At 40.6% G+C, this 131645-nt stretch overlaps 6 protein-coding genes across 6 annotated transcripts; 2 read left to right on the top strand and 4 right to left on the bottom strand.

Annotated features, from left to right (window-relative positions):
* Nucleotides 1–16158: 16158 nt before the first annotated feature.
* nfatc1 (nuclear factor of activated T cells 1) lies at nt 16159–65906 on the top strand. Its single transcript, XM_085347035.1, has 10 exons — nt 16159–16607; nt 18027–19074; nt 19380–19539; nt 24498–24700; nt 26722–26894; nt 29088–29228; nt 40094–40149; nt 43402–43534; nt 47617–48234; nt 63115–65906. The coding sequence occupies exons 1-10, from the start codon at nt 16589–16591 to the stop codon at nt 63168–63170; spliced, it is 2607 nt and encodes an 868-aa protein (XP_085203161.1). The 5' UTR covers nt 16159–16588; the 3' UTR covers nt 63171–65906.
* Nucleotides 65907–73160: 7254 nt separating this feature from the next.
* slc52a3-2a (solute carrier family 52 member 3-2a) lies at nt 73161–74922 on the bottom strand. Its single transcript, XM_085346334.1, has 3 exons — nt 73940–74922; nt 73497–73620; nt 73161–73370 (listed from the first exon to the last, which is right to left on the bottom strand). The coding sequence occupies exons 1-3, from the start codon at nt 74920–74922 to the stop codon at nt 73161–73163; spliced, it is 1317 nt and encodes a 438-aa protein (XP_085202460.1).
* Nucleotides 74923–79702: 4780 nt separating this feature from the next.
* On the bottom strand, nt 79703–86760 carry slc52a2 (solute carrier family 52 member 2). Its single transcript, XM_085346012.1, has 4 exons — nt 86549–86760; nt 83054–83924; nt 82847–82970; nt 79703–80950 (listed from the first exon to the last, which is right to left on the bottom strand). Exons 1-4 carry the CDS (start codon nt 86676–86678, stop codon nt 80741–80743), a joined length of 1335 nt encoding a protein of 444 aa, XP_085202138.1. The 5' UTR covers nt 86679–86760; the 3' UTR covers nt 79703–80740.
* A 1332-nt stretch (nt 86761–88092) lies between these two features.
* On the bottom strand, nt 88093–94813 carry LOC146609367 (uncharacterized). Its single transcript, XM_085346573.1, has 3 exons — nt 94760–94813; nt 91660–91726; nt 88093–90683 (listed from the first exon to the last, which is right to left on the bottom strand). Exons 1-3 carry the CDS (start codon nt 94811–94813, stop codon nt 88126–88128), a joined length of 2679 nt encoding a protein of 892 aa, XP_085202699.1. The 3' UTR covers nt 88093–88125.
* Nucleotides 94814–95303: 490 nt separating this feature from the next.
* fbxl6 (F-box and leucine-rich repeat protein 6) lies at nt 95304–102886 on the top strand. The gene is made up of 10 exons (XM_085346475.1): nt 95304–95350; nt 97904–98503; nt 99161–99319; nt 99392–99455; nt 100193–100324; nt 100731–100838; nt 100943–101056; nt 101606–101837; nt 102057–102297; nt 102426–102886. Exons 2-10 carry the CDS (start codon nt 97986–97988, stop codon nt 102553–102555), a joined length of 1698 nt encoding a protein of 565 aa, XP_085202601.1. The 5' UTR covers nt 95304–95350; nt 97904–97985; the 3' UTR covers nt 102556–102886.
* Nucleotides 102887–102979: 93 nt separating this feature from the next.
* Nucleotides 102980–118833, bottom strand: eppk1 (epiplakin 1). Its single transcript, XM_085346919.1, has 3 exons — nt 118748–118833; nt 115312–115430; nt 102980–114621 (listed from the first exon to the last, which is right to left on the bottom strand). Exon 3 carries the CDS (start codon nt 114605–114607, stop codon nt 103937–103939), a length of 10671 nt encoding a protein of 3556 aa, XP_085203045.1. The 5' UTR covers nt 114608–114621; nt 115312–115430; nt 118748–118833; the 3' UTR covers nt 102980–103936.
* Between the last annotated feature and the right edge of the window lie 12812 nt (nt 118834–131645).

The raw sequence follows: 131645 nt of genomic DNA, 5'->3' as shown, positions 1-131645 counted from the left end.
CATCTCAGCTGGATATTACCAAACTTAAGGAAAGAAGGGACTAGGGCGCACATATGGAGCATTTAGTTAAAGTTTAGACAATTAAGTGATTCGCCTTACTGCTAAGAAATGTTCATGTTAAATAAATTATTTAGAAAAATTAAGTGTGAAGTTTGGAATCCTTCACTTATGTCGCCACATGTAGTTGTAGAATTGTTTATGAACCTTTTCAAACCAGCAAAAAAATGCATTGGAGTTTTAGCAATTATTTAACTTATATATGAAATTAAAAATGCCATTTTCATCTGTGTTGATGCTAAAGTTTCAGACTACCTAAGATGAATTACATGCATGTTTTAAATCACTTCAAGCACCCAAACCTGTAATTGGCCCACGTTTCCATTTTTGTATTAAAATATCCCTCACCTGAGAAATGTCTACTCTACTCTATGTACAACAAGAGGAAACGTCGGTGCTTTTAAATGTGAGCCGCATGGAGGAAGCTTTAATGACTCTTTAAAAGAAACTATATGTTTTACCATGTAATCTAAGGCAGCCATTGAGCAAACAGACAATGTGCTATCAATTTTTCTCCCCATGGAGCAGGAAGTACTTTGCTGATGGAGGGTGACCCAGTGATGAATGTGATGGTCCGATGACTTCGACATGTTAAGAAAAGTTCTTTCATCTCACGCTTTTCACTTTGTGGGGAGGGGAAGAAGTGCTGCACTGCAGGTTGTGTTTTACTTTTCTTGCAACATTTATGAAAGAGTTATTGTGGTTTGTTTCCCAGACCAGCAAAAGTATAGAGTTAATGTGCTGCACAAGGAGCTTTGATGGACCGGATAATGCTCGTGGGACTAATGATTTATTGTACTAAAAGGAGAACCGCTGCAGATTTCTTAGATTCATTTGTGTTCTTGATGAAACTGAGTAATGGTACAGTCACTGTTTGTTTGTTTTATGGGGGAAAAAAAAAAGAATTAGAATTGTTTCTTAAAAAACAAACCAAAAGAAAAACACCTTTAAAGTGGTTTTAAATGTAATTGCGTTACAGAAACTGTGATTTTGACTTAGCTGGAATTAGACTGTATATAAAAGACGGACAGCGCCCCATCACCCATAGTTACTGAGGTCGTGTTGTGAAGCCTCAAGAAAAGCAGCATTGTGTTTTTAAACTAATGATTTAGAAACATGAACACTCACCCTCACGTAAAATGAACAACACGTTGTATTCACCAAGCCCTGAAACTAGCAACCGAGACCATGAACTCATCAGAAAAATGTGTATCGAATGAATGAATGAGATTTTCCTCATAGTCTGTTATTAAGTAAACTTCATCTAGCAACCAGAGGCTTCACCCCCTAGTGGCCATTAGAAAGACTGCAGGTTTAATGCACTTGTGTGTTGGCTTCAGACCACCAGGGGTTTGTTAATCTCGGTCCAAAGGCACAGGTTCACCAATAAAACAAGCATAGTTTGAGCATACAGGTAATCATCCAATGCTTTTTTTTCTTTTAGAAAAACTCCAACGACACATCAGATCAATCTGTTTCAATATCAGTCACTTCAATCGAGGTACAACAAAACTACTGCTATGTAACTTGGGTAAGTTATTAGTTGCCTAGCACTGAGTAATATTTAACACTGCTAGATGACACATGACCAGTTATGCAAAGAGAAAAGAGAAACAAAAAACGGAGAACCCTTTTAGCACAGTGACAGTAGCAAGCATCGGCTAAACACCTAGATTAGAAGCGTATTAGCGTCAAGGATGAGTTGGCCGTGCAGCAGAACGGTGTTCACCCAGAAGCTCAAAATTTGCTCCCGAGTGAGGCAGAAACAAGAGAGCTGAAGTGCTCTAAGTCATTGGTTGATAAATAAACATCTCCTTATATAAACAGAGACAGAAGAGCCTAAGTGCTCCGCTCTGTTCAGATGTACAGAAGTAAGCACAGAAAACATTAAAGTGCTTCTGAAGGTTAAAAAAGCGGTCAGGGAAAAGAATGTGTTTAGAAATGATCACATTAATGTGAGAATATTGATTTTCTTTTTAAACTACTGGCCACACAAATCACGTCTGGTGCACTTTCATCAAATAGTTCTTCTCAGTTTTTCTCATTTACTTGGGTTTAGTTTGTTATTGTGCACATCAGAAAGAGCACTTCTCATTCTTTGCTAGCATTTGAAAACGTTTTAGGATATTTATACAATTAACTAAGACAGGTGTCTACAAATTGTCTGATAGTTCAGATCTGATGAGAACACAGCTGTAAGTCATGAATATACAGTGGGATGCAAAAGTTTGGGCAGCCTTGTTAATAGTCATTATTTTCCTGTATAAATCGTTGGTTGTTACAATAAAAAATGTCAGTTAAATATATCATATAGGAGACACACACAGTGATATTTGAGAAGTGAAATGAAGTTTTTTGGATTTACAGAAAGTGTGCAATAATTGTTTAAACAAAATCAGGCAGGTGCATAAATTTAGGCACTGCTGTCATTTTATTGATTCCAAAACCTTTAGAACTAATTATTGGAACTCAAGTTGGCTTGGTAAGCTCAGTGACCCCTGACCTACATACACAGGTGAATCCAATAATGAGAAAGAGTATTTAAGGGGGTCAATTGTAAGTTTCCCCTCCTCTTTTAATTTCCTCTGAAGAGTAGCAAAATGGGGGTCTCAAAACAACTCTCAAATGACCTGAAGACAAAGATTGTTCACCATCATGGTTTAGGGGAAGGATACAGAAAGATGTCTCAGAGATTTAAGCTGTCTGTTTCCACAGTTAGGAACATATTGAGAAAATGGAAGACCACAGGCTCAGTTCAAGTTAAGGCTCGAAGTGGCAGAACAAGAAAAATCTCGGATAGACAGAAACGACGAATGGTGAGAACCGTCAGTCAACCCACAGACCAGCACCAAAGACCTACAACATCATCTTGCAGCAGATGGAGTCACTGTGCATCGTTCAACCATTCAGCGCACTTTACACAAGGAGATGCTGTATATGAGAGTGATGCAGAGACGCCTTTTCTCCACCCACAGCGCAAACAGAGCCGCTTGAGGTTTGCTAAAGCACATTTGGACAAGCCAGCTTCATTCTGGAATAAGGTGCTGGGGACTGATGAAACTAAGATTGAGGTATTTGGGCATAACAAGGGGTGTTATGCATGGAGGAAAAAGAACACAGCATTCCAAGAAAAACACCTGCTACCTACAGTGAAATATGGTGGTGGTTCCATCATGCTGTGGGGCTGTGTGGCCAGTGCAGGGACTGGGAATCTTGTCAAAGATGAGGGACACATGGATTCCACTCAATATCAGCAGATTCTGGAGACAAATGTCCAGGAATCAGTGACAAAGCTGAAGCTGCGCCGGGGCTGGATTTTTCAACAAGACAATGACCCGAAACACTGCTCAAAACCCACTAAGACTTTCATGCAGAGGAACAAGTACAACGTTCTGGAACGTTCATCTCAGTCCCCAGACCTGAATATTATTGAAAATTTGTGGTGTGAGTTAGAGAGAGCTGTCCATGAACTAGAGATGTTTTGTAAAGAGGAATGGTCCAAAATACCTTCAACCACAATCCAGACTCTCATTGGAACCTACAGGAAGCGTTTAGAGGCTGTAAAAGGCAGATCTACTAAATATTGATTTCATTTCTTTTTTTGTGGTGCCCAAATTTATGCACCTGCCTGATTTTGTTTAAACAATTATTGCACACTTTCTGTAAATCCAATAAACTTCATTTCACTTCTCAAATAACACTGTGTGTGTCTCCTATATGATATATTTAACTGACATTTTTTATTGTAACAACAGACGATTTATACAGGAAAATAATGACTATTAACAAGGTTGCCCAAACTTTTGCATCCCACTGTAAGTACTGCAAAAACATTTTAGAACAACTGAGGTACAACCATTTGTGAAGATGGTAGAAGCTGCTCATATAAATATTTTGCAAGGGAAGTGGAGGAAGAGAGGAAAAGGAGTCAGAATATTTATATTCAATTCCACCATCCGGCTGGGGTCTTTCTGTGTGGAGTTTGCATATTCTCCCTGTGTTTGCATGGGTTCACTCCGGGTACTCCAGCTTCCTCCCACAGTCCAAAGACATGCAGTTAGTGGGGATAGGTTAATTGGAAACTCTAAATCGCCCATAGGGTGTGAATGTCTGTGTCTCCTGCGACAGACTGTCCAGGTTTACCCTGCCTCTCGCCCTAAGACAGCTGGGATAGGCTCCTGCCCCCCCACGAATCCTGAAAAAGGATAAGCAGCAGAGAATGAATGGATGGATGGATACAGGGAGATGCTGATGGCACAGCCAGAAGCTTCTGGATATGATCCACCAGCTAGCTGGGGTCTTTCTGTGTCCTCCCTGTGCCTGCGTGGGTTCTCTCTTGTTAGGCTTCGTCCTGCAGTCCAGACACATATATGTTAGGTTAAATAGGTGCGACTTGTGAGCGTGAATGTCTGTGACAGACCGGAAATATATCCACGATGTACCTTGCCTCTCGCCCTGTGACAGCTGAGATGAGATGGAGAACAGCAAAGAGTATGGATACAGCATATTGTCTCTTTGTCCACAAACTGAAGCAACAAGAAACCCAGCAACATCTTTTTATTATTATATAGTGTTGTGTGTAGTAGACCCATTGTTTTTTTTTTTCCACAGTGCTTGTTTTTGGTACAGATTGTCCACATAGATTTTTAGCATTTTACCCATTAACTTTCGTTTCCAGTGATGTGTTGGATGTCCCCTCATTCAGAAAGGTCCCTGCCAGATGGTGGATTTGAACCCAGGACCTTCTTGCTGTGTGGCTAACCAGCTCCCAGTCTTAAACTCAATATTTAGGTATCCTGTGAAGAATCTGTAGTCTGGTACAGTAAAGTAGGCACTTAAAACATAAAGTGAAAGAATGAGAAACACAGTTGTAAAGTCATTTTAACAAAGTATCCAAACATTTTGACCACGCTGTGAGAGATTTGTCATTAGATTGCTCTCTTCCACAGCGTGTCGTTTGTCCCGCCTTCTTCCCCTCATGTCAACCGGTCATGGCAGATGGCCCCGCCCCCTCTCTGAACCTGGTTCTACTGGAGGTTTCTTCCTGTTAAAAGGAAGTTTTTCCTTCCAACTGTCGCCAAAGTGCTGGCATGAATGTGGCATGCGTTCTGAGTGCTGAATTAGAGCAGAAAAGCACTATGTAAGAAGTCCATTTACCATTTTGGTGGAAATGACTCTTCTGGCAAGTAAATTAAAGGTTTGGAATATGCTAGAACCTTTTGCAGGTATATTTAACTGAATTTAATTAAAATTAAGCGATCACTATTAATTTTACTCAGTGAATTGACAATATTTCTGTCTGTTGGGGTTTAGAATCAGTTGTATAGCGTACAACCAAGCATGCATTTTCTGTTTTCAGTCCCTGCAACACTTTGATAGTCAAATGTGGTTTACATGCATTCAGTAAACTTTATGTAAAACCCATAGACAGGAGAATTCACACGTGGACTGCAACTTCAACATCCCGAGCCGTTTTTTGTTTTAGCTGCTGAAACCGCTGCAAGCTCAGATTTAATAGTGTGAGTGCAGAAACACAACAGTGAAGCTGTTACACTGTCGGAGTGGAAGTTAATAATCTAATGTTTCGTCTCTCGTATACAACAAATTGTCTCATGTCATAAAAAAATGACTCCATAACTTAATTTGAAGCCCTCCAGGATGAGACGTTTTTGCAAAACACTTCTTGACCTAACTCGATTTTAGCCAACCCGTAAGTGGAATACAAAACACTTACACAGCAGAAAGTTCAGACGCATGGAGCATTTGTCAAATTAGTACATTTTTTCACTTTTTTGCAGCTTTTTTTATTTGCTGGAGGGAGAGCCCTGCCATTATGCCATTATGCTATCTTGTTACTAAGCGGCTAAGTGGCTTCTGTAGCCATATTCCCTCCGACTGGGCTTATTATAAAATTCCACAGCACCCTGTTTGAATTAAGAAACAGCAACGAGCAGAGATAAAGTTACTGTTAATGATATTCCCTGACTTGCTTAATGGGGGAGAGGACTTTAAAGTGCCTTAAGGAAGACGAGACTATTTTTCATTCCAGGGGTCCAACGTTTAATTATTTATCCATACGTTAAAAAATGCATTATTAACTGCTGAAATTACAGAATCTGCATCCTTGCCAGAAAGGCACTCCAGCTTTTCAGATATTGTTTTTTTGGGTGATGCTGGGGATTGCTGGTTCAATCCTAAGACCAGCAGGAATAATCATTAATAAAGCCACAAACTCCGAAATGCACCCAGCGGAGCAGCTCAACAGACTTTAGCTGTACCGAGAATCAGTCTTTGTATAACTGTGAGACGTTGTTTCTAGGAAATGTATATTTAAAAAAACAGTCATTTCAGTTCAGTTCAATCAGTTTTATGTATATAGCGCCAAATCACAATAACAGTCACCTCAATGTGCTTTATATTCTAAGGTAAAGACCTTACAGTATTAGAAAGAAACCCCCCAAATCACATGACCCTCTATGAACAACCGCTTGGCGACAGTGGGAAGGAAGAACTCCCTTTATAACAGGAAGAACCAGGGTCAAGGAGAGGCAGCCAATCACCAATATAGGTTGGTTGAGAGGCAGGAAAAAAGAGTCATACAGAGAGAATCTCATCATTAACACATCAACACTTTAAAGATGATCTGTTATCTCCATATCAGCGCTGTTTTTGTATCTGGGCTCTTGGGCTAGATTGGTACACTGGGCCTTAGTGCAGGCTCTCAGACAACTTTCCTTTGATTGGCTGCCCCTTACAAAGAGAAGGTTTAAACAGCACGGCTGCTCATTTACAAAGTCACTGCTCTTTGACATCACTCAGACTCAAGAATAGGAAAAAAACGGTGCAAAACTGACTTTTTAGATCTGTCTGAACCCTAAAGATTTGACTCGCATACACTCACCTTGTTATGCAAAACTTTGGACATTGTTTGACATGAGTGTCCAACATTTTAAATTTATGTATGACAGACAATAAGGGAAAGCTCACACATCAGGTGGTATCACACCTCCATACACACACTGTTTTGCTGTTAAATTGTTTGCTTGTTTTTCTTGGCAGCTGTTTTTGGTGCACTGACATCAGGTGGCATTCAACCTTCAAACACCAGTTCAAATATTCAGCTGGAATTTCAGCTAAACTGAGTTTTCAGATGTCAAGATGTGAGATACACCAGCTGGTGTTTTAACTGTTGTTCACTCCTTAAATACCAACAGTGGTCACGCTGAGTTTGTGCCATTCAAACAGTTTAACTTTCAGGTAAACTGATGTGTTAAAGATTTTTTTCAGAGCTCACTCATTAAGACTAGAATAAAACGACTGCTTTGACTCCGGCTCTTTTATAAACCATCTCGGTTGTAAATATTTCACAATATTTTAACCCCTTCAACTATTTCTGGCACTTCCAGCTCCACCTTAAATTTGAGTTTCTGTCATTATTTGCTGATCAGCTTAAATTTCACATGATTTTTTTCCATCTCTAGCTTCTGCCAACATTTCATCTCTTTCCTCTTCCTCTTGTTTGAATGCCAATTCAGTTTTGTTCATATAGTGCAAATTCATAACAACAGTTCCCATAAGGTCATTTAAAATATAAGGTAAAGATCATACAGTGTTAGGCACAAATGCTCCATGCATTCTTCAACTATTTTCATTACTTATATACAAACTGTCAGTGCCAGAACCTGAAGTGTTTAAACTTTACATTGTAATTAATTATATTCTTTAAAGCTGCTACTAGAGATACTCAAACCCATTTAGAGCTTCATTGTCAGCTAGCATTTAAAATGCTTTAACTCCATTTGGCACCTTAAAGAAACAATATTGACTTTATATGCTGCTTTTTGGTGGGAGCAAGTGCAGCATTTCTTGATGTATTTATTGGAGATTCTACATACAAATTATTGTCACCTATATGCACAACTCATTTAATCAAAGGTACACAACATTTTAATCGAGCTGAGGTCTGAAGTTTGACTGGATCATTGCAACATATTGATTATTTTCTTTTTCTGCTATTCTGTTGATTTGCTGTTGTGTTTGAGACGTCCTGCTGCACGACCAGTTTCAGCTAAGCTTCAGTTGTTGGACAGGTGGTCTGACATTTGAGTTTAAAATACTTTGATGCAAACATTTTCCAAACGTAAGCAGGGTTGCCAGGTTTGCTTGTTTTTTTTAGAGCAAGCCCTCCAAATAAGCCATGCTTGTTCAGTCTTATTCTAATTGTATTGTCATGAACTTTAACATTTAACATGCTAACTGACCCCCTTAGTGTCTGAGATGTAGCTCTCAGGGGTTTTTTTGCAATTTCTCTGAGTGACTTTGGACTGAATTTGCCGGGACATCCGGGAAGATTGGCAAATGTTTTCCACGTGTAAATAATCTTCCTCACTGCAGAATGATGGATGTCAGACTGTTTGGAAATGGCCTTATAATCCTTCCCAGATTGATGGGCAGCAACAAGTACTTCTGTATGATCATTGCTAATGTTATTCCTCCTTGGCACCTGAATGCTCCAGCAAACTGCCAAAACGTCTGCTTTTATAGAGGCGCTCACACTTGCTGATGAGCAGTTAAGTGCATTTGATTAGCAGCACCTGGCTGCTGCTTACCCTCTTAATTCTTATGGAAGCAGTAAAGTTGTACTTAGATTTTCACTTAGACTTTCTGTGATAATCATAATGAATACAGTATCTACTTCTAATACTTTTCGTACTGCTGCAATATTTTTCCATGTACAGTAAAAATAAAAACTTGTATCTTGTGATGAGAGCACAGATATGCGTTGAGGTTGTTGCACTAACTGAAGAATTTGCAGACCAGAATCATCCGAGTGCAAACTTCCTCTTGGGCCAATAGGCTTCTTCTCCTTCGGTTTGTACCACAGTAACAAACTAGTCTGTTGGTAACCACACTCCCCTGCAGTTACACTATCGCCATTCTTCACTTATGTAAATGACCTTCGGACACGGTGTCCCTGCCACTGACCAACAGTTAAGAGACAGTAACCGGCTGTGTGCCTCAGGGAGCTGTTGCTCAATCCTTGTTATGCCTGAGCCTCATGCCAGCTCTGGGACTGTTAGAGAGAGAGCGAGGGAGAACGAACCTCCCGGCCGTCTGCTGCAAACGCTCCCTCAGCTCTAAAAACCCCTCCCTTGCATGTAACTAAGCAACAGGCCTTCAAAACAGGAAACAGAGCAGGGGATTCCATCACGGCGGTCGAGAAAAAAGGAGAACATTGACGGGAGACAGGAAGTCTGACTGTAAGAAAGAGCGGGCATGGTGGTGGGGTGTGGTGAGGGGTCACCACTCCTCTGACAGGGTGAATGTTGAACAAAGTTTTTATGGTCCAAAAACTCCAAAAATGTTTCTGTTTTTACTCCCTTATAGCTCAAACAGGTGATAATAAGAGTACAGGGTTCACTCAGTACCAATGATTCAACCAGGTGGTGAGACATCTGGCTTCCAATGCTTCAATCTTAAGCAGTTATAAAGCAGAATTGTTCATAGAGTGTATTCATGGTGATATAATACTTTTACACTCTCACATTTTTGTTTGATCTCAGCTCTGAATACCTTTCTTTTCATCGCTCTCGTGTCTTTTCAGGCAACTGTAAAGCTGTGCCAGTACCAGATTACTTCATGTCCCTTGAAACCAGTTTTCTGGTCACAGTCTGAACTCAACTCTTGGTCACAGGGACTATTTTTAATGTTTTATTATTCTACATCAAGAAACACTTTATAAAATAGCAGTTATGAAAGCACATATGGTGACAGGGGTGTGTGAGGAAGCTTAAAAACACAAAGACCTACAGTATTAATTTTTCACTTTCCTTCCAAATTATTTTTCCAAAACAAACAGGTGATTGAGCAGTGGGAAAGCTGGTATTTTGGGCCAGTTGTTTCTCGGTTTTTGTATAACTTACAATGCCGCCCAATGTTCCATCATGTTTTTGTTCAGACCCAAATAAAGCCGGGCTCTGGAGTTTGAGGGTTAGAACTGTGGAAAGAAAATCCAGTCGAGGTCTTTTCCACCTCGCCGTGTCCAAACCACGTCATACCAGGCAGAGCGCTCGCAAAAATTTGGCAGCGGCCGCACACGGGATGGCAGACGACAAAAATCTGTGGGTTTGTGATAGGGAGACCACCCCCAACCCCCTGATCGGATTTACGCCTCCCTCTTAGACCCTTAAAATGATATACCACATGAAACTCTGGGAAAAGCAGCTCGGCAGCGCTCCCAGCAGGGAACACGGAGACGTGGGGTCAAACATGTATTTAAAAGTTTCCTGGACACAAACATGATTTACAGCCTGATTAAATTAGCAATGTGATTGTGTCACTCATTAGCCGAGAGATTGCACCATAAAGAAAATGTTCAGCGCGCTGCTTTGTGTTTGTGTTTGTGCTGTCCAAACGAAGTCACGCTGCTGGTTCACAGCGAAGGTCACACAACCGTGCAGTGCGAAGGCCTCCCTTTAAATGCACTTTAAGTCCAGGGATTCAAACCTGCTGCAGTCATGTCGTGATTTCACATGTACACCACCTTAAGACTTTTAACTGGCTGGCAAACAACTCAAGTGTGCCACAGGGACTGTTCCCTTGTTACAAGATGTTCATTTGGGATTAAAGTTTGAGCCAGCTGCTTGCTGCCAATCTTTATTGCCCAACAAGTGCCCTGTGTTTTACTGCTCTTAACCCTCAATATGCTACTGTATTACAAAGTCAATCTTTACATTAAAGAGCAGCCTAACTGCAGCTGAATATCTGTTTTTAACTCACCTACTGTGTTTTGCTTCCTTCTTATGTTGCTGGAGTCAGTGTCAGTGCATTGTGACACAGAAAATGAGTGTGGTTAATGAAACACCCGTAGACCTTAGATAGATGATGGACACAGACACCGTGACATGACCCACTGGTTTTTGACCTCCTGGATTGTAAGATTTTGGCTGTTGGTATGATGTTTTTGTTAGTTTGTTTTTAGCCTGAAGTAACCATGTTTGGTTGTGTGGGTGGATGGTTGATGGGTGGATCCTGAGTTATGCATCCATCGACAGTTTGTTAGTGCAGTTTCGCACACATCCTGACATATCATTGATCAGTGATAACATTAAAAAAAAGCTACTAAAGGTAAAGTCAGCAGGTCTAAATTGGTGATTTGAATTGTCTGAGTAGGTAATAAGGGCAATCCACAAATAGTGTTAATAGGTATGGTTAGTTTTATGGGTCATTTACAAAAGTTGTGCTGTTTTCTACACGCAGTTTAGAGTTCAAGTTCATTTCAACATCAAGCGTAAAAAATAAGACGTGCTTTTTTCCCGGCGTTAAATATTGATGTAATTAACAGTAGATTGCGTGTTGGAAGCAGTGATGCATCAACTCCCAGAAATACATATGCAACAGGTTCAGTTACTCTGAGTTCCCTCCTCTTACGTATAATCTTACTGCTGCGCTCTCTTCGTAAACACCTAAAGTGCTCTTTTTTACGCCAAAACCCAGTTTGGTCTGCGTTAGCAATCTGGCCATATGTTGACACCACGGTTATTATAGATAACTTAAACGAAAAACTAAATGTGAAAAAAAAAAACATGTTAAAAAGTAAAAATAAAAGCTAGACTTTTGAAGAAAATAAAAACTAATTGAAATTAGGAAATATCCTTAATTTTAGTGTTTGTTAGTTAAAATATTTTCATCAAAAATTGCTTCATGAGAGTTTGATAGATGTATTTATTTAGACCAGTAAGACCTGTACTGATTTTCACAACTGGAATCACAACAACAATTGCCTCAAGGTAAAGACCCTACAATAATGCAAAGAAAACAGAGAAAACCCCAACAATTATATGACTCCCTATAAACAAGCACTTTGGCAACAGTGGGAAGGAAAAACTCCCTTTTAACAGGAAGAAACCTCCAGCAGAACCAGGCTCAGGGAGGGGCGAAAAAGACATGAAACTAATAAAAAATAAACTAAAACTAAACATTTTCAAACACTAAAAACTCAAATTAAACAAGAAACAAGAAATCCACTCTGGGAATTAACAGAAATTAAACCGATTTTTTTAAGTCAAAATGAAGACTAATTACAAATTACAAGACTGTAATAACTCTGTAATAATAATAATAATAAGAATAAGAAGAAGAAGAAGAATAATAATGTGGCTAGATTCCTAATAATTTCATCTTTCATGACATGACTTTAGCAGATTTTTAACATGGGAGTCTATTGGGACTGACCCTGCTGGAGCTAGCCTCAAGTGGCCATTTGAGGAACTGCACTCACAGGCACCTCTATGTTGTTTTTTTAGCCTGGGGGGGGGGGGGGGGGGGGGTTCCTGCTTGGTTCTGCTTGGTTCTGCTTTACCAGTAAGGCCTTCGCTACTACACTAAACTAACTCATAGTAAAAAAAAAAAAAAAAAATGTTGGATGTCTGCATATCACAAAAATACTCTAAGCCTTGCCAATGGCTGCAGAAATGCATGAATTCATCAGATACCCACCTTAAATATGAAATGTTGTCCACATGCCAGAAAGGAAGCTCCACCTTAAATCAGAGAACTTGAAAAGGGCTTCAGAGGAAACAAATGCCTTGTCATAATAAAAAACCAAACAAACTTGCGAGCAAAGGTTTTATTTAGAATCAGATCTGTGTTTGAGACCTGTTTTTTTACCAATGTTTCAAATACCAAGATCTGATGTGGACTTTGATGGTGTCTTAACATATTTGAAGCTTAATTCGGAGCCATCCCATAGAGCTAAAACAGCTCTATGAGTCCATCCGGTCAACATATGTTGTGTCACTTTGCATCAATAGTGACAAGTAGCTTTGCTGATATCAAAGCAGTTCTTCTGTTTGCCATGCTCTGCCTACATTATCAGGGCAGGATGTTGGCGTTGTTTCTCATTATCTGCTGTATTCTTTTTTCAGTTGTGGCTTTGGACCCATCCGGTCTTTAGTGGCCTGTTACTAAGGCTGGTCCACAAACCAACAACAGGCATCGCTGGAAAAACTACGAGCCCCAGCACCTCGCTGACGTAGAAGAGTCCACGAGTCAATCAGCAGCAGAGCTATTTATTAACTGCGGAGTGGTGGAAGTGTTTACTGCAGCACATGTTTCAGTTACACATAGTTGTGGAGTGGCAACCCAGCCCCCCTTTTTTGCCCCAGTTAGGGCCCCTGTGTGTGTGTGTGTGGGCCCCCCCCCCCCCACACACACACACACAGCCCCACAAGAGCTTTCCATGAGGTCAAAGAAACGAGTGGGGCTCTTTAAATGACTGGAGAGCCACCGAGGCACGTCCCCGTGATGAAACAGACGGCTAGGGTTTCACAAGTGCCGTCACTCCCGCAGATATTCTGGTGAGGAGAGAAAGCTCGGCCAAAATGAGATCCCAGTGGGTGAGGAGGGAATATTGCTTTGGATGTGGAGGCATGCATGCCATGATGTTGCATAATGGAGATAAATGTGGATTAAGAGCTGATTTCTAAAACTGTTTCTCTAACAGCCAGTCGCACAAAGTCCCACAAAGTGCAGGGAAGGAGTCGTACTGTGAGGAAAATTGTGCATGATGTAGTTTGCACCTTGACACAGATAAACTAATGGGTGCGGAACACGCACACAGAAGTAGTGGAGTTTGCACCTTCTGCATTTAATTTAGGAAATGGGCTGCTAACTATATGCAAACTAAGTGAGAACATATTAATTGGCCTATTTTTATTCTAAATATTTCTCTCTGGTGAAATTGAGGCTTTTTACTCCCACTGGTGTTAGTCAGCTCAGACCGACATATCTAAACAGTTGTCAAATGGATTTCTATCAAATGCTCATGTTTCTCACAAGATGAAACCTGTTGACTCTGTTGGTCCTCTCACATTTCCCGCAGTACTGCCATGCGATTACTATATCAGAGTTTTTCCTGGCTTAGAGCAGGCCTTTAGACAGGCGGCTGTGTATGTATGTTAGTACAAACAGTTCATGTACAGTAAAGGTAGCAAGTTTGTGTTACCTTGTCTGACAGGAAACTATGCTTTAGAACAGCCTAAAACCTCCTTTGTAGTTTTGAGTGAAATGTCATGACTATTGCCATGAAATCTGGGAGGTAAATGTTCAGACAATGCTTTGGTGAAATCTCTATTTTTTATTTTTTTTAAAAAGGTTTCCACTCTGAGGAGAGTCTGCAGGATGGCAATATTTAATTTTTTCATCTTTGCAGTCAGAAAAAGCAAAAAGCAAATATCAAACAAAGTTATCTGATACTAGAGTTGCTACTGGCATCAGTTACCATATCTAACTGTGAATTTAAAATGCTTTGTCTCCCAAATTTTGAAACCAGTTGCCTTATTTATGTTAATACAGTATATTTGTGAACAAACTTTTAAAAATGGTGGAATGTAGCTTGGTTGAGCTGCAGTTTTGCTCTTGCACACAGGACTAAAGGGTAGAATCAGTCTGATATAACAATGTCTTGAATGCAAAAAGCATTCTGCAAAAGCCCCCTTTTCTACATACCAACATATTAGATGTGTTACTCATCGTCACGGTGAGAAATCTTTCAGCAAAGCACACTCCAGGATTACCTGAGAGATGGGTAAAGTGTTCCTGGAAAGATAATGCTTCAGACACTCGAGTTAAAATGAAAAGATAAAAGAGTGACCTTTAAATAAAGGTGCACCATAACACGTCCAAACTGAGAGTGGCCTTAGCCTGACACCACCAGTATCACACCAAACAGGGCCTGCTGATATGATTCTGTAAAGTAGCTTCCCACCTCCAGGGATAGACAGACCGTTAGAGAGCCTCATGTGACTGTTGTCGTCACAGAAACCTCGGGCCTGCTGCCAGCTACTGGAAGGTCCAGACCTTCCAAAGATAGCAACAACCCAGCCTGCGAGTGCTGAGGATAGGGAAGCCGAATAAGTCTACACCGACCACGGAGCGGCCTGTGGAAAACTCTATGAACATTCTCAGTTCAGCGTGTCAAATGACTGGGTATAGCACTTGATTTTTATATAGTGCTCCTCTTACCTCATGTAGTGTATTTTCGTTGTTTTTCCTATCAGCCTACCTTTCTGACATGTCTCCCCAATGTGATGTTTGTGTAAAGTTGGTCAGAAGGTTCCTTTGTGAGTGCGCATGCGCCATTAGCGTGCTGCCTGCTGTAACCCCTAATTTCCCTCGGGATGAATAAAGTATTCTGATTCTGATTCTGATATGCAAGTCCTATGCAAACACATAATTATATGTGTTTGTGCCCCACAGACCTGCATTCTGTCAGGGAGGGGGAAATGGAAAAACAATTATTTGCCTTTGCAATAACTTCAAAAACCCACGAGAGGCCTAAACAAGATCTCAAGGATTTCTCATGCTTTATATGTTGGTCATGAAAGTGCACAAGGTGGTCACTATATGTTCTTGCATGTACCAGCACACCTGCTCTGCTGCTTCTGCAGCCCCATCTGAAATTCCACAAGCAGGCAGTCTTTAACTTAACATCCTACGCTAACCAGATGATGAATGGCTCTTTCAGGGTGAAAATGGCAGCAGTTTAATGTAAAATGCTCGTGAGGATTAGACTGCACATAAATCTTGATTTCCATGTGCAGTGTCTTACAGCAGCGCGCTGATCACTCCTTTGCAAGTGACGCCAAGAGGAACAGATTCAGCAGATAAAGTGGGTGGAAACTGCAGATTAACGCTGTTTATGCTCATTTAGTCAGTAATAGATGACGAGGGCACAGTTTGAGTTGCACGTTTTCTTTTAAGATCTGTTACCTTAACATTTCATAGCGTGTTGTGCTGTGCTGTGTCATTCCAACTCAAGTTATTCCACTGTTTATATTCAACAGGATGCTCGCCCTGGCTCACATTGTGCAGGATTAGCTTTTGCATTGGATGTTTCATTCCAATCACTCGGAGCTCGGCAGTTTGGCGTGGCTTGTTTTACTCTCTCGGATCTTTCGAGGTTCTCTGCCAGCTTCTCTAATTGGCCTCTTTTGCCTCTGGAAACCCCCAGTGAGAGAGAGGATCTCCGCTGGACCCGTGCGGTGGTCGGACGCGCAGATGCGTCAGAGCGAAGGAAGGGCGGCGCGTCGGTGCTGAGGTGATCCCCAGCTTTAAAAGCGCACAAGTTCTCTGTGCGCCGAAGCAGTGCGTCACGGAGACCCAACAGAGGCAGGATCCCCCAACAAAGAGTCAGATATCTCAGCACAGCGACGAAGATAGCCTTTCTTAGCGCAAACGTCTGCATCCTAGTCATGACCTTATTCCACGTGTTTTAACATTTCGTCGCTTATTTTTCTTCCCCCCACTTTGAATGCATTTCCCCCCCTCCTGTATCTGAAAGAATAGAGAACCATCGTTTTTCCCTTCCACCGAAATAATTTGTGATTTCTGATCGTGGTGAAACAGCGAGAGAGGATCCTGAGCAACAGCTGGGGGAATTTATCCGCTCCACTATATGGATAAGGAATCGTATCCGCCTGCAGCTGTACTCAGAGTTTGATCTCAGAAGTTGCTCTGCTCAAAGGGGAAAATGAAATCTGCTGAAGAGGGTGAGTTTGACTTTTTGTCTAGGCTTCCCCATCAGAGTGTTTAGTTTATATTTTATTTATTTATTTTTAATCACAGCGAGGTGCGGCTATTAACGTGGCATTTTTTTTTAGCTTCTTGTCAGTGCCTGACACTTTACACCCGCATGCAACACATTAAACTGGGATGTGTCGTTGAACCGTGGGTCTTATCTACACTATCTCAGTATATTGTAGTTAATTACAGTATTAAAGCAGCGGTGTAGCTATTTAGTGAGTGCCCCTCCCTGCTGATTTGGACGAGGTGGGCGTGGTTCTGTTGCTGTGAATCTCTCATGACTAAAAAGTGCGCCCAATAATGTTAGTCGCTGAGGACTGACAGGGCATTGTGGGTAACAGTGTGCTAGTGCTTCAGAGGACAGTATTGAGCAGAGTCGTTTGATGGTGCAGCTAGCCCCCCTCCCCTCAAGGCAAACTGTCAGGATGTCAGCTAATTTTAGAAAACACACACTTCAGTGCTACTGTATCACTCACCACAAGCAGGATTTTAAATGTAGGCATAATTTTCTTTTATTACAAGGAGTCATATGGTGCTGCATTGATGTCATAGTCTTTATGGCTGGGCCCCTAATTCTCTCTAATTTACAGCAGACAGGAGCTGCGGTGACTGCATATGTCTGTCTGCAGCCGCCGTCTCCATGCGTATCAATGTGCCCTGCATGCTGTGGTCACACTCAGCCGGCTTCATGCACCATATAACCACAACTGCCTTTCCCATGTCAACCCCCCCGCCCTCTGCACCTAATTGTGACCTCAGCCATCACCACAGATGGGCAGAGTTTCATGTGTCCCAGCGGGAGCACTGGCACAACACCACAAGCTTCTCCTGGCTTGGTTCAGCGTGCACCTTTACGGCATGCAAATAAACGAGTCATGTCCCTCCTGTGTTTATTTTCGATGGCTGCTACAACATGAAACGGGCCAACAAAAGCATCAGTGTGTTTTCATAATGTTACAGTTTATGGGCACCGTGTGCATTAAGTGGTATAAATCTGGCAAATGTGGAGTGGAAAAAAATTACCTGGTTTTGCTTTTGGTTATTTTTAGACTGGAGTTATTTTTGGCTCCTTTATTCGGATTTCCCACCCAATTTGCTTTGTACAATTTGGGCCATTCAGAAAGAGTTTGTATCACTGGCCTGACTGGCGTGTTTTGAGATCCTTTTCAGATGAGGCGATACCTTTTCAACTTGCAAACCTTCTGCCTCAGGAAATGGTCAAGGCCAGATCCAGTAGGCAAGCTGTTCTTTTGCCATTACAGCCAACGCCTCTGCAACAGCTCTCATAAGACTTAACTTTGGCATCGGTCTCCCTCACAGTGAGTGCAGCCAGTGAATGTGTGTTTGATTATCATGGTAACAAACTCAATCTGTTTGCTTTCCAGATGCATATGGCTACACGCCAAACGTCAGTCTCTCTCTCCCATTGGGCAACCCTTGTCTTCCCTCCCAGTACCACAGCCTGCAGTCCAGCCCTGCCATATCTGTCTCTGTCAGCGAGCCTCACAGTTATGACTCCCAGGATGACATGAGAGCGGCCGGATACTTTTCATCCACAAGCATCCGCCCAAACGGAGCCCCGACCTTGGAGAGCCCTCGTATCGAGATCACAGCTTACGGTCAGTTTCCTGAGGATGAGGTGGAGGAAAGCAGCCTTCCTGTTGCTAAGAGAGTCAACTCCATAGTGACACTGACCATCCCTAGTGCAGATGGCTACCGTGACCCCAGCTGCCTGAGTCCGGCCAGCAGCGTCTCATCACGTAGCAACCTGTCCGATGCATCCTCCTATGAGTCAAGCTTCTCCTACAATTACGACAACTCACCCCAGAACTCCCCCTGGCAGTCTCCCTCTGTGTCCCCCAAGGGCTCCACCCTCACCCTCCCCAGCGACGGCTGCGCCTCCGGTGGCTCTCCTCGTCACTCCCCCTCCACGTCCCCTCGCACGAGTATAACGGACGACAGCTGGATGGGACAGCGTGGCTCCAGGTCCAATTCCCCCTGTGGTGCAAAGAGGAAGTACAGCTTAAATGGCAGCGGAGCGCCACAAAAGCACTTCCCTTATTCACCCAACCACTCCCCAGGTCTGTCCCCACAGACATCTCCTCGCCTCAGTGTCACAGAGGAGACCTGGCTGCCAAACACCAACCAGTACACCAACTCAGCCATCCTGGCAGCCATCAATGCCTTGACCACAGATGGAATGACTGACCTCGGAGAGGGAATCCCCATGAAGGCCCGAAAAACCAGCCTGGAGCCCAGCACCACCATCAACCTGAAGGTGGAGCCTAGAGGTGAGGAGCTGAGCCCTAGGGAGCTGTGTCAGGATGAGCACCCAGCAAATCGCATGTCCCTGAAGAAGGAGGGCTACTGCGGTGGGTTTCTGGATGTACCACAACACCCATATTCCTGGTCAAAGCCAAAGCAGTATGTCAGGTAAGGATGGTGGTTTACTCAAGCATGAAAAAATGCATTTAAATGTAAAATTCTTTTAGTATTTCTGGCATTTGATCAGATGTGTTGTTCAAAGACCGTTATTCTTTCACTATGTCTGGAACCGGAGTGAATTTTGAGTAAGGATTAGTGTGTTTAAGTATCTTTAAGCTACTGGCTTTATCACATGCTCTGGCGTATCGCAGTGTCCACATTCTGCACATTCTACCTTGATAAGCCCATCTAAAATAAGCCCTCCTCTTGTTAAGGTGACATGTTGAACATGTATTTTTTTTTTGCCACTACAGCCCATCTTTGCCAGCTCTCGACTGGCAGCTGCCATCCAGCTCCGGGCCGTACAGCCTGCAGATCGAAGTGCAGCCCAAGTCCCACCACCGAGCCCATTACGAGACAGAGGGCAGCAGGGGAGCAGTGAAGGCTCTGGCGGGAGGACACCCAGTCATTCAGGTCTGCTAGAACCAGTGCTTCTTATTTGTATTTTGACTTACAGTGACTTTATGTGAAGAATAATGTTTTTCCTTTGTATCATATGAGCATTTTAATATGCAACGCAATCTAGAATTTCAAAAGAAAGTGACTTGAAAAACAAAGAGATTCACATTTATCATCCACTGACTGGGAACAAAGCTTCGGTTTCCTGCGGTAATCGGAGCAACACATGGTTCGACCATTAGGCTCATTTTTACTCCGGCTCCTTACCTCGTCACTTCTCACCTCAACACCTCCCTCCTCTTGTCTTTTACCTCATGTGTTAAAAAAGATTAGAGCGACATGTGTTTCATGACCTGCCTCTTATGTTATTTAAAGATGTAACATTTCTGAATGGAATACCATAGGTATGCTATTAGACAGACCAGTCCACTCAGGCAGTCAGTTCCTGTCCAGACGAGGGTGACTCAGATTTTTCCATTGCGTTTTCAAGTGCAACGCAGACAGTTATGAACTAATGTAGCATGGGCAGTAAGAGCTTAGTCATGAGCTTTAACCACAGTAGCTGTGGTGGTTGAGTCCAAGAAGAAAAAATGTGGACATCTGCAGATGTTTTGGTTATAAACCCATCTGGTCCCCCCAACCATTACGCCACACCGCTGACCTCAGTGTTTGAATAAATAAAGGGTCTGCAGAGAGGCGTTAGACAAAGCGAGTGTAGGGAGTTCTGTTGGTTTTATTAACACCTTCTGGCTTTTTCTTAACACGTTACAAAAAGTCAACGAATTTACTAGACACTCTTGTGTTTTTCCTTCGCTTTTGATAAAATATTTTTTTAGACTAAGCAGTTTTGCATGTTTCTTCGGGCATCAGGGAATTCTTACATTGCTAAAGAGTGATTTTAATGTAGCCAGTTTGTGAACTGCTGTTTTGAAGCCCTGACGTTGGTATATGGGGCATTGCTTTCTTGTTTTTTGTTTGTTTTGTTGTGATGAAGACATGCCCATGTTTAGATTAGTTGTCAGGGAGTGCTAACTACTACCTTGGTTAGCAAGGTGTATCTGCATTTCACTGGGATAGAATTAGATGCAAACTGTGGCATGAAGGTTTCCTTCCCTCACAAACTGACTCTGACTCCTTTGTCTGTTTTAATCCAACCAAATACTGAACAATATGATACGGCGCCGATTACTCAAAGCAGCCTTTACTAACACGCAACATGAATACAATTTAAACTGGTTATAAAAAATCCCGTCTCCAAACTTGCCCATTTAATCCAGTGGCTATTAACTCATCAGCCTCAAGTGGCCATTAGAAGAACTGCAGTTTTTCTGCTGCTGAGGTTGCTGTTTGATTTCATATCCATGCAACATGTTCACTCTCAACACATTTGGACTTAAGTGCATTAAAATAAGTGATAATAAAATAAGCTGGACTGGATATTGATAACTATGTGATATAAAGTTTTATTTTGTATCATGAAAGGGAAAGAACCAGCAGCATTCTAGTCAAAGAGCCCTTAAATCTATTTAACAAAGAGCTTATACAACTGTGTATTTATCTGAGAGAGAATTTGGCATTTTTGTTGAGTGCGCAAACTGCGCAATAGTGACAAAAAGTCTGTCAACACAAGTTAAAACTCTCGACCTTTGAGTGCGTCACGGATGAGGAGGAGCTAGCTGTGGCTAGTGATGGTGAGGATGGAGGAGCACCAGGAAACAATATACAAATACTCAATTTTAGGATGTTTTGTTTTTTTTCCTGTTGCTAATTTTGTAGTTGAAAAAGTTTGCCTGTGATTGATTTCGTGTAACTAATTGCAAACAGCATTCGTCACAGTTGGTATTAAAAATAGGATGTAGTGACGTCTTTTTTCCTGGAGTGATCTTACTAAAAGGTTAAAAGTAATAGTGTTTGAATGGAAGTCCTCTGTTTGTTGGACAGAAATATTACATTTGTATGCAGCGTTGGAATAGAAAAATCTGGAAAGCAAAACACGTTGTATTAGCCATAGTGTCGCAACTACAGCCGCACATCTGTGCGAGGCTCACCATGAGAAGGTGCTAATGATTTAATGACAGGGGTCTGGGTTCACCTCAACTGAAATAGAGAGTGTGTGTTCTCTTTAAACCTCCCCCCCCCAACTTTTTCTGCCAGCTACCACCCCAACCACACAGACTTCCCTTTGTTTAGGAAAGTTCCTCTCTGTACGGCTGACATCATCGCGCCCTGCGTCCTGCGGAGGCGGCAGCAAGCTAAACCACACACGTTTCTGGCAGGCTGTGATGGAGATATTGGAGGGAGCCTCAGACAAGGCAGCTCCATCTCTGCGACTTCCTGATTACACGGTGCGCGCAGCCTCTGCCGCGGACGCTGGCTGACGAAGCCTCTGCGGCTCGTCCCGTCGCTTTTCTGACTCAAAACCTGCCCAGACTTTACAGAGTTTATTCTGGAAGGTCCTGTTCAGTGTGGTACACGTTTTCTCCACCCCTAGCATCAGCACAGTTAAGCTGGCTGTTTTCTGTTCTTTTTCAATGCCATCACTGCTGCCTGCCTCAACCACACCCGCCCTTGCACCAGCAGCAGACTGAAGAATGCCCCTCTGAAGTGCTGCGTCCAGTCCTCACCGCAGCTTATGCTCAGGGTTTCAAGCTGTACTTTGGTGGAGAGGAAATGCTCTGTATTCATGTCTGTGAGGTCCTCTTTTTCACCCTGACTGAAGTAAGCTTTTATGATCTGACCAAAAAGTACCCAACATGCTCTTTTGAAGTATGTTTTTGTAGATTTAGATGCTGTTATTTTGGCGTCATGTGCTTTTTCTTGGCCTGTGTAATTAGCAAATGCCATCTGAGACATACTGGGTTATCTCTCTTTGAAAATAAAGATGGAGGATTCCCATTTATAACCATTTTAGAGTTGCTGGGGCATCACAGGAATGGAAAGGAAGCGCTGGTCACCCTCACCCGGCCGGAGTCTCGGCATTCCTCTTGTGGGTGATAATGTGAACTGGGGAGGCTTGGCTGCTTCGCCAGCGTCAAACTGCCAGAGTGAAAGAGCAGTGGATTTACATGAAGCTGTATCTCAGTGATTTTAATTGCATCAACAAATCATAACTGTTGTCTGCTTGAATTGCTTTGTAAAAACATATGATTCAGATCACGGAGCAGAAAAACTAAAAGGGAAAGGTTTCTTAATTTCATGATTGCTGCTTGTGTCTTAAAATGATGGATGATGATGCTGACATAAATTACGAGCATTTCTAAATGGATGCTTTGTAAAGGTTTGGAAGCAAAGAAACCAAAAACAGCTGAAAGCAGTCAGATGATATTATCAAGTTTGATTATTTCTATTTGTCTAGACTTTGTTGCTGATAATAATTCAAAGCAGATAATCAGTAATCTGTAAGTAATTACAGTTTGAGAGTAACTAACCTCGCGAGCAGACTACCTCACTTCATCACACTCCTTCCTGCTGCCTGAATAAACAGCATTGCTAGGCAGCAACCCATTTCCTTACACAAATATACGGGGCTTTCGCAGGCTCTTAACCCTGACAGGGATCCTCCTCCAAATCACATGTTATGCCTCCCCAGTCTGAGGCTTTCACTCTCATTGTGGGCGCTGCTCGCCTCGAGTGCTCCCCTTATGTAAGTGAAAAGTGCGGTCTTCATTTCAACATTTCCACACTGATTGTTTCAGCCGACACTCTTTTCCAAAGTGCCTTATAATTAGTCGGGGTTGAGTGTCGGCCTCTATTACGCTTTGACGGGTTTGTGGATGACGATGTGCGTATAGTGCTCGTTTTATAACACTTTGCTTGCAGACTCAGACCAGTTTGACTCTTAGAAGCTCTTAATCAGTCAAGATAAAGTGCTGTTCTGCGTGATAGCATGCAATAAAGTCTACTTAGTTAAACTGTATTTTTGAATACATTTGAATACTAATAGCCCATAGAGAGAGGAAAAAAACGTCCCAATACTTGACCCTGAATGGCCGACACTAATTCAAACCTGATTACTGGAGGCATTTCAAGTGAAGCAGAATTGCTTAATGTAATTTAAAAGATGGAAAAACTTTAAGACTGTTTAGCCAAACAGGAGCAAGTCCAGCTGGGATGTTTTGGTTAAAGATGGAGGAAATTTAAGAGCCTAAAAAATTACAGATTGGAAAAAAAGAGCACTTAAAAAAAAAAAAGAAAGTTCATTTTTATATTAATCCACATGTTGATGTTTGCTGAAACATATTAATCATGGTTTAAAAATAAAAAAAATGTTGCTTTTCTCTGTTTAGTTTCCTCAGTTTAAATTGACAGTGGTGTAAAATGTCGAGCCTCACTCATATTTACTTAGATGTAAACATAAAACTAATGTTAAATATTCTGCTGTAATTCTTCTGCTGCATTGTATGGATAACATACATAACTCTCTGACAGAGTGTCAATAGTAGCCGCTGTTCTCAAATTTCAGCACTGCACTCCCAGACTGCACTCTGCAGTCTGGGAGGTTGAGGTCATCCTGGCAGGAGGCCTCTTGTCAGGCAACACCTATGAAGGTCTGGGATTACTTTAGATGCTCTGGGACGAGCCCACCAACTGTAGCAAGCAGTTAACTTGACCCTGATTGTCCCTGTTTGGGTCTAAACGGCTCGACCTTGACTTTTCCAAAACACTGCCTCAGTCATGTCACAAGGCAAGCATGGTGCTCACAAATCACAAAGCTGCAGACTGTAGGTGTATTTTACCGCTCTTTGGCCCCATGAGATTGAGCCACTGTTGGATCAACATCTTGGCAGACTTGACATGAACTCGTAGAGGAAGTGGGCACAGGCTGTTGGTAGTAAATTAAAGATGAAAAGGGTGATGATTACACGGTCCTAAAAGGCTACTTTGTTGGAAAGCCTGACCTCTGAAAGACCTGCGTTACGTTCTGACAGTTTGTAAGCTTGACCGCACATGTCCGTCGTTTCTTTGTCTCTTAGCTTCACGGGTACATGGAGAGCGAACCCCTGACTTTGCAGCTGTTCATCGGCACAGCTGATGACAGGCTGCTGAGGCCACACGCCTTCTACCAGGTCCACCGGATCACAGGCAAGACGGTGTCCACCCCGAGCCACGAGGCCATGCATAACAACACCAAGGTTCTGGAGATCCCACTGCTACCAGAGAACAACATGCGGGCCATGTGAGTATCGCCAGACTAAAAAAACAGCTCAAGACTTGACTTGGACATCCAGTCTCAAATTGTTTAAGAACTGGCGTGCACTGGAATGAAGCACTGGTTTTAAACTGGGATGAATCTGATTGCCAGTGAAACCTTTTAAAGAGTAATTTGAGACAATGGCAATGCCAGTCTCAAGTCATTAACCAAGAAAGCACATTTTGTACAAGCCCATGTCACGTTCGGTCACTGACAGGAAATCCAAGTGAAATCTGCTGTCCCTTGAGAAATTTCCTTCAAGTCCATCAAGAAAAGTCATGCCATGCATTGAGTCAGCTGAAACAAGTCCAAGTCAAATCTTTTAATTGTCCACGAGCAAGCTGCAAGTTAAGAGTGGACAATTTCGTCAATGTTCCCTCAAAGCTCTCGCAATCAAGTCCTTTGACTTGTTTGATTTTGCTTTCAAGTCAACATTCGACTTGAATATTTTAACATTTAAATCTTAAATGAATGACTTAGATTTCACAGCAAGTACACAACGAGTCCAAAAGACTTGAAATAATAATTCTTGCTATGATGGAGTTTAGTGCAGCCAGTAAACACCAGCTGCTGTGGTAGCTGTAAAAATGCATCTTCACTGTTATCATATTAAAGGGATACTAAAATCAAGGGAATTTATTTCAACAGAGGCATCAGTCTGGTCTGGTGAGAGGGGAATTTCACTCCTCTCGAGCTTCTAAAGCCTCATCAAAGCATGTTAGATTGCTGCTTTTGATTTATCTGTGCATGTCTTTGAGCTTGCATGTCTCCTTTAGGGCTTTAGTTTTGCTCTTGAAGTGTTACTCTCCGCACACAGATGGGTGGCTTTTCCCATTTTATGAGCTTCAGAGATCAGATTACTGGGAAGTCTTCGGGCTGCTAACAGGGGACCCGGGGTCTCTGTCTGTGCTGCAGGTAGTAACATCCTGCTACCATCAGCACTTCCCCTGCTTTTTAATGGATGTAACACATAAGCTCCACTTATACAACGACTTCACCTCGGGGTTTCTTCACAGTACTGACAGAGTACACGAAGGGTTTTGTGGTGGATTTGACATGTGCTCCAGTCCAGTGTGACGTATATATGTTTCATAATGCGGTATAGGATACAGGCGTTATTATATCCCTGGAATAGTTAATCATGATGATTTAGGAGGAAAAGTTTTAAATTAAATTGTTAAGCAACACCAACGCAGATTTGTTTTTTGCGGCTAATGAAGCCACAAGAGTCGAGTTGGTATGAATTCAATTAACTCTTCATAAATTAGTGCCTTAAAAGAAATAAAAGTGTCTTTTTTTTGTCCTCGTCTTCTAAAAAAAATGAAAAAACCCCAAAACTTACTGACGAGATCCCTCAGTATGTGATTTTTTGCAGTCAATCTGTTTGTGTAGGCAGAGAGCAGAACAGCTGGGGTCCTTAGCATCAACACCTGATTACTTCACCAGTAAAGCAGACCCTGGTGTCTGCCCAGAAGAATGTAAGGGAGTGTCCGAGTGTGTGTAAAAGTTGACATTAAGTAGGCTTTGAGGAATGCAGCATCAAGTAGCAGAGCGATGGAAAAGCCAGAAACCGTTTGGAAAGGCCTGAGGTACTGAAGTATGAAAAAGTTAGAGGAGTTCAGTGAAGAAGGGGCTTATTAAGTGTCCGATGAAGACTTTGACTCCTCAAAATACATCTTATAGCCAATTCCTGGTGGTGAGATTTGTGCAGGGGCAACAATATTTAAGGAGCCGGCTCATGTGAATCAAACAGATTCATGAAAAATTGAATGCTTCCAGGCGTTTTTTTCTTTAGAGCTTCAGTTTTACCCCAGAGCAGGTCCACTGAGGCGTAAAAGCTCTGCTGGGAGTGGGGATGTTAATCTTCTGTTGACAGCCTTCTTCGGGGCTACAGTGATGAAGTCCAGAGTGAAAGTCTTTGCTACATAAATCCTGATTAAGTGTGAGATTATATATGTCATAAACGGACCCAGCAGACTCTTTGTCTTGTGTCTTTGCAAACACAGAATCGACTGCGCGGGAATCTTGAAGCTGCGTAACTCGGACATAGAGCTGAGGAAGGGGGAGACCGACATCGGACGCAAGAACACGCGTGTGCGGATGGTGTTCAGGGTTCACATCAACCAAGCCACGGGGAGAACGGTGTCTTTGCAGGTGGCATCAAACCCCATCGAGTGCTGTAAGTACATCCACTCATATTTGTCCTGCTTTGAAAATGCCAAACTTGAACTCATCAGCCTTCTACAGTCGTTTAAAGGGCTCCATTAGCGTGCACACGGGTAGAAGCGTAAGATGGTGTCACTGATCCCAGCAGGGAAACTCATTCTGTGCATTTAACAGACTCTAAGTATTACAAGCAATGAGCATCCACCATGATGCATCATTTCCAGTTGTAATTTTCTAAAAAGTCATTTTGTTAATACCGGTTCATTTGAAGACTTTATTCCAACTGAGCACCGAATTCTAACAAAATAAAGTAAATAAAGAAAATAGACTACAGTCTCCAGAGATTTCCTTCTAACTGTGACTGGCTGCTGGCTCACAGGTATGGTGTAAGAATCTCCTCACATACCTGCAGTGCAACAAGACATCTAAACAAGCTTGTCCTTCAAAATAAAAGCACTACAAGTAGAATTATGATTTAAAAGATGCAAAATCAGTGATTTTTTTTAATTTCTTGAAAAATTATCTGGATTATGTGATAAATATAGCGTTAACAATTAGACCAGTTATTTGTTTAAGTTCCTTTGATAGGCAAATTCACCTAACAAGTTTGTGATGGCAGGAGAAATCATAGGGAACTCATACAGCCTAGCACCCTTTTACCACAAGGCGCAGTGCTGACCACTGAGCCTTGTGCTGCCTAAATGGCTGTCACACCCCTCTAAAGGGTCAGAAGTATCCACTATATTTAACTTAATCAGTGTGAGACAACTCTTCCGTGTGAATGGGTGCTTTGTACCAGACGAATATCTCAACATTTATTGGATAGACAGACACTCACACAGCTGCTGATGGGGATGCAGACAGGCTTGTTTTTGTGAAATACTGTATCGTGTTCCCGTTTTAGACTTTTAATAATTCCTCAAATCAAATGGAGTGAGATTAGAAAGACAACAAAAGTCCATGTGACTGGTGGTTGTAAGTGGATGCCGCTCGATTCAAAAAGATCACAAGACCGAAGGACTGGGCAGTAGATTAATCAGAAACGATGAGAACTGATTAATCCTTAATTGATTAACCAAATTGACGTAAGCTTCTCAAATCTGAAAATGTCCGTTTTTTCTTTGCAAATCAAATTTCGTTATCCGTTTCTCGACCAGATCAGAGAATATTAATGAGCAACGTTGGACTGAGTCAAAATTATGAAAGAAGAGAAAAGCTGTAGATTCCCTGATAAAGATAAAAGGAAAAGATGCAGCCATGTAACGAGAGCCACTGAATGCGGTTCATGTGATAGTGAACTACACTTTAATGTAATAGTATTAACCCTGTAAAAGCTTTTTAAGCCTGGCTCGATAAACCCCATTGACTGCACTGCACTGGAGTTGACCTTTCAATGGACCGGGCTAAATTCAGGCAGATCAGCCACTTCATGTGGTTCTGGCACCAAGGGCTGCCACACAGATTAAGTCTTATGAGGTAAATGAAAGACAGTAGTTAAACCATGAGCTCAACCCCTTGAAATAGACCATTGTTAGTTTTTGAATGACTGCCACAAAGCAATTGTTTTTGACCAAAATTTGCCTGGTGTGTGAGCGAGGCTGAAAATGACACACAGGCGAAGAGCAGCAGAGAGATGTGGGAGAGATTGATCGTTTCCAAAGACAGGGAATTAGAGTTTTATCAAAATCAGAAAACAGCAGCATCAAATTACAAAAAGATGATTCTCATGTGAGGCAAATATTCAGCCTCTGTTTATGTATCCAGGTCAATCAGAATGAAATTACATGGGCTAAACTTGGCTAAGACATCAGCTTTACATCTAGCTGAAGACAGAACAAGGTTTGCGAGTATTTTGTGGCGTGTGATAGAACGTTTTGGAGGGGGGAGAAAAAAATGAAGGCAAACAAGGAATGAGAAAGACAGGCCAAAAGTTAAGAGTGAGGCGTAAGGAGGATCAGGAGAGGAAATATTTGAGAGGAAACATCCTCTATAATTTAAGGGAAACACAAATAAACACAACATGAAGCCTCTCTATGCTTACTGCCAAACAGGGATCTTAATTTTAACATGGAGAAGTTGAGGTTTACAGCTCTGTGAAAGCTGTCTAGGTAGTGATTCAGCCTCGGTCTGGATGCTCAGGTCTGCATGGGGAGTGGGTGTGTATTAGCTGAGCGATGAAGCCCGGTTTGTTTTTTCCCTCCCACAGCTCAGAGATCAGCCCAAGAGCTGCCGCTGGTGGATAAGCAGAGCCTGGAGACGTGTCCCGCCCCCGGAGGGGAGAGGATGCTCCTCGATGGACACAACTTCCAGCACGACTCCAAGGTGGTGTTCGTGGAAAAGGCTCAAGGTAAAGCCGGAGGAGATTTGGGAGTTTGCGCTGTTTCATCTCAGTGCAGCAGTGTGTGCGTGTGTGTGTGAGTGTGTGTCTCCCTTTCTCTGCTGTTGGAGAAACCCCAGGACTGCTCCTCCCCTCCCAGCTCCTCTCCTCCCCCCGCCGTCAAAATATCCTCCATTCTGCCAGAGTGCCACATGTGGTGCACATTAATGCGCTGTATTTTTAACCCAGCAGATTTACTTTTGCAGAAGTTTCCATTGCCTGTTCAGCAGAGGAATGGATCACAAATGCAGCATGTGTTGCGTATGTGTGTGCGTGCGCATGTAGGTGGGTGGCTGTGCACGTGGTGTGGACACTTTTGTGTGTGTGTGTGTGTGTGTGTGCCTTGCATCAGTATTTGTTTCTCTTTTTCTTACGTTAAGCCGTTTTGGTTAGGAGGGAGCGGGGACTGCTCCCAGATGTTGATACGACAACGTTTACAAACAGCAATTTCCTTGATTAGCTTTAGCAAAGCAACGTGAGGTACAGTTTGGGCCAAGGCTGAGCAATGTAAACACGTGTGATCCTATCACGACGGTGACTCATTCAAAAAAAAGAAAAAGAAAGGAAGCCTTTTCATTGTTCCACCTGTGGAAGAAGGAATTCAAGGCTGCACGGGCACACAGGCAGCCCGCCTCCAGCACTGTACGATGGAGTAGTGAGATTGTTTATTAACACTCGGAAGAAGAATCTTTTTCCTCTCTGCGCAAACTCTTTGTCTAACTCTGATCTCATGAGGTGAAAAGGGCAGATCAGAGGCAGAACTAATGTCATGTGATGAATTAGAGCTGACACCAGAACCACTTTTTGGAGCACGACATGAAACTCTGGGTTGAACAGAAATGAAAAATATGCAATATCCACTTTGTAATAAACTGATGTTAGCCTTGGAGTCTCATAGGAATTGTCCTGACACCTATACTTTTCATGTTATACACGCTTCCTCCATATAGTGTAGTTAAAAACAACAGTGGATGCATTTTCATTGTTATGCAGATGATACCGATCTATATTTATTAATGAGACCTGATAACAAAAATTAGTTTGTGCATGTCTTGAAGACATAAAGGTTTGTAATAACCCCAAACAACCTCATAAAAATTGTGTCCTACTGTTGTAAAGAACCTAGGACTCATTTTTCACCAGGATATATGTTTCTATGCAGACATTAAACTAATATTTAGGACAGCTTTACTAAAACAGAAACATCCTCTGCCATCCTGTCATGCTGAAAAAAAAATGGTGCATTTTTCTATCCCTAGACTGAACTATTGTAATTCATTATTATCAGGCTAACATAAAATTTCCCCGAAAAGCCTTCAGTTGATTAAAACCCTGCAGTTAGGGTACTAAGAGGATAAAGTTCATGTTGCTCCCATATTAGCTTCTCTTCACTGGCTCATTGTTAAAACCAGAACTGAATTTACGTGCAGTTGTCACACAGTGTGTTGCTAGCTAAAGGTCCAGCTCCTGTATTTCACAGGGAGAGAAGGGAAAGAGAGCAAACTTCACTCAGAGATGGAGAAAGATAAGAAAGACAGGAAGAAGAGTGCTTGATAAACTTGAAATTTAAAGTTTACATTAAGTCCTCCTGTTTTTAAATCTGATATTGGCTCTGTACATTACGTATTTTTCATTCGTGAAACATGCTGCAAAACAAACCGGGGACTGTAAATTTGACTTGAATTTAATAGAAAGGTCCATTCTGTTTTTTAAATTTAGCATTAAAGTGATGCATAAAGTGAGTATAGCATTACTTACTCACTTAAGGCAGGTTACAAAACAAGGCTTTGCCTGCAGTCCTGGAGTATGAGCTGATAACAGCTGATCTCAGTGCTAGCCCACAGCAGAGCTATCAGTTGACAGTCTTTGAACATTTTGTAGGCACATTTTCTTTAAGCTGATTTACCCTGCTTCTAGTTGATTCTGCCTCTGCAAGCTGCTTCACAACCCACCTCTTCGTTTCAGTGCTGTGCCTGACTGAATGAGCGTCATCCTTGTTATCGCTGATGTCTGTTCTGTTGTGTACCGAGCTTTCACCCCTGCCTTATGCTTTCCATATATTCACATGGAAAAGATGGATGTCCCCAAATACAATAATACCACAATAATGTAGATGGAAATCTTCCTTTGTGTAAAGTGATACTGGCTGAATTTTAATCTAACAAACTTTCTTCCTTTATCTCACATTTCAAATGTATAGCCATAGTGTATTAAATTATTTAAAAAATATATAGCTTGTTGAATATTTAGATAAACCACATTGCAGGTAGATATGAAATGTGGTTGAAAGCTTCAGACACAAGTGTGAAAGTGCTGTCAAACTACTGTCTACTACCTAACCTTTTCATTGATACCAATTATCTCTATAAATGTAACCTTTTTAGCTCTGCCTCCTGGCGTTTCATCCAATCAGTGTGTCCTGCTTGGCAAACCACATATTTTTGATCCTAAATTGAGCAAAGCATTAGTTCGAACAAGCCGTGAAATCTGCCTCAGCTGTAAACTCGCCAGATGAGCTGCTCTCAGAGCCGCTCCACAGTAGCTGATCGTCCAGTTGATATTGAACTGATATTTAAGATAAGCTTCAGAGTGGACTATTTTATCTGCTTTAACCTGCCGTCAGTTGCTGGACATCTATAAGCAACTTGGCAACCCATCCCCAGCCCAGCTCTTCCTTTCCATGCTGTCTCTGACTCATTAAATGCATGTGTCATCTCTGATGCTTGCTCTGCTTTGAATGGCTGGTTTGCTGCTGTTTCTGCTGCCTCCTGTTTTCCATGTATGAAAGAGCAGGAAGATGCAGTGACCACGCCTTATGCTTTCCACGTATCCTCTCGAAAGGGTGGAGAGGTTCCAGAACAGAACCATGTTGCTGAATATAAATTAATAACAATTTGGCTGAAGCAGATCTGACTGAATTGTGTGTTTCTGTTTGACCCAAACTCTGAGCTCATTGTAAATACATTCATCTGGTTCATTTACAAAGGAAACAAAACAGAAACGTCCAACATGTTTGGGTCTTTAGCTGCTCTGGTTCTCCTTGAGCTTTGAATCTAGCCGTCTTTACGGCCTCGTGGACTGATGCTTATGGGTGTGCTCCCTTGTTTTTGATGAGGGTTTCCCTGCGTCTGGCACCAGCATCAGATTCCTGGGCAATCCTACCATGGAAACACCCTTGAGCCAGGCTTCCACAACACTGCCCCCCCTCCACTTCCCTCCATCCGTCCACCTCTTTATCCAAGCTGCTTCTTTGCCACCAGCTCTCAGTTCATTAACTCTATGAGCTGCGATCTCCCTGTGGATCAAACTGGTTCTTCTTTACAGCTGCTCCCTGTATAAACACACAGATAAATAGAAACAGTAGACTAGTAGAGACGTCATTACTCTCTGGGGTGAAACGGCATCACTGATATAATAAGATACTAACTAATAAGGCCAAGGACTAAAGGCTCAAATCTGCATATTTAAAAAAAATATACAACTCATCTCTGTTTTCAAATCTTCATGTAGAACATGTACGCTCTGGAAAAGTTATAGACTTTTATTGTTTTTTTACTCGTGCCAAAGCGGAGCTCTGAGAAACCATTTAACAATCAAACTCATAAATCCGGAGTGGTGGATTTTGTTGCCATAAAGGGCTTAAGCATTTATTTTTACCGATGGACAATTTTCCTGCAAATCTTCCAATAAAGCGCTCTCACAAAGCTGCGGTAACAGAACATGCGGACGCTGACAGATGCAAATATTCCTGAGAGTTGTGTTTTTGCATCCGTCCTGTACTTGCAAGTGAATACGTCTGTGTGTGTGTGTGTGTTTTAGTCAGAGTTTCCCCTGCAATTATAGCCGGGATGAGTGACCCTGCCTTGAGATGCCAACTTGCTAAAAAAAAATCAATTTGTTTTGGTTTTTGTTTTAATGTCCGATGGATTTTTTTCCCCTCTTGCGGTAAATAATGAAAACCTTCTGGAGTGCGAACGTGACAAGAGAGGGTGACCTTGAGACCTCGTGTTTTTTGTGCATGTGCAGTTTCATGTTTTTGAGTTTGTTTTTGTTGCTGCCCGTGACTCACGCTCATGAAGGAAATCCCTGTTTTCCCATAGAGACCTGCACACTCTGTCACCTGCTCTTTAACACACAGTCTGAAAACACAAACTGGCTTTGCTTTATCTTGCCTGCATGTCCCGCCTTTAGCAGAAATGGCCAAGATAACATCGGTTCAGCTGCCACTCGTGACTACAGCCAATCAGTCATAAGAGATTACTGTATGGCTTTGGTGCTGCAGACATCAGCCTGTAATCTAAACCTAACTCGATCTCACCTTGCTTTCATTTGCAAAATTACTGCCCAGGAGATGCTTTCTGTGATAAGTCGCAGCCACTCCATGTGGGAAATTAGGCCCTGCTGTCCTCTAGTCACCTCTTTGTGTTGATTAGTACTGGAAGACTTCATTTGTTGTCAGCAGGAGTATAAACTGTACCTTGGTTATTTAAAAAATAGATATGCACCGATAAAAGTAGACACATTATGTTCCGTTTATGCTGTTGTAGTGTGGATGCTTATGTTAAACGTGGGCAAACGTAGACATATTGGAGTCAGCGTATGTACTAATAATCCCTGTGAAACAAGGCTTTGGGTTTCAGGCCGCTCTAAAAGCTTAGGCTCAGACAGATTTTTCTACTCTTGGCTCTGGATGATGTCAAAGAGAGCGGATATCTCTAATGTGGTTTTGTCAGAAGCTCCACCCGCCTGTGCTCAAAACTTCTGTTTATGAAGGGCTGCTAATCAGAAGACTGGATACCCTTAAAAAGAAAGCTATCTTTAAGGGCGATGATCTGAGGCTCTGCGCCGAAGCCCAGCTAAAGATAAACAAGGATTATTCCGAGCTGCGACTCAAAGAAAATGGAGCTAGAAGTGAGCATCGCAGGTCCAATATAAGGTTACAAAATGTGACAAGTTTGTTGTTAAGTTATAAGATGTTTCATAACCTTACCTCATAACCTCATAACCAGCCAGGATCTTTCTCTCTCTCTCTCTCTTAAACCTTCATGTTTAATCCCAACCAGTCATTGGAGATACGCCCTCGATGAGCTTGCTGAACATTTCTTCCTCTTAACCCTTTATTGGCCAAGGGACCATATGTGCTACCCTATTGCATCTGAACAATGAAAAAGAAAATAGAAAAAAGTTATTAAAGTTAAACATAAGTTCTCCAATAGCATGTTAGGGTTGAGTATTTGAATTTGAATGAGAACTGCTGTTGCTTGGGATCCAGCGATGTGGAGAGTTACGCCCCTTTATGACCAAGTTCTAAGTTTTGTTGTAGTCTTGTTTTTGTTGTTGCTGTTTTTGTTTTGGTTTAAGAAGCTGGTTTGATTTCATTCTCCCAACTGTTTTTTTTTTTATCTGTTTTAATCATGCTTGGACTATATGACTAACATGATAAACAAACCTCTCAGACCCACTTACTAGTTTCCAGCTGCATCACATGGTCTTCATTTAGTAAATGGTGTTGACTAATGAAGCTAAAAAAGGATCTTCTTGGGGTTTTTTCTGTCTACAGTATTAGATTTTAGCGAGGCCTGCTGCGTCACCTGGATGCTGACATTTCCCCCCCAAATTTGATGATAACTGTATAGTTCAGAAAGCGTCCATTTGAAACGATAACAACTGGACTGTTTCACAACTGCAGTTATCTGAAAATAATGCACACCGTTGATTACTTTCACCGGGTCCCTCCTTTTATTTGCTGGAGTATTTTTAATCAAGTGTGGTTCTGCACAGTGTTTCCCTTCAATGATTGATAATAGCGAGAGATCCTGGAGGAAATCCTTTCAGAGGAAAAACCCCAAATGAAAAGAGCACTTTCACATCTGGCCTGGTATTCTGGAGAGCTGCCTGGTCGGCTGCAATCAGCATCGCTGCGAATAACAATTTCCCTGATCCATCAAACCTACAGCTATGTTTTCCTTGAACCATCTTCCTCACCCGTCGCTCTTTCTGTGAGCCGACGAGTTGGAGCTCCGAGCAGGTAGAAAAGCCGAGCTTTCCTCGTCTGACGGGAACACCCAAACAATTTTGTCTAATCGTTCTTGGTCAGAGCAGCAAGTAAGACGAGCTGAAAATTGAACTTGACCGCGCTGCGTTGCTGTGAGATGGTTTCTAAAATTACCGGTAGAAAACTGCAGACAGCCCTCCTTCTTTAAACTAATGAGAGCTGTGAGCGAGATGACAGTAGCGTAATGACAGTAATGTACCTTGGGGTGAATGAGTTTGTTTTAACTTGCACGCTCTGTTAGCTGTGCTATCTTTTGAGCGGTGGTTTGGTTTGGAGGGAGGGTTCCTTTGCTTTGGTGGTGCGCATGGTCGGCGCACTTCACTTTCATTAGATTAACAGAACAATGGCTGTTCAGCGGTTTGGCTGCTTCGGACACTTTTGAGAACAATGGCTATTTTTCATAAACAAATCAATTACAGTCACATAAACAGATGAGATGATGTTTTCATAAATTATAGGGTATGATTTCTTGAAAAAGAAAGAAAAAGACAGCTTTTTTGAGAAACTCCAGAGATTGATTTCTCTATGAAACGGGTGACGTTGTGTAGTGGCAGGCGCCGCTGTAGCTTTAAGTGGTGTTCTTGAGGGCTGGATGTCAGTATCTGCTGCCATTTATCAGATTTGAGCTGGCCTCAGTTTGCAAGCAGCTTCCAAAATCCAAATGTTTTCAGGGTGGTAAGGAAGAGGTCTCAGTCGTCAGTCAGAGGACAAGGGAACTCTTTCAGTGTGCCACATGGACTTGGGTAGAGCATATGTTTATATTTACTGTACGTTATGAGGGCTTGGGCACATGCCACCCCGCTGTTTCACTCTGGGCACCAGAGTTTTACTCCACCCAGCCTCAATTAAGACACACAAGGAGCTGTTTGAATCTCTTGCTAAACACAACATGACAAATAACTGTATTGTATATTGTTTGATCCCCCTCGGCTGCCATGACTCTTTGCAGCACACCACCGCTGTGTCATTGACTGCTCTGTGTTATGTCTGCTCTGAGAAAGTAATGATTTGTGTAGACCGTTGCTAACAAAATGTGAATTGTTCGACTTCTGAGAGGCTGGGACGGTGCCAAGGCCGGTGGAGCTTGGGCGTTGTGAGAGCTGGGGAGGGGTGCTGGGTTTATATGGTCGAGGTGGTTTTAGGCTGAGTTGTTTAACTTAGATAATATTGGATATCATCCAGCACAGTGGGCCAGAGAGTTAGAAACCAAATTGTGCTCGCTGAAATTTGGTGGGAGGGGAGCTGGAGAGAAACTGCTGGCGAAGTTTTTCATTGGATCGGTGCAGGCTTTGCGCAGATGTTGCCCTATAACTCTGGAACATTCTGTGGTTATCAATTACATTCTGTGGTTATCAATTATCCGGTACAGTCTTTTCAAACAAAGGCATCCCACGCATTCAACTTTTCAAAGCTCTTTCTCTCTCTTTTTTTTTTTTTTTTTTAGCTCTTGAGAAGTTTCCTGGCAGTAGGTAGCTGGGCACCGAGAACAAATTGCTCAATTCAAATTTTCTATCTCTGTGATGATGTGAAAAATGATGTGCGTGAGTCAGAGAGAGCGAAGGCAAAAGCAGACGGGGAGAAACAGACAGAGACGTTGAGGGAGATCTAAAAAACATGTTCATCTCCTGTGGATTGACAATGACTGGAAAGGCTTCCCTTCTGGAGAGCTTCCCGAAGTGAGGAGACAGAGTGGGGTTGAGAAAACAGACAAACGCGCAGATTTTAGTGTTAGTCACGTTAACTATTTTTAAAGTTTGTCAGCGCTGCTTACGTAAAGATATTCTTTTCACTGAGAACTTCCTGTATGACGAGCTGTTTTTCTTCTCTTTTCTGTTTATAGGGAGGTTTCTTTGCCATATTGTTTATAAATCTTATGTTTGAATCATAATACCACACACCAGTCTGTGTGTGTGTGTGTGTGTATGCACTTCCCATAACTCTACACCTTGCATCTGTACCAGATTATCTTGAAGCTTTCAGAATGCTGTTTACATTTATTAACTCTCAGATTTCATTTTGTTTTTAGAATGAAAGTAGACCATTTATGCTTCCCTTCATTTCTCTCATACCTGTATCTTTACAGTGACGAATGCTCCTACTGAACATATCCAAAGTTGAATAATTAATTAACTATATGTAGAAGCAATCCCCTCGAGGCAAAAGCTAAGGCTTCGTTTCAGACAGTCTTTCTTACTTTTGGATCTTTATGATGTCAGTAGCACACAGCTCGGGCTGTGAGCACAGTGGCCCCACCCACAACTCTTTTGAGGGGCAACCAATCAGAAGAAAGTTATTTTAAAGGTAACAAGTGTTGTTTCAGACAGAGGATGAGCTGAGGGGAGGCCCAGTTGGAGATGATTGATGATTATTTTGAACTGTGAATCATGCAAAGCATCTCTAGTAGAGTCCAAGAAGAGAAATGTGGAGCCAGACATGAACATAATGAGCATCCACAGAGAGAGTGAAAAATTTAGGTAACGAAAAATTTATTGTCATAAGCTGTCACTTTTTTCTCAGAAGTTTCATACTGTTCCTGTCAGTAAGTTATAAATATTTCACGTAGGAGGTTGTCGTATATTCCCCTTCTGTCTTCCTCTCATACCTTCATGTTTCATCTAGAACGGTCACGAGGATGAAGATTTGAATGATGAAGTAGTTGTTTTTTTTTCATTTTGTTTTTTGTATAAGTGCTTACTTATACTAATTATTGTATTGTGGGCTTTCTTTCTATGATAATGTAATATTTACACTGGGTTTTTAAAGTACTAAAGAGACCGTGTAGGGAAAATTTACTTGAAATGGAATTAAAATATTTTACCAGTGAAAAAAGACAAACATACAACAAGTAATAGCAAGGTTTTATGATATATGTTGAGTTGCACGCAACAAGGTTGCACGAAGAGACGTATTAAGTGTCATCTGGAAGACAAGTCGAACCTGTTGATGTATCTGCAGCATTCACAGGCTGCGTTGCATTGTTTCCTTTTTTCTTTTCTGGTTTGCAGCTCGTCAGAAATGTTCTTTCCATCCCTTTGAAGTCATTTCAACCACTTACATTTACATGTGTATATTGACTGTAGCATAAACATTATGCATTATTAAGCACTGTGTGGCTAATGGCAGCAGAAACCATGTCAGATGTTTGATATTTAGCAGAAATAATAAGTGATCTTTTAAATGTCTAACAGAGCAGGTTTAAAAAGAAAACTTTGCTCTAATAGCTCAGAATAGCTCAGCCCCAGTTCCACATTCTTACTTACAGCAGGTGCACTGAAAAATTGACTAAATTAGTACAAGCAGAGCCTGTATTGTAAAAACAGTATTTGAGACAGGCTTCTGATTGTTGAAGAGTTTGAAAATATGTCTCCAGAAGTGACAGCTCAGCTCTCAGTTGAGCCCCTCTCAGGTTTCCCTCGAGTTATTACTAAAGTGACAGCACACTCTATCTCAGCCTTTTTTGTTGGTTTTTCTTGGATGATAGTCCGTCTGTTTCATATGAAGGAGTTCTGTGGAAACATTTGGTAAAAAAAAAAAAAAAGACTTTTATTTTGTGTTTAGAGTTAAAGTTGAAATAATGAGCGTAAACTTGACACTCGAAGATTCAAATCGTCTGAGAGGAATTTGTAGCCCTATTACTCATTCGAAACGAATGTTATCGCTTCTTCCTGGAGAGCAGCAACCCTGAAACTCTAATGCTAAGTGTCAGGCATGTGCAGCAGCTATAAGAAAAATGAAAGTGAGATCAAACAGAGCAGAGAGAGGTCTCTGGCTCTCCAGTCAGTGCCAAGCTGCACCTCCTCCATCTGTGCCACCTTACAACTCCCGTCTACTCAAACACCGAGCGTCCCGTCCGTCTCCACTGAGCTGTCTGCTCCATTCAAACGCTCCACTTGTCAAACTGCAGGCATCATGTTGAGCGACACTGAGTCAATTTTCTTCAAAAAAAATTTGGCCATGGCTGACTTTTTCTTTCTTTTAAAGTAAAGTTTTCAATTTCACAGCCCTTTAATGTCAATTTAGAGCCTTGTTAATGAGTCAGGGGTCTAAAGAAATCACAGCGGTTTCCCTCTGTCTAATAAATTGGTTGAAAATTATAGTTTTACTCACACCTCATTGGGCAAAATGACAAATCAAACCCGAGCTTTTTTTAGCAGGCCTGTGTTTCCAGCAGTTCACATGATGCCTCGTTTTATTGCCTGATGGGAAAACCTTTTTTATTGTGGCAGCTAAACAGAAGAAAACGCACATTACCAGAAAAGAAGAGAAAAAAGTACCAGTACCGTTTAGCAATCATTATATGGGGATAGCGGAAAGATTCCTATGAGAACAGAAGAAATGAGAGGTTTGAAAGTCGAGGCGAGTTGTCAGTTTCCAGCCGCGCATTAACGAGCCAACCAGCTGCTCGAGCATGTTGGGATTCCACACAGCGATGAAGTCAAGCTTTCTCTCATCCACCAAAGATGTCGCTCATCTCTTTGGTATGACTGCTTTTCTTTTTTTTTTTCAGGATTGCATCAGATTTCTCTCTGTGCGATTTTGTTGTCTCGAAGTCTGTCCCCGGTTTGTTAGACCGAGGATATGAGCTCATGAGCCGTGGGTCAGACAGTGTGACGTTCGTGATATCCTCCGCTCTCCGGAGCTGTTTTATACATCACTGATGTAACCGATAATAATAACAACACTCATTGCATTTCTTCATTTCTGCTGGGAGCCAAGTAGGTGGGTTATTTTCTGAACCGTCGTTGCTAAGTCTTTCTCTCTTTCCTGTCCTTTCTTTTAGACGGTCACCACATCTGGGAGACTGAGGCCAAGGTTGAGAGAGACGCCTCGAAGCCTGTAAGTGATACATGTGACACAGTGATTGTGACAAAGCTGATCTCATTTCAGGATTAAAGCGCTGTGTAAAGAGCAGCTGTTCCCAATCATTTATCTGAACTCGATGCCAAAATGTTTAGTCTTCGCATCTGAAAAACAATCTAACGTCTAAATTAAGAGAGCCGAGAGCGACTGGAGCCCCACTCAGTGTGATGAAGAACAACCTGCCTTAGCAACAACAACGCATTTGTTTGTTTTTTATTGAATCACAAATCTGCTGTAAACTTATACATAATTAGATGGGAAGTTCAAGAAGTCTTTAAAATTTGTAAACTATTCTAGTCATTCATCTACTAGCTTAGCATAAACCTGTAAGGAAAGGCAAAATAACCCAACCCCTTAGCTAATACTACAAAAAGAATGTGTGTTCATTATTCAACTGTTATACTTTTTATATCTGATCTCTTATTTATTTACAAGAAATATTTTACAGGGCTGGAAGAAACTAAGAGGGCACTTACCAAACACTTCCTGTCTCTGTACTGGACACACTTTTGCCTTCACAACTGCCTTAATTCCTCAGTTTTTCATAGCATAGATTCAACAAGGGGCTGAAAACATTCCTCATATATTTTTGGTCCATAATGACACGACAGCATCGCACAGTTCCTGCACATTCACGACATGAATCTGTTGTTCCACCACTTATCAAGGTTGCTCTATTGGATTGAGATCTGGTGACTGTGGAGGCAATTTGAGTGCAGTAAACTCAATGTCATGTTCAAGACACCAGTTTGAGATTATTTGAGTTTTGTGACATGGTTTGTTATCCTGCTCAAAGCAGGCATCAGAAGTTGGATACACTGTGGTCGTAAAAAGACTGACAAGGCCACTAACAATGTTCAGGTGTTTATGTGACACTCCTGAAGTGTGTCGAGAAAACATCCCCCACATCATTACACCAGCCTGATGATTGTTACCAGACAGGATGGATCCATGCTTTCATGTTGTGATGAGTCCGTGTGAAGTGCAGCCTTGGCTTCCTATTCTTAGCTGACAGGAGTGGCAGCCGGTGTGGTCTTCTTCTGCTGTAGCCCATCTGCTGCAAGGTTTCACATTCAGAGATGATCTTCTGCTTACTTTGGTTGTAACAAGTGGTTATTTGAGTTACTTTTGCCTTCCTGAGATCTCAAAGCAGTCTGGCAGTTCTCCTCTGACTTCTGGCATTAACCAGAAGGCATTTTTTCACCCAGAGAACTGCTGCTCATCAGATATTGTCTGGTTTTCAAGCCATTCTCTGCACTAGATGCAGTAGATCAGCAGTTTCTCAAATGGCAGCAACAATGATGCGATTGAGAGTCACTTAAATCATCTCAGCAGATCACCTTGACCATGTCTACATGTCTATTTGTGCTGATGGTATGTGATTGGTTGATTACACATTTACATTAACAAGCAACCAAACAGGTGTACCTAATGAAATGCCTAATGAAGTATCAATACCAGCATTGCCTTTTGTTCTGAATCAGTAAACTGTGACTGTAACAACAGCGCTGATTTCCTCAACCCAGGACAGAAGCTTCAGTGTTGTGTTTGAAATGTGTGGAAAAGGTGTTCAAAAGTTCAGCCCTCCACCTGTGGGGGTTTGAGCCTGGCAGTGTATCCTGTCTTGCGCTCAGACAGCTGAGGGAAAGACAGAGCCAGAGACGTGGTGGGAGTCTGGGAGATAGACGAGGGGATTAGAGCGTGTATAAATGTGAAGCTCTGCACCTGCTCCCAGTGTCTTCCCTCTGCAAAACACAGACACACACTCACTTAGAGTGGCTGCTGGGGCACATCTGTCTGCTTGAATAGACAAAGGGCCTCCCTCTCTCCGTCCCTCCCCACTCAGTCCAGTCTGCTGGATTGGTCCCATTTCAAACACTGATGCTGCTTTGGCCAAGTTTAATCTCAGGCCAAACAACGAATCCAGAATACGTCACCTGAACAGACTGATCTGCCCCAATGAGCGCAGATCTGGGAAGACGAGGGATGATTATGTTTTCTTTTTAAGAATTACTTATAATTAGATACAGATTTCTCATATATACCTAGATAGATGGTCTTGACGCACTCACTTAGGGAGTCCAAAAATGCTCCTCTATGCTCAATTTGTCACATTTTTTTCCTTCCCACTGTTTGCATGATAGGAACCAGTTTTATTATATTAAACCTCCCAGACCTTGTTTTGAGATTTTCTTTTGCTTTTTGTGTTTGTTTTAACTCAATTTGCAATTTTATGATGTAACACACAAAATGCAGGCATAAAACTTTCAGAAATATTTGAATGACTTCAATTACATGTGACACCAGTGGAATCCTGCAAATACAGCTGCCTAACCGGGACACAGTTTACACAGTCCAAATGAGGAACCCTTTCCTGAAATTTAATTGCTATTTCTCTGAAGGGCCGATGGATTTCAGGGAGTAAGAAAAGTAGAAAAGCCTCATCTGGCTCCACTTAGCTTTACAGTGGTAGTGATTTAATATAACGTGTGTCAGCTCTCACCTGTACATGTCAGGCCCGGCCGTCCTCCGAAGCTCAGTTTTGCAGACGGATGACTTCCTCCCTGACTACTGAGCAGCGCCTCCAACACACTCGGTCATATATATTCCCACACACATTCACAGAAACACACACATGGGGCTCATGTGTCCACAGGCTGAACCCAGGAGTGTGGTCACTTCTGGCCTTCACTCTCAGCAGGAAGTTCTGCTGGGGAAATAAACTATCTGGACACTCCCAGGTTCAATTTATTCACTTTGACTGAGTTATTCATTGTGCAAACAACCAGAGTTCCCTCTAACCTTACTTCATGGCCTCTTTGTGGCTTTCGGATGACAACCAGATTTTTACATTGTATCTGCCGCCCCTTAAATTTAAGCTACAATATAGTGGAAGGGACTGCAGCCTGGATTTTGTGTTCCCCTTTCCCCCTTCTAATGGCCATCAGGGGGTGACACACATGTTGCCAAAATAATCAGATTGTGTAGCTGTCAGGGTTTACCTGTGATTGTCAAATTGGCACAGACGGGCATGTAGTGTTCTCAGTTTCTTTGTCACAACTACCTCTTCAATATGACAAACAAGAGAAGTAAAGCCACAGTGACGACTTCCCCCTTTTATATGTACTAATTAAGAAGTTTAAGTGCAAATGCAAAGCTATAAGCTAATTAAATGGATATTTAAATAGATGGTGTGTTTTTAATGACAGAACTTGTTCTGTGTTGCAGAATTCGCTTCTTGTTGAAATCCCTCCCTACCGAAACCAAAGACTGTCCACTCCCGTCCACGTGAACTTCTACATCTGCAATGGCAAGAGGAAAAGAAGCCAGTACCAGCGCTTCACCTACGTCCCTGCCACCGGTAAACTTGTCTTTATAGTCTGCAATTTATAGGTTTGGTCATCGCTGTCCTTCATAAAATGTTAAACTCCTTTCATATGTTTGCTGTTACAGTGAGTCCATAGTGTGGTGGCTTACACATTTTTTTAGCCATACAAAAAGTTCTCTGGTTCAATTTCAGGGGGAGCTCCAAATCCCTGTAGGCTCGTCAGAGCCAAATCAAGCTACCTACATATACTCTTACAGTGAGGGATGCTCACTGCTCATAAAACGATGCTCATAAAAATGGCTAAAGTTCAAAATAGTCTGTCAGTCTATGTTCACTCTTAGCCAGAAGCTTTGTTTCAAGTTGCCTTTTTCTACTCCTGAATCTGGTTGTGAGCACACAAGCCCCACCCACCTGCTGTCAATGTTTAGAGGAGCAGCCAATCAGAAGAAAATCACTTAAAACATTTATCTCAAAGCTTTTCCGGACCCTTTTTACTAACAATAAAAAGTGTGAGCACCACAGCATTAGAAAAAATGTCAATTTTTTTTGATTCATTAAACATCTTTTTTGTAGTGGCTCTATACCTCACAAATGAGGTCCAAATCATGAGAACTACCATCTTAAAGGGAGGGGGAAGGGATCTAAAGCAACTTGTTTTAGCCTGAACATGAACTCTGGATGAATTTATTTTGAATCAGCAAAATATTCTCTGTGAATGGACATTAGCATAGTGGATCCACTTTATGTTGTAACTTCTTTTTCAGCAAATTTTGATGTGATGAAGCTGCAAAAAAAGGGAAAATATAGTGTGAATAAGGTAAAAACTGTCTTCAGATATATGTTAAGCTGGGGGTCAATAGTATCACTCACCATTTAGTCTTGTTCATGTTTTAATAATTAAAAAAAAACAGCTGCTTTCATTATCATTTAGTGTAGAGTTGAGTTTTTGATAATTTAACAAAACAGTCCCGTCAGCTTGAAACCCAAATAGTCAAACCATTTTGGTCACAAAGTAAAATAAAATATACATATATAACCCTCCATTAATCTCCAGACTTTTGGTTAATTTTTTGTTTTTGACTTTTTTGTCACCATGCCAGCCCCTCACTACTCTCAGTCTGCTCTTTTCCTTCCACATCACAGACTAATTAGAAACATTTTCGCTGGGATTTTACTTCTGAAGACGAGAACAAACAGTTTGTATTCCCCCCTTGTCTGGTGGTTTTCTAGGGAGGAACAAAGCAACGCTATTATTCCTCCATTGTAAAAAGAAATCCATAAAATCTGTTCTTTTCCATACCTGTTGCTGCATGAATGCTGAGGCAACTGGACACACGAGGGTGGGGAAAGGGGCATGGGAAAAACATGTTATTTGAATAGAGAGCCTTTTGCCAAGCTAAATATAAACATTGACCCACCAACTGAAATGTAAAAACCACTGCTAATTGCACTCCAGGCTTGGAGTGAAAATCCAGTGGGTGGTTCAAAGCTGCGATTCAGCTGAACTGGCCCGGCCCTGTACGTGGGCGACGGATTGCCCCGCCGTGAAAGTGGAGCATTGTCCTCGGGCTGCAGAGTGTAAGGGAGTGGACAGACTGTGGGACAGCAAGTGTGGTCAGTGTCTCCTAGAAGGTGAAAGCTTTTAAGGCAGCAAGCCAGCAGGCTGAACAATATAATCTGCCAGTCTTCTAGAAAGGGAGAAAATCATTGAGAAAGTTTAAACAAATGGACAGACTGAGTAAAAACACAGCTGGAAAAAATGATCAAGGCCTCAGTTCCTCAATGAGATGTCTGGACAGAATGCAGTCATTTCCCAATCTTTTCAGCCTGATGGTTAATTGAAAATAATACAAAGACAACCTTTCAGATGTTGAGGCTCAATTGTTTTATTGTTTGCTAAAAAAAATACTCGTTTTGAATTTGATTACAGCAATTTGTTTAAGAAAAGGAGGACTGAGGGAGGTCTTTGCTGCACTTTTGAAAGTAAAAGTTCCCCATTTTTCCTAAATATGGGATTTTCGCCTCAGGTGTTTTCTTTGTCATTGTTTTTTGTTTCATAAAGTGCCAAATGCCAAACTAGGACTGGATGAGCACCAGTTTGGTACCCGCACTCTTTTGCTATGGAGTTGTGCCATTGTAACGTGAGCAGGCTGACAGTTAAATGATGTAGCATTAATGAAGCCTTCACAGACGTGCGAGTAAGATGGACCCCCGATGTCATCACTGATCCTTGAAGGGTATTGTGTCAGTGTTTTCCAAAAACAACCTAAGATTTTGAAGTTTTCCCCTTCACCCAAGTTAATCTAAAAAGAGAAGGCAGCAGCATTTATGGGTTTTTTTTATATCTGTTCTTCACATCTGACCTGACGATCACAACCATTCACTATTTGGCGTTGTTTTCAGCATCGTCTTTGACTGAAATCTGGAGTTTTCTACAGATTCTTTGGATCATTTGATGTTAGTATGAACGCAGATGATGAAAGGTTTAGATTGAAAAGCTTATTCTCATGTAGTCTTTCACAGTATCTATATTTTGAAAAGCAGTTTTTACACATCGCTAACATGTTGTGGGCTGTGTAGAGCTTTTTTTAGCATTACAACCCTTTTCCAGTCTTTTGTCGTCCTCCAACATTTTTAAATGCATTGCTGACGTCAAATTCAAAATGCGTGTGATTTTTTTTTTCAATCACATTTCTAAATTTGATGCGTTTAAGCGAAATAATCAATTAAAGAAATCTGTAAATCGTTTTGTTCCGCTCTGATTTACGCCTCAGGTTCTTTGCTTCTGTTTTGAAGAAATCACATCTGTACCTTTTTCTCTTTTTTTCATCAACAGCAGGTGTTTCAACAGCTCACACAAAAACAACAGATTTATTTTGGGACACGTAGTACACATGGTTGATCTTCTCACTCCGGAAACCCAAGGGCAGGCTCTCTTTTCTGGCAAAACAAACTATTTGCACTTCTTCTGCACCCTTCCTTGCACATGCATGCATCTACCCTCCACAAGCAGGCAGACACACTTCCTCCAAACAGACCCAAAATAGGGGTGCGTTTGCTATTTTAGTCGTGCGGTTTGTGTAACTATCTCATTGCAGTTCCTCTTTTACAGTTGTTGACAGGCGAGGCTTCACCATGCATGACACGTCCTAGTTTCACTCCTTTTAATCTAATTAGCCTTTTTATTTAGCTCGGGAACTCCCTCTAAGATTAAAAATATCTTTTTAAAGAGACATCCCCGAGAAAGATGCAGAATTACATAAAATCAGTAGACAGTCGGCAAATCAAACAAGCGTGACAAGAACAAGAAGAATAAAGCATGGGTTATTAAGTATTTCAGCTTCTATTTCAAGCACATGCTTCATATTATGATCTAAAATATGCTCGGCAGAAAAAAAGTAGAAGAAATAGATCCAGTTTGATGATGCAGTGATGCAGTTCAGGGTCAAAGCTGTGCTGTCGTGTGCTTGTAACCGCACTGAAACGCTTGTTATATAAGATTGATGTGGTGTCATTGGCTGCAGCTGATTGATGGCCCGCATTTTGAAACTTTGTGTCCAATATGTTTCGCTGTGAAATCTGGACGGATGGCCAAGATGACAGCGACTGAAAACAAGACGTGGCTCATTTGAACTCAGCGTTGGTCCTCCGCAATCCTCCGACAACCCAAAGACCCAATTTCATGTGTTTGCGTTCAGTTAAACTCTTGCTTTGTCTCGGTGAGGAGGCAGTAATTTTCTTTGAAATTACTGAACCCTGCTGAGCACGAAGCTGCTGTTGCTGCTGCAACATATATCATATCGCACATGTACTGTAGTGGATATTAGCACCAGAACAGGATCCAAAGAAAACAGGGCTTTTATTATAGAAGCAGCCAGATTTTTCTCGTGTTGATGACTCATCCCTTTTTTTACTTCTTTTTTCTACTTTTGTGAATGTTTTCTGTTGGGTGGGGGAGCTCAGGCCCTAACACAGAGACTCATTGATGAGAGTGTTTGTTTGGCAGTGTGTATCCTAGCCACAAACCCACTCACTAACTCACTCGCTCACTCACACTTGCAGGATGGTTGGAATATGTGTTTACTCATTTAGCTTTTCCTTCTGTTTTCCTTCAGTTCCAACAATAAAGACGGAGCCTCGCGATGACTATGATGCTCCTCTGATGTGCACCCAACATGGCCCTGGCTTGTCCTTACTCCCAAAGCCATATTACCCCTCACAAGTCATGGCCCCGATGATGACCTCTGACCTCAGGCCATGTGTTGTTGGCGGGCCTTATTCAGCCAGCCAGCAGAAACTTGCAGCCAAGCCCTCCTCCTCCTCACCTCCGAGCACCAGCCCTAAACAGCACGATCTCCCACCCTCACCCTTCTCAAAATGCCTCCCTGCGAGCCCGGCCGTCCAACAGCCGGGCTCGCAGTCCCCGATCCCGCACGTCTCTATCATTCAGGAGACTCCCGGGCGCTACCAGCCACCCAACCTCTACTCGCCCAGCAGCTGCTCCTCCTCCCCAACCTCGCAGGCCTCCAGCCCGACTGACGCCCCCTTTTCTCCAACCCACTGCATGACACCAGCGCAGCCGGTGAGCGGCAGCACAAGCCCAGCCGCTCAGCAGCACCCCAAAGTGCCAGAGAGGGCTCGCTCTTCCCTGCAGGAGGATGGCAGTCCCTCGCCACTGGCTGTCAACATCAAACAAGAACCACAAGAGCTGGACCAGATGTACCTTGATGATGGTGAGACTTTTTTTACTTTTACAAGACAGAATTTAAATACTTCTAATCCACTGCATGGAAAAAATTATAGAGCGAAATCCCCATCGAGCCCCCTAATTGATGAAACAATATGGTTTTTATTACCCTCCAGCACAAAACGACCGTACTATATCTCCAGGCACTGATAGCATTTTTGATTATCATATGACTCACTTATCACTTTTGCCAGGAAATTTTTGGCCATCAAATCACAACTTAGAAGTTTTTCCTCTTTTTTTTGTGTGGAAATCCTCTGACTCATAGTCATTTAAAAGAACAGTTAAACATTTGTGGAAAATGTTTGTTTGCTTTGTTGCTGAGACTTAAGAGATAAGATTGATCTCATTTGTCTTTGGTAAATACAAAGTCATAGCAAGTGGAGGATTTAGGGTTTTATCATAGTAAGGAGAGGGGAAGCGTGGGAAACTACTAGCATGGAAACCTGGAAGCACAAAATCCTCCAAGCACATCTAAAGTGCACTGACTACACCTTCTTTGTCTTATAGGTTGTTGAAATAAAACATTTGAGCTTCAGTAATAAAACTTATAGTGTAGCGCTACACCCAAGATCCAGAATGTGTTTCAAAAAATGACTGGTAGTCTCTGTGTGTTAATTAGAGCTTTTCAGACTCAGATCTACATGCCTAAGATGCATGCAGTCAAAAATATGTGGCACAACCAGCAACATGTGTGTGTGTGTACTCGTTTAGCTTTGCTTTTATTCTATTACCGGTAGCTTAAGCTACAGTCGCACTAGCAAAAACAGTGGTTGAAACCGCAACGCGATCAAAATTATAGTGACCATGTGCAATCAACTTGTAATGGCCCTGCTTGAAGTGGTCAGGGATGGGGAACTGGTCTGTGATGACTCCCAGTCAGTTTCACTCTTCAAAGCAGCATTGGTGTATCAGAACAGCGATAAAATGGGGATAAATTGGCAATAAGGCGGTGACAGTCTGCTTCAATCATTTTTTTAATTAACAGGGTCAAGTTGGCACTTACATGCAATCTGTTTACAGTTAACTGTGGTAAATCTCAAATCTGTTGCAACACTGCCGAGGTGGACTCAACAACAGTGGGCTGAGCAGAATCTGATGATGTGAAGACTCCACCGACACACTCCACCGTATCAGGGAATAGCTTAATAAAGCTGTTCCCTAATACTTTAAGTGTCGTGGAGTCTTCATGTCATCAGATCTTTGTCTTCTCCATGCATCTTGGAAGTAGGTGAAGTTTTGCCAGAAACATTTGTTGCAGACTGAGCAGAATCCACACATCAGGCATGACTCTCAGTAACAACTTGGGCCTGATCCAAATGAGGCACATTTATAAACTTGTAAACAAACAGATGCTGTAAGTAAATTTCATTAATGACCAGCACTCTACCAGCAGCTCAGGGAGTGAATGTTGTACTCGCTGTAAGCGCAGGTTTTACTCATGTTTCTCTCTCTGACAAGAGTGAGGCTGAAGAATGAATGTTTATGATATAAGGGTGAAATCTTCTGTTAGAAATTGTTGGCGGCTATGTGAGGTCCTGAGAACTGAGACTCAGGTGGAGCGTGGGATTTATCCAGAGATAAGGTGCTTTATTACAAAGCTTTAATATGTTACGCATACATTTGCTGGTTATGCATCTGCTACTGTCGCTCCTGTCACTGGCCGATGGAGAGGAGCAGCCACACCCTTGAATGAAAAGCTCAACCCTAACCTCACCGCCGCATCACTCACATTTAGAGCAACTTAAAACACGTTACATGTTACGAGTGATTTTCACATATTTGTTAGGTCTAAAAGTCAGAAAGTCTGCTGCTGATTTCAGTAAATAGAACAAGATGCCTCCTTTCCTGTACAGGGTAAACAGAAACAAATCCCTCATCAAAGCAAACTGGTTTCTGAGGAATTTTCTCAGTGTAATATTTCGTAAACTGGCAGCATTTTGTGCTGTTGCATTTTGACATTATTTCAAATTAAATGTTTAGGTTAAGGGGCAGTAGATAGGAGGTTTCATTCAGCTTTTAACTTTGAGTTTTTGAAGAGGAAACTGTGAGATTGGGAATATTAATATTAATTTAACGAACTTAGCACACTGTAACATTCTGACAATATTCTAACAGATCAATTAATAACTGAGTTCTTTCTGACATTTGTAATACCGCCTATCAAGTAAAGTAAGATAAAGAAACACGAACGCTGCTGTGTGTGCGGGTCTCAGTGTGGAAACCTCCTCTGTTCAGTATAAAAAGGAAAACCAGATGTATCCTTGTTCCTGCCTCCTTCCAATGCTCCGTTAAGTTCAGCTCAGTTACTGCAGAGCAGGAATACGTGTGCCTCGGCTCTAAACACTCCGAGTCAGCACTGAGTAAAGAGTTTTGGAGCTGCGCCCACAACTTTGAACCATCCAGCCGTGCCAATTACGTACTTGTTCTGATAACATCTCTGTCTTTTATTCCAAATAAATAACCACCGGTAACTCTCACACACATATCGGGGGCAAAATAAAGCCTTCTTTTCAGTGTTAAATTTAGCACAATTTACAGTAAATTTTCCACCACAAACCTCAGTAACTTAGGCTTGTGTGATTCCTTACTCTGTGTCCTCACTTGGAGAAATAAATGACTGAGCAGAGCAGCTTCTCACAGCCGCAGATTGACTCCGACTGAGTCAGTGAGTTGGCATTTTGTCTGCCATTTATAGAGTTGATGGCAATTAATTGCAGACCTTTGCCTGCATTTGATTGCAGTCGGAATGAGTCAGAGAGCTGTGCAAACGAGCTGGCCCCAGTGTTTTCTGGCATTTTCAACTCCTCACTGCAGGCATGTCATGTGCCTGCCTGCTTCAAGTCCTCCACCATAATCCCTGTCCCCAAGAAACCTAGGATCACTGGACTAAATGACTACAGACCCGTGGCTCTGACATCTGTGGTCATGAAGTCATTTGAGCGCCTAGTTCTCTCCCATCTCAGGACCCTCACGGCCCCCCTCCTGGACCCCCTGCAGTTTGCATATAGAGCCAACAGGTCTGTAGACGACGCCATCAACATGGCCCTACACTTCATCCTGCAGCATCTGGACTCCCCAGGAACCTACGCCAGGATCCTGTTTGTGGACTTCAGCTCTGCCTTCAACACCATCCTTCCAGACCATCTCCGAGACAAGCTTTCCCAGATGAATGTGCCTGATCCCATCTGCCGGTGGATCACTGACTTCCTGACGGACAGGAAGCAGCATGTGAGGCTGGGAAAGAATGTCTCGGACTCCCGGACCATCAGCACCGGCTCCCCTCAGGGCTGTGTTCTTTCTCCTCTGCTCTTCTCCCTGTACACCAACTGCTGCACCTCCACCCACCAGTCTGTCAAGCTAATCAAGTTTGCAGATGACACCACCGTCATTGGGCTCATCTCTGACGGGGATGAGTCTGCCTACAGGAGGGAGGTTGAACGTCTGGTGTCCTGGTGCAGCCACAACAACCTGGTGCTGAATGCCCAGAAGACAGTGGAGATTATTGTGGACTTCAGGAAGCACACAGCCCCACTCCCCCCCATCATCCTGACTGACACCCCCATCACCTCTGTGGACTCATTCCGCTTCCTGGGTACCACCATCACCCAGGACCTGAAGTGGGAGCCCACCATCACCTCCGTCATCAAGAAAGCCCAGCAGAGGATGTACTTCCTGAGGCAGCTGAAGAAATTCAACCTGCCAACACGGACGATGATGCAGTTCTACACTGTAGCTCAGGTGGCAGAGCAGGTCAGTCACTAACCAGAAGGTCGGTGGTTCGATCCCAGGCTGCCTCCTGGCTGCATGCCAAATATCCTTGGGCAAGATACTAACCCCGTGTTTGCCTACTGGTGGTGGTCAGAGGGCCCGGTGGCGCCAGTGTCCGGCAGCCTCGCCTCTGTCAGTGCGCCCCAGGGCAGCTGTGGCTACAATGTAGCTTGCCGTCACCAGTGTGTGAATGTGTGTGTGAATGGGTGAATGACTGAATGTAGTGTAAAGCGCTTTGGGGTCCTTAGGGACTGAGTAAAGCGCTATACAAATGCAGGCCATTTACCATTTACCAATCATCGAGTCCATCCTCACCTCCTCCATCACCGTGTGGTACGCTGGAGCCACTATCAGGGACAAACAGAGACTGCAGCGTGTTGTGCGTTCTGCTGAGAAGGTGATTGGCTGCAGACTCCCATCTTTGCAGGACCTGTACACCTCCAGGACATTGCGGCGTGCAGCTCGGATCTCAGCTGACCCTTCTCACCCTGGACACAGTCTGTTTGACCTGCTCCCCTCAGGCAGGAGGCTCCGGTTCATTCGCACCAGAACCTCTCGCCACAAGAACAGTTTCTTCCCCTCTGCTGTTGGACACATGAACAATAAACGTACGACTGTACCCGCCACTAACACATGACCCTACGCTGTGTCACTGCATCATTCTATGTTTGGCACTGATCACCACCTGCACTCATGTATATATCTTTCAACGTAGCACTCTTAATTCTTATTCTCATGTATATATCTCATGTATATCTCATGCACATATCTTTCCACGTAGCACTTTTAATTCTTATCCCTACTTTTATTTTTTTCCATGTCTATTTAAGTGCTATTTATGACAGCATGTTTGCACTGAAGCACCGCAGCAATTTCCTAATGTTGTAAACCTGCTCAACATTTGGCAATAAACCCCATTCTGATTCTGATTCTGATTCTGAGAGAGACGGGTTGCCTCCTTCCACACAACCTTGCATGCAATCGCCTTGTGACAAAACAATTGGTCAACCAGAGGACAAGGATGCTGCACGCATCTGATCAGTTTGTCAGTGCAGCTATTTCCAATCAGTCCCACATGATTGGAAGCATTTTATTTTATTGATGTTTATTTGTTTATTTGTATTATTTTTCATTTTGCTGACCTGTTTTTCCTCTAGCGTGACTGGGGCCTTAGCTTAGCTGCAGAGAAGGTAGAAGTCATACGAGACAAAGAACATTTTTGTAGCGAAGTGAAACAGTGTTAAAAATAATGACAATGATCAACAGCAGCCATTGTTAGTGCTTTTTTTAATCTGTGATGGATTTTTTTTATGCTTCTTCCTCTTCACAATTAACTATATTGATCTCTGTTTAAGCCAAATCTGCATTTGATGGTCTACACACAGCTGACTTACAAGAACGTCTCTGTTAGCCTCTGAGTTGCTTGAATTCCTTTAATCCCTTATTTCTCAGCCAAAGAGCTTTGCAACAGACAACATCAGGACAAAAATCTTCTATTATTAGTTCACATCACAGTAAAAATGCACTTAAGCCTTTTCGGCACGTGGCCTTTATAACCACGTTTCTGTTACACGAGCTTAATTTTGCAATGTGCTCTGAACTGCACTGAACTGGAAGTCCCCACTTATCTGGGAGTATATTCAGAGTGACATTCTTACATTCATTTACTTAACCGATTAGCCAACTTATGGTGGCAGGGGTGTTTGAGTCAATCACAGCTGTCATAGGGTACACCCCAGACAGGGTGTTAGTCCATCACAGGACACGTCTACCCCAGAGGAAATCCATACAGCCACACAGACAGCATGTATAGTCAACACAGAAAGGCAGTAGAGCTGTCCACTGCAGCAGCGTGCTACTGCATGCAATCACTGACATGCACTGGCTTCTTCTCAAGGTCCCCTCACGTGGTGTAAAACTGCACTTTGTCAATCCTCAGTACAGCCCAAAAAACATCCACCAATGGCCCCACAGATACATTTAGCCAAACCCAGCTATTTTTCTTTGGGTAATCAGTACAAAACTGAAGTGTAATAAGTTTTTATGTCCACTACAAAACATCCTGCTTATATGTCTACCAAAAATAAAAGAAATCCAAATTTCAGATCCACGTATCAGCGTCGAAATTATGAAAGAAATATTTAAATTCTCACTTTGGGCAGTACTTCCGCACTGTTACAGCTTGTGTCAGTTACAGCCTGCTGAGGCAGTAGATGGTAGTGGGAGTGACGAGACGGTGTGCCAAGATGTTTATCACTGCTGTTGCAATGCTTTAAAGTATTTCTTTCTTCGCTGCCTAAGCTCTGGTGGTCTAGAATTTGATATAATTGACTTTAAACACAGAATAAGACGATTCGGCTCAAACCTCACTGAAAAAATAAATGCCCTTTTTGCATCGCCCTTTATTTATGTCACAGAAGGCAGGATTTTAGTAGCACTAACTCTGTGATCTCACTGCTCTGGCCCTCTGCGCTCACCACTGAGGTTTTGGGGGCTTTGTGCGCTGCATTGTGGTGATTGGAAATAAATTGGATAAGTGATCTTCCTCGGGGCAGAAAAAAACCCCAGTTTGTGGCTGTGTGTAAGGTCCACAGCGGAAAGAGTTCAGTAGATGAAGAAACACTAACCAGCAGCTATCAGCAGACGGAGCAGCGCAGCTTTGATCCATCACCAGAGCCCCCGCTGAATCGTCTGGCCGAGCTTTGTGATGATGGAGAGTGAGATGCTGTTGTTGGGCCTCAGATTGCGGCACTCAGACTGTTCTCATGCCACTTCCTCCGAACAGTCTGGATAAATACATTATCACTTCTTTACCCCGTCTGCGGTAATATTTGGCAGGCTGGAGCTCCAGATTTGATTTGTTAATGTGCTTTTTTTCAGGTTCTAACATTCCAGCCAGGTGTAGTTAATGAAATCAAAGTATTTAACTACGCCATCACAGTCATAATGGATATTCCTGAAGGGTATCCTTGTTAGACGTGTTTTCGCTGGCAAATTGAGGGAAATTTTGCTAAACATTCCTTCGTTATTGTGGCTTCTCACTTCATTAAATCTTTGGCATGGTTTGATACAGCTTTACGGCCTCGCTCAGGTGTGATGTCGAGCGTGCTTGTTAAACCACAGACATCTGTATCTGAGGCTTTTTTGCTCATACAGAGTCCTTTCTGAAATATGATCGCGGGTAGATTTTATTTTCTTTAGTATGTAACGAGTAGTCTTTGCTCAATTTGATTTAATTTCACAGAAATTTAAACACTTATCCTGTTAAACAGCCACACTATGCTTCATTTTTAACTGAAAGTGGCACAGGTGGTTTTCGTCTCCCTCTTCCACTGGTACTGTTTTCGTCTTGTTATCCGTGTTTGCACAGCCTCTAATATTCATCAGGACCCCCCTCTGCTGCGCATTTTTTCACACCGTCCCCCGAGAGGCCACAAACATATCTGTTCGTGGAAAGTCTGACTCGCATAGTCTGGAGCCAAAGGTACAGTATAGGCTGCAGGGTGCTGCTGAGGGAGATGGAGGTCTGCCACACTGCTATAAAACTTGCTGACTGGAGAGGTTTGCATGCTTCCCTTTAGCTCAGAATGAGTCTGGATGAGGTGGCGAAAGCCATACGTTATACTGCACAGTAGTGTGTCCAACACTTTTGTCAGTGGTGAGGTAACACGAGCAAAGCATTTGAGCCCGATGTGAGCCAGCGCATTATGAAATGCTTTTTATGGCGTGTTGTGGCTTGTTAGATGTCAGAAATGTACAATTGATGACCAGAGATTTAGGCTATCAGAGGAAAAATATTTTGGAATAAATCTGTGAGTCATACCTGACTCTGTTAAATCACTCAATTTTATACAGTAAAAGGCAGTTTTACAAATTTTATTATGTTTAGAAGGAATTGTTAGCTTTCTTTTTATTTGTTTGTGCTCTATTCACCAATATTCACATCTGCCATGTGTTACTCATTGCTCATTTACTGGTGCATCATTAAACTCAATAAAAAGCACACACAAAATATGCTGTAATGCAGTGGAAAAGTCCCAGGGTAAAGATTTATCTTAATTATGTAAAGTTTGGTGCAGCGGTTAATACTGTCGCCTGCAAAACTGCACCTTTCCTCGTCGTGTGGAGTGAGTGCCCTGGTGTCCTTCTGCAGTCCAGAAACAGTTTATTAGATTACCAGGTGATTCTATGCACTGAATACCTGCCTGAGGTGATGGAGACGAGTGAAAATAGATGTAGAGACTACTTTACGAATTTGGTAGGGCAGTTATAATTGAAGAGGCGGTCTTTACGGTCTAAAAAGTTGCTGGGAATCAGTGTGTGTGACAGAAGAAGCATTGAAGCTACAGTGTAAAAGACACTGGATTTACATATGTGTCCTTTTGATGAGCTTTTAGGTTAAAGCACTGTATGAATGCAGTCTATTTGCTGCTGTAATTGCTTTTTCTCTCCTTTGCCTAAGTTATACTGAAAGATGAATCCAACCTTTTTTCTGTCTCGTGTGCAGAGACAAACTAACATTTATTGATCGGCACTAAATGCAAAGTGCAGCTGAGGTTTAGAGGAATGTTATTGGTTTTACAGATACTTGGATTTAGATACCAGAAAAACGAATCTTTGTGACTTTGCTGGATAAGATAAGATAAGATAAGATAAGATAACCTTTATTAGTCCCACACGTGGGAAATTTGTTTTGTCACAGCAGGAAGTGGACAGTGCAAAAGTTATGAGGCAAAAATTAGAATACAATAAGAATAAATACAGTACACAACTGTACAGAATAGAATAAAATAAAATACTATATACAGTTTGGGTCAGACCTCTGTACTCCTTGTCGTCCCCATCAGTGATGAGGCCGACTATTGCAGAGTCATCAGAGAACATGGTGAGAGATCACCATGTTATTAAAATTCACCCCGATAGCATCAATCTCCTCCTTCCTGAGACATTTTCACTAAAAAACAAAAATATCAACCTCACGGTGACAGTAGATAAAAAGTCAGGCCATCGCCGGAGTCTGTTAGACTCTTCCTACGAGGGCCATAACTGCCTGCAAGAAATCTACAGGCGATCTGTCCAAGAGCTCTTGAGATATTTCAGTCTGGACAGACCGACAGAGCGGCTCTGGCGTCCTCCGAGGCTGCTGCTGGCATGGCTAAAGACGATTCCACATTTGAACTAACAACATTTGGCGAAAATGTCGACAACCAAAATTTGACAAAGGATATAAATACAAGATCACGGTTTCCTCTCCCTTTCTGTAATTCTATTTTATTTAGACATAAAAAGTTTCCAGTAATCTATTGTTCAGACATTTTTAAATAATACCTGAGTTTAAAAGAAAAACTTGGCTGAATCTGTGGTGAACTAAAGAACCGCTCTGTGGGACTGACTTGCAGTAACCCAGTAGGAGCCTCATAATGTGGGCCAAGAACATCTTGTGGCTTGTGGCCTGGATTTGACGTGGCAGTAAACTGGGGGAGGGTTCGTGGTGTTTTCTGCCCCCCAACTTTTTTTTTCTCATTGTATCAGCGCAACTCTCCAAGCTGACGTATTCCCTTCGTTCAGCGAGGCTGCTGGATATCTCGCTGCCGGATCGCCTCGTCTGTAGCCTTGTATTATTACAGGCTGGTTCGTGTTGGCAGCTTCCAGCCTTTAATGAGGCAAACAGCGCTGTCCTGCTAATTGTTTGGGAGTTCCTTGGGGTTTCCTGGTTGGAGAGCCGGGCTATATCAGTCCGATCCAGCTGCTGTCAGCCACCATGGGAGAGGAAACCAGTTCCTGGATTACTTCATATCAAACCCCAACATCCACGCTCTACAGCAGATGTAACGCTTGATAAAAATTGCCTCAGTATCTTCCGTTAAATCATATTCATATTGATGATTATCTTTGAGTTTGGGTTAGAGTTAGATGCATGAACATGCCGGTAAAAGTATTTATTATTTAAAATAAACTCCTGATCTTAATCAAAAGATTAAGTTGTTGTCATGTGAAAATTTGAAAAATGAAAACTTGAGTAATTCAGTGACGACTGAACCAAAGCAGCATCTGCTGATAATGAACATGTGATAAGACTGAAAGCCTCAAGGCAGCTACTGAACAGAGCTCGTGTTTATTTTAGAGCCTGCCCAATACTCCAAGTTGTGGCTGATGCTAGTGCCTATATTGATTTTTGGAACCCAAAAATGATCCATCAATATGTCAGCTGATATTCTTTTTAGACACTCGAGCCGGGCCTGCTGTTGTCAGTTAGTCAGAGCATGTTTTGGCATTTGTTAGGACCCAGACGCTCCTCCCCATAGCTCCTCCTTCAGCTGCTACAGGGAAAATCGAGGCCTTTCAAAGTCAGTTGGCAAACATAATCCGTCCATCGTGTCCTGGATTTGTCTTGGGCTTGTCTCCTAATTGGAGAATCTCAAAACATCTCACCTAGAAGGCATCCAAGATTCATTCTAATCAGATTCTTGAACCACCTCAACATACTCTGTTAGAGAACAACCCCTCGTGAATGAATGAATGAATTAGTCACTCATTTCAGCTGCTCCTTAATCACTCCTGGTTTCTAGTCGTACACTATTCACAGTTTAAGTCCATAGGTGAGGGACGAACAATAGTAAAGGTGACCAAACCATCAGTTTGTGTCCCCCACCTTACAAAGAAATCCCTAACTTGAAATCCTCCTTTCAATGCAGAGCAGAAAATTGGCCTTTTCCACCCGAGAAAACTTATTTCACAAGCTGCCGTGAGTTTCACTCGGTAACCCTGTCTGCCCCGTTGTTAACTTACTCTGCTGCAAATAACCCACAGTCAATGCACTGATGAGTATATGCCCATACTGCTACAGGCTATCTTTAATAGACCAACATATCAAATATATTAACCACTATAATGCTTCAATTCAATTTCTTTGATTCTTCCACGAAAATCTTGTTTAGCAACCTCCCTTTCCAGATTATGGCGTAAAAACAAATTTAGTTCCCTCAAAGTTTTGATCAAAACCACATATTTATTTCCTTTTGTGAAATAAAATAAGGGCAGATGTTACCATGCGTCTCTGTGTGTTTGTGGACTTGTTTGAAGCGTCTCTGTCGCTCAGCTCTCTTAAGCAAATCAATGTGACCCACATGACACAGATGTCACACTAGTGCTGGGCCTATTTTTAGAGCTTTGTTGTAAACACACTTAGAGATCGATAGATTGACTTTATTTTTTCTTTCAATTAGACCCTCCACATCAAATGTGACACCACAACGAAAAGTAGGCCATGGTAACAGGCACATAAACAGTACATGCCGTGGCCTCACTGAGGCAAAAGATAAATTTTTACTGCCTGCCCTTCCTTTGTTTCATATCAGAATAAACTGAATTATGTCTTTTTTACTGTTTCAGTCTCATGTGAAAGCCATTGAGCCAGATGTGGCGCATGATGATGCGTAAGAAAAACATCTGCACGGCATAATTCATCCATGATTTGGATAGTTACCGGACAGGTGATGACATGATGTGGAGGCCTGACGATGTCTTGATGTCCTAAATTTACAGCCGGCGGCCTGGCTCGACGCGCGCGTTGAGAAGTCGGTGTAATAACGTGCCCCTGAGGCCTGAACTCGGCTGTTATATCCTTCCACCTCCAGATGCACAGAAGGTCAAAGCCAGATCAAATAGAGGAGAGGAGGTCAGTCGGTTCAGTCGGGCCAGGAGAGCACACATGGCGGTGGAGCGACAGACTGTAGGAGGGTGGAGATGAGGTTTGGGAGTTTATTTCTTCAGGTTCAAGTATGTCTTCTGGTAACACCGGTCTCACATTTGCATGAGTGGTGGCAGTACGCTGTCCTGGTGACGCACGCCAAAAGCATCTCGCCTTACCATATGCACACAAGAACAGACCGTTCTGATTCTACTGTTACAACAACAGAACCTGAAGCTAAATTCTGGAGAGTTTAGATTGCGTGCAGCCAAGTCAAGCCTCCTTCAAGACGATTTCATGACCTCAGCTGCAAGATGGAGTCCACTGCACAAGAAGTCACTGCCGGTTTGCACTGATGAATCATTAGAGGCTTTGCAACGAATTTCAAATGAAGCACGAATAAAAGTAGCCGATGATTAGCTGTAGGTTTATTTTCCAGTCTTTTTCCTACATTTGCTGAGGTGATCAACTTGTCAACGTTGTTTAAGCACCAAAACTGTGCTGCTGTTATTGCGCAATGTTCGGCTATGTCGTTGATTTAAATTGTTGCCGCCGCAGTCATAATTTTCACGATGCCAAGCAGGTCTGACAAATGGTTCAATTTTCAAGGATAAGTAGAAAATCCTTAAATTTGAAAAGTTGTAGTCAGCAATATTCTGAGTGAAGAAAAATGCCTTGATTTATTATTTGAACTTCAGCACGTCATCCTGACCACATGCCTAAATGCACTGAGTTGAGTTTCTGCTTGACTGGCTGATTAGTTATTTGTGTTAATGAGCAGCAGAACAGATGTTCTTAATAAAGTGTGTGTATTTTCATTTTTATGGATCCGCTAATTCATTAACTGGCAAATCATTTCAGCCCCGTTCATCAGCATGCAGCTAAAACCTAAAAGGTTCCTTTGCAGCCTTCTGTTTAATGTCTGCAAGATGATTTTGGTACAAAAGTGAAAGATTAGATCAAATACCTTTGACCTAGAAGAAGAGGAAATGCGAAGATTTTACCTCTAATTTTACATTTTAATAATGCCGGGGAAGCTTGTCGACAGGAAGTGATTTAAAGCACCTGCTGCCTTGCCTCCTTGCCTTTCACCGACTTTGTTTCTTATGAGGACACATTGCTGTGAATCTCAGCCTCATATTTGCACAATAGCTTCAGTGTGTCCATGTGTTTCTGTGCTACGAGCAGGAGTTACCGCTGCTGTACTGTAGATATCAAACATGCCAAACAGATCTCATTGTTCCTTTATTAATCGCAGTCCGTCAGCGAGCCAAGCACATTTACTTCATGTCTAGACGAGCGTAACGTATCTCTCTGTAATTGTAAACAGCTTCGGTGAGAATCTAGATGATTTTGGCGTTTTGGTACGAAGGTTTTGCATCCACACATTTAGGTGATTATGACACACTTTTATTATTTTGTTTTTCACCATGACAGCCTCCCACGCACACTGATTCCTTTTTGGTGGGTATGTGTGTATGCTGACATTGAGCAACACATGCAACCCATTATATTTTTGCGATAGGAAGTGTGGGGTATTTCTGGTAGGAAGTGTCCGTGCCAGTGCTGGGTCACTGAGGAAAGAGCTGCTCTGTTGCCTGCAATGAAAATAGATGGTTTTAAGAAGGAAAAAAAAACATCTTCCATTGTGTGTGTGCGTTGGGGGGGGGAGGCTGCTGCTCTGACCAGCCAGACAGAGGGAATTCCTCTCTCAGCCCTCTGGCTTGGTTTCTTCAGGCCAGATCCAGGGGTCTTCCCCTTCCCCTCTCACATTTCTCATCATTATGAAAGGGGAGCGGACGTGGGCTTAACCTAGATACTGGGTTAAACCGTAAACAGCAGACTAATGAGGGAGAAACTGACTTCCAAGTAATAAATGTGTTTACATTCACAGTTTAAAGAACAGTAAAAATCAAGACAGACGAAAAACAACACAATCAATTATAGTAACCAAAAATGACTGATGTCGGTGCATTCATATGTACGTATAGGTTTTTCTTGTGTAGCAGCTACAGTCAGTCAGACTGTGTAGCTGCTCTTTGAACACGGCACACCATCTGTACACAGCTGATAAAAAGAGATAAACAAGTGCACCTGGAGGCAGCAGGATGTTGCATCATCTCTCCTGATAAAAAATGCCTGGGGACCTCCAGTGTAAAGTGATTCTATCAGACTGACTCAGAGGAAATAACAGGTTCTGTATGGCTCAGAGGAGTTTTGCTCACACTGGCAGAAATAGCACCTTATAGATGTACTAACAAGTGTATAATAGCCTTGTGCAATGAGAAAAGCAAAGTTTTACTAAGCACATTTACTTTTTCTGGGCTCTCTAGTTATCCTTATAAGGGCATCATTTTAAAAAATGCATGTATTTGATGAACCCAACAGCGAACAGGCAAAGTTAGACCAAGCCTTTAAAAAACAAAAACTTTATTAAAACCTTCATTTTTTTTCATAAAGCTTACAGATAGAGCTGGAAGCTTTGCTCCTATAGGCTCAGACAGCTGGGGAGCTTCATGTTATACTCTGTGATGTACTGAGCATTTCTTCTTCTCTCGCCGCCTCCTCCTTTCCCTCCCCAGGTGTTTATATGTCACTGCTGCATGTGTTTTTCCTGTCTCCCTATGCTCTTTATTTTCTTCCTAACAGAAAGAAACCTCCTGCAGACCCAGGCTCGGGGAGGTGCCCCTTTGAGCCTGGGAGGCGTCTCCTAGTGCTACTTAAAGGAGATTGTCTGATTGTAGGGGGTTTTCTCCGTTACTGCGTAGCTTCTTACGTTGCAGCACCTTTAGGAAGCTGTTGGTGTGATTTGGCACTATATAAATAAATTTGAATTGAGATGAATGAAAACTCTGTGTGTGTTAGATGTTATAAAATGTCAGTGTTTGTTTTTGTGTGATTGCTGAAACTATTTCAGGCTCATCTTATGCAAACTTGCTGCAAGAATTAAATGAACATTAGAAATTCAAAAGTAATAATAAAAATGAGCCAAGAATTAATCCGTGTGTTTTAAAGACTTTATCAGGTTTTATCATGAATGTTTATCAGTTGACATTTTTGTGCTGAACTTTACTGCACCAACTGTTTTTCTTGGTTTTTATTTGGTTATATCAATGCACTATAGCCTCTTTGTTAGGTTCAGGTTCAGAATAATTCCCTTCAGGAGCAGTAACCCTGCCAAATTAACACTGTGTGCATAAAGGTGACACACTGCCCACTTTGATGAAAACACTCCGAGACAAAACTGCGAAAAGAACTGAAAAGTGACCAAAAAAAAAACATTGCATCAATGTTTCAAGCTTGGACTGAATAAGAAGTGAAAAAGAAACTTAGAACGGGCCTTTTTAGGTATTTTGGAGGAAACCTGAAATCCTGATCATCCTTTTCTCTCTTTTCCTTTTGCAGTAAACGAGATCATCAGGAACGACTTGTCGAGCATCTCCGTCCACAGCCACGCGTAGTTTCCCGTCACCACAAGTGACAGGAATTTTTTTTTAAAAAGGGAAGCACCAAATGAATTTGACATTGTTCCACATGTTTGGACTAAGGCATGCAGGAAGCAGCAAAAGGAAACGCAAGGAGAACAATTCTAAATGTATTGTCCAGATGATCAGGGTCCAACGTGTGCCTTGTTTTTCATATATAATAACGTTACATAGAACCTATCCAAGGTATAGATTACATGACTGACATGTAAGTTAAGTATGTAGCAACCAAACCTGCCATTTCCAGCCTTTACAAGAAAGTGTGCTTTTAGAGGACCAAGATTTGCTTTGTTGTTGTTGTTTTCTTTGGGGTTTTTTGTTGTTTTGGGGGTTTTGTTTGTATGGCTGCGGTTTGTAAATGAGTCGGTGCCCATGAGTTGTGTCATTTGTATATAAATTTGGATGTGTAGTGCTCCAGTTTGCATATCTGGCTTTACAGAGAAACCATTTAAAAGACAAGTGCCTTTTTGACTGGAAGCAAAAAGACATGGCCTTGGCTTCACATATTCAACCTCAAAATTTCAAATTAAATATATTTTAGGGGCAGCTTAACTTACATTTTCCTGAACAGTGGATACTGTGGGCAAAAGTGACAATTAAGGGATTATGGCGAATGCAAGAAGATAGAGTACATGCAGCGTAACTTGCATGTAGTCAGCAAACTATGTTGTCTGTTATACTGTGATGTCTGTCTGGAGTTCAGCCTTTCATTTTGGAAATGGAAAGTTGGATTTTTCCCCATCATCATACTGTTCAGACATAATTTTCTTGCAGAGAACCAACAACAAGCACTTATCCACTAAACTAGTGGCAGTTCCTGTCAATGTTTCATTAATGCAGGGGTGGAGCCAAGGACAGCCAAAGGTGAAGCCAACCAGGACTTCGAAAAACTATAAACAAAAAAAATGGCACTAGCGATAGTCCTGGATGAACTGAAGCCGTATCCCAAAAGTGAAAGTTTGCGGGGTAAAAGTTTTTCCTGACAGACTATAGATGTAGTTCAGTTGTAGTTAAATACCTTTCTGTGTGTCAGCACTATTTGACACATTATGGCAACTGCTGTATTGATTTCAGCCATGAAGTGGGCAGCAGCGGCGTCCTGACTTAAATCCTTAACAGACAACTAGCAAATGGCTAGTGTTTTGGGCAAAATTGGTTTCCTTTCAGAAAAACCAAAAAGCATGAGTGTTATTTTATTTCAATTTGGGCATACAGCTTATGCACAAAAGCACTGGACCACCTACACATTACACTTACAGGAGCTGCTCAGCCATTAAAACCCACACCACGAAACTCCTGGTACACAGTTTTTGTGCTGTTAATGTGAGAGGAGGTTTGGAGCTCTGCAGTTATGCATTGGCGACTTGTACCCAGAATGCACGGCAAACCTGCTCTGTAGCTTGACGTGGTCTGACACACCTCCACTTTGCAGTAATACAACTTATAGTTGATTGTGGAGGGAAGAAAGCAACTGACTTGTTTGTAAGAGTGGCATCCCCTTACAGTACCACACTCAAATTCAGTGAGCTCTTTAGAACAACACATTCATTCACAAATGTTTGCAAAGGCAGACTGCATGGCTAGGTGCTTAATTTCATACACCTGTGGCAATGAGACTGAAAACACCTGAACGATTGAGAGCTGTGTCCCAATACTTTCATCCATTATCGGTACTGTATCAGCAAAAAGCAAAGTAGAAATGGGGGTTTTGTCTAGCATGCTTGTATAAATAATTATCTTAGCCATCCACTGAATCCTAATCATTGATGACTATCTGTTGCAAGCCCGGCTGCGAACCAGTTTTTGTGCAATAGCATTAATAGGAAGTGGAATACTTCTCTTTGAATGGCTCTCAGCTTGTTTAAGAGGGATGCAAATAATCACAGAACTGGAGTTACATTTAGTAACCTCTATTTTTCTAGCAGAACTTTTTTTGTAAACACCATGACCATTTTAACAGCTCATCCATCAGTTGAAATTGTAATTATCTTATGAACTTTAGCTTCAATTTAGCAGCATAAGACTTTCTAATTGTAACTGAGTGTTAAATGAGCCCTCATAATGTGCTACTACATGCCTGCATAAGCAAATGATAAGTGACACAAAAAAAATGCTAAGCTGGAAAAATAAATAGTCATCTGTTTCTGCCTGGCCACCCCATAAACTTGTCTGGCTCAGCCACTGCATTAAGTTGACAAGTCATTTCCTCCAACCCAGCCGTTAACTGCTTTTTACACCTTTTTTTTAGTCATTTTTAATAAAAAAGAATACATACAGACTTGAAAAGTAACAAATAAAATGTTAGCTGCAGTAATACTGGTTCGACTTTTTAAAAAAAATCATCTCAGTTTTGATGAAGCTTGACTTTTATTACTCCCTGGAAGCTATGCAACATGCAGGTAGCATTAATCTCTGAGAGAATGTAAACATTCACCGTCATATCTCTAATCCAAAGATTACTTTGCAGCGGTGAACAGCAATACGAATATACACACATTTTTGTTTTTGTATTTTCATATTTATTCTCTTAGCATGAGCTCAACGTTTATTCACGTTTATCATACAGCTTGTTTTAGACGGTTACATACTGCATACTGTGGTTTACCTGCTAATTTGTCAGCGCTCGCACACTTGTTCCCAGTTTTATATGTATTTATGAGTCTTAATCTGTGTAACTGAAGAGCATGAGAGAAGCCATACTGAAATGTTTCAGAGGAGAAGGTTACTCTTTGTCAGTAACTCATAACTCTCCTTTGTCATATTTTGTGTACTTGTCAATAAATAAGCCTTCATCTCTTTGATCTGCGTTGTCTCAGTTTTACTGTAGGAATGAAATCAGCAGTTTTATATGTACATTATGTGTGTTGTCACAACAAAGGCGGCAATTTGTCTCATCGCCTTAGGTTAGAAAAAAGACTAAAAGAAATCATTAGTTTACTGGTAATATGGTAAAGGTAATGGACCAAAGGTTCCCTCGTAATAAGTTTGTTATACTGAACTTTGAACTACAGATCTGTTCAGAATTTATAATATCTGGCATAAATACATTTATTATTAATCCTCAATGTTTCAAAGAGCACAGAGAGTGTGTTATTTTAGCTTTCACAGCACACAATATCCTCTCCTCTTTTACCAAAGATATGAAAACATAACAGCCAGCTGTTGGGATTCATTAGATAACTGTGTATAATCATTACAACCATTAAATGCTGCCCTCGCTGCTATATCTTTTAAAAAAAAAAAAACTTTTCATAACTGTCATTTATAATTGTCAATTCTAACTCGACTTCAGTTGTCAATCTGTGGATTCATAGCAGTGGTAGGAAACCTTGAAGTACTGCATGTGTTTCCCACATTTGTTCCTCATTTTGTTTTATTTTTGCAGAGCAGAAGTTGCATCTCCACCTTTCCTGTCCTCTTATGTTGGCTTCTTTTGTGACTTCTTGATTAAGGCCAGACCCACGCTGTGATCCTTTTACCGGTGCCGCTGAAGCTGCTGTAAAAAGGTGGTGTCGCTTTTTGCATGCAAGGAGTCACAAAAGCCTTCAGGATAAATGTCTCGCTTGCTGGCTCAGAGTTATCTACATGGGAGGGGCTGTAATCTGAGTTTCCTTGCTCTGAAACATCCTCTAAATTGTGAGACGATCATGTTAGGCTCCACTTCACCTCAGTTTGTGCATAAAGATCAACCTCAGCTGATATTTGCTTTAAGCACTGGGTCAAATGTTGTTGTTGAAGGTAACTAGGTCATGTCAGTCATGTTCCATGTTACACATCATATACAAATCAGGTTCCAAGAGTGTATTCATTTAAATATGTTATGAATGAATTGAAATGAATGGAGGGCAAAGGGTGCCTTTTATTACGGTAAAAGTAAAATATGAACACTAAAGAAAAATTCTCAGTAAAAATATCTGTTAAAAAAAAACTTCTCAAACCTTGATACATTGCATGTGTGTTTTTTCCTAAGTCAGAATTAAATTTAAGCAGTGAAACAGTGAGTGACAGTGTTTATAAGTTCTTTATACTGAGTCTTACTATAGTTGTCAGTGTGTTTATTTTACGCGTTCGTGATAAACACACACTTATATATAAATTGGGGTGTTCGTGATTCAAACGAGTACTTTTGCCAACTCGCAGTATTTTTTATTGTATTTATTTTAGTTCTAACAACCAAATGCAGTGTTTATTTTACATACTGAATCCAAAATTCGGCGGTTGTGTTTGCAGTGTGGGGTGGAAGCCTGGATGATTCTAGCCCTCAGTCAGTTAACATTTAGACGTTGACTTCTTAAGTTTTGAGAGTGCCAGTTTAGGAAGCCAACGTATGACTGAGGACCTTTTTTGTTATTTTACAAGGAAAATGTTCCAGATTAATGTCTGCATCATCGATGTACTGGTTCATAGCTGTTTAGCCATTATTGCGGTGGCATTTCTTGCCAACAGATGTATTCATCAGTGTTAGGAAGGTTATAAGGACTATAAAGGTCAAGGTGAAAATAAAGAGAAAAGCTCCTTTCTCCTTCGGCTTAAGTTTGAGAAATCTGACCATTGACTGTATAAAAAGGTGGATGCTGGCACTGTGAAGTCATCACTTTGTCCATTTTGAAGTCTGAACTTTAAGTTTATAGCTGATGTATCTTCATTTATCTTCATTTTCTTGATCCAAAAGTGACCATGACATGTTCACTAGCATGCTATGTACATTATATACGGGAAATTACCCCCTAACTTTAGTAAGCTCGGTTAGCGATGCACATTAACAGATACCTGCAAAGTAATGGGGACATAAAATACTAGAACAACCATCCAAGCATGATTTCGTCTGACTCTGAAAATCTGATATGGAAACAGCGATGTTAAAATCACAGTGGCTACATCTCTCATATAGGCTACATTTATCACACTAACAGAGAAACATCATTAATATAAAGTGACATGATATAACCAGAAAAAATATTGATACTTTTTACAACAACTAAGTGTTCTTGGGATTATCAGAGCTCTTGCGTGAAAGCAGAAATCAATCCTGCAACCATTAACTCCTGACTCGTCCAGTGTTAACCAGTATCTGCTCTTCATTAACAAATGTGTTTGATTGGAGCTAAAAATAAATAAATAACATAACCATTCATTTCCAAAGCAGAAACATTTGTGATGCAGCAACATAAAATGTATATTCAGAAAGAAAAATAAAAGTACTGTTCTGAGTCTTGTGTGATAACCTGTGTGCTCCTGATAGTGCTTTCAGTGCAGCGTGCAGGATTTCTTTCTCAGTTATGGTCCACACTGACACCTTGTGGTCTGTGGGATTTCTGCTTTGCCTAACACAATAAATCTCAGCGCTCAGCTGCTGGTTTCTTTACATTTGTTTTTCCTTTATGTTTGAGAATGTCACAGCCAGTACCGTCACGAACATCCTTCACACTTTGCCAGTAGGAAAATCAGGACGTGTTTTGCTTGCCTGCCTTTAACCCAGTTGTCGCCTTTTAGGGAAATCAGGTGTCATTTGTACTGTGTGCGCTGTAAAGTCTGTCATTTTTGTTGGCCTTCAAGCAGCAGCTTTACACACCTGGTAAGCACAGACTTTGAGTTTCAGTGTTTTTTGTTGTCTGATTATATTCATAAATGTCATTTCATGTCATGTCTGTTGTCGTCTTCTTATTTAAGCCTTATTTTAAAAGAAAAAGTTAATAATACACAGATTTTTAAGGTCACAATGTTACAACTGATTCTCAAAAATGCTTGTGTTTTGAAAACTCCGTTAGTACAGTAAAGATTCTCTTCTCTTTTTTTAAAAAATCTTTTTGAAGATCAAAATCAGTAAATAAAGTTGCATATGTTTTTTTTATTTCCTGGTAGGACAACTAAGTTGAAACTGTATCAAAAAATATAAAAATGTAAATGATTAAAACACATTTTATTATACAGTAGGCATTTCTGTATTTATATAATACCCTAGCATTTATATTACAACATATAGACTTATTGGTCTCTTTATTAGGTACACCTGTTTAACTGTTCGTTGACGCTGATATCTAGTCAGCCAATCACATGCCAGCATCTCAATACATTTAGGCTTGTAGAATGATCAAGACCATCTGCTGAAGTTGAGAAGAAAGGTGATTTAAATGACTCTGAATGATGCATAGTTGCTGGTGCCAGACACGCTGGTCTGCTGGTCTTTCCCCATGAACATTTCTGGAATTTACAGAGAATAGTTTGAAAATGAAAAGATATCCAATGAGCGGCAGTTCTCTGGGCAAAAATGCCTTATTGTAATAATTGTTATAATAATTAAGGCAGTGCTAAAGGGAAGGAGAAGAGGGAGGAGGTTTCAAATACATAGTGTACCTAATAGTGTTTGGTGAGTGGATATGTAAAACATTTGAATCTTTAAACCTCTATTGGCAGCTTTTCACTGATTTTTCTTCTCTCTGTTTTCAACTACAGTCTGGTAAGATGGAGAATTTATCCAGCAATGCCACATTCAACTCCAGCAAAGCTGAGCAATGTCTTTTTGCACCAACTCACATAGTGATGCTCTCAGTGATTGACATCTTTACTTTTATCATCGGGGAAGCAGTGGTAGGGAAACTGCTGTGGATCATCTTCACATCCAAGAAGGCTATAGATATCCTCAACTGTAATTTAGCTATCTTCCACACTGTGCATTATTTTACATCCTTTGTTCATTTAATTTACCTGTTTTTGCTACCACAGTACCAGATAATACTGCTCAAGGTTTTGCTTACCTACGCACAAACAGGAGGCGCATCAAGTTTGGTTTTTATATGCATGGAGAGATATATTGCTGTGGTTTACCCCACATCTTACCATCTGCTGAATAAATACAAATTCAGGTAGATGTGTGCTCTGACAGTGTGGCTCCTTACTGCAGTTACTGTTTTGACAAGTAATCTAATTAATATCCCCTCTCAGACAGTATTAGGAGCTATCCCACGTTTTCTGGTGTTATTCAGTTGCACAATGATGATCTACTACAACAGAAACATCTTGATAACACTGATGAAATCAACACCAGAAAAAGATGAGCTGCATCCTGCCAAGAAAAGAGCCTTCCTAACCATCCGGGCTACCACATTCATCAACTTGTCATGTTATATTCCAGTAATCATATTGCAAATGTTCATGTATCTGCACCAACCTGCATATAGTTGTTCAGTAATACCTCTGTGTATAACATTAGTGTCTATTGCTAGTCTTGGACATCCATTGTTTTACCTGTCAACCCAAAGGAAGCTGCGCCTCTGCTTAAAGAGAGAAATGAAAGCCAGATGACTGTCTATCAGTCCATTCTTGTCATTTAAACTCAAGTTAAGGGCATTTAGATAGAGTGATAGACAGGTATATGTATGGGAGGGTGATGGGTATAACAGCAAAGATGCAAGGAGCAGAAATAGTGAAAGTTTTGATTAATTGAATCTTTATTTTGAACATGTTGAAAAAGTATAAAAAAAAATAGAATTAAAAGAGACAAATGAACAAAGCAAACAAAAGGAAAACGAGCAACCACAACTCCAAATAACGTAAAGTAGATACATTTAAATACCTGAGGTCAACCATCCGAAGCAATGGGGACCAGATGGATGAGGATGGGAGTGCAGGCAGCGTGGAGTGGGTGGAAATGAGTCTTAGAGATGAAAGAGGAAACTTTCAAGAGTGAAAGAGGTTTAAAAGATGGTCGTGAGACCTGCTATGGTTTGGTTTAAGCAGAATGGAAAAGATTAATAATTATTTCAGAGGGACGACTCAGTTTGACTTTGGAGACATTGTTAGAGAGGCTGTTTCCCAGAGAAACCTACCTGAGGGATTAATTAAGATCGATCTATCTATCTATCTATCTATCTATCTATCTATCTATCTATCTATCTATCTATCTATCTATCTATCTATCTATCTATCTATCTATCTATCTATCTATCTATCTATCTATCTATCTATCTATCTATCTATCTATCTATCTATCTATCTATCTATCTATCTATCTATCTATCAATCAGGAGAGAGTGGATATACTGGCCAAAGGATGTTGAATATGGAGCCTCCAGGCAGGAAAAAAATAGGAAGACCTCAGAAGATTCAGTGCAGTGAAAAGGGACATGGAGAAGGCTGTTACAGAGGAGGATGCTAAGGATAGAGTAAGATGAACACAGAGGTTAGCTAAAGCAAGGAGCTGTAAGAAATAGTCTCAGCTCCTTATTTAGAAATGTCTTTCTGTTAGCAAATGCAGAGATTTGTTTTCAATAGGAGGCCTTCTTTAAACTATTTAATGAACTGTGTGCTGTTTAACTGTTTTTTATATATTATAATACACATTACACCATGTGGGGTAAAATATTTTGTCTGTTAGTAACACAGGATGAATTTCAGAGTTGCTGTTTACCGTAAATGTTCTTTTTTATTTTTTTTATTTGATTATGTCACAGCCTGATCTGTACTAATACTGTGTGCTGCTGACTTTGACAAGTAGAGAGGGAAAGCTGAATGATCAGATTTTAGTACTGTCTATATTCATAAATGACTTTGTGCAGTGGTATAATATTTAATAGAACAGAAGTAATATTGTGCTGTTCCTGTACATTCACATGAAAATGGCCACAAGAAACTGTGTGTTGAGATTCCTTCTGCTTTGCTTGTTGTTTTGAGAATATCACGTAAATTTAGAGCCGATGTTTAAGTGTAGGTTGTAAGAATCATGTTGTATTTATAAGTTGTTTACTTAAAATAAATAAAAATCAGGTCATGTGCAGGTTGCTGAGAAAAGAGGTGAAAGCAAAGTTTAAAAAAAATTGTTGCTTTAATGTAATAATTATGTTATTTATGTAATACTGTACACGGCATGATTAAAACATCTTATTAAAAACCAATAAAATGTTACATTGCTTAATCATTACAGTAGTCACTACACTAAAACCACAAACTGAAACAGTAAATGTAGTTCCATTTCTTTGGGATTAACTTTACTCCTTTAATTACACAGGAGCAGTTCTATTGGTGCTCTGCTCCTGCAAAAAAAAAACCTCCTTCATTGTTAAAAGGTGTTTATAACTGGCACAACTGAATGGTTTAAACAGGAGGATCCCAAACACCTGCAATAGATGCATTTTGTTTCAGAGACAGCTAAGTTGGCTTTTACAGCCAGCCAGTGGATTTGCAATGTTGTTGGTTTTAACCTACAAAAAATCAGTGTACAATAAGAAATTCTCTGTGTTTCTTCTTTCAGCACTTCCCACACATTTTATTTGACTTCTTTCTCGTATCACACCGCTCACATGCAAAATTGAAATGTCTCTCGAAATGCTGCTGATAATAGAGCTGTGTCAGTGTGATAGATTGTCTGTGGGTTACGGTATCTAATAGTGACTTTAATAAGTACCTGATCATACGTCATCTGCCATCGGCCAGGACCACACAGGCCCAGCAGTTTGTAGCAGAAGAGTTCACCCAGATGGTTCGCAGATAAGTTGCTCACACATCAGGTCTGCTGGCTTTTGGTTGCTAATTTGCGCTGCAGTCAGCAAAATAATGGTTATTATTTAAATTAGTGCATGGATCACCTGCAGAACGCCCGTACGCACTTCTGGGTGATTGTGCCTAAGTTGCCCCATTTAATATGGCTCAAAGTTTGTTATTGTCCCCACTTTTAAACATAATTTATAGCGCACTGCTCATGCTCCAGAACATGTGAAAATCCCAAAGCTGTTATCAGACAGAAGATCAGCCAAACTAACTGAAATAAGATTCTGGGATTCAGACTAACTCAGACTAACTAGCACTGTTGACCTGTCCCATGTTGAACATCATACTTATCTGGCTCAATACATACATACATGTACTCGTTGGATCATAGCAAAAGCAGGAATATATAAACAGATTTTTCTCATTTCACTCACAAACATGCGAGTCATTACTGAGTCTGTTTCCAGTGTCTTCTTTGTGACTTCAGGAGCATTTTGTGTTGCACGGGTCTCCGGATGAAAAGTAGTCGTACACACTGACCAGAGGAAACATGGTCACAGCTCCCAGCAGAGAGCCCAGCTGCACTACAGCTCCACACCACACGAGGGCGCTGTGGCCTTCATCACGGAGGATCACCCCAATAATCACCTTCACATAGGACAGGGTGAGAATAAAGAGGACCCAGGCCAACACCTGTGGAACAGAAGTAGGTGAGTGCTGCTGTGTTTCTGCTTATCACAAGGTAAAGAAGTGCAACTTGTCTCCCAACAGGAAACACTGTGAATTGTTTGAGTAACAGACGTCTACCAGTGCACTCACAATGATAACACCACCTGAGGTATCATTAACCAGCACTGGGCATGGACTCAGCACTGCCATGATCATAATATAAACTCCAACTCCAGTGCCAATCACTGTGAGGGCTCCCATGAACAGCAGGGATCTGTGAAATGAAACAAATGACATCCCGACTGCAGTTACAGATGCTCTAAGGTTGATATAATGTGGCACAAACATGTGAAGCTGTGGGGGAGGGGCCAGATGAACTATAAAGGAATTTGACATTAGTTGTGCTTAAACAGAGAAAAAGCTAAATAGCATTAGAAAAATATAAAAGTGTCTCCTGTAAGAGGGTTTAAGCAAGTTTTATTCAAACATTTCCATTATTTTTGCATTAAAAACTATGGAGAATATGAAAGAGTCCTGAAGATTTATTATTGTTTTAGCATTTACCTTGTTAAAATTGCCAATGGCACACTTACCTGATTGGTAAGAACATGGCGATGAAGCATGCCAGAGGGTTGGACAACGCAGCTAAACTGGCCGACAGGTGGTAGGCGTTGTTCCCGTACGGCATGCACGAGTAGGACTGCACCGAGGGAAGAACCGTGTTGCTCAGAGCGTTCACCCAGGCCAGAATCCCAAAGATATAAAACACCTCCATCCAGCTGTAAGAGCCGGTGCCAAAACTGCTTCTGGGCTTCTGGTTTTCTGGTCTGTAAGGATCCATCATTGGCTTCTGCTCGACCAACTCCATGTTTTTTGTTTTTTGTTTCACTCCGTTGGCCACAGATGGATGGTAGTTCAGGAGCAGGAAAGCCCCCAGGCACACCAGCATCATGGCACTGAGGAAGAAGAAAAACACCTCAGTCGAGAAGTTTGCAGGCTGATACTGGGCCTGGAGGTTAGAGGTCACAGAACCGTTGGGAATGTTGAGGGTGTAGTTCACAGACTGTGTGCTGTTTATGCAGTGGACGACCCCTGCACCTTGGATCAAAGCCACAAGAGACGGCAGCAGGCCACTCACACCCTCCCCGATGTAGTAGGTGGTCAGATACTGAGACTTGAGACGCATCATGAAGGGCAGGAAGGTGACGGAGGAAGTGCAGTCAACAGCAGCGAGGAAGAAAGTTAAAACAAGGAGAGGCACGCTGCGAGCCACACCTGCTACAACCACAGTCTCCTTCCAGAAGAATCCCAGCAGGAAAGTTGCTACAGTGCCCAGGCCGATGATCACATATATGACAGCTCTCTCGTTCAGGGTGCCTGGTCGGAAACGATGCATCAGAGTGACGAAGAGAGGCCCGATGTTGGCCATCTGGATGATGACTGAGAGGTAGGAGGGCAGGTACCAAGCCTCTGGGATCTGGGGGACAATCAGAGGCAGCTCCACCCACAGACCGTTGATGGAGACCCAGGAGCCCATACCGAACAAACATGCCAACAGGTGAGTGAGAAGGGACATGTTGCTAGGTGGGTTTCTAGAATGAGACAAACAAGATGTTTAAAGTAGACCTTACTTATTTTATTTATAATGAAATCTCATATTTAACAATAAAATTTGATGACTCAGAACATTAGCTGTTGTGTTTCATTCTAGCTTTTTTAACAAATAGACCTCAAATTGCTCTTAAATGTTTTCTGGGTTCAGCATCTAAAATTCTGAAATGTTGTAAGAATATCTGTGATCACTCATATTATAAATGATATAGATACCATATAATGTATATATTGATGATTTACTCTACACAAAGAACATTATTAATGAAAGAAACCCAATAAAATGAGGAAGGAACCTCTCAAAAACTGCAGTTACCGTAGTAAACACCTCAGCCTAGCTCAAAATTGTCCCCATATCCTCTAATGTTAAACTATAGCTCTTATACAGTGTCATGCAGTATTGTGCAAAGGTTTTGCTTGAAAGGATGCACTGATCATCTAATTGCTCTTTGGTACCATAATGCTATTTTGTCTCTGTTGTGTTGTTGATATTTCATAGATTCAAGTAAAGAAATGAGAACAAATGATGTGTTTGCAACAGGCTGCTAGTAACAAAGTGCCTAAAGATACAAGCTAAAATGGTTCTTTGCTAACTTGGCTGTTTTGCAAAGCCAAGTCACTGGTTCATCCTTTGATGTGTGTTTTTTCTTTAATGCATGAATGCATCAAAGGTCTAGGACTGTACTGAAAAACCAGCCAATGTCCAGAGAAACAAACTTTGAAAGACACAGTGATTTTGGCCTCTGTGCCTAATTTTCCTCATCACAACAACTATAACAGTGGCGATTTTTGAATAACCTATTTATTTGGATATTGATGAAGTCTGAAACTGGGACCTTTGCTTTCTTGAACTGGTGTATTGCACTTATTGAGCTGGACCTGTTGAATGTGTTTGTGTCTTTTAGAACATTTTTCATTAAGTTAATATAATATGGAGACAGGTCAGGCCAGGTAGCGAGGAAAAAAAACATTGAAATGTGCAACACAAAAGGATAATACAGGAATGCACAGGTATCAACACACCATAACACAATAAACACAGACAAGCAACATGGGAAAGAGTTCCAGTGTGTACATCTGATCTGGGACCGCTACAATCTTTCGACTGCGCCTCCAGCTGACCCGATGTCCACATCATGGGGGAGGTAAGCGTTGGAGGTGGCGTTGGATCCGGGGTAGAGAGGGTGATGCGTCAGTGAGTGCTTATCAGTATCAGTATATGTATGTGTGTGCGTGTCCATAGTTCAGCTGAGACAGTGTCCTTCGCCCTGCCAGGCTAAGTAAACGGTCTTCCAGCCAACCCAGGTGGCCTTGTAGGGAATGGGAAGGAACAGACTCAACACAGTCGTTATCAGGGAGTTGTTGTTTGGCTCCAGCCTTGAGCTGGCGCCGAAGGGGTAGCCGGGTTATGATGGTAATTGAGAATTTCAAGCTGTTTTTTAACACTCCGACACTGGTCTCTCAGTCTCCCGTTAATAGCTGCGAGCTTCTCCGTGATGTTATTAGCCGTCGATTCTGTGGTCTTGTCACTCTTTTTGCTCACATAGCAGATTCTGAGACCTCACGACCGCAGCCAACTGATCCGAGGTGTAATCCAGCTCCGCCCAGAGATGTTGTTCTGAGTTGATTCTTTCCTGATGTAATCCAACATACATACGCTCAAAGGTCTTATTCTGAGCATTCACTGCTGTCATAAGCGCCTCCAAGCTCTTAACCATGCTGCCTTCAGTGAGCCCTTTCTGAGAAGTCATACCTGTCGTTCCAATCCCAGCGGGCAGCCTTGGGGGGGTTTGAACAGCCAGTTCCGCTTTCTTAATTCTCCGATAAGCCAGGGCCAAGCCAGCTCCGATCAGCAAGAACCCTGTTATCATGGTTCCGAATAGGTAGATATCTTCAGCGTCCTGGCCGATCCTCTGCCACCCGTCCATCGTGTATCCGGCAGGGAAAGTCCCTCCAGGGCACTCGGGCTCTCCCGAGCCCAGAGTTCTCGTTAAAGGGTGTCAATAGCATTCAGAGACCAGTTGATCAAATCCATAATTCTCTTTTAGGTTTTAGACACAGACTGTGAGAGAGTGTTCCAGGGAAAGTAATACAAAAAAGACACGAGACTAGACAAGGACATAAGAACTAGCAGGAAAGATAAGGGAGAGGAGAAAAGTGCGTCCGCCTCCTCCGAGAGCCAAAGGCTGAAAAATGGTGTATGGTGGGGACAAAAAGTTTAACCATAAAGTATTAAGACTTTATGGTTTGAGGTTCTGATTAGGATCAAACTTGGCAAGCAGTGCTTCCAGTTAAAGTAATGCGTGACCTTTTATGTTTATTTGACTGTTCCGATAGCTCTCATGGAGAAAATACTTTATTGGCTTAGCTGTGTCATTCCATCTGCAAAGAACTGGAAATAATTAAACTGAATAAAACCTTAAGATCCCAGATCTGATAATGTGTCACCATCATGAAGCATCCCAGTAAAGGTCCAGCACTTAACTACTGGGCTAATGTTTACTCCTATTTTAAGGAGCTTATCTTTTCATTGTTTTATTCAGACAGTCACTTCTGTGAGATGGAACAAGTTACATGCAAAGTGCAGCGTATAAGAAGATGTTTAAATAGTCTGGCTTCAATCTGCGTCAGATATGAAACATACAGCAAACAAAACACGACCACCTACCGCACTGTGATCTATTACATAACCTGAGAAAACATCTGATCAGTGCATTGTTTATTTAAATAGAAACTTCATGCAGTGGAGACACTGATCAAAGAAACTGTAAAATAATAGTTTGAAACCAGTGCTACAAAAGACAGTTCTCCAAGTCCCTGAATTTGTTCCTTTACCTTATGAACACATTATTATTATTAAAAAAAAGAGTCAAATAGTCTCAAAATAAACTATTCTGAATAAATGTCTATGAGCATAATGAAAAAAACAAACTTTTTTTTACAATTTTTAAATACTTTCATCGTTAAACTCAGAATATGCATCGCTGCAGATACTCACATTCAGTTTGGTGGAGTTGTTTGAAAAAATCTGCAGACACAAAGGAAAGGAGAAGCCAAAGTCCTGCTCAATAAACTGTGTGTGTGCGTGTGTGTGCGCCAAAGGATTAAATCCTGCTTGGGGCGAGTGGGTGTGCGAGCATGTAACCAACCATGACACACGTTGGGTTAACTGATCATTGTCCTAACTTTACATATCTTCACTCTCAGGGCTTTTGCATCATCACATGTTAGGATTTCAAGTCACAGCAACTGTTTCTTTTGCCTTGAAGGAATCGTTGAGTCGGCACTCAAGAATCTACAGAATCCATTAATTCTGCTTAAGGGGATCATGGGAGCAGAGGGGGAAATGGGTGTTTACGTGGCTGAGTTACAAAAACTGCATGAAAAACAAGTGCTGTAACTTGCTAATTTTATTCATCAGCTGATTTTCTTACATTAATGTAAAGCCAGGGTTCTCAAAGTGGGGCGCACGAGAAAAAGTTGGCCCATGGCAACACTTTATGTGGTCTTTGGCAAAAGCAAGGGAAGAATGCACTCTACTGTACACTCATTTCATTTATCTACAAGTCATACATTATAAAGCACTGGAGGATGAGAAGGGAACCTTTAAACCCTGCTTTAAAGGAACGGCTTTACATTTGCACACACCAACCTCTCATCCTTCAGCTGTAAAAACCACAATCTGGCTTTTTTTAGTAGCTTCAGGTTTATTTCACATTTTGAAATGAAATCATTTCAGTGGTTAGTATTGTTACCGTTCTAATTTTTCCCAAGCAGCTGGTGGTGGCGTCAACAGGAGTAGAATTAGATAAATTATTAAAGATGGTCAGACGATAGTTAGAAGCTGCGTGTGAATTAAGTGCGTGACAGGTTCGTGAATTGACACTGGATGGATGTTGTATGTCCAGACCTGGTGGGGAAAAGGGATAATCCCTCCACACCACTGCAGCAGTTTACTGACCAAAGGAGCAAAATGCAACATTGTATAACTGGACACCTGATTTACTGAATTTGACCAACGTACTTTCTTTATTTGGCAAAGTGAATGTGGATAAAAGCTCAAAGCCATCAGCTGTGTGCCTATAAAATATGGAAATAAATTTCAAGTCACTTTAGTATTCTTACATTGTTAAAATAAATCTTTCATTGCAGTTTTCCAGTGTTCTACTTTACAGTCTGTACTGTCTGTTTTCACTACTGTTCTGCAAGTATCTGCGGACAGGATGGCGGCTTCCACAGGCGAGCGCTGCAAATCTGTAGCAGCCAAAGAGGTTACACACCTTTTTCACACACATTTTTCCCTTGGCAACTGGTGATTGTCTCAAATCCTGTGTGACTGAAGCCTAATGTTAGCTACTGTCTCTACAACTATGCCAGATGTGCAAATTATTTTAGAAATGATGTTTATATATGGCACAAAGACATTTAACATTTTAAAAGTTGACTCATTCATGACATATGAGTGTAGATGACTTATGTTTAAAAAAAAAAAACTCTTTCCAGAACAAACTGCAAGCTCAAAAATACAAAACGCAAAAACCAAACTATCCTCAATACTGATATTTTAAAACAACAAAGAGCAGTTTTACCCATGAACAGTTTTATTCATAACATTGTTATACAAGACAACGTAAAAAGAAGAAAAAAACAAAATAAAACAAAATCCATGAATTACATAAATGCAAAATTCAATCCATTTGAAATTACCAAATAACATTTCATTGGTAATAAAACAAAAAGCCCAGTATTACATCGAAATCCTCAAGGCAGCTTAACAGATGTTCTTCCTGTGTAAACAGAAGAGTTTAATAAAGCTGATGCTGGGTAGCAGCATGGTTAGTAAAATTACATTAACTGCATATCAAAGACGCAAAATCATTACTTTAAGGACTTAGAAATAAAATTCCTTGTTCACTGATTAGTGACTGTCAGGCATGTATCGTTCCCTTAAGATAACATCCCAAATGTCAAGTAAACTTAAATCTAAAGAAAACTTTCCATCCATCCATTTCTTCCGCTTATCCAGGGCCAGGTTGCAGAGGCAGCAGCCTAAGCAGAGAAGCCCAGACCTCCCTCTCCCCAGCTGCCGCCTCCATCTTGCCCAGGAGAACACCAAGGTGTTCCCAGTTCAGCCGAGAGATCAAGAACTGAATGGATCTGACTGCAAAAAGTTACTTCGTTATAAATTCTACCATTTTCATGAGGAGCTTAACAGAAAATCATAATCTGTTTTAAAAAAATCTATTCCTGGCATAAAAAGGAGGTAGCAACACATCTGAATATAAAATAAAACATTAATGCTGCCTTTCTACATTGAAAGAATGTAGTTAGTGAATCATTCGGTTCAGCATCAGTACATGAGGACGAACAAGTTAGCTGTTGTGTCTGAGTGCAAATAACCTTTCACGTGATAGCTGAGATGGGAAAAGTCCATCAGCAGCTCCTCTGCTGCGATAAACAACCTGACCTACAAAGGTTCATTATAAAAAGCACAAAGCACTTTAAAGGTTTTACAGCATCATATGCATTTTACATCCCCCATGGCCAATCCTGCAACACAATGCTCCCATTATTTGGGAATGTTTTTACTTCCACAGACTTGAGACCTCTGAATCAGGAGAGGCTGCCTCATGTGAGACATGATCCTCAAGAAGAAGTAGCTGCAAGAAATACACAATACATCTCTCAGGAACCACAAAAACAGAATTCATTTGGCCATTTCCCATGGGGCAGGAACGAGAGGCGTGTGTGCTTACAGAAAAACTGCACTCATCTCACTCCTGCTAACTGCATTCTTGGACACATTCTTGGCCTCTGGTAAACACGTTGTAGATGTTGACCAGAGGAAACATGACGAGAGCTCCGATAAGAGAGCCGGCTTGGATGGAGATGCCGCACCACAGCAGGGCGGCGTGACCCGCCTCGTGAAGCAACGTACCAATCACCACCTTCAGATAGGAAAAGGCACCAGTGAAAAAAATCCAGGAGATGACCTGTAGGGGGCACAAATGGGCAGGTGAAATCAGTGAAGGATATTATTTAAAAACAGAAGAAAATGTGATGAGACTGAAGGAGTGTGGGCCTCTAAAGATCTGTTGTAACTCATGTGGACTCCTGTCTACAATTCTCACTGCTTATGAAGGCATTTGGATTCATTTTCAGAGGTAAAGTTATACCAATGTACTGTTTTGCTTCATAAAGTACACTGACTGAGGAACTGGGTGCGCGTGAGTGTAATTTACACTCCTATAATCACCGATCGGCATATCGCAACCTGCTCCAGGTATCGTTACTGAGCAAGCAACAAGATTTCACTGATTGTGAGGTTTTATGACACTAACACAGCTAGCAGGCTATATTTAAAGCTCACTATAAAGATGGGCTATTATTCTCAGGAAGCTGTCATTAGTAGACTTCTTAATCATGATTATTAAAGGTCAGAAAAGTATTCAGTACAAGTTCAGGGGTAAAATTTAAAACAATTTTTATACAAGATGCATCACAGCAAAAAATGTGATGACTATATATAGGAAAAATGTTTAAATAAATAAAAACATGCAGAAATGTTAAATATGAAGTGAAAAAAAATCTCTTGGGATTTTTGATTCTTAAACACAAAGACAACTGATCATCCAGTACTAAATAATGCAGGTCTGCAACCAAAAAACTGCATAGGATATGTTGACTGTTTCTTATAGATTTTCACTGAAACCGTGAAAAATCTCTTTAAAATTCCATCACGTCAGTTTTTTAGTTTAATTACCGGTACGTGTACAATTTCCCTTTTCAAACTGAAATCTGGTGTCTTATACTTGAGTCAGAAAAACATATCCAATAATGATTTCTTACAGTAATTTAATATTTCTAAGCGTGAGACTCGAGAGAAATACAAATAGAAAATGTGAGGAATTGAGGGGGGTCAGAAGGAGGGGGAGGGTAGGGTGGGTTTGGCGGTGTGAGGAGCTCAGATGATCACATCCCAACAGGTTTATTTTGTTCATAGTGAAAGGTAAGAAATCTCAGAAAAAGTATGCATGGTTCATTTTAATAAAATATTGATTTTTTTTTCATCGCTGTTGTGCTTTTTTTTAATGTAAACTCCTCATGTTTTGCAAAACTGTACATGATAGAGGGAAGTGGAAATCATTTTTGGATTCAGCAGCATAACAAACATAAAATTTAACAAAAATATCCCATGAAGCTGAATTTTTTTTTTTGCAGACCTGCATAATCAAAGGCTCTATGAAGGCACTCTTTAACCTTAAAATTTCTAGTTCCTAGTTTGCTCTGATTTGGCGCATTGTACATTCACCTAAAAGCGAAAAGATCCTCAGGGAGGAGACACAAATCCCTTTGAGGGTCGAACCAGGAAGGGCTTAATGAGATTCCCTAAAATTACTAGTTTAAATTTGGGAATTCGTTTTCTTTCTTTATATAAAATCAGCTTTATTTTTATTTATCATGCCCATTTAGAAATGTATCCATTGTTGTTATACTATAGATGTTAACTAATTTTATTTAAACATTAAGCTTAAAAATAGTAATTTTGATTCATTTATTTGTTTAAATAAATAAATCAAATTGCTCATGTTTACAGCTCCTAACTGAGAACCACAGGCTACGTAAGGAGCTAAGATGGCCACCACTTCCAGAGGATCATTCCCTTCCCCATCACCCATCCAACATTTGTTGCCTCTATAAACAGCTTTGTTTGCTTGTTATTTCTGGCCTTGGCTTACAGACCAGATTATTTCTGCTGAAATAATAAACACAACATCTACTCTTTGTTCAAAGTTGTTTTTGTGGCTGCGTACGACATTTTCAGGATGTGTCTCAGCCTCCTTGACGGGATGTAACACCCCAGCCCAGAAATATATGAACCCACTCACCACTAAAGCCACACCAGCATGGCTTCCTAGGAGCGGCGGGCAGGGGCTGAGGGCCGCTAACGCCATGAGATAAGCAGCAAATACACCACCCACCAAAGCCAAAAATCCCAGAGGTGTAGAGTACCTGGAAAAGACAAGTTTTCATGAGAAGAAGTCCAAATATAACAATGAAATCTCACAAATAAGTCTTTATTTCTATGTTCTCACCTGAGGACAACGAACATGGCCAGAAAACACGCTACGGGATTCGCTATGTTTCCAAGGACCACAGAGAGGTGGAAGGTCATGGTGCCATAGGGCAGGCAGGAGAAGCTCTGCACAGATGGGAGGACTCCATTGGTGAGGGCGTTGGAGATGGCGAGCAGCACAAGCAGGAAGATGTTTCGTGGTGTCCAAAATGTCTGAGCCGGTGGCTGCTCCTCCACCCGCACCTGCACCTGCTCCTCAGACACTGGTGTCCCTCCGTTGTACAGCCGGTGCGTCTCTTCTTCATCCTTTGCTGCTGCACCACTGTCAGACTCCTGCGGTGGCGGTGGCTGTGAACCCTGCGTTGACTCTGACGGTCTTCGCGTCAAAGCCAGGAAACTCAGAGCAGAGATTGAGAGCATCACAAACAAGAACCAGAAGAAATTCTGGGCGGGAAAGTTCTCTTTCAAATACTCTGGTTGCACTGTGCCGTTCACAGTTTTACACTCCAGCTTGCCAACACCTTGTCCCAACGCCACAATACAAGGGAACAAGGCGCTGAAACCCTGACCAATGAAGAAAGTACGGATATACTGAGGTGGGTACCGGAACATGAAAGGCAGAAAGGTCACGTTGGACGTACAGGAAACAATCGATAACACGAAAGTCAAGACCAGGAACGGTACGGATCTCTGCTCTCCTGCCACCATGACAGTGTGGCACCAGAAGACGGCCAGAAAAGCGGACGCCACCACTGCCAGTATCTGGATGCAGTGGATGGCGAGGCGTTCGTTTAAGCGCCCAGGCGCACAGTGGTGTGTGATGGTCACTGCTATTGGTCCCAGGTTCCCAAATGCTATAAGCACTGAGAGGTAAGCAGGCAGGTTCCAGCCTAAAAGAGAAGCAAAACAAACAAGTTAAAGTAATAAGATCTCAATAAGAACACATTTTTACAATATTGTTTAATAAATGTGTTTTGATTCTTTTGAATTCATATTTGTGTTCTTTTTAAAAAAAAATAAGGATACCACATTATTCTGCTGATCTTGAGGTGCTTTTCCAAAACAATTTTGTGCATGTATGTTTCTATTAAACGATGCTAATCTGTTTTTATTGCATCAAGAGTTCTTTTGTTATAGAATGATGCTGCGACCTACTCCCTGAGTTCACAGTAAGTTCAATATTGTGAGTTTGTTGCCCTCATCAGGCAGTAAACTCATAATAAAATAACTGGTATTCACTGTGGTGTCTTGTTAACGAAAAGGTGTCCTTTGGATAACCACAAAGACATTAAATGGATATAAGCAAGAAACCTCTGACCAGTGAAAGTGTAAGTAAGCTGGATATAAGCCAGTCTGACAGAATATTAGCCATTTTCAAACATAACTGCAACACAGGAAATTTTTAGTTTGTGTTTTTTTGTGTGTTTTCTCAGATTGGCCCTAATATGTGTCAAACAGAGGAATGCATTTAGTGAAAATTTTAGTTGTAGATTTGAGTTTTAGATCAAGATGACACTTAGCCTGTAATAAAGTTTAGTTATATCTAACATGCAGCTGTGTAACATTTATTGAAAACCACGGTTATGTTCATACCTCAGTTTTGACTTTGAGTGGATGAATAATTTAAAAAAATAGCTTAAAAACTAAAACAAACATACACCTGGTCTCTTGATCATGACTGGGTCATAACACCCCTACAAATATGTGATGAACCCACTGAAGTTTTCTCATAAATATCATCCCATGATGAAGCACTTAATTCTGACAGTATATCGTTGGGCTATTATACTGATATTATACATTCACCAATCACTTCAATTGGTACACCATGCAAGTACTGGGTTGGATCCCTTACTGCCCTTAGAATTCATGCATGCTGGAAACATTTCTCAGAGTTTTGGTCCATATTGACATGATAGGATCACACAGATAATGCAGATTTGTCAGCTGCACATCCACGATGAGAATCTCCACCACATCCCAGATGAACTCTATTGCACTGGGATCTGGTGACTGGAGGCCATTAGTGTACAGTGAACTCACTGTCATGTTCAAGTAACCAGTTTGAGATTATTTGAGCACTGTGACATGACACATGACTCATCAGAAGATGGGTAGACTGTGGTCCTAAAGTGATGGACACGGTGAGCAGCAGTACTCAGACTGTGGCATTTAAATGATTCTCTGTTGGTACTAAGAGACCCAAACTTTGCCAAGTAAATATCCCTAACCTTATTACACCAGCAGCCTCATTGATGCAAGGCAGAATGGATCCATGCTTTCATGTTTTTACGCCTAATTGAGACCCTGTCATCTAAATTTTGCAGCAGAAATTGAGACTCATCAGATGAAGAAACATTTTCCAACCTTCTGCTGTCCAGTTTTGGGGGGGGTTTTTAGCCTGTGTGAACTGTAGACTAAGTTTCCTGTTCTTAGACAACAGGACTGTGATCCAATGTTGTTTTGGCTGCTAAGGTTTCAAGTTTGTGCAGCTGCTGAGCTACACAGTGGACAGCTTTTCACTTTTAAATAATTTTCTGGAAACTCCAGAGATGTTCATGGGGAAACTTCCAGTAGATAAGCAGTTTCAATTCAGTGACACCAACAAAGGCACTTAAATCATCTTTTTTCCTTCCATTGTGATTCTCAGTTTGAACTTCAACATCATTTTTGCCATGTTTACATACCTGAATCCAATGAGTTGTTGCTACGTGACTGACAGCTGAACAGGTGTACCTAACAAAGTAACCACTGAGTGTACATAGGTAAATGAGTAAATCTATAGGAAGCATTTGGTTTGCACCAGGCAATGTGGAAAAATAGTAAAGTATGCAAAATTGAAGTAATAAGTAAACAAACATCTAAATATGTACAGCGTGGCTATAGAAAAACAATGGAATAATAAAGGTTACCTTTCAGTCTATCATTATTTTATCATTTACGACAAAGGCATAAAGAAGCAATTTGCTTAAAACATAGTTAAAATGTAAACTGGTATCATCTGTTATAGTTAATTTTCAATTTTGGTGGTGAAAAGTTCCAAAACAAATGAAATTATAGAGACCATGGAGTAAATGTTGGGCTTCAGAAATAATATTGTAAATATATAACACTGAAGCATTTCAGTGTTAATGCAGGAGTTATAACTACATAACATCGGATATAACAGCCTATAAACTATACTGCAGATAATGATGACAGGTTTAGCAGTTTAGTATGTAAAGTCTAAACCTGCACATTAACAACAGCTCAGGAACTAAGTAAGAGCGCCATCTCTTAAAAAACTCGAAAACAACTACATTTGAACGCTACACCTAACCAATTTTGAATGCATAGACTGATAATGTAACAATAAGGTGGAGCTAGCTGTTATTGTCCACCACCGCCTCCAGAGCCTATATAATAAAACCAATGAACTCAAATAATGTGGAAACACTGTGATACACGCTATGGATTAGTAGGGGAAAGGTCAAAGCGGGGAAGCGTGGGGTTGTTGGAGCTTCCTACAACCTACCTTCGGGCAGCACGCCGACAATCACCGGGAGCTCGACCCACAGACTGTTGACAGAAATCCAGGAACCCATGGCGAACAGAGCCATGAGCCCGTGGCTCACCGCGGCACTGCTCCACCACCCACCGGACATGGTCGCGCTTAGTCCGGCTAATTCAACAGAGAAACGCTAATAAAACGCTTGCCTCAGCTTGTGTCCAGCGTGTTCCTCCATACCTCCCTATCAGGGACTCGAAACAGAGGACGCTTACGCAAAGTTCCGCCCCTTCGGCTGCCTTCGAAACTGTTCGGAACTTTAATAATCGGTTTCAATTTTTTTATTTCGGCTTTTATGTGCTTCAATTTTGCATTTTTTCTACTTAAGCAAAGCACACATTCCACACTAGGTTCGCTGCAAAGTTGTATCGTGAATTGTAAAGGTGGTTTATGACCTCCAAGTCATTTTTAATTACCGCTCTCTGGTATGCTGCCATTTCCTACAGCACCGCGGGTTTTCCCTATTCTTACAGTGGTTCTCTGACACATACAAGCTCCAAATTTTTTAAAGCAGCGTATAATATAACACGTTTGGACATTAACTCTGTTGGAGCGTTTTCATACTCGATAAGGAATTCTAGACATTCCGACAACCGTGAAGGCACCATCTGCCTTGGAGTTCTCTCGTTTGCGATCCAGCGGGCAACTCACAGACGGCTCATTGTAAACAACTGTTACCTTTAAAATAATTAAAGGGGGGGGGGGTTGCTTGTTTTTTTGTTTTTGTGGGAAGTTAACACTGATTGTTGCTTAAATTGCGACACTATCGCCCTCTACTTTAACAGCTAATTAGATTCATTTCAGCCAAACAATGGGCTTTGCTGCTCTTCTCTAGCATTTTAATAATTAAAAAAAAAGAAAGAGAGAAGATCCCAATACTATGACTTTCGATACAGCAATCCCACTGCCACCCTATTTTTGTTTTTTACCTTTGTGTGGTGTTTATTTAGCTTTAAATAATTTAGATTTATTTAACCCTTTATGTTGTTTTGTGTTCTGAGTTTAAGGTTAAAACAATAAACACAATGATTTTCTTTATAGTGAATTCAGAAAATGGATCCAGCAGACCCAAACAATACACAAGAGTTAAAGGACAAGGCGGCGCAAGAGTTTATGATCATGAACTCGTTGACATGATTAACTCAGCTCAACTTGACACGACTAACTGTCGCTGATTAACTCACTCACACTGAGGCTTGTGATACAAACACAAATGCCCTTCAGATCTGACAAACACGAGGTCACCAACAACAACATCCAGACATTTTGTCGTTTGGTTGATAAATTAAGTAAAATAATTTGACAGTGGTCAATTTCACATCTTTTATGTAAGGATTAGTTACAAACTCATCGACATTATCGCAAAAAAAAAAAAAAAACTTATAAAAATATCCAGTCTTTCCAACTAATGGCATGTACAAAATAATACATTATGTGATAAGTGTGTTTTTGCTTAGTCCGAAGCCATGCAGTCACATGAGGAAGTCACATGATAAGATTTCATCCTCTTGACCTCTTCTCTAGATATCATACAGTTAAAGCACTCATGTGCCGCTGCTGCTTTGACTCGGACCGGTCGCAGCTTCCGTCGTGTCCTGGAGCACCGGCTTCTTTTTGGTCCTTCTAGGCGCCAAAACGATAGAGTAGCCAGGCTTTACGCGCGGAAGTGCAAGCTTCAGCTTCAGTGCCATTTGTGTGCTGTTGTGGAAAACCATATCCAGGTGAGAGTTTGTGTTGTTCAGAATCATTTTCTGATACACGATCTCGCAGCGCAGCCCCTCCCGTTTCTCAGCTCGGGATTTTCCATCGAAACGCAGCATCATTTTATCGACATCCTGCTGAGTTTTGCATGGCCCTCCGTTTCTATTCACTTGAGCTATTATGTAATCCCTGTCCATGTTCTCCTCTATCTCCTCGTACACCTTTATTGCCTTTTCTATTTTGCTGGCATAACCTTTTCTCATCTGTGGACTGCGGGTTTCTTTTGAGGTCCTCCTTCTAACTTCCAAAATGGAAAAGTCAGAGTCGTCAGAGCTCTCATCAGATGAAGCAAATTGGTATTTGTCTTCTTGGGAGCTGCCTGATGACAAGTTCTCATCTACAGAGTACTTTGTTGACTTCTCAGGCCTTTTCCTCTTGTAGGGGTATGTGTGGCCAAAGGGGTACTCCGCCATCAAAACAGAGAATGTGCAACTGACCAACTGCAAGCTCAAATTGGTGGAAGGAATTTGGGAAAATTTTCCTCCTGGCAGAAAATCCTTGAGGTGTTCTTCAGTGACTGAAGCAATCACCTTTATCGTCCTCTTCAAGCAAGCTCTGATCAGATCTCGATTCGTGTGCCACTGCCCACAGTAGTGAAACACTCCGTCAAAGGTTTTCTCTTGCAGTGGGTACTGCAGAAAGACATCCGTAGCCTCCTCTGGTTCCAGCAGAGTTGAAGGATCTTTGGACCAATCGAGAAATTTTTGGTAGAGATAGAGTAAGTACTGGCTGTAGAGAGCGTACTCTCCTCCACTCTTCAGAAGCTGCCAGTAAGGACCGAGGATTTTGCAGTACACAATTGCCAGAACACATACGAGGCTCTGAATCACAGTGTCGTTCGCATCTGCGGCAACACTCTCCAGAATAATGTTCGGGCATTTATCATTGTTCAGCGACAGCAAATCTGAGAAGAAGAGAGCGATCTCTTTGTGGTGGTGGATAAGACCCGCAGCAGCTTCAAAGTAGGTGTTGAATCTGTTTGAGTGATTTACCGCCAGTCTGGAGGGATTATTCTTTTCCTCACAGAAAGCCACCCAGTACTTCCTGTAGTTTTTCTTCTCGGGGGTGCGAGGGCTCAGGATATCACAAGCCATGTGAATATACCGTGAGGTGGCGCTTTCTGGAAAATTGACAAAGTTCTTGAATTTAGGGAGCTTATCACGGCCTAGTTTCTCTCCCGCTGACTCAATGATCTCCTTTTCAAAGTCAAATATGTGCTGTTCCACTACATCGTGAACATCAACGAGGAAATTGGCATTGTAGTTTAGAAACATGACAGGAGAGACAAGGGAAATGTGTTCATGCATTGCCTCGAGCTTCTTCTCAAACACTGCCATAGCTGGATTGTCTTTGAATGTCAGAGCGTACTGATTTTTAAGGAGATCCAGGGAAACCTGCTTGCACACTTCTGTTTTCCCACTGTACACACTGGACAGTTTATGGACAGTCAGCATTGCGATGTCAAGAACAGTCATAGACTCTGCTGTGTTACCCGAGGTTTCGTCTCCACTGTTGGAAACATCCATATCCTCATAATTTCTATGTACAGCAGCATGATCGTTTTGTCCTCGTATTTCATCTCTGTCCATCTCAGGCTCCTCACTTTCCATGATTTCAAAAATCTCGTCTTCCTCTTTGATTATAACTTTTTCATAATATATGCTCTCATCTCTTCTCATGCGTTTCTTTACAATAAGCTTTGGCTCTTTTATCTGAACCAGTTCAAACGGACTTTGAAGCATATTTTCAACCAATGCATTCCTCCTGTTACTTCTTGTTTCTGAATTGCAGCAAAACGCCTTTAACTTTTTTATTTTGGCTTTGAGGACTTGATATGCCCTTTGAACATTGCCATTCTTACAGTACTGTGAGTTGAAGTTTCTAAGCCAACTTACTAGAACAATTGGGGAAATTTTCTCCCTGCTCACAAAGTTGCTTAGTTCAAGAATCAAGCCGTTTGTGACTTCGATCGACTTTGCCCGATCTGAAAAATCTCTCATTTCCAAAAGATCTTGCCGCTCGACTCCAATGCTATCACATATTGGTCCAACAAAATTAAAATTGACATCTGATTCCAGGAAGACCAGCCTTGCATCATATCCAAGACTCAGTGTTGTGGCAATGCCTCTTCCAATCAAACGGCGAAAATCTGCTGACTGATGTGCGGGGAAGATCCTCTTGAGCCAATCCACAATGGCGATCCACGGAAAATTATTGTCCTCTCTCAAAAGTCCTACTTGGATCATAAATCTGTTCTTGCAGGGGCCCTTTTCAAGCTCTAATTCTTCTCCTGATTGAGGACCAATGAAGTCCGCAACGAGCTTCCAGTAGTATTCATCTCCTGAAAAATAGAAATCAAAGTAATCAGAAATGTAAACCTTTACGAAGAGGTAAGGCTTTTTAAATGAACTGGTATTAGGTAGGGCTGCACGATTTTGCATAAAATGAGAATCACGATTTTTTGGCTTAGAATTGAGATCACGATTCTCTCACGATTTTCTTTTCCAGTATAAATATTTATTGCACTTATTAACTGCACATCAACTTCGTAACAGTTGAGACTGAACATAAAAACAATAAATAAACATAAAAACAACAAATGTCTCACGTTTTGTTGTTGCCGCAAAATGTTGTACTGCTTGAAATTCCGTCTCCACCGTTGCTCGACACTGCGTGTATAGAGCAGGTAGTGCAACAATAGAAAAATAGTTGCGGGACGGCACTGTGTAGCGTTTGTCTAGGGTGTTGATCATTTTCCTAAATCCCTCGTTTTGCACAGTGTTGATGGGAGCCATATCTTTGGTCAGGTGATAAGTGATAGCCTCTGTAATTTCTTTGTGCCTGCGGGAGTTCGACGGGTATAGGGAAGCGCTGTATAAGGTTCCCGTTATTGATGTTTGGGTGGTTGACCGGGACGGATTTTCTCCTGTCACTTTCTCGTCATCCCTGACGTGCTCGCCGTTGTTTTTTTTCCCTGCTAATTTTAGCATCACACGGCACAGCTTCTGTATCACGTGGTATAAGGCTCCGCCCTTGTCATTTGTTGAGCAGGAAGAGTGAGCGCTTGTTTTCATACAGATTACGTCCCGGATCAAAATGAGGTACAATCGTCGTCGTCATCTTTTTTTCTTTTTTTTTAATCGTTGTCATTTGGAAATGAGATCGCACATAAGTATGAATCGAGATCGCGATTTTCTAACGATTAATCGTGCAGCCCTAGTATTAGGCACAGTCACTATGTGAAGGTTTATCAGCAAAAGTGACTTAAATACAAGCTTTACTAAGTAGCTGTTTACTTGCAATGCATTCAGACTTACTTAGATTGGCTTCAGTCACAGCTGCTTTCCCACAAAGAGAAAAATCTTGACCATCCTCCATTGTATGCTGTTTTAAAAGAGACAGAGATGAAATTCTTCAGTCCTCAGTCTACAGAAGACGACGCTTTCAAGACAAAAACTGGATGGATAATGCATGACAAATCAGCATGATTAAGATCTGACAGACCAAACAAAATAACAGTGGACGAGAACGTTTCCCTGCTTTTACAATGACAAATTTGTCCTAAATTTGTATGAAGATGAATGACTGAAACTAAACAGTTAAAACTGTAGCTGATATTTCAAAATGTTATGATCTTAATAATAATTATTTAAGTTTTTCTTGCACATTTTTTATCTTCCCCTACTAAAACCCATAAAGAGTAATAGTTCTAATACATCACAGTGAGAAAAAGTGCATCATGGCACAAACAACAAGTAACAACCATTTCCTTATCGCATCATGTCGTTTTATTTTATGTTTTGTATTTTCATAAAATGTCTTGGATCCAGGCCATGTCAAATTTCTCTGAAAAAAATCACATTAGTGTTAAAAATTTCAGGTCCCTACTGTCATTAGTTTTCATCTTTTCAGAGGGAATTTGAAATTTCACTATCTGGAAAACTACTTGAGCACGGCCCTTCGAATATTTAGGGTACTATGGCTCAACACCACTACCATCATCCATTAAAATGCTTTTTTCAGAAAACTATTATTTCAGAATGGACCTGAAATTTGACATAACTCTAATAAAGATGAAAATATTTGGCCTGAGTTTTTTCAGACAAATGTGAGACTTTGCTTTAAGCATCTGCAAAGAAACAACACTGACACTCTGTATTCCCTAAAAAAGAAAACAAGTTGTTTATATTTTATTCTCATTATAATAAAATTTCATGTTACTAAATTGAATCTTTTCAGTTAATCAATCAGACTGATTACTAACAATCTGACTTTCAAACAAAACACATTAAATTCTTTGTTTTTACAAAATTACATTTTCACACAGAGAAACAGTTTACTTTTCACTTGTAAGAACTGCATATATCAGCAACTACATTTCTAATATGTCTGTATTTTATCAAGCATATGCCCAGTTCATTTGTTCATCTGTGATTCAACCCCCCCCCCCCCCCCCCCCAATCTCTTTGTGTGTTGTCTCAACCAGACTTTCCTGTAATTTTTAAAGTGGTTTTCAACACTACCAGGCTTTCTGAAGCTCTTTCAAAGTGTTTCTTTGGACACTGGGAGCATTTTCATCCATTTCTGTACCACCTTCAGAGTATTTTTGTTTTCAAGCCATTTAGCTTAATTATTGAATTATTTGAGTATAAAAACAAACCTAAGTGAAGCGATGACAGCATGTTTATACATATCAGACTACTTATTAGCAGCCTGTCACAAAACATTATGTGTTGTCATTTAGTTTTAGTTTGTTTGAGCTTATGAAAAATGACAATGATAGCACAGTCTGACAGACATATAATAGTATTTTTGGATGAACAAGGTGATTCCAAAAGAGCTGTTGTCCAAACATATATGCTGAGATATAGTACATCTCAGCATGGTGTGCGTTGTGTCTTTAATAAATCTGAGGAAGCTGGATCTTGTCAAAACTGATAGAATGCACACAGATTTTTACCACAATGCGATACAATTTGGAAAGCATCTGATTGGCTACAACTTCATTTTTCAGCATGACAATGATCCCTGTCAATGTAGTAAAAGCACACCTGGATAGAAAAGCACACATCATATCCATCACATCAGTCACAGGCTGACCTCAACATCACTGAAGCAGTGTGGGATGATATTGGCAGAGAACGGAACAAAGAGCAAGCAACTTCCAAAGAAAACCTTTGAATGCCCTTCAAGAAGCCTGGAGAAGATTTCTTAAAGAAATGACAATAAAGCATGTCTAAAACAATCAAGGCTGCATTGAAGAATATAGATGGTCCTATCAAACATTGACTTTCAAACTTGTTAGAATTGTAGAAACTCAGTTTTTACCTTGTATATTACATTTCCACATATGTTTACATATGTTACAGTGATTTGTTGTACCCATTACCCATTTTTCTAAATATAGCTGGTACTAGTAAAAAATGTAATGTTACAAAACTGTGTGACATATATTCTAACTAGTTAAAATTCCAAAACGACATATTCATAGTTTAATTTTTACTTCTCAAATAACATTTAATGATCTACAGTAAACACTGTTTTCAGGAGCAACTTAAGTGATCATCATAATTATTTTTAACTGATTAAAACTGAATTAAAGAGAACTACAACTAGTCTAAAGTAGGTAACAAACATGTAAATTATAAAATAAAAATATTAAATATAAATGCCTGCAATGGTGTTTGAATACATGTCAGTTATAAGTTTTTGACTAGCTATTAAAGTTATGCAAAGACAAAGTTATTAATAACATTTTGAAAAAATAAAAAAGATCTCTGGGTATCTAATTATAGATGTTACTTATCAAAGTGAATTTCTAAAAAGTTGGTCTGTAATTATAACTAGTCAAAATATAGATGAATAAATAAAATTACCATATCTATGGCTGTTAAATACTACAGGGGTGCATGTCATAGCAGATCAAAAGTACAAAACAACAACTAAACATTCTGCAGAAATAATATATTTAAGTGCACTTGTATGACGAACATGTATATCACATACTAATTTATCTTGTGAGAGGGGCTAAGCTATGTAAAGAATCCTTATTGGATACTATGTGTGTTTTATTATCAGTAAACATGCATAATTAATCCCTAACATGTATAAATACATCGAAATATGTGACTATTCCTGTGATTTAATGGCGTTATAAGCAGGTTTTTCGGAAAAAAAGGATTGTAGCTACATCTCTAAGTGAATGCTAATGCTGGACTAAATCTACATGCTAATGCTAGCCTTCTGAGCAACATGCTACTATTAGCACCTACTTTACTAGCACAAAACTAAGCATGCAAAAGTGCAATAATCCGTGATTAATACCTGAGCAGAAAGATGTGCTGGGTTCTGTAGCGTTCCCAAATAATTTGAACTGTATGCGCTGTAAATCTATGATTTAGTAGTACAAGTTCTTACCCAGAAACAAAAATACCAGGCGCCTGGGACACGCTCCCTCTCAGAATACACCATGAAGGGGTGGAGACCGTGCGCTGCAACGATTGGCTGGTTTTACAGAAGGCGGGCATTTGTCGAGGTCTCAACGAATCATTGCTGCGAAACGGCCGTGAAGCCCCACAGAAGAAGAAACTGGGAACGACAGATTTTCAACTTTAACTGTGTTGTTGGTTAACGTGTTATCCTATAGGATGTTAGTTTTCATTGAAAAGACTGCACTTTTATATATTTATTGTTAAATTGCGTGTTTCTATGCAAATAATGATTTTAAATTTTTATTTATTTTTTCATAATGAGTAGGTGGATTTTTTTAAATGCTCTCAGTTTTGTGGGAAATGCAACTCTAAAAGTAAATAAATGATTTAAAGTTTTTTTTTAAAATATATATTTATATTTAGTCTGCGTGGAATTGCAGCTGAATGTGTTATAACGACCGTAATATTTTGTTACTTGAAGACATTTAATAAAGTTTTTTGTTTAAAAAAAAATACCAACAATGCGAAGTGCATTATGGGTCCACTTATTGCAGTTGTCTTCGTGATCTAGCGGCAGGTAATGTAAAACAGCAATTTATGAATGTATTGTTTAAAAAGCATTTCTGTTAATAACATTTGTTTAATTATCGACAGGCTCTGATAATGCTTACTGCCGCCGTCGCAATGATTTCCATGCCGTATTTTGTCATATTGTGCTCCAGGGCGATTTGTGGGAACTAGCTCAGTTAACTGGTGTCAGGTAGCGTTAGCTAACTCTCTAAACGATGGCTAGGTAGGTAAGAGCTTAGTAATAATAAAATGTTAATATATTGTGTTTGATCGTCATTTCTCGTGCTTCACATAAAGTCGTCGGTAGAGCCGTTTTCTGTTTGCAAACAATGAACATGCGCGCGCAGTTTTGAAGTGGAAAACGGCTTGTTAGCAAACGTGAGCAACAAATTTCTGTTAATATGGCTCATATCGTTACATAAAACAACAACAAAACTACAAATGCATTCAGTAAAATCCACCTTAGCCTCTTTCAGGATGCAGTTACTGTACCCCACATTGAAACTCCAAACAATAGAAAACAGGGACAAATTAAATAAATTACAGTTCTGCAGCGCAATATTGGATCCTTGGCTTCATGTGGCTGTAACAACTCGGCATTGTTATAGATGTGGTCATCATTGTGATATTTGCAGAGGACAATGTGAGATGTAGTGAAGGTAGGTAGAAGGTGTAAGTGAGTTTGGAGAGGTGGAGCTATGCTCTTAAGAGAAATGAAAGTCAGCAGAAGCTAGACATATCCACGTTTGTGAATGAGATGGAGACTGGTGTGATAGAGAAGTTGCAAGGTATAGAGTTAGTGAAGTTAGTGTTAGTTTAAATACCTGGGGTCAATCATCCTAAGGACAGTGCACAAGAGAGATGAAGAAGATGGAGTGGGTGGAGATGGGGTGATTTGTGACAGAAGCATAGCAGCAAGACTTAAATGGAAGGTTTACAAGATGGTAGTGAGACCTGCTAGGATTTATGGTTTGAAGATGTTGGAGCTGAAGGTGTTAGAGTTGGAAGATTTTCTTTGGAAGGGACTAGGATGGATATCAGAGGGACAGTCATTTGGAGAACACGTTTGATAGGCAAAGCTAAAAATGGTTTGGGCATGTGCAGCGGAGGGATAGTGAATATATTTTACAAGGGATGCTGAATATGGAAATGCCAGACAGGAGGAAGACTGCAGAGGAGATCCATGGATGCATTGAAGGAGGACATACAGAAGGGTGGGTGTGACAGATGATGGTAGGGAGAGGGTGAGATGGAGGCAGATGGAAGCAGGTAAAGAAGGTGACTAACATAAATAGCAACTTTCTAGATGTTTGGTCATACCACAGTAGATTTTTGTATTTATATGTTATCCCAGCTTTAACTATCATATATTGGCTTTGAATATTTCAGCTTGTGTAGAATTAATTAAAAAAATCAGAAAAAAAGCCTGTTAATGTTCACTATTCACAATACCACGTTTTGACTTACGGGCCTGTATAACAAACTTTCACTGGCCTCTACAATATTTTTAATGACCCAAAGAAGCCAATTTAATTGTTTTCAATACTGGAAGCTCTATCTTTAATAATGTAGTATAAAATAATAGTAGACTTATATTTTATAAAGTTACATCTCCCAAGTAAATGGTAGCTAAAGCTGTAAAATAATTGTCATGTATAACATTATCTAGCCCTCTTTCCCTGCAGGAATCACAGCTGTTAGCCTTCGGCTATAAAATCTGCCTTTTTTTAACGATCATTTCAAACTGAATAAACAGACTGCATACAGACAGCTCTGCTTTATTTAGTCGCACTTTTCAAATACTACCTGCATGAAAAAAATACTAATTTGTCGGTTCATTTTTGGCCAGTGAATTGATACATGGAAACTGGCCCCAGTGGGCCACTAGTTATTTTGAACCCTGCAGCTGTAATTTGCTTACCCTTTGTTATCAAAATACATCAGATGTCTTAGTTTAAAAACAGATGTCTGTAGTCTAAGTAAAGTTTACAGATGGAGCAGTATGTCACAAAAATGTATCCTCTGCAGAGGAAAACAACACATTTTCACACCAAATCTCTTCCCCCATCTATTGACACACCCAAGCTCGTCAAGAAAGACTTTTATCAACAAACCTGTTCAACTCTGAGCATGCCAACTGTGTAGTTATTCGAACTTTTACTTTAGTGAGATTACCTATTGTGAATAGTTACAAGTGTTCTGTGTATATTTCTGTGTATAAAAACTCCTCATTACTTATTTGCAGAAACAGACCTGGTGCAGGGTGTTTTGCATCTGTACAGCTGAGTGGGAATTTTGTGTCTAAATATTGGGAGTTCTGAACAATCAATTCTTAAGCAATCTGATATTTTATGTGCAGTCTACAATATGCAAATAGGGAGGTCAATTTAAAGTCATGTTGATACATCCTCGTTCACTTTATCTAACCATAATTTAGACGTGACTTTTACAGTTTTGTTTTTGTTGCCACTTTTCTCACTTCACTATGTGTGTTTTGTTTTACCCCCAGTGGAGATCAGATTACTCTCACAGACTTATCTTGATCTGCTTCTCATTCCAGACATTACCACCTATGAGACTATCATGCTGATAACTGGTTTTCCTGGATTTAATCTCACTGTAAACTCAAGATAGCAGCAACTATGGATGCATCTGAAGCAGAAGCCTCAACACAGAATCAGGGAAAAGAGGAAGGTGCATCATCAGCTCAAGGAGATGCTGGAGCAAGACCAAAAAAGGCATCTTTGAAAAGAGCTGCAGATGCCAAAGCAAAAAAGAAGCACAAAAAGGCTCGAGTGTCCAGACCTGCCCGGCCTGGTTATACTGTCCATCAAGGGGAAGATATGCTTCTCGTTATATCGAGTTCCACCTCCCAGTATGACGGGTCAGTGTGGACTCTTAAGAAAAAGAAGGGGAGCAAAAAGAAGAAGTTGGCAAAAGGAAAAGGGAAAGCCAGTCAGGTCAAGAAAAAGAAGCCAGTCAATGCCAAGCCCAAACTGGAAAGTAAACCAGTTATAGAAAAAGAAGAAAAAGTCGCAAATTTCTTTATAACTCAGGAAGAAGACGACCACAGATGGGGCCACAGCCTGCCTGAGGAGATGCTAATTAATATTTTTCAGATTGTGGTCATTCAAGAGGGAGCAGTGCCCTTTTTATGCAGGTATTGTGTCGTACATGTGATTTATTTGTAATTAAACCTATGAGATTAAGACTGAAATGTTGCATACACTATTTTAATCAAAATCATTTCATGCAAGTTAATTATCTTTCACTTACTTCAATACCTTGGATATCAATCTCATAACTTAAAGTCTGAATCTCTCTACATAACCTTTATTATTATTATTACTATTATTATTATTAAGACTGTAAGTTATTTAACTTTATGGATAAACATTAAGAAAACTGATAAAACGCCCTTCAAGGAAATTTCTTTACATGTTTGTTTTGTGCGATTGAACAGTTTAACGCATTCACATTACTATGATAGAACAAGGAGATACTCACATTTAAAAAGCTGTGTTGGATATGCATTTTTCAGCTCTACTTTGGGAAGTAAAAGTCAATGAATCCATCTTCTTCCATTTAATTCAATTCACAAATGATGACTTGTGATGAGGCTGGAGGCTATCCCAGCTGTCATTCATAGGGTCAGAGGCAGGGCACACTCTGGAAGTGTCGATAGTGTGTCACTGGGCTAACATATAGAGACACTCAGTGTGAGGAAGCCAGCATACCGACCCAGAGAACCTTCTTGAGGTCAAGTGACAGTCCTAAGCACCGCACCGTTTAATTCTTCCTGGTGTTTTCGGTGCAGGGTGGGGAGAGTTTGTCGTCTGTGGAACGCCGCTGCCTCCAGTCCGATCCTGTGGCACAGAGTGACTGTCGGTCACTGCTGGATTGCACCAGGGAGGAGCCAACTACCAAAAACTCAGAAGAAGATTAAGGACACTTTGGACTGGCTGGCACACAGCAGGTTTGTACTTTATTTAGCTTTTTGCTTAAGTCTTAATCATGTAAATGAATTCTAAACTGTGTTGTTTTCTAGATTCTCTCAGCTGCGAGACTTTTCTCTGTGTCACTGGACAAAGAACGTTGATTATGCATTAGAGGTAAGTCATCGAGAATTAAACATTATTTGAAAGACCTTCTCATCTGAAATGATTAGTACATTCATACACATACAAATCCACAAACAAGCTCTCCTCACACAAGTTCAAAGAAAAGAACATAAAAATCATTTCTTAATGTATTTTTAAAAATACAGTAATAGTCAAGACTTACGTTTTCTTGGCAACTGTTTTGATAATCATTGATTATTTTTCTTTCTTGGTAATAAGTTGGTTTCAGCTTCTCAAGCTTAGAGAGTGTAAAGTTAAAGAATATTTCTGGTGTTTGTTGGAGGCAATTTGAAGTAACTCCCTTTTATATTTTACAGTGAACATATTGATGACAACCTGTAGTGAAAAATGAACTAAGATGTCCATCATTAAATATAATCTGATCCCATAAGCCCCATATCCCAATAGGATATTGTTTTTGTCCAGAGAGTATTTTTGATTTTCCAGCATATTGATTACATTACATTAAAAAAAACCACACTGGTTGCAAATATTTTCTTCCTAGCCTGACAAGACCAGGCAAAATTTAACAAGCCTGAATACAAAATACGTCTTAAACTGAGAAACTCCCCTTCACACACTGGTGTTTGTTCATTTTGGATCCTGTTCATACATAAATTACAGTTCACTTAAAAACAATATATAAAGGAATAAATGTTTTATTAAAATTGTGGTTTATCTGTATTATTTAATACTTAGTATGTGGCTTTTTTTGAAATCATCATCAGGTTGTGTCGCAGTACTGCCCTGATCTTTGCTCCCTCAAGCTTTCTTACTGCACAGGAGTGACAGCGGCGGCCTTTCGCTGCCTCGGTCTGCACAGCCGCTCCCTGCACAGCTTAAATCTCCAGTATTCAGAGGTACGTGGACCTGTGTAGAGATTTTCTAATAGAAGCCATGCAAAGATCTTTCACTGTGTAATGAAGTTACACAGTGCAATGAATGTGCAGTTTTACAGTACAGGGAAAGTTTCTCTATGCTTGCTCTAAATTTAAAGTGTAACTTTAAGGGTTTGTCAAGAATTTAATGTTAAGCACTTTAAACAAGATAAGCAGATATTTATGATGAAAAATATCTCAACTGTTTTTACTTGTCTTATATTAACTATATGAGCTTTAAGGGTATTTTCCCAATGCAGATTATCATTTTTTTTATTCATAAGAAACTTCATCCACTTAATATAGGTGATATATCATAAGGAGAGCTTTTTTCATCCAGGCATGATTGCATGTAGAGAATTTGCAGGATAACTTGCTTTTGCTGTAGTTCCAGGTTGAAGGACTCCTTGAGTATCTTGAAAACCATGGGAGCCAGATCAGGCAAATATTGTTCAGTCATGGACTAAAGAATGACAGACTTCTGGCTGCAATCACTGTAAGACTTTTCTCTCTTTGTTTGTGAAACACGTGCTACACAAAGTCAGTGCTACTGGACAAATGAGCTTAATAAATGCATAGCATTGCTTTTTGTTTTTCCAGCGGGGATGCTGTCCCGATTTGGAGATGCTGGAGGTCAACACCAAGCTTGACAGTAAAGACTGCCAACTTCCTGTTTGCATCCAGGCACTACAGATGGCATGCCCTAAGCTCAAGGTAAAACAAAGGTCTTCTCTGTTTTAGTGTGACTACATTAGCTTTTTTACATTAAAGTTTAAACTCTTAATTAAGAAGATGAAGAAAAGCAGGCATTTTATTAATTGTTGATTGATTGTTTATTGTTAATATTTAAATTCCAGCTTTTCAAAGACTTTTTGGATCTCTTGGTTCTTGACTGCTGGTTGAAAAAACAAGGTGCATTTGAAATTATCGTTATGAACCCTGGTTTTATATAATTTGATTTTTTTTTTTTTTTTTTTTTTTGAAATGCTACAGAACAGTTATTTAAGTGAGCATGTTCTTCACAATTCCTGCTCCACCTTTTATTCTTGGACTCTAGTAGAATGACTTTATTTCATTGACAGTCTAAAGTAGTTCTTATTCCTCTTATACTTGGCTACTGTGCAGCATGTATGTGACAGAAAATAAGGAAACGCCCAAGTAGCACTAAAGCCAGTAGCTGTAATTTCTTATCTACTGGCAGAGTTTGCACTTTGCTAAAGGTTACTTGTTCTCCCGTGACGCTTACGTACTGCTTCCCATCAGACCTTCCGAATGATGAACGTCCAACCTCTTCATAAGGGAATGCGTTTTGGTATCGACCCAACATCAGGCTTCCCATTACTGGAGGAGCTTTGTATCGCAACCACATCGTTTTCCTATTTGACCGACAGAGATTTGAGGGACATTCTCTTCGATTCCCCCAAACTGCGAGTGCTGGACCTGCGAGGCTGTTCTCGAATCACAGCGTCTGGTCTTGCAGATTTACCCTGTCTAGGTATGTTTGTCAGGAAATTAATGCTTTTTGCTTTATGTCACCAATACCGAGCAGCTCAGTTTGGCTTTTTCAGAATGAATCTATGATGACCTGGAAGTCGGAGTCAGGACAGTTTAGTACAGTTTGTACACAAAATGTGTCTGAATTATTTGAAGGCTTCACATTTTAAAACCATTTCAAACATTTATCTGCTTTATTTTACTGTCTTGTATTTGGCAGAGCTTGAATGTTTGTTCTGGGGACAATATTTCAGCAGCCATGTTGGGCTGTCATCGCTTAAGAAAGGACTTCACACGTTGACCCAAAAATGGAGTCGAACTTTGCAACAGCTGGACATTGCACATCAGCTCTTCACTGAGGAAGACTTGGAGTTAGCAATGAGTTACCTTTGTCAAGCTGAGGCAGACACACTGCGCTCACTGAACTTGAGTGGGACCAGAATTACACCACGTGCACTCAGGTAGTTGTTTTGTACTTACCTCAGTAGCGCCGCAAATCCAAAATAACCTCTTTATTAGACAAAGTGCATCCAAAAAGAACTGAGAATTAATCAGTCGTTCCCATTCACGTCTGTGCTTTGTTTTGCAGGCCAGTCATTGGACAAATGACTGCTCTAGACTACCTCAACCTTTCATCCTGCCGCTATCTCCCAAGAGGTGTAAAGAGGATTTATCGTGGCCAAGAAGACATCCGGCAGCTGCTGGACAAATTGGAATAGCTCTCACATTCATGTGGTTCCAGAAATGAGAAACCAAGTTTACAAGGCAGACTTGAATATCTTAATGCAGGCCTCGCTGTGGGTTATATTGTCTAATCGATGTGAATATTTTGCCCTCAGGACTTTTTTGATAGACATTTTTTCTGTCTGTTGTTGGTACGAAATTGACATTTCTGTGTTTGAATGCAAGAAGCAGTAGTTTGCAAACCTGTTACTACCGCATTAATGTCAGGTGGGGGGTTTTGTTTTTTGTTTTGACAATAACCAACACACAATGCGTGACACCTAGTACTGTATATAGATCATTTTATTTGTAAAACTAAATATTCATTTGCGTGTATCTTTTTTTTTTAAATGTGATTTCTGATTTTTTTTTTTTTTTGATCAAAAATAAATGTTTAACATGTCACAAGAGAATCAGGGTTGTATTGGTCTTTATTTCCACTAGAGAGTGCTGTCCTGTCAGTATAAATTTACATTTGTCATCTTAAGGGACTGGTCATACTGGATTCATACCTTGCTTGTAGCAACATGTTTAAGAATAGCAAATACATGTAAACACATGAATGGATCTAAGTGCCTATATGATTTTTCCAATAATGTAAACATGGTCAAAGGAGAGTGTTTGATAATAAAAGACACAATATAGTATTCACTTGTTTATTGGGCCAAATAACAGACTAAACAAAAACAAGGGCAAAAAATGTATTTTAAATGTACCCACATTCAATTTTTGCCCAAATTTGAAACAGCACTACCCATTTAGGTTAATTAAACTTGGGTCTGTCTTGACTCAACTACTTCCATGAGTGTAAAAGAAACAGAGTCATATGTCCCACAACAACATGAAAAATGGTAAACCATAAAAACAGCATTAAAAATTCAACATTTTAAAAAGCAAAGACATAAAGAGACTTAAGACCTCTTTACTATGTATATTGATTTATATAAAGCCGGGATTTTCAGCTTTACTAGGTGCAAATTAAATGTAAATGCTGAATTTTGGTTACAATAGTGGTTGTAAGCACAGTCTTTGGTTTATGTCTCTCAATTAAAAATGTATTAATTCCATTGTGTATGTCAGTTCTGTGACCACTTTCTACAATAAAAACAATTGTTCCATTTTCTTTGGTAATTATAAATGGTTTTTTTTCTTTAAAAAAAAAACATATATGCATTTATTACACTTCCAAAATTGTACAATAAAAGCAAATAGGCAAAGGTCTTTTGTAATCAATCTCCTGGTTCATATTTTAGTAATGATAATATTGCAGTATATTGTCTTCACATGTTAAGTACAACTTCTAAAGTATCTTTTTTTTAGTTCAGAAAGAAGCTTTTTTTTATGCTATATTCAGTTATTAAAGAAGCGAATTGCTGTTCACTTCTGTAGTGGGAATAAACTGAGGCCGGTAATGGGATCTGTAATACACTTCTCAACCAGATGGAGGTATGTGAGGTTCTCCTTAGTGTTGGGGTCAAAGAAGCCCTTGGTGTCATCATCAGGATCCGATAAAATCTGGTTCATTTCTTCATCAAAGTAACCTCTTTCATATGCCACTTGTACAGGCACTCTGTGACTGTGCACTGGGTCAATTATTCCTCCAGTTGCAATTTGAGCTTCAAGGAGACGAATTCCATGATCTTTCACAATGAGATCTTTTTTCAAGGCCTGGAACAAAGAAATTGTTTTTCCAGTGTACGGATCTTTGTATCCTGTCACTGCCTTTTCTGCTGAGATCAGTTTGTTTTTCCACTCTTTCCCAACCACTCTTTGAGCCACAGCTTCCTCTACAGAAAGCTTTTTGTTGTTGACTGGGTCAATGATAAAGCCTGTGGCAGCTTGGGCTTCCAGCAGAACCAGAGATGTACCAGGAGTCAGCAGACCTTTGCTTTTAGCTTCATAGATACTCATTGTCTTTTTGGTGGACTGAACATAAACTCCTGCAATGCTGTTGGTCCCCTCAAGGTATTTGCGCACTGAATCCATTTCACTTACTTCTGTTACTGTAACTTTTCCAGCGCTAAGATCTTTGTAGAGTTTCTCATCAATGATTTTGGATTTGAGCAGCTCAGTAGCAGAGACATCTTTTCTGATTCCATGGAACTTTTCAACTTCACTAGTTTCTGTAATTGTAGTGGTGATGGTAGTTTTTGTTGTGCTACTGTCTACTTTAGTTTCTGGTGGCTGGGACATGACAATTGAAGAAGATGATGAGGTTGTGTCTTGTGTATGCTGCTCAATGATTGTCAGGATGATTTCTAAAAAGCGCTCTATTGTGATTGATCCAGCCTTGTACTGTTGCACAAGGTCTCTCCGCTTCTCCTCAGTGATGTATTTGGAGTAGAGTAGATCCCAGAGAGTCACAGTTTTTCCTCTGTATTTTCCTCCAGCTCGGGTTGTTGTTGTAGACTTCAGAATACGTTTAGTTGCCTCATCCACAAAGAAGTAAAACTCTCCTTTCTTGACAATGACAAGTAAACTGAGGCCTGTAATGGGATCTGTAATACACCTCTCAACCAGCTGGAGGTATGTGAGGTTCTCCTTAGTGTTGGGGTCAAAGAAGCCCTTGGTGTCATCATCAGGATCCGATAAAATCTGGTTCATTTCTTCATCAAAGTAACCTCTTTCATATGCCACTTGTACAGGCACTCTGTGACTGTGCACTGGGTCAATTATTCCTCCAGTTGCAATTTGAGCTTCAAGGAGACGAATTCCATGATCTTTCACAATGAGATCTTTTTTCAAGGCCTGGAACAAAGAAATTGTTTTTCCAGTGTACGGATCTTTGTATCCTGTCACTGCCTTTTCTGCTGAGATCATTTTTTTTTCCCACTCTTTCCCAACCACTCCTTGAGCCACAGCTTCCTCTACAGAAAGCTTTTTGTTGTTGACTGGGTCAATGATAAAGCCTGTGGCAGCTTGGGCTTCCAGCAGAACCAGAGATGTACCTGGAGTCAGCAGACCTTTGCTTTTAGCTTCATAGATACTCATTGTCTTTTTGGTGGACTGAACATAAACTCCTGCAATGCTGTTGGTCCCCTCAAGGTATTTGCGCACTGAATCCATTTCACTTACTTCTGTTACTGTAACTTTTCCAGCGCTAAGATCTTTGTAGAGTTTCTCATCAATGATTTTGGATTTGAGCAGCTCAGTAGCAGAGACATCTTTTCTGATTCCATGGAACTTTTCAACTTCACTAGTTTCTGTAATTGTAGTGGTAATGCTAGTTTTTGTTGTGCTACTGTCTACTTTAGTTTCTGGTGGTTGGGACATGACAATTGAAGAAGATGATGAGGTTGTGTCTTGTGTATGCTGCTCAATGATTGTCAGGATGATTTCTAAAAAGCGCTCTATTGTGATTGATCCAGCCTTGTACTGTTGCACAAGGTCTCTCCGCTTCTCCTCAGTGATGTATTTGGAGTAGAGTAGATCCCAGAGAGACACTGTTTGACCTCTGTATTTTCCTCCAGCTCGGGTTGTTGTTGTAGACTTCAGAATACGTTTAGTTGCCTCATCCACAAAGAAGTAAAACTCTCCTTTCTTGACAATGACAAGTAAACTGAGGCCTGTAATGGGATCTGTAATACACCTCTCAACTAGCTGGAGGTATGTGAGGTTCTCCTTAGTGTTGGGGTCAAAGAAGCCCTTGGTGTCATCATCAGGATCCGATAAAATCTGGTTCATTTCTTCATCAAAGTAACCTCTTTCATATGCCACTTGTACAGGCACTCTGTGACTGTGCACTGGGTCAATTATTCCTCCAGTTGCAATTTGAGCTTCAAGGAGACGAATTCCATGGTCTTTCACAATGAGATCTTTTTTCAAGGCCTGGAACAAAGAAATTGTTTTTCCAGTGTACGGATCTTTGTATCCTGTCACTGCCCTTTCTGCTGAGATCAGTTTGTTTTTCCACTCTTTCCCAACCACTCCTTGAGCCACAGCTTCCTCTACAGAAAGCTTTTTGTTGTTGACTGGGTCAATGATAAAGCCTGTGGCAGCTTGGGCTTCCAGCAGAACCAGAGATGTACCTGGAGTCAGCAGACCTTTGCTCTTAGCTTCATAGATACTCATTGTCTTTTTGGTGGACTGAACATAAACTCCTGCAATGCTGTTGGTCCCCTCAAGGTATTTGCGCACTGAATCCATTTCACTTACTTCTGTTACTGTAACTTTTCCAGCGCTAAGATCTTTGTAGAGTTTCTCATCAATGATTTTGGATTTGAGCAGCTCAGTAGCAGAGACATCTTTTCTGATTCCATGGAACTTTTCAACTTCACTAGTTTCTGTAATTGTAGTGGTAATGCTAGTTTTTGTTGTGCTACTGTCTACTTTAGTTTCTGGTGGTTGGGACATGACAATTGAAGAAGATGATGAGGTTGTGTCTTGTGTATGCTGCTCAATGATTGTCAGGATGATTTCTAAAAAGCGCTCTATTGTGATTGATCCAGCCTTGTACTGTTGCACAAGGTCTCTCCGCTTCTCCTCAGTGATGTATTTGGAGTATAGTAGATCCCAGAGAGACACTGTTTGACCTCTGTATTTTCCTCCAGCTCGGGTTGTTGTTGTAGACTTCAGAATACGTTTAGTTGCCTCATCCACAAAGAAGTAAAACTCTCCTTTCTTGACAATGACAAGTAAACTGAGGCCTGTAATGGGATCTGTAATACACCTCTCAACTAGATGGAGGTATGTGAGGTTCTCCTTAGTGTTGGGGTCAAAGAAGCCCTTGGTGTCATCATCAGGATCCGATAAAATCTGGTTCATTTCTTCATCAAAGTAACCTCTTTCATATGCCACTTGTACAGGCACTCTGTGACTGTGCACTGGGTCAATTATTCCTCCAGTTGCAATTTGAGCTTCAAGGAGACGAATTCCATGGTCTTTCACAATGAGATCTTTTTTCAAGGCCTGGAACAAAGAAATTGTTTTTCCAGTGTACGGATCTTTGTATCCTGTCACTGCCCTTTCTGCTGAGATCAGTTTGTTTTTCCACTCTTTCCCAACCACTCCTTGAGCCACAGCTTCCTCTACAGAAAGCTTTTTGTTGTTGACTGGGTCAATGATAAAGCCTGTGGCAGCTTGGGCTTCCAGCAGAACCAGAGATGTACCTGGAGTCAGCAGACCTTTGCTCTTAGCTTCATAGATACTCATTATCTTTTTGGTGGACTGAAGATAAACTCCTGCAATGCTGTTGGTCCCCTCAAGGTATTTGCGCACTGAATCCATTTCACTTACTTCTGTTACTGTAACTTTTCCAGCGCTAAGATCTTTGTAGAGTTTCTCATCAATGATTTTGGATTTGAGCAGCTCAGTAGCAGAGACATCCTTTCTGATTCCATGGAACTTTTCAACTTCACTAGTTTCTGTAATTGTAGTGGTGATGGTAGTTTTTGTTGTGCTACTGTCTACTTTAGTTTCTGGTGGTTGGGACATGACAATTGAAGAAGATGATGAGGTTGTGTCTTGTGTATGCTGCTCAATGATTGTCAGGATGATTTCTAAAAAGCGCTCTATTGTGATTGATCCAGCCTTGTACTGTTGCACAAGGTCTCTCCGCTTCTCTTCAATTATATATTTGGAGTAGAGTAGATCCCAGAGAGACACTGTTTTTCCTCTGTATTTTCCTCCAGCTCGGGTTGTTGTTGTAGACTTCAGAATACGTTTAGTTGCCTCATCCACAAAGAAGTAAAACTCTCCTTTCTTGACAATGACAAGTAAACTGAGGCCTGTAATGGGATCTGTAATACACCTCTCAACCAGCTGGAGGTATGTGAGGTTCTCCTTAGTGTTGGGGTCAAAGAAGCCCTTGGTGTCATCATCAGGATCCGATAAAATCTGGTTCATTTCTTCATCAAAGTAACCTCTTTCATATGCCACTTGTACAGGCACTCTGTGACTGTGCACTGGGTCAATTATTCCTCCAGTTGCAATTTGAGCTTCAAGGAGACGAATTCCATGATCTTTCACAATGAGATCTTTTTTCAAGGCCTGGAACAAAGAAATTGTTTTTCCAGTGTACGGATCTTTGTATCCTGTCACTGCCTTTTCTGCTGAGATCATTTTTTTTTCCCACTCTTTCCCAACCACTCCTTGAGCCACAGCTTCCTCTACAGAAAGCTTTTTGTTGTTGACTGGGTCAATGATAAAGCCTGTGGCAGCTTGGGCTTCCAGCAGAACCAGAGATGTACCTGGAGTCAGCAGACCTTTGCTCTTAGCTTCATAGATACTGAGGGTTTCGTGGGTGGACTGAAGATAAACTCCTGCAATGCTGTTGGTCCCCTCAAGGTATTTGCGCACTGAATCCATTTCACTTACTTCTGTTACTGTAACTTTTCCAGCGCTAAGATCTTTGTAGAGTTTCTCATCAATGATTTTGGATTTGAGCAGCTCAGTAGCAGAGACATCTTTTCTGATTCCATGGAACTTTTCAACTTCACTAGTTTCTGTAATTGTTGTGGTTACAGTAGTTTTTGTTGTGCTACTGTCTACTTTAGTTTCTGGTGGTTGGGACATGACAATTGAAGAAGATGATGAGGTTGTGTCTTGTGTATGCTGCTCAATGATTGTCAGGATGATTTCTAAAAAGCGCTCTATTGTGATTGATCCAGCCTTGTACTGTTGCACAAGGTCTCTCCGCTTCTCCTCAGTGATGTATTTGGAATAGAGCAGATCCCAGAGAGACACTGTTTGACCTCTGTATTTTCCTTCAGCTCGGGTTGTTGTTGTAGACTTCAGAATACATTTAGTTGCCTCATCCACAAAGAAGTAAAACTCTCCTTTCTTCACAATAGACAGTAAGTTAAGCTCTGTATTTGGGTCTCTGACGCACCTCTCAATCAGCTGGAGATATGTGAGGTTCTCCTGAGTGTTGGGGTCAAAGAAGCCCTTGGTGTCATCATCAGCATCAGATAAAATCTGGTTCATTTCTTCATCAAAGTAACCTCTCTGATATGCCACCTGTATGGGGACTCGATGGCTATGGACTGGATCGATTATGCCTCCAGTTGCAATTTGAGCTTCAAGGAGACGAATTCCATGATCTTTCACAATGAGATCCTTTTTCAAGGCCTGGAACAAAGAAATTGTTTGTCCAGTGTACGGATCTTTGTATCCTGTCACTGCCCTTTCTGCTGAGATCAGTTTTTTTTCCCACTCCTTCCCAACCACTCCTTGAGCCACAGCTTCTTCTACAGAAAGTTTCTTGTTGTTGATTGGGTCAATGATGAAGCCTGTGGCAGCTTGGGCTTCCAGCAGAACCAGAGAGGTACCTGGAGTCAGCAGACCTTTGCTTTTAGCTTCATAGATGCTCATCATCTTTTTTGTTGATTCAACTCTCACACCTGCTATACAGTTTGTTGCTCCAAGATACTTCTGAATATTTTCCATTTTGACAACAGTTTCTTCTGTTACTTCACCTTTTATAATTTGGGTGAAAAGGTCCTTTGAGATGATCTTTGACTCAAATAATTCACTGGCTGAGACTTGTTTTCGTAGTCCTTTGAACTTTCTTTCCTTGGATGATACCTCTGTGACTATAACTGTGAGTATTTCAATCATCTCCTCAATTTTGGTCACTCCTGTCCGGTATTGCTGTATAAGCTGCTCCCTTTTTTGTTCTGATATGTATTCAGATAGCAGCACTTCCCACAGTGTGACCTCCTTGTTTTTAAATTTTCCCACATTCAAGGTCATCATTTTGTTTTTCAAAGCATGCTCGATTTGCTCATCTGTGTGAAATACACGGGCTTTTTCTTCATGCAGCGGTAGGAGAAGTAGCCCAGTTTTATCATCTTTCTCACATCTATTCATGAGCGGACTGTATGACAGTTTTTCTTTGGTATTTGGGTCAAAGAATCCTTTTTCATCATCTGTGGGGTTCAACATAATTTTTTGAGTTTCTTCATCCAGACATCCTTTTTTGATAGCAATATGAATTGGCAGTCTGTGACTTTGATTTGGGTCAATAATTCCTCCTGTTGCTATCTGCACATCAAGTATCCGAAGGCCATAGCTTCTTTCTCTCAGCTTTTTTTGCATGGCTTCAAACAGTGATATTGTCACATCTGTATATGGATCTTTATACCCAGTGACAGCTCGTTCAGCTGAGAGAAGTTGCTCACGTACATCTGGCCCAATCAGTCTTCCTTTTACAGCCTCTTCCACAGCATGGAACTCATTTTTGAGGGGATCAATGATCCATCCTGTTGCAGCTTGAGCTTCAAGTAGTAGAAGTGCAATGCCAGGTGTCAACAGGTCTTCATTTCTTGCTTCATATATGCTCATCACTTTCTGGGATGGATAAACCTTCACTCCAGCAATGCTTCCAGATCCTTTTAGGTATCCTCTCACAGGTTCACTCTGCGCTATTGTTTCTAAATTGAGTTTTCCTTCTTTCACCTGTTTAAATGTTTCTGCATCAATGATTTCAGAATCCAGTAGTTGTTTTGCAGTGACATGCTTTCTCAGACCCATTATCATTTTGGGAGTTTCAGTCTTCTCCAGTTTTTCTATTGTGGTAATCACTAATGTGATTATGGTCTGGGTACTAATCTGCCTTGTTCTGTACTTTTCAATCAGTTCAAGTCGCTGATCCTCAGTAAAGTAGCCAGAATGAATCAAGTCCCATAGAGTAACCGATTTTCCAGAATAGTGTCCTACAGATATGCTGACACTTGTCTTTTCAAACTCTTCCTTAATCTCTGTGTCAGAATATATCTTTTTCTTTGTAGCTGTAGCTTTTGGTGTGTCATTCAGTGGCAGGAGAAACAGTCCAGTTTCCTTGTCTTTCACACATCTCCCCAACATCTCCATGTATGTCAGATTTTCTTTTGTGTTTGGGTCAAAAAAGCCCTTTGTGTCATCAGTTGGGTCTGTTAGGATTTGATTAAGTTCTTCATCAAAATATCCCTTCTTGTATGCAACTTCAAGGGGTAAGTGGAGACACTTTAAGGGATCGATGATACCACCTGTAGCAATCTGGGCCTCAAGTAAACGAATGCCATGCTGGTTGACAATAAGATCTTTTTTCAACGCTTGGAAGAGCGAGATCTTCTGACCTGTGTATGGATCTTTGTAACCAGTGACTGCTCTTTCCGCAGACAAAAGTTTTTCATACATCTGTGGACTAATCAACTTTTCTTTGAGAGCTTGTTCAACTGTAAGTTTTTTGTTATTCAGAGGATCAACAACAAATCCTGTAGCTGCTTGTGCTTCAAGGAGGCAAAGGGCAGTCCCAGGTGCAAGAATGCCAATTCTCTGTGCCTCGTGAATGCTTAGTTTTTTATTTGAAGGTTGCAGTATCAACCCAGCTACACAGCTTTTTCCTTGTAGGTAGGCTCTCACACTGTCCATTTTCATCACATCACTGCTTGTCATGTTTCCAGTGATCAAACTGTTGTAGGTGTTTTTATCCACAATTTTAAGATCCAAAAGATCCACAGCAGAGACTTCTCCTCTGAGACCTTCAAACTTCAGTCCTTCTTGCTGTCGTATCTCCTTACTCTCAATGATCTCTACAATGGTCTCAGTTAGTTGCTGAATTGTGATTTTCTTTGACCTGAAGAGCTTGAAAAACTCCTGTCGTTTGTCTTCAGACAGATATTCTGAGTTGATAAGATCCCACAATGTTGTGCGTTTGCCCTTGAACCTACCGTACTTTACAGTAACTATTGTTGTTTTAAACAATTCCCTAATGTTGTCATCTATCTTTATTTTGTTGCTCTTGCCTTTGAGAGGTAAGAGGCACAGGCCTGTACTAGGATCTGTTACACATCTGGCCATGAGCTGCAAGTATGTCAGGTTCTCGTGGGTGTTGGGGTCAAAGAATCCCTTGGTGTCATCACTTGGATCATCCAGGATCTGATTCATTTCTTCATTAAAGTACCCCTTCTTATAGGCCACATGGACAGGTATGCGATGGCTGTTCACTGGGTCGATGATCCCACCAGTGGCAATTTGGGCCTCCAGGAGCCTAATGCCATGGTCTTTTAGGATCAGGTCTTTTTGCATTGCTTGGAACAAAGAAATTATTTCTCCAGTGTATGGATCTTTGTATCCAGTAACCGCTTTCTCTGCCGATCGCAGCTTTTGACACACATCAGGCCCCACAATCTTTGCTTTGACAGCATCATCAACTGAAAACTTTCTATTTCCAATAGGGTCAATAATGAACCCTGTTGCTGCCTGTGCCTCCAGTAGAATCAGAGCAGTTCCTGGCATCAGCTTTCCTTTCTGTTTGGCCTGGTAGATGGTCATGATTTGAGAATCAGGAAGCATAATACCTGCGATGCTGTCTTTACCTTTTAAGTACACATTTACATTTTCATCTTCAATGACTTCCTTCACTGACTTCTTTCCCTTCTTCAGGTCCTCTAGGACCTCCTGACTAATGATATCTGCTTCCACAAGCTGCTTGGCTGTAACAGTGTCTCTGATACCTTCAAAGACGACTTGAGTTGTTTTCACTGACTTTTCTATCACTTCCAGAACTGTTGAAATGATCATCTTGATAGTTATCTTCCCCTCTCTGTATTTTCGAAAGATGTCTTGCCTCTGGTTTTCATCAAAATATTCTGACATCAGAAGTTCCCACAGAGATACTGTCATTCCTGTATATTTGCCATATGTCACTTTCACTTTCTCCATCTTGAAGGCTGTTTTAGTTTGGTAGTCAATGAAATCAAAATTTAGCCCATCTGATTTATCACGCAAAGGAAGGAGGCAGAGTCCAGTAGCAGGATCAGTGACACACCTTTCCATCAACTGAAGATAGGTTAGATTTTCTTCTGTGTTTGGATCAAAAAAGCCTTTTGTGTCATCCCCTGAATCCTCCAATATGGCATTCATTTGTTCATCAAAATAACCTCTCTTAAAGGCCACTTCTGTAGGAAGTCTGTGACTGTTGATTGGATCAATTATTCCACCTGTAGCAATTTGTGCTTCAAGTAGGCGGATTCCATGTTGTTTGACGATGAGGTCTTTTGAGAGTGCTTGAAACAGGGATATAGTTTCACTGGTGTATGGGTCTTTGTATCCGGTCACTGCCCGCTCAGCAGAGAGCAGCTTTGCATGATATTCTGGGCCAATAAGTTTGCTTTTGACAGCTTCATCCACAGTGTACTTTTTATTTTCTACAGGATCAATCATGTATCCAGTAGCAGCTTGTGCCTCCAAGAGAACAAGTGATGTCCCAGGCATCAGTATGCCTTGCTTCATGGCTTTATAAATGCTCATTCTCTGATTGGTTGAGAGTATAGCAATGCCTGCAATGCTGCCTTTGCCTTCCAGGTATTCTTTCACTGTTTCAATCAACATCACGTCCTGTGTTGTGGTCTTCCCCTTTTGCAGGTTATCATATGTTTCTTTGTCGATGATCTTTGATTCAAGGAGCTCGGTGGAGGAAATGCCTTTGCGCAGACCTTTGAAGGTGATGCAGACAGGAAGAAGCAACAGGCCTGTATCGGGCTCCACGATGCATTGCTTTTGGAGGCCTCTGTAGTTAAGATTTTGTTGCAAAGTTGGATGATAAAACACTCTGAGCTCTGACATTTGGTCCTTCAGCAAATCTTTTTCATAGTAGCCCTTCTGAATTGCAGAGTCAACTGAAATATTTGTCTTATCGACAGGATCAAACAGGCCTTTTGTGGCTATCTGTGCTTCCAGCAGCCTCAATCCATAATCTTTTGGAACTAAATCTTTTTGCATAGCTTGGAATACAGATATCATTTGGTTGGTGTAGGGGTCTACATACCCAGTGATGGCTTTTTCTGCTTTAAGGAGTTTGTCTTTCATCTCTGATCCAACTATTCCCTTTTTAACAGCATCCTCTACAGGAAGCTTTTGGTTGCTTACTGGATCTACAATACCTACTGTGGCAGCTTGTGCTTCAAGCAGAGCCAGTGCTGTTCCTGGCTTAAGCATACGCTTCTTCATGGCTTCATATATGGTTATCTTTGTCTTTGTCTTTTCCAGAAATATACCAGCCACAGGTTCATGGACTTTTGTGCAGGCATTTTGCTTCACACCGCCGTCCTTAAGGTTGGTGTCCATCTTGACCTAAAGGGCTGTGTTAACACATAAACAGTTACAGAGCTTGTTTTGTATATGGTATTTTATGCATTGTAAGTAATTGTAAAGCACAGCTCTAAGATACATTTGGGCACACTGCAGTTAAACTGCTTATAAAATACACATGTATTGATTTGTATGTTAAAAAAAAAAAACTTGTCAGGTTTTTATACAGTTATTTTTTTATACACAAATTATTCAGACGTTCACCAAATTAGATGCAGTAAGACATTTTGTCGAAAAATTTCTTTTACTACTGCTGTTTTGCGCCATAATGCAATTTCTAACGTTACATGTTTGACAGTGACATTGTTATGTACTAACTGTAAAGCTATTTTCAGCTTTTCCCTTGCCACAAGGGGTCGCCACAGCAGCGAGCACCACAAGATTAATTGGGCAGAGTTTTATGCTGGATGCAACAGTGACCTTTCACTAGTAATAGAGACTAATGTGATAGAGAATATACTCCAGCAAGGTAGAGAAGGTTGTAGAATAGTTTGCAATGACAAATAGTACTGAAGTCTGGTAAAATTAACACATTAGTATCCAGCATAACTCTGAATCGCTTAAATAACTTAATAACTAGTCTGGAGCAATTGAAATTGAAATAGATGGTAATTAGTTTTATTTCTATTAATTGTAGTGTAAGTTTTGGAATATATTATCTTCCAACTGTAATATCAAACCTTTCAATTTCCTTAGGAGTACGTGGACAGCCTTGGATGTTCTCTGTTGTTCCAAAATACAAGATCCAACGCCAGTGGCTTCCTGGTTTTTACGATCTCAGGGCTTTGAAACTCCGTCCCTGGAAAGATAAGGCGGTTGTAATAAGTTTGATCTTAAACTTTGTGTTAATGATTTGATATTGAAATTAGTTTATGACATTTCTCATGAACTTTCTAAATCACATATGGGTAAAATACACACCATTTCATCACTGACCTATGCAGACTGCATATGAGACAATCCACAGGATGTAGGTAAAATGTTTTTTTTTCCTACTATGTTAGTAATACTTTAATTATAAGTTGTTACCATGACAATTATTCAAGTCTGTATGGCTTGCTTGCAAACAACTACTGTCCATGACTGACCCACCCACCCCATAAAAATAAAGCCTAACTGTACAGTCTGTGTGTATGTGTCTTATAAACCCATGTGGGCAGGTTTCTAATGCATCAATACTCTCTTTTGTTTTTTGTTTTCTAATAGTTTTTCTTATCATTTCATCATGTCCCTGCACAGATTCAACAACAAAAGAAGCTATTAATTACATAATGTGTGAGAACGTCCCCCATTTGCTTTTGGCAATAATAATGGTGTGTCAAAACTGGAACAGCCAGATGCCCTGTTTTGCAACAACATGCAAAGGAAAACCAATAACTGCAAGTACAAGAGTTCATATCTCTTGCAATCCTGTGCACCAAAGTCTAAATCTGCAGAACTTTGTTTTGGGTTCCAGTAGAGATTAAAAGTTTTATAAACTTGTGGCTGAGTTTTGTTTGCTTGTTAGGCCCTCATTTTTTATGTCAGCCAGAAAAGTCACAAAAGAGCTAAAGTCACCATGGCATAAAAATATCAGCTTCAAGGTAAAATAATATATAAATGTTTTAAAAAACTGAATCGATTTGCATTCCGGTCCAGTATTATTTAGATTAGAGATTAGATTAGATAAAACTTTATTAATCCCTTTTAAATTTAAAGAATCCCCATTTAAAGAACTTATAAAGAGCTTGTTTACAAATTCTACAACATAACCCAAATTTATACACATCCACTTGTACTTAGGGTACTAAACTGAAAAACAGGGAATAATAAAAGCAAATGTATAACCTTTAAGCATATTCTTATGTGGTACATGAGATGTTACTGTACTGAAAAAGCTTTACAAAGAGATTTTCAAAAAAATCTCAGTTAATTATTCTCATAGCTAGTAATTACTATTGCATACAAAAATGTAGTGATTTCTATGTATGTGTGGATGTGCAGATGTATGTACAGGTGCATGTTAGCTTCCCATGACCTCATACTGTTTCTGTTTTTTCTTTTTCTTTTTTTATTTTATCTTGTTGCATAAAAATGTTCCTAAACAAATAAAAAGTGTCAAAAAAAAAATGTAGTGATTTCACAATTTTCTGAGAACCAGTCTTTCAGCCTTGTGGGGGTTGGTAACTGTCACAAATGATGTCATAACACCTGTGGGAGTCAACACAATAAGGCTCAGAAAAAAAGGGTGTGAACTGAAACTCAGCCAATCTACTCAGAAACATGTTAACTGTTAAGTCACAGATAAAGCTCCACTGTGTATGTGATTATTTTCACTTGTTTACTGTGGTAAAATGTTTGGTTTAGGCTGTGTGAGCTGCTCTACCTGAGAAGTGTATTTAACAGCTGTTATTGATAAAGTGGCAAAAAGATGCTCCAAGTAACCAAGATAAGCAGAGTAACACAAACAGCTGTGGATCTGAGGTCTGCTGAACTCTTTATTTGTACAAGAGCAGCAGGTCTGTGGCAGTTCGGTATCTCTACCTGCAAGTGCTCAATTTACATCTTGAGTTCGTCACCCACTTTGTAAATATTTGAATGTTTTTGAAGCTGTCAAGCATTTACTGTACATTTATGGCACCATCTGAATTTGCTTGTCATATCATAAAGGCAAATACATTTCCTGCACAAAGTTAACAAGTTACCTAACTCTGCAAACACAGCTTCACTGTTTACTGGTCTCTCCACTAAATGCCTTTTCCTCAGTGAAGGAAGGCACTGTCCGTTCAATGCAAGAGCAGATATAAAATAAATGACTTTTTAAAAGATTTCGCTTTCTTTTTTGTCTTTATAAGACCTCTAAGCACAACTGAGTGTATATTCAGAGGCCTCTTTATTAGGTATGATCTGCCACGTGTGTATTTCATCATAAAGTTCCATTTTTAGTGACACTGTTGCAAATGTGGAAATAGAATTATCTAGTACTCTTAGTTACAGTTGATCTTAGTCAGACTTGGTTTGTAGAGGTGTTTCTGGGCTTTATTGTTGGCACCAGCATACATGACACACCCCTGAACATACCAGAGTCCAGCAAACAACTCTGGAACCTCAGCGCTAAAAAACATAATTGACTTCACAGCTGTGTGATGGTGTTAAGGAGAACTAATTAGAGGCCTCACTAATGTAGAACTAAAGTTAAAAGAGCATTTAGTTACATTAGACTATACAGTAGTACCATAACAAAGAATCACTTTTGTGAGCTCTGACTTCTGTATTTTCTTGTAAAGTTAAATTATTTACTTTGATTTTAGATGAGGAAAGTCTTAAGAACCACAAGTAACAACTGATATAAAATAGTACCAGTTCAGTAAGAAAGTGGACTATATACTTCCTAAGGAATATATAATCACGTGACAAGTTATGATAATTCTAACTGTAAATCTTTAGGTTGAGCCAAGGATCTGTCTGGATAACAAGATGTTGGCATTGATAAACAGCTAACCTAGCATGCTTTTGTGGAGAATCAATAGAGCAGTTTTAAGATTGACACTGAACTACAAATTGCTCACAACTTTCTCTCACTTGTAGCAACAAGCCTAATTACGTCCTATGTGCACTTCAGCCATTGTGGTGCATTTTTAATGCCACCCCAGCAATAAAATACAACTTACTGGCTAGGAATGAATGAGGCAATATAGTACCACTGATTCAGGCGTTGCACAACAGTTTTTGTAGCTGTAACTGCGGAAAGTCTTGGAGTCATTGTGTAAATAGATCCCAGGGTGATGTCAGCACAGTGTTTAGACTTGTTGAAAGCCTCATTAGTGACATACGGGTACATTTATTTTACCAGCGGCGGTCAAAGGTGATCAGTGAGGAATGTGCGCATTCCCTTTTATCTGAGGGTGTTGGCTAACAGGACAGGATAGACACACATTCTGCTTCCTCTCGTTTTACTTTGCCAATGCAGTCTCCACTTTCTCACTCTGAAGAAAATAATTTTCTAAATGTGGTTCCAGTTTTATGTAAACGCAACTCAAGGAAAAAGTTTGTTTTCTTTAGAAAAACCAAAACAAAGACACTGCTGATTTTTACACAACCAAACTAAAAAAAGATTTTAAATAAACTTGCTCTTACCCAAACGTGCTTGGATGATATCCCAGCTCTGCACCGGCGAGCGTTCAGCTTCAGCTGGTATGAAAGATACCACAACCCTGAAGTGCTCCCAGCATCTCAGAGGTATTCACTCCTCAGTGGTCAGATATAAGGCAGGGCCAGCTAAGCCCCTCCCCTGTTGAGGTTCAGCCTCCTCGCCTGGGGGTGTGAGAGTGAGACAGCCGGAGATCCTTTGCACTGAGCTCAGGATATCAGGAATTCCTGCAGACTTCCTCGGAGCATGTCTATTGTGCTCTAAAACAATAAGGGTGAGCAAATTGATTCTTTCTAAGTGTACAAAAGGTAAGGAGATTTATTAAAGTTATGCATAAGATAAAGTAAGCTTTGTTGACTGTACAAATTCTTAAGAGTCGTGAAGGTTCTTCACAAGGGTTTCATTCACTTTCCTAGTCAATATTTTTTACTTTTCACAATGTGTAAACTGGACTTGGTGCGAAGCTTCCTTATCAAGCCGGCCAGGTTGTGACATGCAGAGCCGGATGCCCTCTGATTACACTGAGCTTTGTCCTTGAATTACAGCTTCCCTCAGGTTTGGCAGGTTTTCAAGTGTGGAAAGAAGAAACCCGACAGGCGTGATTGGCTTTTCTATCTTACTAACAAGAAAAAGTGTGTCACAAAACAGACTGTACGGAAAACACCTGTTGTTTGTTGTAAACCAGATGCAAAGACATTAGTCACATAAAAATGATAACGTCAATGTCTTATGACTGACATGTTTGTGGAAACTGTCTGAAAACCTTGTGATAAATCAAATTCCACAGATGTATGTGAGAACATGTTATGGGTAAGTAATTAATGGGTTTGTTTGACAATTTTTACATGCACGCTCCAAAGTTATTTGACAAATTGGCTTGTTTATATTTTAACTATATCTATAATCTAAAATAAAACCCAAATACAAACAGCTTAGCTTCTACAAGAGAACATATTGCATATCCTTTAAACGGACGGAACATTGTGTGCAAAGTTTCGCATGTAATTACCAAGTAATGTCAAATGAGTATATAAGGAAACTGCCATTTGTTTCCATCACCTACGTGTGGATTTTCACACCAAGAACAAACAGACAATGAAGATTAAAGTTAAGTTTTGAGTATTCTTACATTTTTCACTGTTGTTGTCGAGTGGCAAAAGTCAGGTGTGGTGGTCTCAAGTTTCTTAAGAACACAATGTGTCAAAAACATGCAAGTGGCCTTCAAAGATTACAGATGAGAGCACTCCCTCTGCGTGACTTGAAATCTCAGAGAGTGACATTATAATAGAACAAACTAGAATTTCTGCTGTAGGCTAAGAGACAAATCACTGCATAATAATAGCTTTGCTTTGCTAACATTTGAATTGGCAAAGAATGACAGATATATCACCACAAATATGCAGGAAACTAGGTTGGTGAGCCAAGGACACCCAATTATTAAAATGTCACTCATAATTCATCAGAACAAGTAACTGAAATTACAAAACAGATTAATTTAACTTTGTTCATGCAACATAATATACGTAAAGGATTCAAAGCAAGTACAAAGTAGTGAATAAAATATCTGAAAAAGCGCAGTGAATTTAACCAAAACTCTACAAATGTTTCTTATGATGTGCCTTTTCAATAGTTTCTGTCACAGACCAAAATATATACTCAATGGCCATTTCATTAGTAACACCTTGCAGTAGCATATGATGTGAATGTGATGTGACTGGTACATGTGTGGTACTTATATGGCTCATCCACCACAGCCCAAAGGTGCTCTACTGGATTGAGATCTGGTGACTGTGGAAACCATTTGAACTCACCATCATGTTCAAGAAACCAGTCTAAGAGCTGAATACTGAATATATTTGTGAGGTTTGCACAATGCTCAGTTGGTACTAAGAGGCTGAAACGGTGCCAAAATATAAGAAAATTTAAAAAATATATGTGAAAGTTTTAGTCAGCTGTTGGTCACTCTTAATCTTTTTATTTTGTTAATTTTATTCATTGTATATCTTATTGTCTAAGTTACTCATGTTTTAATATTTAATATATATACTGATTTATTTTTATCTTCTTTTTCACTTATGTATTTATTTTATTGTTATTTAAATTTATTTCTTTGTCTGCTTAATGTATGGTTTTAACTGCTATCTCTGTTTTATTATTGGAAAGCACTTTGGTCAACTTTGTTGTTTTTAAAGTGTTATATAAAAAAGTTGGATTGGTTTGGAAAAAGAAAGCAAAACCTGAAAACTACAAAATGAGAACATAAAAAATGCACAGACAGAGAATTCCAGATAAACAAGGATTTAAAGACCCAAACCAAAAAAGTCCGGATCCGACACGTGCGAAGGACAATGAGAGGTAAATAAAGTTAAATAATGTGGGAGAGACAGATCTAGTTTAGTTCCAGTGTTGATTTGTGTCAGGTGAATGTGTGAGTAGGCAACTATTTGAAAAAACATGAAAAATATGTCTGTGTTATTTTTAACAGCTTATTAATAAATGCATAATAAATGGACTGACATTTATATAGCACTTTTCTACCTTGAGCACTCGATGTACTGCTCCAACACTCTTTAACCCCTTTTTTTTTTCTCAAATCTCTTTATTTGGTTTTCCAGTGTTCTTTATCATAAAGGCAACTAAGATTCAAATATAAATGATTACATATATACAATAGAAATTAAACAAAGTAAAAAAAAAAAAAAAAAAAAAAGGGCAACAACAAACAACGTTGGACAGAGGATGCTATTTATCGAACTACCAATGAGGCTCAGTGAGCATTTATATCTGTACAGTATTGAAGAAATCTATAAAAGGTTGCCAGGTTGAATGGAATTCCTCCAACCTCCCCTTTAGTAGGAGTTTAATTCTTTCCAGCTGCAAGTGTCTCAATACATCTTGTATTAACGCTGATGTGGTAGGAGGCACCTTTTGTTTCCAATTTAGTAGAATCAAACGGCGTGCCAGCAGCGTCACAAAACGTATCACATTATTTTGGGTGGCTGATAGGTCTACAACAACCGGCTTCACTCCAAATAAAGCACAGATTAGGTCTGGCTTAAGTGTTTTTTTTAGAATTTTAGACAAGATATGAAAGACATTATTCCAATATGTTGTTATACTGGGACAATTCCAAAACATATGCGCCAGTGAAGCAGGTTGCTGTTTACATCTTTCGCAGGACGAGTTTACATTGGGGAACATTTTTGACAGTTTCAACTTTGATAAATGGAGTCTATGTAGCACTTTAAACTGTAAGAGTCCATGACGAATGCAAACAGAGGAAGAGTGTACATTTTCCTGGGCTTTTGTCCATTGATTGTCTGTAATTCTCATACCAAGGTCACGCTGCCAGGCCTCTTTCAGATAGTCAAGTGTGACAGTTCCATCCAGTTGTGACAAAGCGTTGTGAATTTTTGTTATTAGTTCTTTCTTGAGTGGATCAAACTGAAATAAGTTATCTAAGTCAGAGTCTGGGGGCCGACCTGGAAAAGATGGAAAAAGCTTCCTTACAAAGCTTCTGATCTCTAAGTATTTGAAAAAGTCATTACTGTGCAAGTCAAATTTTTCTTGCAGTTGCCGGAATGTGGGAAAAACCTTGTTGATGAATAAATCCTTTATTGAGTGCAGCCCCTTGTGGTTCCATTGGAGAAATGAAATGTTTGAAAGTGATGGTGTGAATGATGCGTTATTCATGAGTGGAGTTAGTATGGAAGCTTCTTTCCACCCGAAATGTTTCCTTATCTGTGTCCAGATTTTAATTGTATGAGAGACTACAGGATTTTTAAAGTCATGTTTAGGGATAGGGAGAGCTGAATAGATCATAGCTTCTAATGAGGAGGGGTAGCAGCTTTCATTCTCCATCGCTGTCCAGTCGGCCCCCTTAGTCCGCAACCAAAACGACATGGAACGAACATTACATGACCAATAATACAGACGGAAGCATGGTAACCCCATCCCTCCCTGACATGTCGGTCTCTGCAGGTAGCTTTTCTTGATTCTTGGATTCTTTCTGTTCCATATGAAATAGGATATTAAGGAGTCTAATTTATTAAAAAAAGGCTTTATTAATCACAATAGGGATACACTGAGGTAAAAATAAGAATTTGGGAAGAATATTCATTCTAACAATGTTTATCCTCCCTGCTAGTGAAATTGGTAGATTAATCCATTTGTCTATGTTATTTTTGGTTTCATCATATAGTTTAGAGAGATTGTTCTTTAACCCTTTTTAACCCATTTGTACTAGCTTGCTTCTCACAGTATACCTGAGCATCTTGTCTAATGGTCACACTCACACTCCGATGGAAACATCGAGGGGTTCAGTATCTTAACCAAAAATATATTGATATGAAGACTGGAGGAGTTGGGAAGCAAACTGCCAAACTTCCAATTGGCCCATTTATTCTAACTTCCAAACCACAGGCCCCTGGGTTTTCATGAAGATTTTTTTTTCACAGCTCTGCGGACGTGATGAATTTCGCTTTTATTGTTTACCTGCTAAAATCCTGCAAGCTTCCACTTAAATCCAAAGCATGGGTCTAAGCATGTTGCCAAAAAAGCAGCCAGGTCTTTCTAAGGAAAATTCTTGAGTGTACGGTTGTGCATTTAATCTGTTACAGTTATTTGTGTAATATTATTTAAAGTGTTAATGGGAAATTTCTTATCCATAAGCTCTGAGTTAAGAATAAATAAATGTTCCTATTCCATTATCACAAAAAGGAAAAAAGGGCTTCAGCACTGTATTTACTGTGTTTATGAATACTTAATCTACAAGTGCAATACTATCTACAGGTGTAAACATATTGACATATGTTTCCAACACTAACTGCTCTAAAGATGTGCATAATTTTCAGCATTTCAGGAGTGAGGAAAAATCCAACATGCAGAGTGGAGGAGCAAAATTTCTGATTGGCAAATGATCCACTCCACCTCATCAACCAAATCCAACCATAGGCAAAAAGTTTTCATGAGCATAGATTTTTTGTTTTAATTGGATGACAGAGAAATTTCACGTTTATTGATTCCCTGGTAAAATCCTGCAACCTTCCACTTAACAGAGTTTTGGTAGAAATGCCGACAGATCAAAAGTACCTTCCATCTCCAACCAGATCAGCTGCGAGGGGGCAACTTCAGAATATTTAATGAAGATGCAACTCTCGCTCTCTTTTTTTAGGACAATTTTTTCAATCACAAATTTCAAGCAACAATATAATGATCTACTTACAATATCGAAACTTCAACAGTTTAGTGCAGTGTCAAACGTGTGGCTCACGGGCCGGATATTATTGTATAAGACATCATTTCATGTATGTCAGTTAATAATGGCTTGTTGGTATGTGGGAGCTTAATCTTCAGCCCTGCTGAAAATCCATGCAGGCAGGAGTGGGACTTTATTTTGATGGGCACACCATCAAAAGGAAAGAAGGGGGCAGATGTTCCAAAGACAGCAGGTGTGCAGGCCAGGTGCACAGAGATAAATGCAAGTGTGTCAGGAAAAAGTGAAAAACGCGCAAAAGCATAAAACGAGTAGCATCTGGCTGCATTTCAATGATATTGGAGACTGGAAAGCTGAGTGAAGAAATTATAAAATTAGGACCTGGCTATAGTGATACCTTTTTATTTTCAGCAATCTAAAAAGGTTTTCATTTTGTCCAGGCCTTAAACCTCATGTGTGTTCTCCCTAGTAATAGCAATTGCATAAATATGAGGCTGAATCTAAGCACTTGACGTAACTTAACTCTGACCATGAAACCACAGCCACTGTGCACCACTCACACACTGTTCTTTACTTTCAATCCATCACAGTACAGCGAACTAACCTGTTTATCCTGGGGATTTATATGGGAACGTCACACACATGTTTTTAATGTTTAATACAAGACTTTTTTTCTACCTGGTGCATTTCCAGTTACAGGGTTTAGTAACGATTAATTAAGTGTAATCAAGATTATGCAATCAAGGAATATATGACGCAGACCCAAGGATGATATATTGTGCTGAAGTATGTGTAAGTAAATGACTCTTCATCATTAAATATAATTACGACATGCTTTGTTCCATTTTAGTTAGTTTAAAACACCAGTCTGAGCTAAAAATTGGAGCTATCATTTAAGACTCTATTTTGCCAAAGCTAGAGTTCCTTCTCGGGACCCTCTCCATGTTTTACATCGAAGCTAATCACATAATCCAAAGACCAGCCCGGCCCATGCTTTTGTGGCAGCTAAAGCGACTTGCTCTCCTGTGCCAAATTTGCATTTTTTTACACTTATCAACCATCATCATCATGTTCAGTGTTGCGTGGCAAAACCTGGGTGTGGTGATCACACACCTCTGAAGAAAGGATGTGTGAAAATCATCATGGAGAAGGAACTTTGGTTTAAATACGGGAACACAGCTTTGTATGAATATAAATTAGGCTGATTCATTCTTAAGAGGTCACACTGACAGGCTTTGACTGTGGACTTGAACAGTAGTTAGCATTTCATCTGACACACTGGGACACATGTGGGCAAGCTGAGACTAAGCTGGCATAACGAGTCAATGAAGGAACAGTTGAGATAGAAATGACAACTATGTTTTGTTTGAATTAGTCACTAAAGTTATAAAATAGCCTCACCTAACTAATGACTTTAACTGCAACCTTATGCAAGATGTGCATGAAATGCATAGTTAGGTTTGGTATCTTAGCAATTTCCTAATGTTGTAAACCTGCTCAACATTTGGCAATAAAACCCTTTCTGATTCTGATTCTGATTCTGATTCTGATTAAAAAGTAAAAAGAAGAGGGCAACATTTATTTTTATTTTTTTGTCAATATGTAAAATGAGTAGAGTGATAGTGGATCAGAGGAGGCAGGTGGCTGAAGGAGAGAATTTGGACAAACTGCGTGGTGAGGGTGGGCAGGAGCAGAGTTGCAGACAAATGGCCAGAAAAGGGAGAATGATGGAACAGACTGAATTTAGAAAACTGGGCTGTTGGCTAGGAGAACATGGTAGAATACTGGACACAAACAAACACAAATAAGAGATTTTGGATGAAAATGGTAACGGTAGGAGTGCTGAAGATAAAGCAGTAGCAACACCAAGAGCAACGAAAAAAAAACAAAAACATAAGAGAACAAATTCCTTGTTAAACTCGTGCAAAAATGTCATTAAAAACTTCCAGAAAAGCTTTTAAAAAAAAAATACTGAATACTAAGAATTATAGTTTGATGTACATTTTCCTGGATACAGGCTAACAGAAAATGAAAATGGTTCTCTTTAAGTATTGCAGTGTTTCAATACTTTGACTTTCAATGAATTAAAACCACATACACACAATGTAATGCTATAACACACATACCACTATACCGACTATAGTGGGCCACCTAGACCAAAAATGCCTGTGGCGCAAATCTCTACATGTCAGGTTTTCTCAAATAATTAGATTTTGACACATTAAATTTATTAGATGAAAAAAATAATCTTACACATTTTCATAACTCCATAAAAGTTGTATGTTTCACATGTGCTGTATAATGAGTAACTGTTTTATAGAAACCATTAAAGAATAAAGCTTTCAAGTTTGCCATGTGACATATCATTTCATGTTAATCGCTTTTTGTTACACCGGTACAGCTTTGTTTCTTAATTGCAAATGTCAGTACCTTGCGAAACACCAAGACACACTTCTACTGAATTGTAAAACACAGATCTGGGCATGTTGGATGGTCCTGAGCCAAAATGAATACACCTGAAGTCCTGTCATGAACATACTACTGTATAGACACTAACAAAGCAAATCTTTTACAGACGTAGACCAATGTCGCTGTTGTTCAACTAAAAGTCATTCTCTCTATTGTGAACAGAGTTCTACATATACGTCACTACTAAATATATTTGTTACTTTGTTCTGTCTGTGTGGAAAAATCCCAGTACATCAGCAGTGTCTGGAATAATCACACCAGCCCCTCTGACATCAACAAACCTGTCGCATTCAGTCATCTTTCTTCCTGATTCTGATCCGTTTGAACACCCTCCCCCCCTCCCCCATGATGGTGCTGCCATGTAAAGGAGCAGATGTTGGGTCTGACCATTACCTGCTCCTCGCAAAGTACCATCTTCGTTTGAAGCGTAGTCAAATACAGCAACAGCGACCACGTCCATTTGTGGTGGAAAGGTGGTGAGCAGTTTAAGATCGAACTCCGTAATCGTCTTGAGGCGCTGGTGGAGGTAGAAGATGCTGAGGAGAAGTGGAACGGACCTGGGTTCTAACTGATGAACGGAAGCATGCCCAACAATGAAAACACTGAAATGGCTTACATGGAATTAGATCGCAGAGTGAAGCGGAGCTGTAGACAGGACAAGCGAGACTGGATAGACCAGAAGTGACATGAAGCGCAAGAAGCAGTTAAGAAAAATGACACGAAGACCCTCTATTGCATCGTCTGTGCACTGGTGTGAAGAGTGGGCAGGCAGTACCTGTCAAAGACAAAAATGGCAAGCCGCTGCTGGCCAAATTGGAACGAGACGCCAGTTGAGTGGACACTTCAAAGAGACCTTGAATCAGTACCCCTCGATAATTCATTTGTCTTCAACACGCCCAACCAAGCCAACGACTTAGACGTGAGGACAGGCGCCATAATCACTGAGGAAACAGCAGCTGCTATCAAATTCCTCAAAAATGGCAAAGTGCCAGGTTTGGACATGGTTTCTGCAGAAATGCTTAAGCACGGCAGACAATGCCTCTTCAAGGAAATAACGGACCTTTTCAATTCATGCTGGTCATCGATGCGAGTGCCAGACTGCAGCAACTGGCAAGGAATCACACTCCTTTCTGTTCTGGGCAAAGTGTTGAGCTTTGTCCTCCTCCAAAGACTCCATAAGGCGGTGGATCAGAAACTCCGGGAAGAACAAGCTGGATTTCGCAGTGGCTGGTCATGCATAGAACAGATCTTCATCTTGTGCATCATCATCATCGAACAGAGTTTGGAATACCAACAGTGTCTCTCGATTACTTTCGTCGATTTCACAAAGGGATTTGATGGTGTCCATCGAGATTCCCTCTGGAGCATTGCCCCGTCATATGGCATCCCTGAAAAGTTAGTCAAAATATTTCAAACTCTCTACCTTCAATCCAGTTGCTGCGTCCTTACAGAGGATGGCTACACAGATTTCTTCAACACTAAGACTGGTGTGAGGCAAGGGTGTATCCTCTCTCCCTTCCTCTTCCTTCTTGCCATCGACTTTGTTATGTGGAGTGCCATGGACCAAGACGGCTTTGGGATACCTTGCCATCCACCAAAATACCTGAAGGACCTCAACTTCGCCAAACAACATCGCTTTGTTGGGTGACGATCGGAAAAACATGACTAATATGACATCATGCTTGGAGCAAGAGGCAGCCAAAGTGGGCTTACGGATCAGTGGAAACAAGACAAAGGTCATGAGGACAGGTTAGGTGACGATACAGGACCTCATTACGGCAGGACTGCAACTGCTGGAGCTGCTGGGCAGCATCCTGGCAAGTGATGGAGATGCTGAGCATGACGTTGTGTGTCGAATTGTAAAAGCAGGTACGGTCTTTCAGCGGCTCCGGCGGATCTGGTCAACCCTAAAGATCGAACTTACAAAACAGTTCACTATTGTAAATATTGATAGCCTTAAAATTATGACAGCATCATTCAGAAAACTGAGCGTCTGATGCAAGTGTACAGATGCATGACGAGAGCTCTTAGACTGCCTGTCTTTTAAAAAGCCCACAGTATTTAATTGTTATTTATAGTATTTACAGAATCAAAATCTCATTTCAAACGTCACTTCTGTCTTTCTTTGCTCCCTTATCTGACAAGGAACTCCTTTTTTTGCTCCCCTTTGTTAACAGTCCTGCAGGATATTGCTCAACTTTTTCCTTATGCTTGAAACTAAAGAACAAGGCCAGGAATGTTTCTTCAACAGTGTTTTCATTGTTTGTTCATGTCAGCGCCACACCCAGCTCGTTCTGCTCCAGCAGCCCCCAAATGCTTCTCGTCATTAATACCTGTCCACTTTTGTGCAGAAGGATTCAAAAATAACCCCGACTGTGCTTTTCTTTTGATTATTTCCATTCCGAGAGTTTCCCTTTGCTGATCATGCTTGTATTCAAAAAATATCTCTTATCCAAAACTCACAGTTCTTCACTGGAAAACACTCCTCTGAGCTTAGACCAGAAGATCCCGTTTCAGAAATATTCCACCCCAAAAATCCAAACACACAAGCAGTTATTGAACCATTCCTGAAATCGCACATTTTCTGAGGTCATACCTGATTATAAGAGTGCAGTGGTGTTATCTCTGACTGGAGTTGATGATTGAAATAGTTGAGCATGATTGTTGCAAAAGTTTGGTGGCACCATTCTTTTTGCTGTAGTGAGCTGAGGATGAGAAGTGACAGTGTTCAACACTTTAATTTTTAACTGATGAGCTTTTGCACTCAAAATAAATGCAGGAGAAGCGTTAAGTCTCCAAAAATGTGCAAGTGCTTTCAAAAAGAAAGACTTCTGCCCACACAGACCATCCGTCATATTTATTCTGCAGATTTCTGTGCTGCACATCCATGTGCCTCGTCATGTTCAAGAAACCAGTTTCGATAATTCTCAGCTGGTATAGGTGATCCAACATCACTAACCTAACTGTTAATACAAGGCAAGATCCACTCTTTCATGGAGCGGCCAGCGAGTACTGAGCATGACAGCTGAACTTTGTCACAGAGCTACATTATTAGCCAACGTGTTCTCACACCATGGTGTCACATAACTGGAGCATTGCACATCTGCCTAGTTTGTTGCTAAAGGTAAATTTTACCTTCAACGGCAGGATTTTCTATGAGAGATTCCTAGATAAACTTTAAAGTGTGGCATGTTCTGCAACCTACAACGACACTTGAAGGGTTTTATTAGCTCTTGTCTTATCTCAGGAACACCCAGCTCCTCTTCACATACATCAGCTGGCAACAAAACTCCCAACAGCTAGTTGGGCAAATGCTGGGACGTTATGGATATGAAGTGGAAACATATATCATACAAAAATCCTTTACTTTACAGATAATTTTTTCAACATTTTGGGGCAGCAGGATGATAGGAATGTACTGCAGACAGAAAAAGAAATAGTCTGGCACATTAGCCTCTGCATAAGTGTGATTGTTTATTTAAAAAGTAAGACCAAGCAGCAAAAGGTTGGAACAGCTAAGAGGAACATAATCTCTCATATGTCCACAGTTCAGGTTATGTTAAAGGTCTTGGGACACAATATGCTTTTCTTTTTACATCTTAGTGTTTCTCTTGCAGATCTGACAACTACAATAATGTAGTGTCATGGGTGGTGCCAACAGTCTTATTGTGCAGAGCAAGAAGAGTATCTGTTGACAAACTGCAATCAAGTAAAACTTGAAGTGAATACAGGTAATTACATTTCATGCTTCTTTATACTTAATTTCCAGTGCAAGAGGTATTTTTCAGCCACTGAGCGATGCACAGATCTGCTACTGGCTCACAAATTAAAGATGCTTGCGTAAAATAAATTGTTGTTCTATCTTGAATCATGCTTTAAAAGTTCATCACCTCATTGAAACGCTGCAGGAAACCTGTTGCGCAAGTAACGTGTGTCGGAATGATTATGCATAAACAGACTGCTCTTTTTAAGTTATTGAAACTCGCTTTGAACTTTAGGATTTATTAACACAACTGAATCCTCTCTCACATCTGTACAGAGAAGCGCTCAGATTAATGTGTGCAAAACTTTTAACAATCATCTACGCAGAAGGTCTCCCGACATGAGGCACCCTGTGTCTGGGAAAAAGTGATAATTACTACAACTAATTAATTTTTATCCATCCAGTAAATGTTTGTAGTCATCCTGATCAGGCCACATTCCATTAATAGAAGCACTTAGTGTCAAAGGTCACATACAGCCCAGAGGGTTACTGTCTTCATGGCTGAGCAACCCATGTCAATTTTGAAAGACATTAAATAAAAACTCTGTACAAAATACTTAAACTCTTAGATGTGATTTCTTATTATCGTATCCTAAATTACCCACCCGGTGTGGTTTCTTTCCCACTGTTATAATTTGAATTTTACAGGACACCAGTTCTTGTGAAAGTCTTTTGTCAGCAGTGATGAGATGGTATCTGTTATCTCTGAATTTGACACAATCTTTCAAAGCAGCTTAAAAAGTCCCTCCTGGTGGAACACAGCCAAGTGTTAAAGCTCTTATCTCTACATCTGCTTTCACTACAGCAACACATTCTTATTCAGGGTGGAGATTCTGAGGAATAATAAGTCTTTCACTCTTACTGGCAGTGATTCTTGTGTTCACATGCTGTTTGTAGGTTTCTTTTCCAAGTCATTTTTGAGTTGCAGAGGATGCTTTCTGTGATGATGGACGAGATTGTGTTATAAAACATAAACATTTGATTTGGTGTGCAAAAGCTAAAGTCAGTTGTCTGACTAAACAAAGAGCAGAGCGTCTCAGAATAACCGCACAGGTCAGCCTGGACACGGAGAAGGACTGTGCTGTAATATAGTGGCACTCAAAATAGAAATGATTGTGACCTATATCCGAGATAATATTTCTCCCACACTGTGCCATTGCACTACATCTTAGGGTTGTCCTTTCAGCCTTGATTGTAGCCACTGTTTGTGATCTTCGATGTGTTTTTTCCCCTCACTACATCCACCAGAACTCTGCGATTGCTCCTTTTCCGTTTTGTGTTTTTGACCAGTCAGCATTCAGTCTGCTCACAATTCCTTCCACTGTGTATCCAAAGGGCTTGCAAAAAAGCAACAAAAACACTGAAGTGGGGACATAAATCCTCTGTGTATTGCACGAGTTAAAAGAGGTACAAACTCTGCATTAGAACACCGGACTTA

Source organism: Diplotaxodon limnothrissa, linkage group LG22, assembly GCF_057381915.1.
Source record: "Diplotaxodon limnothrissa isolate DT_005_m linkage group LG22, D_limnothrissa_male_GT1.1, whole genome shotgun sequence".
Lineage (NCBI taxonomy): Eukaryota > Metazoa > Chordata > Actinopteri > Cichliformes > Cichlidae > Diplotaxodon > Diplotaxodon limnothrissa.
Note: the sequence above shows the minus strand (reverse complement) of the source record. Positions and strands in the feature narration are given on the sequence as shown.

Excerpts from the sequence above, each read along its gene's own strand:
- nfatc1 (XM_085347035.1), top strand. Across the intron at positions 24,701-26,721 it reads GAGAACAACATGCGGGCCAT|AATCGACTGCGCGGGAATCT; the intron begins GTGAGTATCGCC and ends TTGCAAACACAG. Across the intron at positions 40,150-43,401 it reads AGAGAGACGCCTCGAAGCCT|AATTCGCTTCTTGTTGAAAT; the intron begins GTAAGTGATACA and ends TCTGTGTTGCAG.
- slc52a3-2a (XM_085346334.1), bottom strand. The coding sequence starts at position 74,922 with ATGTCCCTTCTCACTCACCTGTTGGCATGTTTGTTCGGTATGGGCTCC. Across the intron at positions 73,621-73,939 it reads GCCATGTTCTTACCAATCAG|ATCCCTGCTGTTCATGGGAG; the intron begins GTAAGTGTGCCA and ends TTCATTTCACAG. Across the intron at positions 73,371-73,496 it reads CCTCAGGTGGTGTTATCATT|GTGTTGGCCTGGGTCCTCTT; the intron begins GTGAGTGCACTG and ends TCTGTTCCACAG.
- slc52a2 (XM_085346012.1), bottom strand. The coding sequence starts at position 86,678 with ATGTCCGGTGGGTGGTGGAGCAGTGCCGCGGTGAGCCACGGGCTCATG. Across the intron at positions 82,971-83,053 it reads GCCATGTTCGTTGTCCTCAG|GTACTCTACACCTCTGGGAT; the intron begins GTGAGAACATAG and ends TGTCTTTTCCAG. Across the intron at positions 80,951-82,846 it reads ATGCTGGTGTGGCTTTAGTG|GTCATCTCCTGGATTTTTTT; the intron begins GTGAGTGGGTTC and ends TGCCCCCTACAG.
- LOC146609367 (XM_085346573.1), bottom strand. The coding sequence starts at position 94,813 with ATGGTGTATTCTGAGAGGGAGCGTGTCCCAGGCGCCTGGTATTTTTGT. Across the intron at positions 91,727-94,759 it reads CCTGGTATTTTTGTTTCTGG|CATACAATGGAGGATGGTCA; the intron begins GTAAGAACTTGT and ends CTTTTAAAACAG. Across the intron at positions 90,684-91,659 it reads TGTGACTGAAGCCAATCTAA|GAGATGAATACTACTGGAAG; the intron begins GTAAGTCTGAAT and ends TCTATTTTTCAG.
- fbxl6 (XM_085346475.1), top strand. The coding sequence starts at position 97,986 with ATGGATGCATCTGAAGCAGAAGCCTCAACACAGAATCAGGGAAAAGAG. Across the intron at positions 100,839-100,942 it reads GACTTCTGGCTGCAATCACT|CGGGGATGCTGTCCCGATTT; the intron begins GTAAGACTTTTC and ends TTGTTTTTCCAG. Across the intron at positions 102,298-102,425 it reads ATTACACCACGTGCACTCAG|GCCAGTCATTGGACAAATGA; the intron begins GTAGTTGTTTTG and ends TTTGTTTTGCAG.
- eppk1 (XM_085346919.1), bottom strand. The coding sequence starts at position 114,607 with ATGGACACCAACCTTAAGGACGGCGGTGTGAAGCAAAATGCCTGCACA.